Genomic DNA, 144,179 nt, shown 5'->3' on the forward strand with positions numbered 1-144,179 from the left:
GATACATACGTTTGGTAATGAGTACTGTGGTTCTGTTTTGTCACACTTGTCTGCTCATACTGAGAGCCTTATTATTAAACTTTCAAATGTATTTATCCCTTTTATATTAAAATATACAAGAAAATGATGCTACGTTGTGTACTGTTTGGAGCATTCATTTAGCCTTTTACATTCCATCTGATTTTATCTATTGAAACCGGGTGAGAAATCCCTTGCCAAAGTAGCCATTCTTCATGCATAAATTCTGCACAAAAGGCTGCTGCATAAGATAAAGGTGCATGGCGTTAGCATGGATAGAGGATTGGTTAACTAGCAGAAAGCAAAGAGTAGGGACAAATGGGTGTTTTTCTGTTTGGCGAACAGTGACTGGTGATATGCCTTGGGGTTCAGTGTTGGGACCACAATTGTTTACAATTTATAGAGATCATTTGGAATTGGGGACCAAGTGTAGTGTGTCAAATCTTGCAGCTGCTACTAAGATGAATGGTACGGCAAAGTGTGCAAAGGACATTGAACACTGCAAACGGATATAGATAATTTAAATTAAGTGGGCAAGGGTCTGGTAGATGAGTAAAATGTTGGTAAATGTGAGGTCATCCATTTGGTAGAAATAACAGCAAAAGGGAAAAAATTGCAGCATGCTGCTGTACAGAGGGACCTGGATGTCCTTGTGCATGAATCACAAAAAGTTGGTTTGCAGGTGCAGCAGGTAATTAAGAAAGCAAATGGAATTTTGTCCTTCATTGCTAGAGGGATGCAGTTTAAGAACAGGGAGGTTATGTTGCAGCTATATAAAGGTGCTGGTGAGGCCACACCTGGAGTACTGCACAGTTTTTGCCTCCTTACTTAAGAAGGGATATACTGTCACTAGAGAGGGTAAAGAGGAGATTCACTAGATTGATTCCAGAGCTATGAAGGGAATAGATAAGATAGAAGCAGGGAGTTTGTTTCCACTGGGGGGTGAAACCAGAACTAGGGGGCATAGTCTCAAAATAAGGGGGACCAAATTTAGGACTGAGTTGAGCAGGAATCTCTTCACCCAAAGGGCTGTGGAATTCCTTGCCCAGTGAAGCAGTTAAGGCTATCTTGTTGAACTTTTTTAAGGCAAAGATAGATAGGCTTTTGAACAGTAAAGGAATTAAGGGTTATGGTGAGAAGTCTCGAGGGGCCAAATGGTCTACTCCTGCACCTCGTTCTTATGTTCTTAAATTCTCCGGCTGTTCACACCCCACTGCTGCTGCCAGAGATGGAGAAAATTTGGCACTCAGCCAAATCTCCATTCACTGCGGCAGGACCGGAGAATCCTGCTGGCATGAACAGCAGGAGAATCCTGCCCAATGACTGCAAGGGGTAAAGTTATAATTAAGCCCAAACTCCACCTTTACTTAACATCCATAGATATGTGGCCTTTCCAATAAGAGTCACTAGATGGTGATCAACAGTGGAGCTGAGAGGCACAAAGCTTGAATCAACAGCCGTAGGAGCGCAATTGGGGAAGGTTACTGTCGAAGACCTTTCAGCCAAACTGAACCAAAGGGAGGGGAATTGTATAGATCCTCTCGAGCTGTTTGACTCACATTGGATATATACAGTGAATATTACATGCAACACAATAGTATGGAAGCAACTTGATCTAGATAGGCAACTTAAATACGTGCACCATCTGTAGTGACCATTTTGAAATGTCTGTAATGTTTCTTTGACTATATTGAAACACTTCAAGAGTGTAACATTAAGTATGTAAAGAACCTGAATATTATTATTGCACCTTGTGTGACGGCCACTTTGAAATATTTGCAATGTTCTTTCAGAGATTTTATGAATAAAGTATATTATTGCAAAAAAAAAGGTGATCAGCAATAGAAATGCAAGTTAATACTTTGCCTATTTCTTTATCCTGGGGACTTATCACTGTCACAGCTAAATTGTATAACAGACTCATCAGGTATTGAGTGTTAGATTTCTTTGGTCTGATGTCACAGCATTAAACCAATTAATGTATTAACCCTCAAGTTACGTCAGTTGCCCGAATTTTACCACCTTGAATGCCACGGAATCAGAGTGGGAGAGGGGCAGACAATGGAAATGTCCGTTGACCTCCAGTGGGATTTTCCAGTCTTGCTCGAGCAAGGCCATAAAATCCCACCCATTGTGTTAAATATTTAAGAAAAGGAAGACCATTGGAGCAGATCCCTTCTGTTGGCTATTTCTTGAAGAAGAGCTTCAATTTATCTGAAGATAAATCTCCCTGTGGGTTTCCTCTGGGTGCTCCAGTTTCCTCCCACAGTCCAAAAATGTGCAGTTGAGGTGGAATGGCTATGCTAAACTGCCCCTTAGTGACCCGAGATGCGTAAATTAGAGGGATTAGCAGGGTAAATATGTAGGACTATGGGGAAAGGGCCTGGGTGGGATTGAGGGGTCGAATGGCCTCCTCCTACACTGTGGAGTTTCTATGAATTCTATGATTACTGACATGGTTACATTGTACAAGAATGTTTAAAATTATCGTATGGATGACAGATTGAGATCAATACCTGTTCAGAGAAATGAATGCTAATTCACTCAAATGATACTGCCAACTCTGTTCACTCTCTGAATCAAGTATGCACACACTTCTCAGAATCCAGAAACCGCTTACATTTTATTGCCAGCAATGAGCCAATGGTACAATTAACTCTCAACTGGCACTGAAACAGTTAAATATGGAGTTCAACTTCTCAAGGCCGTGTTATGCTCTCTTCACAGAAGTGGAAGTGTACACTCCAAATCTCACAGCCAGAGTAATATGAAACCATCTCACTATAGAGATCAGGACAGAGAACAGTCGGGCTTAAAAGTAATGCTCTACAATGATCAAATAATTTATTGACACTCAGTTGGCTTACATTTGTAGATCAGGTGATGTATCAGACAGTCACTGATGCTCAGGGAACCATGGAAAAACACAGCGGAAACCCAAATGATCAGTTTATAATCTCATCTTGGCTGTCCGTTAATATTATTTATCATCTGTCAGCTGATAAGTTCACAACATTATACAGTCTTCTGTTGCTATGGTAAAATTGTATTTAAGTTAGCCTGTCCCTTTAAGACCTCAAAGCCAAATTGTTGTAAATATGTACCAGCATCAATCTGACGTTAATTCTTGTTGACAAGGGAAATTTGCCAGATTGGCAGAAAGCTCATCAATCCCTGGTTCCATATTAGAAAAAGCCAACACAAATGACCAATTTTTCTCCTTTGCTAAAGATTTTGACACTTTGAAATATGAGGAACGCATACTGGGTGTAAACCTTATACGTTTAGGGTCGATTGACACTCCTGTGCTGTTCTGTCCTATGACTGTGGAATTGGCAAACCTGTAATTGTTAACCATGCAAACAAAGGACAGAGACCAGAATTTTCCCAAGTGTCATAACAGTGAGAAAGCTGCAGTGATCTGTGCCAGAGCAGACTGCAATTGTCCCTCACTCGGTCATTTTTTGGGAGAGTGGTGAGTTGCACACCAGTTCTGTGAGGGCGCGAACCCTAAACGCACTGGAAAGCCCAACTGCAAAGTGATGGGGTGCCATTTTGAAAGGGCATTTGGAGACCCCTCACTCCCCCCACAGACATCAGGACATGCCCCCCCACCCTCCACCGATCAAAGGCATATTTCCCCCTCCCCCAAATGGATCGCCAGCATTGGGGCCCTCCCAATGGGTCGCCCTACATGCCCCACCTCTGAGTGCCCCCGCTTCATGACACCCCCCTGCATAGCCTCCCTTTACAAAACTCCTTGCATAGCTCCCCGATGCACCCCCCCCCCCCCCCCCCAGGCTCCACCCCATTAGCACTGCCCCTGACACGCTGACAGTGCTCAACTGGCACTGCCAGGGTGCCAGCTGGGCACTGCCCAATCATAGGGTTCTATGATTATATGATTCTATGTCACTGAACACCCAGGGGCTTCAATGACCTTTGAGCCCCAGCATGGGCAGCGTGGCTAGTCTCCACTCTTGGAGATCAGTAGGGATTCTTGCCACGTTCATTCCATGCCCAAAGGTTGGGTGATCCCAGGGGCTGGTAGAATCTGGCATCCAATGGGCTAATCGGCCTCGGGCACAATCGGTTTTGCACCAGTAGAAAGGGACTGGGGTGACTACAAACCGTTTGGTGCCAGGCGTGGAACCAGTTTTACAGCCCACACACTATTTTCCAGGATTGGCACAATCCATTCCAGGCACAGCAAGACCGGAAATTCACCCCCCGAGTCTACTTGAAGATCTGGCTTCGGCTGAAATCAACATAGCTTATAAAATGCTAAATATGAAGGATTAACAAATTAACTCCTCAGGTACAATACGCTTCCTTAAATATGCCATCATCAGCGCCCTCTTTAAAAAATCAATCTTGAATCTGCTCTGTCCTTGTAAATTGCCGTTCCATCTCTGTCCTCACTTTATTTTATTAAGTCCTCGAACCTGCTGTTCTCTAAATCTATGCCTTTCCTGGAAGTCTATGTTTGAATCCTTCCTCCCTATGCTATGTACCAAAATGGTTCTGATTTTTCCTTCTCCTTCTTAGACAGTCCCTCAGAGTTGCTTGATCCCAGTCTGAACGGGAATTGGGTCGATGTTGGATCCATTAGTAAGGATCACGACTTGCCTGTCATCATGGAGCAAGCAGTGGATGGTGCCAAACTTTTGAGGGCAACCAAAAAGGAGAAGGACGCTCCATAAGTCTTCACAGCTGACAGGTCTTTGAGGTCAAAGCAGGCCACGTACAAGGCTTGATGCTGTTCCCTACATTTCTCTTATAGTTGCTGCGTGGTGAAGATCATGTCCATTATGCTCCTATTAGGTGGAATACACATTGCGACTCTGGGAAGAGCTTTTCAGTCACAGAGAGAACGTGATTAAGGAAGACTCTTCTGATGACTTCCCTGTGGCCAGCATGGAAACTCCATTATAGTTACTGCCATCGCATCACCTTTGTTGAAGATAGTCACAATTACAGCATCTCTTAAGATCTCCTGGCATTTTCACCTACTCCCAGATCAGGAAAATAAAGTCATGTATTTGCACCAATATACTTTGGTGGGGATTCTATCTGCTCCTGATGTCTTCTTGTTCTTTAGCTATTGGGTGGCCTTTCCTACCTCATGCCAGTTGTGATTGTGCTGAGATGGTGGCGGGTAACATGTTGTAGGATGGAGTTGAGGACATTCACATTGAGTCTCTGTTAAGGAGGTCTTCAAAGTGCTCCTTCAAGCAGTGCTGTCTGCCTCTCAGTTCTTAATGAGCAATTTTGCGTTTTTGGGTAGCAGTAGGGTAGGGCCTTGGGTGCTTAACTGCACTAAAAAAACTTTGCAATTCATGGTTGTTGGCTAACTGTTGGATATCCTGTGTTTTCTCCATCCATCATCTGTTCTTTAGGTCGTGTTTTGCCAGACCCTAGCCTTCAGCCATCTGCTTTCTAGCTTGAGTTGGACTGCTACTTTAGGTTTAGAAAAGTCTTGCATTTGCAGTTTAGCAGCTCCTGAATGTCCTGGTCATTCCCATCAAACCAGTGTTGGTATTTCCTGGCTCAGTGACCAAGCATCTCTTCGCAGGTGCTGATTATGGAGACCCTGAGGGCATTATATACGCACTGTGGTTGACAGTGAGGTGCTGGCTGAATAGGACTCTTATCAGAATCTTTGAGTATCTCAGCATTGATTTTCTTGTGGCATTGTTCTCTGTTGTTGACGTTGCCTTGGGTCTCCATTCATGTTGATCACAGAACGGATTAGACGGTGGTTTGTCCAGCCATCACTGGCTCTAGCATGCCGGGGGCGATATACACATATCCTTGTGGTCCTTTGCTCAGACAATGATGTAGTTGAGCAGGTGCCAGCGCTTGGAGCAAGGATGTTGACATCAGGCCTTGTATTATCTCTCTTACGGAAGAAGGGTTGGTCATGTCAAGGCTACGTACTAGGCATTTAGGCAGGGGCAGGGCACCATTGCTGTTGGATTTTGTTACCCCAGCTCCACCAATTGCACCTCCTTAGAGTTCTGTGTCTTTCCCAACTTTGGTGTTGAAGTCGCCAAGGAGGATCAGTTTGTCGCCTGTTGGGACTCAGGCCAAGGATTGTTAGAGGCTGGACTAAAATTTCTCTTTAGGTTCAACTGTAGCTTCCAGTATTAGGGCATACATTTTGAGCACCATGGCCTTAGATTCTGGGCTAGGGTAGGGCGAAGTGCCATGAGCTGTTCATTTATCCTGCATGGGGAGTCTCTGAGATGGACTAGTTGATTTTTAATGGCGAAACCAACCCCATGGAGGTGACCATGTTCTTCTAGTTTACATTTCTAGGAAAGGTGTAGCCATCATCTCGATACTTGAGCCAGCCTTTCCCTGCCCGCTGGGTCTCGCTTAGGGCAATGATATCAATGTCAAAATGCTCTTAACAGTATGCTGCTCTTGTCTGTCACCCTTGAGGTTGTCCATGTGGGTCCTGACGAAGCCTGGTCTTGAACTTCATTTTAAGGGGTGGAAACTGCTCCTTTAAAAAAAACTCTTTGATCATGTTCTTGCTCCTCTACCTACTATCTCCCTATGTGGTTTGTTGTCAAATATTGTTTGGATAATGTTCCACTGAAATGCCATGAGACATCTATGTTAAGGTACTGTATAGGTACAAGTTATGTTCTCTCTCATGGGGGTAAAGAATTTATTGAATTGATCAAATGATAAGATTCATTTACCACATAATAAGTATCACTTTTTAATTGACTCCTCGGGTGTTGACAAATGGTTAGCATTATTTGTCCAACCTGGGTGGCTGCTTTTGTTAAGTACACATGGTATAAATGATGGGGACTATATACAGTGGATTATAAATGGTCTTTTGTTGACTAGATGGAACTGTATCAGGAATGTACACATATACAGTCAAAACTCCATCTTTGTCAAGAACAAAGAATGCTAGAAAAACCCAGCAGGTCTACCACCATCTATTTGGAGAGAAACAGAATTAATGTTGAGTTCTTTGACTCTTCGTCAGAAGAGTTTTTATGTTAGGTGAGAATAGACATGAGAAATATTGCATTATGCTCCCATTAAAAAGACATTGCTTTAAGTTATTGAAGAATCCAACTGAGTTTTGGAAAACAAAAGGCACCTGCATGGTTATAAAAATCCACATCAACAGCAGTTTTACTCCCCTTTGGGCAATACTCAAATGGCGTAGGATGGTATATTTGAGGGCAGTATCATAACGCTTTGCTATATCATAGGATAATCAGAATGCAACCTAAGGCTCACCTGAAATTGCTCTTCACAAGGCTGGCAGCACTCTTGGCACATTCACTTTAGACAAAGATCACTGTGTGTGTCTTACAAGCAAAAAAAAAACAGAATATCAGCACGCTTGATGTCTGTGATGTGACTGATCTTCCTTTTTCCCTGCCTGTGGTGAGACAATGAAATTCATTAGCTCCACTTACAACACACTGTAATTAGATTGCAATAGAAAGGCTCCACAGCTGCCTGCGAACCACTGAGAAGATCAATTAAAGACCGGGACACAGTAAATGTCACTAACACTGCCTTAAATAACACACACATACTATAATCTACAGTACAAAGGCCATTTGGCCAGCTGGTCGCTGCCAGTATCAGTGTTCCATACAACCATCCTCCCATCTGTACGATTACTGCAGTCCAAAGACAACTTTATTTTGAGGACCAGGCAGGCCGAAGGCAATTTACTTGGACTATAATTTGGTGCAACACCGAGACTTCAGATAACTCCATTGACTGGGCAGATCCACACTCAGTGGCCCCACCAACATGAAAGTTTACCATACCAGGTGAAACAGTAGAAAACGCCACACGGGCAGCCATTTTGTAATGCTTGTGTTGTGGTGTGTAAAAACCAGCAGGGGACGAAGAATACCTCCAGTGGAGACTATTCTATCATGTGAGTTACCATACAGAGTCTAATCCTGAGGTTCACATCCTGATGTAGTTGGTGGTCACCGGATGGTGATCAGGAAATAAAACCCATGTTATGTTTCCTTCCTTTAGCCCATGTATCTTGAGGCCAGTTACTGATCCTTACGGCCTGAAATCACCTAGCAGCATAGGTAGGGATTGAACTGGGTTCTTTACATAATTTCACCAGCTGAGGCATTAGGGTAACTATTGGAATACAAGGGATTTTAAAAACAACTTCAGCTTTGCACTGTGGATCAGGAAAAAACCTTTTATTTATATACCACCTGAACATATACTCAACATGTTACATCCAATGAATTATTTTTGAAGTACAGTTTTGAACACAAATATGGCAGCCAAGTTGTGCACAGCAAGACCTCAGTTTAGCCTCAGTCTTGCATTGAAGATTAAATACTCAAGTCTTGGATGGACCTCAAATGCACAAACCTTTAATGCAATAACAAAGTGTGTATTACCAACTATGCCAAGCTTACATTTTACACTTCATTAATGTTGGTCTGTTAGTATGCCAAGTTGTGGTAGGGCATCATTCACACTGAGGTTCAATTGATTTAAAGGAGAAGCTATTGTTATTAAAACCTCATGTCAGGGAGATGAAAGATGGTAGATATTTTGCACAGCTGTCAGTGCATGTTGGCTGTAAGCTACACTTCTAGCAGCTCTGGCTGACTTTGTTTATTAGTAACCAAGTTGCTGGTGCTGTCAGATGGAAGTGATGATTTATTTATCATGTCACTGGACCACCAGGTCAAACTCCAGTCTGTCCTCAACTGAGGTATGAGTGAAGCAAAGAGGTTGCTGAAAGTTATCCGTTAATTAAAGTAAAATAGACGAAGCAAGAAAAGCAAAATGCAGCCCAGAAAGCAGAAAAAAACATATCAGATTTGAACTACAGCATGGATTTAAGTGGTACTTCTGTTTAAAAGTGTCTTGTCCAAGTTGTGCAACAAAAGCTTAGAATGAGCCATTATTTGTAGCTGTGTGTGAAATTTGGGTTAGCTTGACTACTGGAAAATCATAAAAAAATGATTTAGAACGCCGAACAACAGGATCCAGGACAACCAGGATCCAATTACACTATTTTTATAGAATCCCTACAATGCAGAATGAGACCATTCAGTCCATCGAGCCTGCAACAGCAACAATCCCACTCAGGGCCTATCCTGTAACCCCACACATTTGCCCTGCCAATCCCTCTGACACTAAGGGGCAACTTAACATGGCCAAGCTACCTAACCCACACACCTTTAGAACATGGGAGGAAACTGGAGCACCTAGAGGAAACCCACACAGACACAGGAAGAACATGCAAACTCCACACAAACAGTGAACCGAGGCCGGAATTGAACCTGGGTCCCTGGTGCTGTGAGGCAGTAATGTGCCACCTCAGTTTGATTGTTATAATCTAATCAAATAAATGAGGAAACAGGTTAAACAAACTGAATGTAACTTCCTCAACAAAATTTCAGTAGAGGATAAGCGGAAAACCTTGAAAGGCAAAAGGCTGAATACACACAATTTATGCCTAAAATCTGCTCATATATATTAAACAGTTGTGGGCCTAAAGACCAAAGAAAACCACTAAAATCCTGCAGGGGAAAGTGGAGCAGCTAACCGGATATGTATAGGTATATTCAAAAAAGGGTTGAAAGACAAAGTGAGATCTGGAAAGGACAGCTACAAATTCTACAGATAAAAAGTTGCAAAATTGGATTGAAGCAGAAGATGAGGAAAAAATAGTTAATAAACACAGAAAAGACTGGAAACGTTCAGCAGGTTATGGCAGCCATCTGTGGAGGGCAACAGGGTTAACCTTTTGGGTCAGTGACCTTTCAGAGATAGGTTTTGAGCAAGGACAAAAGGAAGGGTATTGTCAGGGTGTAAATCAAGTGAGATTTAATAGTAAGAGCTAGTGTGGTAGAGTCTAAGGGAATGGTGATGGGGCAAAAAAAAACAAAGAAACAAAAGATTTGCCTAGAAGAGGTGTGCTGTTAAGAGAAAGAAAGCAAGAAAAGGAAATAAAATGGACAAACTATTGAGTGCAGTAGGTTGTTAGGTGCCTAAATGGAACAGGTACAGTTCCTCACTAATGTTGAACTTCATTAGAACATTGCAGTAGCCAAGGACAGAAATGTCAGCATGAGAGTAAGATGGAGAATGGAAGTGATAGGCTGGAAGCTTGGGGTCATGGATGTGGACTGAACAAAGACACTCTAAAGTGGTCACATAACCAAAGTGGTATCCCCAAAGTAGCGGAGACCCATTTTGTGCGGCAAATGTGTGGACTACATTGAAAGAAGACAATGTAAATACTTGTTTCACCTGGAAGGAATGTTTGGAGAGAGAGGAGGTAAAAGGATAGGTATTACATCTCCTGTGTTTGCAAGGAAAGATGCTGTGGCAAGGGGACAGAGTTGTTAAAGAGTGGATCAGGGAATCATACAGGGAATGATCTCTTCAGAATGCAGGAAGGGGATGGGATGGAAGATGCGTTTGGCGGTAGATCACACTGGAGATGACAGGAATAGCAGAAAATGATCCATAGATGCAGAGGCTTGTGGGGTGGAACATAAGCACATGGCAAACCATGCTCATAATTCTGAGGAGGAGGATATGAGGTGTGAACATAATTTTGGGAAATGTGGTAGACATGGTTGAGGCCCTACTAACTGTAGTCAGGAGGATTCATAGAATCATACAGTGCAGAAAGAGGCCCTTCGGCCCATCGAGTCTGCACTGACCACAATCCCACCCAGGCCCTACCCCCATATCCCTGCATATTTTACCCACGAATCCCTCTAACCTATGCATCTCAGGACACCAAGGGGCAATTTTAGCATGGCCAATCAACCTAACCCGCACATCTTTGCACTGTGGGAGGAAACCGGAGCACCCAGAGGAAACCCACACAGACACGAGGAGAATGTGCAAACTCCACACAGACAGTGACCCATGCCAGGAATCGAACCCAGGTCCCTGGAGCTGTGGAGCACCAGTGCTAACCACTGTGCTACCGTGCCGCCTCAACTGATTCTTCAGTTGAGGATGCAGAAACATACCATCAGAACAGATGTGATGGACATGGAGGAACTGGGTGAATGGAATGGAATCCTTACAGGGTATAGGGTGTGAGCGAGTATAGTTGAGGTGGCTGAGGGAGTCAGTGGGCTTATAATAATTGATAGTCTATTACCAGAAATAGTCAGAGAAGTAGGAAGGGAAAAGTTGGAGATTGATCACGTGGTGAGAGAAGGGTAGAAGTTGGAATCAAAGTTGATGAAGTTTTCCAAGTTGGGGCAAGAGCTGGACATAGCCACCAATGCATCGGAAAATGAACTGAGCAAGGGATTGTGGTAGAGTTGTAGTATATTCAACATATCCCACAAAAAGGGATCATTTAAAAAATATGCATTAACAAATATTTACTACTTTGCAAATAGCTAATATTCTGAATGATTGCTTCCTCTTATGACACAAACAGCATCCCCTGGAATTAAGCTGTTTGCTATTGAGGAAATGGAAATCCTTAAAACAAACAGCTCAGGTCCTGGGGACCAAGAGAAACAGAAAATTTGTGAAGCAGTAATAATTGTCATTATGAATGAGCTGGTAAGCATTGTGGGGTGTGCTGGGATGCAAGAATCAGTGAATAGGATACTGGCTAATACTTGCCTCTCCAGAGGGATTAGCCTTTGGTGGGATTCCAAAATCTGTCTCACCTGACTTTCCTCACTCAGGCTGGATGAGAGAGGAGCAGTGAAGTGCACTCCCAGCTGCATCAGAGTGCAGTGAGGAAGACCACACCTTTTTATTGCACTAGCTGCCATGAAACAGGTGTTAAAAGGCACTACTGAAAGGAAGAAGGCAAGTGGGGGATGGGTATTCAGACAAAGGATTGGTGGGAGAGTTGAGTTAGACTAGGAGTGGGGTTGGGAAGTCGGACAGAGGAAGGGGAGGTTCACCGAGGGAGATCTGAGTGGTGTGGGGCTTTGAAAATCGAATGAAAAGTGATGTTATAAACAGTAGGTTAAAAAGTAAACTTAGCATATTATTTCAAACTAAACTGCAAAATAGAAGAACTTCTAATTATAGAGTGCCTTTCAGATCCTCAAGATTTCCCAGTGTTTCAGTCAATGAAATGCTTTTAAAAATAAATTTAATGCTTATCTGTAAATAGATATGGCAGAATACTTGCACATTTCAAGATCACACAAACAACAATGAGATAATGACCAGGTAGTTTTAGAAGCATTGGTTGAGGAATCCTAGGTCTTGTAGCAATGTGGGCAGTGTCCCTGCCTCTAAGCCAGAAGCTCTGGATTTAAATCCCACTCAGTACTTGATAGTCAAAGAGGGTGCATTGATAATGTGGCCAAACAGATTAAGTATCAACATGTAAATATGAACAAGGTATAGCTATACGAGGTACCATTAGGAACAGTACAGTCCCCTCCAGCCTGCTGTCATTTAATAAAATCATGGCTGATCTGTCTGTGTTCTGAATTTCACATTTCAACTTGCCTCTGGTAACCTTTGATTCCCTTGCCCAACAAGATTAAATGACCCACCTCCACTGCCTTCTGAGGAGAAGTTTCAAAGTTACACAACCCTCAAGAGAAAAGAAATTCTCATCTCTGCTCTGTAAGAATACTCCTAATTTAAAAAGTGTCCCTTAGTTCTGGACTCACCCACAGAAAAAACATCCTTTCCGTATCCACCTTGTCAAGGCTGTTCACAATTTATCTGCTTCAATCAAGTCATCCCTCACTCTACTGAACTCCAGTGGAAACAAGCCCCGGCTGTTCAACCTATCCTCATAAGACTACACATTCATTTCACTCAATACAATCTCTCCTGAACTACTTCCAATGCATTCACATCCTTCCTTAAATAAGGAGACCAAAACTACACACATTGAAATGTGATCTCACTAATGCCCTGAATAGCTGAGGCATACTACCTTTACTTGTATATTCAATCCCTCCCGTAATAAAGGTTAGCATTCCATTAGCCTTCTTAATCACTTGCTGCACCTGCAAAATAACATTTTGTGACTCATGTATTATAGAATACCTCTGAATTCTGCAGTTATTGTTTCAGCAATTCTTTTTTATTCTTGCCAGTGAACAATTTCACATTTTCCCACATTGTACTCCATCTACCACATTTCTGCCTTCTCACTCATCTATATCCATCTGCAACCTACTTATGTCTTCTTCACAACATACTTTCCCATCTATCCTTGTGTCAGTTCCAAATTTAACTTCCAAAGCTTCGCTCCCTTCATCAAAGTCATTGATATAAATCGCAAAAAGCTGAGGTCCCAAATGTCAGGTGGGAGAGATTCCTGGTTAACCATCTGCCAAAAGCAATGGCAAACCATTGCACTGCCTTGTCAAACATGAACCAACATGCTGGTCAGCTAGTGACGTTTATGTCCCACAAATGAATAAAAAAGAAAAAACAAAGCACATGGTTGCCAATGACCTTTCATCACATGGAACCACCACAGAGGTTGAGGGATAATTATTATTCAGGACAGTATTTCTCCCATGTCTTGGGAAAATAGTGCTTTTTCCTATTTTAACCTTTACTTGAACCTTCATTTAGTAGCTCATTTGATAATGCTATACTCATCCTTCTTGCTTTGAAAATTATTTTTCTCTTGGATTTGTCCTAATTCCCATTTTTAGTGTATCACTGAGCCAGGATTCAATGTTTCAAGTTGTGGTTTAATAGATATAATTTACAAATTACAATTCAAGTTTGGACATAACAGCTTTTTGCAATTTATGGTCTCGTACGCTCCGCCACTGCAGCCAGTGAGAACAGAGAATTTGGCCCTCAACCAAATCTCTGATAACTGCAGCAGAACTGGAGAATCCCAGCTGCAGATGAGGTTGGAGATTTCCAGTCACAGAATTGGAGGAGGTTACAGAGGTTCGGCAGGGAGAGGCTGTGCAGGTATTTTGAAGTAAGGCAGTTGAGGTTTAAAGTAATAGCATTTAAATTTAGGCTGACAGCAAAGCAAATCTATTGCTCTATAAGGTGAGTTGTTTACATTCCTAACAGCAGGCAGCATGTCCAAATGTTCCCACTGCCAGCTTTATGTAGAAATGTAACCAACCCAACTAGCCTTGTTCAGGGGCAGTGGAAATCCATTTTTTCATGTGCTCTGAAAGCTGCTATAATTAATGCATCTTTGCCTAACACCTAATGAACAGCCAGTTTGAAAAGTAGATGAGTGATGGTAGGACCCACATCCCAAAACCTGCTGTTAGACTCAATGGAGATGCTGTAGGAAATGTCAATTTATGAAAAACGTAGATCCTTAAGACCATTTCCTCTGCTCACTGTTAACTCTTCTCCAGATTCCATCTTTTACCTGCACTCTCAAGATAGGGAAACAATCATGGATAAATCTTTCAGGGTAAAGTATTTTGAAATTTTATTTGTTGCAAAGATCAGCAAAAATTCCATACAGCCAATTGAGCAATCAATTGCTAGCCGGCGACCCCTGCTGGAAAGCATATGTAGGTGACCATCAGCATGATTGAACATCTCGCCAATGCTAAGTGTCTGGGCACACACGAAGAACGGCCAATGTGGCAAGAGGTCCTTCAGCACTGCTGTTACCTGGGAGAGTTCTGAAAATTGGAGAGAGGAGGAATGGAAGCTAAAAGGAAGTTAATGCAAAATAACTTGGGGCTTCTGATGATGAAAAATAATTTTTTAAATATCCAACACAACATTAATTAGCAGTAATCTTGACACCTCAATTTTCTCAAACTATTTTAATTTCCAGTAGCTTGATTGTCAGCAATTAAATTAATGTGTGCTCCATTACATTTACTCTTAATGCTTTTGGTGAACTTCAGAATCCAACTACAAATTATAATTTAATACAAAATAAATACCACATTATGAATGTATAATTTAAGAAAATGACCTTGCATTTATATATTAGCAATATCCGCATCACATCCCGGTGTAAAAATGAAGGTTGTCATGGGATGGTCTCTGAACTGGAATTCCATGAAGTGCCCCACATATTGCAGAGGGCTAAAATATCCAGTGATTATACAGGAAGGAAACAATTTTAAATAAGGGGTCCTTGTGGATACAGCGCATTAACGTGTAGCTATGGATACATCCCAACCACTGACTTGTTCAGGCTTTTATCCTTAAAGACTGAATATTCTCAGAGTCTTGTGATTTCAATACCAATGAAATCCTTGTAAAGTGAAGGTCAGGCATTTCAACACAGGAGGAAAAAATAAAATTACAAAACCCAATAATTTATAATAAGGGTCTTTCTCTGTGTATTTATAGCATTCTTTTCCTTATTTTTGTTGCGAAGGAGAAGGGCATTTGATCCGTTTGTTAAATATCTGACAATTAATTGGCGGTGAATAGAAGGCTCATAATGCAACAGGACTACTGAGGGACAGATGCAGCCTTTAGCCTTTTTACAAGTACCAAGGAAATACAGGAGTGTTGGCTTCAAAACAAACCCACTGTCTTTGTAAACAAAGAGTAAAAATATTTTGAAGTGGAACTGTACTCATTTTTTGTCATTCTGTTGCAAGAAATATTTTCTTGGGTTGCCAGCACCATAGCAGCAGCAGGAACAATTCAGTTACAGTGGCAAAGTTGCGACAGTTTGTAGGAAAATCTGGATATTTACCAAAGCAAATGAGTGATGCTATTCTGATGGAAGGTCACAAACTGAATTATTTTCTCTACCCACAGATGCTGTTGTACCTGTTGACTATTTCCAGCATTTTCTGCTTTTATTACAAAAGGAGTCATTTTAAATATTTATTCTTTTCCTCAGTCCATATTTCCAGTCTATCTCCTACTGTCAGTCCTGGGCCACTCAGCAAGCTTGCCAGACATTGTTGTTCTGCTTTTGCCCTCTGAACCTCACTGTATGCAAGGGACATTTTCCACAGTACTTGTTTAAGCACCAGTGACATTCCGTGCTAATGAACAACACACCCTGACGCCTCTCGTTTGATCCTAGCTTTCAGTTTCTTTAATTCAGCGTTGCTTTCATCAATTATGAGTCCATATTCTGCTAAGTTCCATGCTTCTTCATAAAGTTGCTGTTCAAAGTAACGGAGGCCAATTCGCTGAAAGTGTTGAGACAAACTGAGCCGCCCTGGTCTACTGGAGATGTTGTTTAGTGCTACAGACTGGTCTAATTGTAGGGCTTTTACATAATTGTTACAAGCCTCTTCATCTTTCAGGATAAGGAATAGGATATGCCCTGCAGAGCAGTAATCTTCTACTAACTCTGGGGAGTTGCTGGAGGTGTTCCTTTTGATGATTTCATGCAGGTCCTTCAGTGCCCTCTCATACTGCTTTAATCTGGTCAAACAGATCACACGTGAGCGGACATACTTAGCTTTATTTTTACTTGCAAGGACAGCCAATGTGTAGTATCTCAGAGCTTTCTCCAGCTGATTTCCTTTAGTCAAAATACTAGCTTCCTGTGAGGCTACCTATAAAAGAAAATGGCAGAAGAGGTACCATTAAAATCCCTTGAATTATAAATAAGATAAATTATTGACAAGTGAGAGGACCTTCATTACATAGATCTATAGTGAATCAGCTCCAACAAATGGATAAAAACTTCAAGTTAGAAGTTTTGTCCACCATGACATGGTTTAGGCACTCAAAACGGGAACTGTGAGTTCCTTAGCTGCTCACAGGCCTCAAGGATGCCAGTGTGATAAATGAAAATATCACTGCTGTCGGAATGCTCTTTAAATATTAAAGATATTTGATATTAAAGCAGCTTATGAATAAAATGACAGACTAGCATTCATAAAGTGTTTTCTATAGAAGGCTTAATGCACAATCCTTTTCTATTTCCCAAGGAAACATTTACCACTGAATTGGCAACTAGCTGCCTTTCCATTGGAACTCTACTGTTGCAATCCTATTACCTTTTACGCCAGAGTGGGAGATTATGACATGGATGTTTCCAAAGACAGTTTTCCTTCATCATGGTGCAGTCTGACTATAAAAGCCTCATCCATTGTTAATTTCAGTTAGAAATTAAGTTGGAGACTAGGATTCTAACTCTCTTCCATTAGAATCCCATCTCTATCGGAGTGAAAACCTGGCGTTCTCTGGTAAGCTTTTAAACAATCTCTACTCCTAAAACTACAAGGACATCAGAATAACTAGTTGCTGCTCTACCCCTAAAGCCAATAGGTTATCTGAATGGAAGTCAATAAACAGTAAGTGAGTACAAAACCTTCAGCGCTGCCACTATTCTCCTGTAACAGCCTAAGACTCCTTCTAAGGCTTATCCTTCAAGCTACATTTGGACTGGGGAGACAGGTAACATGGAAGGGGTGTGTAGGTGAGGGCATAGCAGACAAAACCAGACCTGACTCACCTGTCAACTTTGACAATGGGTCATCTGGACTTAAAACGTCAGCTCTTTTCTCTCTTTACAGATGCTGCCAGACCTCTGAGATTTTCCAGCATTTTCTCTTTTGGTTTCAGATTCCAGCATCTGCAGTAATTTGCTTTTATTGCCTGTCAACTGTCTGCCTAGGCTAACAATAGAAAAATCATTGCCCATGCAACATGTCAAAGTGTGGTAATCACCAAATTCTGATGATATGCTAGTTATATATGGTCAACAATCTTGTAAACTTTTAAAAATCACAGCACTTAGCTGGTGTTCAATTCCAATATTTACAAACTTTACAATTGTCTACAGTTCATTACCACATTAGGAATTGCACACAACAGCAGTAAGTACTGTTTAGGGAGCAATTAATCCAATACACTTGCATCTTCCTGCCAAAGATCCCATCTTGTTTAAGAATGAAAGAGGATAAACATTAAATTTCTCCAAACAAGGAGAAACTTTCATAACCCTTCCATTACAGTTTGTTTCCTTTGTTGCTCTGGGTAACAATCTGTCTTTTGTGTCTGTCAACAAAATGTAAATAATTGGCGCCTCTGTATTCTTTTAAACAAGAATAGCAGGAGTAAAAATGCTAGACCAAACAATAGTAAGTGTAATGCGAAGTTAGAATGATAACAAAATAATGCATTGAAAATACCAAAGTAACATCCCCAACTCAAAAGCTACCCAAATAGTCTCACTCCCGTGCACATTCCCAATACCCTGAGCTGCTGCTGGAGGATCATCAACTTGGTGAAAGACATTTAATCTTCCAGTGCAAAGAGTTATTTTTGACCAAATGCTGCAGACTGGCACATTTAAAAGTCCAGAACTACATGCTGAGGGATGCACTGAAGCTTGGGCAGCCACCACTGAGGCAAGATGGGGAAAGGTCACTGGCAGCCATTGCTCACCGTGGGGCTGCAAATTGTATAGACCCCCTCAGGCTGTATGACTCACATTGAATGTATGCAGTCAATACTACATGTCTCACATTGACACAATTCAGAGAGCAGCATAATCCATGTAATGATAATTTTGAATTATTTTGTAATGTTTCTTTAATTGTATTGCAGCATCTCACAGTGCAATATGATCTATGTAGAAAACCTGAATATTATTGCACAGTGATGGCCATTTTGTAATGTTTGTAATGTTCTATTGTAATATTTTATGAATAAAGTATATTTTGTTGCAAGAAAAAAGTATACAACAAAAAAAATCTCTGGCATGTCTTTCAACGGTAAGTATGAAATTAAGGAAAAGTCAATGAAATGGAGTCTGTGAATAGACTTACACACTACACCAAATAAATTGAACAAATTTGTTCTTACAAATGTTCTGAAGCGTATTTACTGCCCGATGTAATTCCGACAGCAGATTAAAACTGCCACGGCCTGATCTTCAAATACTGTTGAAGGGCAATTTAATTAAATGCTTCTGCAGTCACCCAAATCATTCATATAATTGCTGTTAAAAACATAATGTGATGTCTCAAATAGGGGTAAAGTATGGAAAAGAACAAATCTGCTAAATGTGTAATATCAAGTTCGCTCCTTCAGCTTCCCCAAATGGGACTAGATTAATCCTGTTCTTATTTTGAGGCAAGTGGATAATCAAAATAAACTACATGTGACTCTTTTAAAATGGACATTGATTCTGGGGAGTGGGGGGGGGGCACAACAAACTGGGGGGAAAAAGAATCACCATTGCTTGTATTCAACCTATTCATTGCTCTGATAATGGCAAATTACTATGGATGCTGCAATTTAAAACAAAAACAGAAAATGCTGGAAAATCTCAGTATCTGTGGGGATAGAATAGAGCTAACCTTTCAAAACATCAGACAGAAGCTGGAGAGAATTCAGGGCTTTGTTTAATATTACAGTTAGTTAAAATTTTCCCCAAGACAAATATCTGGTCCATTTTTATGGCTTGGCCCTCAGGAAACAAAGCTTCAACTGAAATCTTGGCTAATATAGCAAGATGAATTGTTGGTTGAAAGAAGCAGCCTAGATGGCAACTCCAATGCACAGCCATCCAGAGTTCAAACACAAGATATTTCTAAGCAACAACAATACGCTTTTAAATAAATATGGGCCTTTTCTTAGCTCCCCTCATTCTTCACAATTAATCATTTAAGACCTCCACTAATCAGATATGAAACCTATTGGCTTGAACATGACTGATGCAATTCTTGAGTGTGGATATACCTTACTTCTGAAAAATTTACCCTTGAAACTATTGCTTCTTTGACAAAGCACAATGTCATTGATAGCATCATTGAGACAACTCCTTGCAAGCTACCATTCCAACTCAGCTCAGTTAACTCCAGCCAACCGTGAAAAAGATGGAGTGGCTGAATTGTTGTGATTTGATAATGGAATACAGCTCCTCTAGAGTTACCACAATTATGGAAATCAAATCTGTGTCTTTTCTGTTTTTCTATTAATGTGCTCAGCCACTGTGCCAAATAATACACTTTTCATTATTTCTGTTTATTACAAGCTGTTGACAGAAAGCACTGGTATGAAAGTGAATATAAAAGCATATTAGTCAAAGGCTATCATCTCATTTTGAGACTTTATGAGTAAGCAGAGAGGCACTTAGTTGATTATGTGTTCTTGTTCAATGTCATGATAGGACAGTGTACATAACAACATGAGTATTCTGATGACAGAGCCAGGCAAGAGTTTTTTGCAGATAACTTAAGGATTCAACTTTATATAAAGCTATTCTTTAGCCAACTCAACACAAGGTCTGATCTTGGTGATAAGGAAGAACATATTTACGGAAAGTAAAATTGCAAGAAAACATTTATGATTGGCAAAGTGGCATCATTTCTATCATGATTTCTCATTTTTGGAATTCATTACAGCATTCACATTTAATAAATGGGAAATCAAAATTGAAGACAATGGTATATGTTTTGCAATGGTAATTAAATGTAATGGGGAAGCTAATATGATTACCCAATCATTGAATGCAATAAGATTTTTTGGCCATATTTATTAGTCTCAATTTTCCTTTTGCCTGCAATATGTACAGAAAGTAGCAGGAAAGCCCCCTACTTGTTAAGAAATTAACAACATAGACCTGGTTAAAAAGATCCAAGTTAAGGAACAGGCCAATCACTAGTTCAGTAATTTCACTGCATTAGTACATATGTGAAAGGACCATCACAAACATGCTCACCAATATTAGCTCTCCCATACAAGTAGCACACTGGTCAGCTATAACTTCAATGAACTGGATATATCTGGTATCCTATCGATCAGGTGATGGGGTTAAAGATCACTGAGCTGAAGATTAGCAAAACAATCTTCAACATTTTAGCCCAATCTGTCGATATATTTTATCTGTGCATTCTATGAACTATTGTTACCTAGTTAGGAAGCAGGAACTACTTGGGATTAGATTGGGTACAACAACTTTTGGGTCCAAAGTCCTGCAGATTGATAACTGCTGCTAATGATGCTGCCATATCAATTTGTGATGTGCAACAGGTTAAAACAGGAAGAAGCACCAAGAGTCAAAACACAGTCTAGCTATAGAAACTAAAGTTTTTTTTCCTAATTGGAAACTGTAACACCAGCCTTAATACTGTCAAGGAACACCGATGTTTGGGTGTGATATGTTAATAATGTGGATAAACAAACTTTGTGTGTGAACATGGTACTATTGGTAGTGTTTTTGCTGCTCAAGTCAGAAGGCTCAGGATTCAAGTTCCACTCCAGGGCCCCAGCACTCGGGGCAGGATATTAAATAGAAATGTATAGGTAGTAAAAATAGCGCTGTCCACTGGCATGCCAGTCCCCCAACTCCATCCCATTATTTTCTTGTAGGTAGATTGGTGGTACGGACAGGGTGGCGGGAGGACTACCCGGACAAACTGAAGGAGACCAAATGGGAATTTCCAGTTGGCCTCTAGCTCCCCGGACAATTTAACTGCCCAGAGGTCACCTTCAACAACGTGGCAGATTGTGAGAGGAGGGGATGATGGTTTGAAGCGGAGAGAGCAGTGTTTTAGGCAATCTTTGATGTCCTTCCTGCTTGAAAGAGTTTCGCAGCAGTCTCCCAACACCCATCCCCCACCAAGGAGGCTCAGTTGTAAAGGGCATTTGTTCATTTCAAATCTGAAAAGGTTGTCTACTTGGAGTCAGAGGTTTACAGCATGGAAACAGGCCCTTCGGCCCAATTTGTCCATGCCGCCCCTTTTTTTAAAAAAACACCTAAGCTAATCCCAATTGCCCGCATTTGGCTCATATCTCTCAATATCCATAGTACCCATATAATTATCTAAATGCGTCTTAGAAGTCAAAACTGTACCCGCTTCTACTACTACCTCTGTGTGTGAAAAAATTGTCCCTTTGGACACTTATGTATCTCTCCCCTCTCATCTTAAACCTATGCCCTCTAGTTTTAGGCTCCCCTACCTTTGAGAAAACATATTGACTATCTAGCTGATCTGTACCCCTCATTATTTTATAGACATCTATAAGATCACCCCTTAGCCTCCTACGCTCCAGAGAAAAAGGTCCCAGCCTATCCTTATAACTCAATCCATCAAGTCCTGGTAGCATCCTAGCAAATCTTTTCTGCACTCTTTCTAATTTAATAATATCCTTTCTATAATAGGGTGACCAGAATTGCACATAGTATTCCAAGTGTGGCCTTAACAATGTCTTGTAGAACTTCAATAAGACATTCCAACTCTTGTATTCAAAGTTTTGACCAACGAAACCAAGCATGCCGAATGCCTTCTTCACCACTCTGTCCAGCTGTGACTCGACTTTCAAGGAGCTATGACCATGTACCCCTACATCTATTTGTTCTGTAACTCTTCCCAACGCCCTACCATTAACTGAGTAAGTTCTGCCCTGGTTCAGCCTACCAAAATGCATCACCTCGCATTTGCCTATATTAAACTCCATCTGCCATTCGTCAGCCCCTGGCCCAATTGATCAAGATCCCATTGCAATTGGAAATAACTTTCTTCACTGTACACTATGCCACCAATCTCAGTGTCATTTGCAAATTTACTAACCAAGCCTCCTATATTCTCATCCAAATCATTAATATAAATGATAAATAACAATGGACCCAGCACTGATCCCCGAGGCACATTGCTGGTCACAGGCCCCCAGTTTGAAAAACAATTCCCTACAACCATCCTCTGGCTTCTGTCAAAAAGCCAATTTTGTATCCATTTAGATAACTCACTCTGAATCCCGTGAGATTTAATCTTACGCAACAACCTACCATGCAGTAGCTTGTCACGGGCCTTGCTAAAGTCCTTGTAGACAACATCAACTGCACTGCCCTCATCTACCTTCTTGGTTACCCCTTCAAAAAACTCAATCAAATTTGTGAGACATGATTTTCCACTCAAAGCCATGCTGACTGTCCCTAATCAATCCTTGTGTCTCTAAATGCCTGTAGATCCTGTCTCTCAAAATACCTTCCAACAATTTACCCACCACAGATGTGAGGCTCACTGGCCTGTAGTTCCCAGGCTTTTCCCTGCAGCCCTTTTTAAACAAAAGCACAACATTTGCCACTCTCCAATCTTCAGGCACCTCACCCATGACTATTGATGATTCAAATATTTCAGCTAGGGGACCTGCAATTTCTTCCCTAGCCTCCCACAATACATTTTGGAGTGCTCTCTCTCACATTTCCTGCCATGGCATCCTACTGCTCCTTTCAAGTTAGAGGGAGCCCTGTCACCCTTAACTGAATGGCAAACACATCTTCTAGCCCAAAATTGGCCAATTTGGGGGAAAACACAATCATGGTGAGTGATTTTCCCACAATGATGGGTTCAGGAGCTCATAGAAAAATCCTACCCATAATCTTCATACATATATCAATACAGGACTGAGGAAGATCTACATTATTGGAGGTATCATTTTAATAATAAGGCTTTAAAGTAGAAACAGAAAATCCCATAACTTCTTTCAATAGTAATGGTAAGGGAATTGTGGCCAAACCGTGGCTTACAAGGGAAATTAAAGATAGTATCAGACTCAAGGAAGAAGCATACAAATTGGCAAGAAAAAGCAACAGGCCTGAGGATTGGGAGCAGTTTAAAATTCAGCAAAGGAGGGCCAAGCAATTAAGAAGGGAAAAATAGAGTATGAAAGTAAGCTAGCAAGGAACATAAAAACTGACTGTAAAAGTTTCTATAGATATGTAAAGAGAAAAAGATTGACAAAAATGAATTTAGGCTCCTTACAGTCAGTAACTGGGAATAAGGAAATGGCTGAGGAATTAAAAATTTGTACTTTGCTTCTGTCTTCACAAAAGAAGACGTGAATAATGCGCCAGAAGAAGTGCTGAGAGAAACATGTTTTAATGAGAAGCTGAAGGAAATCAGCACTCATAGAGAAATGGTTTTGGGGAAATTGATGGGATTGAAGATGGATAAATCGCCAGGTCCTGATAATCTTCATTCCAGAGTACTGAAGGAAATGGCCCTGGAAATAGTAGATCAACTTGACTCTGGAATAGATTGGAGGGTTGCGAATATAAGCCTGCCATTCAAAAAGGGAGGTAGAGAGAAAACAGGGAACTATAAACCAGTGAGCCTAACATGGGTACTGGGGAATTTGCGCAAATCTATTATCAAAGATTTCATAACTCAGCATTTGGAAGTGGTGGTATAACCACACAAAGTCAGCATGAATTTACAAAAGAGAAATCATGCTTGATGAACCTATTGGAATTTTTTGAGGATGTAACTAGTAGAGTTGACTGAAAAGAACCAGTGAATGTGATTTATTTAGACTTTCAGAGGCTTTTGACAAGGTCTTACATAACAGACTACTATGTGAAGTTAAAACACATGGGATTGCAGGTAATGTCTTGAGATTTTCAGATAGAAAGCAAAGAGTTGCCATAAATTCTGATTGGCAGTTCCACAAGGGTGTGTGTTAGGACTCCAATTGTTCAGATTATATATTAATGGTTTGGAAGAGGAAACTGAATGTATTATCTCCAAATTTAGAGGTCTTGCAAAATTGGGTGGGAGGACGAGCTCTGAGGAGCATGCAGAGATGCTTCAGTGTGATTTGGACAGGCTGAATGTGAGGGCATCTGCATGGCAGATGCAGTATAAAATGGATAAATGTAAGGCTATCCACTTTAGTAGCAATAATAGGAAGACAGATTATTACCCGAATGGGTTTGAATTGAGAGAGATGGATACTCAATGAGATCTTGGAGTCCTCGTGAATCAGTCGCTGAAACTAAGCACAGAACTATAGCAGGCCATAAAGAAGGCAAATGGTACGTTGGCCTTCATAGTGAGAGGATATGCGTACAGGGATGTTTTGCTGCAATTGAAAAGGGTGTTGGTGAGGTCACATCTGGAGTATTGTGTGCAGTTTTGGTGTCCTTATCTGAGGAAGAATGTCCTTGCTATAGAGGGAGTACAGCAAAGGTTTACCAGGATGATTCCTGGGATAGCAGGTCTGTCATATGAGGAGAGAATAAGTCAGTTAAGATTATATTAACTGGCGTTTAGAAGAGTGAGACGGGATCTCATAGAAACTTATAAAACTCTGACAGAGTTAGACAATCTAGATTCAGAAAGAATGTTCCCCAATGGTGGGGGAGTTCAGAACTAGGGGTCATAGTTTGAGGATTAGGGGTGAACCTTTTAGAATTCAGGTGAGGGGAAATTTCTTCACTCAGAGGGTGTTGAATGTGTGGAATTCACTACTACAAATGTAGTTGAGGCCAAAATGTTGTCTGATTTTAACAATAAATTAGATTTGGCTCTTGAGGCCAGGAAGGCTGAGGGGGTAGGAATCAGGATATTGAATTCAGTGATCAGCCATGATCAAGATGAATGGTGGAGCAGGCTGAAAAGGGCCAACTGGCCTACTCCTGCTTCTAGTTTCTGTACAAAGAATAGTACGTATTCTGGTGTTTCAGTCAACATCCATCAACTTCTACTAAAACAGACTTAATTTTTCATTCATCTCAATACTATGTGAAAATTGGTGCGCCTCTATAACCAGGGGAGTTACAAATCTATTTTGTTGGCTCTAAGAATATAAAAAAATAGAATTAGGTCCCTCAAGCCTGCGCTGCCATTCGTGCCTGGCCTTATATATTAACCCCACTTTCCCAAGTACCTAAAAAGTCTATTGACTTAAATCTTGAATACACGCAACGACTGAATATCCACAACTCCAGCAATTCCCAAAAAAAATCACAAAGATCAGTCAAGTAAGTACTTTTCATCTCAGTCCATAATCAACTCACCCCTTTTTCTGAAACCCTAATTCTAGACATTTTAGCTGGAGCAAAATAGCCTCTCTGCATTAATCCTCTCAGAAGTTTATATATTTCACTGAAATTACTTCTCACTTTTCTTCATTCCAACCCTTTCTATTCAAACTCCTGACAAGACTCTCTTCTCACATTCATAACTCCTCTAGAGCAAATATATTGTTCCTTAAAACAGTGCATAGGTCTCATCAAAGCCACACAAAATAGCAAGAGGTCCTTGCTTTTATGTTGTAATTCCTTTCTTTGAAAAGATATATTTGGTCATTGGGATCTGAGGCAAGACCAGCATTTAAGGTTACCCCCAAAAGCCCTGAGAAGACCGTGGTGAGTTGCTTCTTGGACCATTAAATATTACCTGAGCCACATGGTGACGTGATTTGTTATCCAGGAACTGTAATACAAACTCCAAGTCTTTGTTGTCCTTTTCAGCAAGAATGCTCAGATTCTGCACAGCAAGTTGGGTGTTCTTCCTCTTCATTTGAATGAGTCCATACCTGGCTGCAGCAGCAACATTGTTAGGAACTTTTCCAAAAATGTCCTGCAGATGTTTCAAGGCATCATCATACATTTCTGCAGAAAGGACACATTTCATGAGATATTGTTTCCAAAATCTGGGATAATGGCTTACAAGTTAGAGCATTTAAAAAATGCACCATTCCAGTCAAGTTTAGTTGCTGCAAAACAGCTTGTTTGAAAACCCAATTTTAGAAATATCATTGTAACTCAGGAACATCTACAGGACATTAAAGTGCAAATAATTAACAAACAAAACAAGAGCAGAAGGAGGTCATTCGGCCCCTCGAGCCTGCTCTGCCTTTTGCGAATATCATGGCTGATTTGTTTGCTTTGCCAAATCCACATTCCCATTACTCTAATAACCTTAGATACTTTTTAGGCAAAGGAATCAATCTATGCTCAGAGACCTCCCATCCTCTGCCTTCTGAAGTAGTGTTCCAAACTTAGACAACCCACAAAAAACATTTTCCCTCATCTCTGACCTAAAAGGACAACCCCCAATTTTAAAATGGTGCTTCCTCATCTTGGGTTCACCACAAAAGGAAACATCCTTTCCACGTCCAGACAATTCATGATCTTATCTACTTCAATCGTGCCATGTCTCACTCTTCTAAATTCCAGTGGAAACAAACCCAGCCTGTCCGACCTTTCCTCAGAAGACAACTCACTCCTTTCAGGTATCAATCTACTAAACCTTCTCTGAAGTGCCTCCTTTGCATTTGTATTCTTTGTTAAATAAGGAACCCAGAACTACATACAATATTTGAGATGCAGTCTCACCAATGCCCTGCATAACTGAAGCTTTTATGTCCAATTCCTCTCATAAGAAAGGATAGCATTCCATTAGCCTTCTTAAATTACTTGTGCCTGCATTCTAACATTTTGATTCTTGCACTAGAACACCTAGATCTCTCTGCACCACAGAATTCTGAAATCGTTCTCCATTTAAGCGACACCCTATTTTTAATTCTTTCTGCCTATATGAACAACTTCACGCTTTCCCACATTACACTTCATCTGCCAGATTTTTGGCCAGTCACTCAACCTATCTATATCTATCTGTAACTTCTATGTTCACATCATACTTTCCTATCTACCCTTGCGTTAGCTGCAAACTTAGCTAACATGCCTTTGCTCCCCTCATCTAAGTCATTAATGTAAATTATAAAACCTTGAGGCCCTAACACAGACCCCTATGGGACTCTACTCATTATATACTGCCAATCAGAAAAAGACCCATTTATGTGTACTCTTTATTTTTTGCCAGCCAATCTTTTTTCCACACTAATATGTACCTCCCACACCATGAGCTTTTATTTTCTGCAATAACCTTTGATGCGCACCTTACCAAATATTTACTGGTAATCCAAGTATAGCACATTAGTCATTCCCAACTGGTGTACTACGGCACAGAAATAAGATTTAAAATGTTAAAAAATTACTGCAAATAAACTAAATTTAACATAATCAGGCCTCCCCTGAATGTGTCGCCTGAGAAAGGGGCATACATGCACGGTTTCGTTTTTTTTACATTCATAATTTGAACCGTGGAGCTGGGAACAGACCACACACACTTGCAGTTAGGATTTTTTTATATTGATTTGGCGCATGATGAATGTAAAAAATCTGAATTGCATGAGTGCGGCCTTTTCATGCCTGATGCAAGCATTTCCTCAAGACATGGCAATGCCGATCATAAATCTGAAGGTGAAGGCACCTGCACATAAGATGAAAAAGGGCACAAAATCCCTATGAGAAGCAAGGGAGAGGTTGAAAAAAAAACGAAAGAGAGGGAGAAGTAAAAAAACGTTTCCAGGAAGGGATGACAGTGGTAAGAAACAGATGGGCTTGGGAGAAGCCCTAGTAATTAAAGATACTCCAAAAGGAGCCCCGAAAAGCTGAGAAGGCAACTGATGGTTGGTATCAGCATGCTGCATCAGTCTGGCAAAGCAGTTTTCGGCTTGGCACTGACCAAGAGCTGGGATTGTGCTCCAGGGTTTATATTGTGTAGTGTCACGTGTTCAACCACAGTTTGCCATGGAGAAATTAAGAATCCAACTCTGATTCTGTCACAATTCTGATGTGACAGAAAGAACAGAACCTCAGGAGAAAAAAGTAACATTCATACAGGCAGTACAGAGACAGCTACTTGGCCTTTGGATTTTTGTTGACTGGTTATGCCTCTTGTCCTGTCCCAGGATGCCCAAGTTGCAGGGCAAAGTTCTCAAATCCTGAAATGTTACCAAGCAAGTTGAAGTGATATTTCAATACAAAATATCATTCACTGTCCAATAAGGAGTATTTCAAGCATTTAAGAACACAAAATGTAAGCAAAATCAACATTTGATAGCTGTGGGGGTTTCAGATAATGCACAGAACGTGAGTAAGCTAGTGGCCGAGCTCATAGCTAAATCAAGAAACCATATACTACTGCTGAAATTTTAATTCTGCTGCCTGCAGAAGTATTGTGAATAATGTTGGGAGCTGATACTGCCAAAGAAATCGACAAAGTTCTTCTTTCTGATAGTATAATCAGTGGTGTATCAACAAATGTCAGCTGGCATTGAACAAGTGCTTCAATAGAAATTAGAAATGACATGCAACTGGTGATAAGGCTGTCACTGTAAACACCTGCTGCATGATAGATGTCAAGGTCACTGGCGTATAGTTTCCTATTTTCTGCCTCCCTTCCTTCTTGAATAGAGGAGTTACATTTGCTACTTTCCATTCTGAAGGAACCTTTCTAAAATCCAGCAAACTTTGGAAAATTAACAGCAACGCATCTACTTCATTAGCCACCTCTGTTAAGACCCAGCATGAAGTCCATCAGGGCTTGAATACTTGTCAGGCTACAGCTCCATCTATTTGTTCAGTAAGGCTTCCCTAATGATTGTAAATTCACCAAGTTCCTTTGTCTATTTCACTTCCTGATTTACAGCTATTATTGGAATATTTTTGTAGTGAAGACAGAGCAAAATATTTGTTTGCTCCTTATCATCTATTGTTAATTTCCCACTGCCATTCTCTAGAGAACTAACAATTACTTTACTTACTCTTTTCCTTTGTAAGTACCTGTAGTAATTTGTGCTATTCATGTTTACTTTTCTGGTTAACTTCCTCGCATACTTTATTTCTTCTGATTAATCTTTTAGTCATTCTCTGCACTCTTTACAATCTGACCAATCATCTGATCTGTCACTCATCTTTGTACAGTCATATGCTTTTTCTGCATGTTTGATGCTTTTCTAAATATCTTTAGCTAGCCATGGATGCTGAGTCCTCTCCTTAGAAATTTTCCTGATAGCAGGAATATATTTATTTGAAATATTCTGAAATAGCCCCTTAAATATCTGCCACTGCTTCTCTTTTGATTTAAATCGCTAGCTTAGTATCCCAGTTCACTTCGGCTAGCTCAGCTATATGCCCACAAGGTTGCCCTTATTTACGTTTAAAATATTAGTCTTAACCCCACTATTCTCCTTTTCAAACTGGATGTAAAATCATATTGCTGATATCTAGGGATGCCTTCACTCCAAGGTCATTAATTATCCTATCCCAAGTCTAATATAACCTGTCCTCTGGTTGGATCGAGAGCATGCTGCCCTAAGAAACTACCTTGAAAATATTCTATGAACTCTACATCCAGGCTTCTGCTGCCAGTCTGATTTTTCTAGTTTACATGTAGATTAAATCATCTTTGTTGTCCCTTCATCACAAGCACCCAATATTTTTTCTTGTATTAGTATTCCAATACAAGAAATAGTATCTATAAGTATATTGTATTAGTTTGGCTTAATTGCAGGATCTCCTCAATGTAGGAAGCACTGTACTCAAGATAAAAACATTTTGTTCAAGAATATTGAGGAAAAGCATTCGTCTTCTAACTATTCGGTTCCCTGTCTTGTCATTCTCTTTATATAAATCAAACCCTCTTATCTGTTCTTTATACAGTCACACTGAATAATCAATAATTCTTTGAGGCATAAAACTATAGAACATAGAACATTACAGCAAAGGACAAGCCCTTCGGTCCTCAGTGTTGTGCCAGCTATGTCCAATCTAAGATCAAGCTATCTCACTCCCCTGTCATGATGGTGCGTTCCATGTGCCTATCCAATAACCACTTGGAAGTTCCTAAAGTGTCCAACTCCTCTATCACAGCAGGCAGTCCATTCCACACTCCAACCACTCTCTGTGTAAAGAATTTACTTCAGATATCCCTTCCATATCTCCCACCATGAATCTTATAGTTATGCCTCCTAGTAACAGCTACATCCGCCCGAGGAAATAGTCTTTGAACATCCACTCTATTTATGCCCCTCATCATCTTATAAACTTCTATTAAGTCACCTCTCATCCTCTTCTGCTCTAAAGAGAAAAGCCCCAGGTCCCTCAGCCTTTCCTCATAAGACCTCCAAACCAGGCAATATCCTGTTAAATCTCCTCTGCACTCTCTCCAATGTTGGCACATTCTTCTTATAGTGAGGTGACCAGAACTCTACAATATACACAATATTCTAAATGTGGTCTCACCATTGTAAGCTTTTGAATTTTACCTTTTGCAATCAATATATCAGCATACAAGATGGTACAGGTTGAATCTCTCTCATTTATCAGGAGTAGAGAATGACCAATTGCAGGAAGGTTAGCAAGTTCTTCACTAAAGACCTTTTCCTTTGCTTCGACCATTGTAGTAAGAGTGCTAATACAGTGATCTTGCAGCCAACGGCTGATTAGACTTTGAGCTTCATGTTTCAGAGATGTGATTTCTTGGATTGCCAACTTTTGGTCCATCTGTAGGGCTAATGCAATGTCTTGAATGGCTTCCTGTTAGGAAAGAAATGGAAACAGAATGATAGATCCATCAGATCCAAAAGCTTTGGAAATAAGTCCACTGAGCTGCTCTAACCTGCTTCGCCATTTAACTAGATCATGGCTGATCTTCTACATCAATGCCAACTTCCTGCACTATCCCCTTATCATGATGCCATTGAAATCTAGACATCTGTGGACCTTTGCTTTGAGCATACACAATGACTGAGCCTTCACAGCCCTCTGGGGTACAGAATTCCAAAGAAGCACCACATTCTGAATGAAGAAATTCCTGCTGATCTCGGTCTTATTCTGATACTGTCTCTCCTGGTTTGAGATCCCTACAATCAGAGGAAATACCCTTCCTGCATCCAGCCTATTGAGCCCTGTAAGAATTGTGTATACTTCAATGAGATCACCACTCATTCTCCTACACTCTAGAGAATACACAGAAACTACAAACAGGAGTAGGCCATTTGGCCCTTCAAGTCTGCTCTACCATTCAATATGATTATGGTTGATCGTTGATCTCAATTCCATATTCCCACTTTCTCTCTCCCCCTTGATGCTATAAAAAAAATCACTCTTTTACAAATACATTCAATGACTTGGTCTGCACAGCCTTCTGTGATACAGAATTCCAAGGTTCACTCAGTTTCGACTGAAGAAACGCCAAACCCTCCTATCCCCTGACACTGTTGTTCCACAACAATGACAGCAAGGCATGTTAATTGAATTTCTTCTTGGAATATACAGTGAAGGTTTAAGAATTGGTTTTGTTAAGCCAGAAACTGAGAGAAAAATCAATTTTATCTGGAAACACTAAAAGAAACAGTAGGAATTGCTCTCTCTGAAGCAAAAAATAACTTCAGCAAGGTGCATTTACTGAACTTCAATTTAATTCCAAGATTTTAATGGAAATTAGTTAACTTCAAACAGCTGCAATATTTAACAATCTACACCTCAAGAATAGGAAAAGGACTTAAGCATATATTCTTTGTAAGAAGTCTCTCAATACAAGGTTAAGTCCAACAGGAGGCTCACCTGAGGAAGGAGCAGCACTCTGAAAGCTCATGATTCCAAATAAACCTGCTGGACTTTAACCTGGTGTCGTGAGGCTTCGTACTGTGCCCACCCCAGTCCAATGCCAGCATGTCCAAATCATATATTCTTTGAACATTGGTTTGGGCTTTTCTTCTTTCTAAGGGATGTGTACATGTGTACGCGCATGTCAATGAGATCACGTCTTTTATTACTTTTCCTTAGGCTTAGTAACTAACTAATAAACTTCTGTTTTCTTTGACTCAAGAAAACCTGGTTTGATACATTTGGATTGGAAAGGCATTTGAGGGCAAAATACATTTTAAAAAATTTTCGTTGCAACCAACCAAGGGACTGAATAAAGGAGAGCCAGCTCATTCTTCCTTACCAGATCATCACAGTAGTTATGTAGCACCTTTAATGCTGTCAAATATCCCAAGAGATTTCACAAGAACTTTTAAAGCAAAGTTTTACACTGATCCAACTGAGAAGATATTAGGGCAGATGACCAAAAGGTACACTAAAGAGGCAGGTTTTCAGAAACACCTTAAGAAGAGATAGAGATGTTTAGGGAGGGAATATCAGAACTTCGGGCACAGGCAGATAAAAGCACAGATGCCAACAGTGGAATGACTGATGTTGGGAATCTTCAAGATGTGTGTGTTGCAGGATTGCAGAGATCTTGGAAAATTATAAAGCTGAAAATTTTAAACTTCAGGTGGTGCCAGATTGGCAGCCAATGCAAGCTGATGAGTGGGTAAATGGGTGTTGGTATGGGTCACAGAATTTTTATGTACTCAAGCTTACGGGAGATGGAAGATAGGCCATGAGAGCGTTGGAATGGTCAAGTCTAGATTTAATAGCAGACGGTTGCAGTAATAACTGAGTTGGATAACAATGGGGAGGTAGAAGTAAGGAGCGTGGGCAGAGGCTCAACTACTATCTGGTTTTAAAAGTCTGAGAAATATATTGGAATAAAGGGGTTTCACCAATGCCTTTCAGTCACATAGCTGACCTTAGTAGATCATCTTGATCCCATGGCATTATCGTTAATGTACAAATATTAGCATACAAGTATCTAATATGTTCTTCAAAATTTATTTGCCATATTATGAATAATTATTATAAACAGGTTAATGATTTTGTGAAAACATCACAAAGGGACTTCATATGAACTGTCCCAAGAACTGACACACCAATATGGACGCCATGCAACCAAAACTAAGAAGTGTTTTCAGTACCAGAACCTCACTCAACAAGCATTTTATTCATTAACCTAACATTTCAATACTGCATGAAGAAACTGTGGGTGGCTTTCCACATTGTCTATATTTGGTAGTTAATGATGTCTAAGATTTTGTTTGCTGAACTGGCTTACAACAACAATTCAAATTATAGCATTTACACAATCAACTTCCATCAGGATTTACCTCGAAATAAACAGATCACAAAGACAAAAGCAGATGTTGGAAGACAAATAAGAACAGGAAATGCCAGCAATACTCATGAGGTCAGGAAGCATTTGCAAGGGGATAAACAGAGTTAATGGGGGAATTTAAAAAAATACACAGGTAGGTTTGGATTAGTGGAAGGTTTGAAAAAATCTGTTCACTGACCAAACACTGCCCCCAGCCGCTCATATCCAGCTTTAACCAGCAAGTATCTCCTGCCTGCATCTCTTTTTGATACCAACCAAATAAACTAACTCAAATTAACTTAGGGACAAATTAAAAGGGGCAGCTCCCCAAAAGGAGGGGGACAGCCCAAACAGAACACAAAGCCGAAAGGAAACTTAAAACATTAAATCAAAAAGTGATTAATCGGGGTCGATAATACACCACAGCCCCTGCAGTGCCCAGCGGGTGCGGAAGAAATCAACTGCGCCCACGGACCATTGCACGCTCCCTCTTCAGGGACATCCGGCCACAAAAGTAGCCGCGGTAGAGGGGCAGACAGTCAGGATGGACGACCACATTGATCGCCCGCTGCCTGGACCTATTGATGGCACGTCTCGCCAGACCCAGAAGCAGGTTCACGAGGAGATTGCCATCCCGACCCACCCCTCTCCACACCAGGTGCCCATAGATTAGGAGTGTGGGACTGAAGTGCAAACAAAACATCAGCAAAAAGTGTTTGAGAAAATCAAAAAGGGTGTGCAATCTATAACACAGAATATAGACATGGTCCAAGGACTCCGCAAGGCCACAGAAGGGGCAGTCTTGGGAGCCCATGAACCGGAAAAACCTACAGTTCTACAGCACTGTTGCATGCAGCACTTCCCAAAATTGAACCCTACGAGCAAGGCAGTAAATTGGTGGGGGAAGGGATTGTAACAAAGTCAAAATAAAGCAGTTATTTTTAACCAACAGGAAACAAATTGTGCAGAAAAGAAGACAGGTCTTCATGTCCTTCTCAATTATTCTTTACCAAATGAAAAGTAATAAGAATGTGGCTCAAAAGGTGGATTAAAGGAACCATCAAGGTGTTAGTGCTATTATTTTGTCTGAATAGTTAATCAATGCTTTTAGCAGCAGGGTCACTTTTGTCTCAGTTGTTGTCTGAGTTTTGAAACATTTGTCATGGCAACTATAGCTATTTGTATCTCAGAAAGGTTTGAAGCATTGAAGAATAATTAGTGGCTGAGGCAGAGATTAGTTGAGAATTGTCGTGTCCAAACGTAAATTTGAAGTTTGAGGAGAACCCTAATATGTTGTACAATGCAGCTATGTAAAGATGTGCAGACTTACAAAAATAAATTATACCTATTCTACCTATCCTGCAGTAGGACTGTAGGTCTGGAATGCGTTTGCTTCAATGCAAGTAGTATAACAGGTACAACAGATGAACTGAGAGCCTGAATTACTGAATGGAATTATGATGTAATTGCAATTATGGAGTCATGGTTAATGGAGGGATAGGACTGGCGGCTTAACATTCTGGGATATGTTTTAGATGGGACAGAAGGAGAAACAAAAGAGGTAGGGGAGCTGCATTGCCGTTTAGAGGGCAGATCACAACTGTGTTGAGCGATGTCACACTGGAGGAATCTTGTAGTGAGGCATGATGGGTGGAGCTCAGGAATAAGAAGGGTGAAATCACAATGTTGGGGGGAACTACAGGCTTCCCAGCAGCCCATGAGAGACAGGGGGGCAGTTGTGTAGTCAGATACTAAAAAGGTGTGAAAAAGCAGGGTAGTTGTGATAAGTGACTTTAACTTCCCCCATATTGAGTAGGAATCCCTTACAGCCATGGGCATGGATGGATAGCAATTTGTTAGATTTGCCCAGGAGGGCTTTCTGATATAGTATGTTGATAATTCAACCAGAGAAGGGACCATACTAGACTTGGTATTGGGAAATGGGCCAGGTCAGGTGATCAGTGTTTCAGTGGGGGAGCATTTTGAGTTTAGAGCCCATAATTCCATAAGATTTCGAGTAGCCATGGATAAGGATAACAATGGCCCTCGGGTGAGGATGTTTAATTGGGTGAGGGTCAATTACACCCAAATTAGATAGGAACTGGGGAATGTGGATTGAGAGCGGCTATTTGTGGGCAAATCCACATCTAGCACATGGAGGCTTTTAAAGGCCAATTGATTGAAGTGCAGGATAGGCAAATCCCCACAAAAATGAAAAGGTAGAAATGGCAGGATTCGGGAACAATGGATGACAAGGGAAATTGTAAGTTTAGTTAAAAGAAAAAAGGAAGCATACGACAGGTCCAGGTATTTAAAAACTGACGAAGCCGTTGAGGAGTATAGTGAAAGTAGGAAGGAACTTAAACGTGGAATTAGGAGGGCTAAAAGGGGCCATGAAAATGTCTTCAGTAAACATGGTCAAGGAGAATCCCAAGGCTTTTTATGCGTATACTCGGAGCAAGAGAAAGAGCAAGCCCACCCAAGGACAATGGAAGGAAGTCATGCTGGAACTACAGGAAGTGGGTGAAATCCTTAAGGAGTACTTTGTATCAGTATTCGCCACGGAGAAGGACATGGCAATGTTGAGGTCGATGATAGACATGTGAATACTCTTGAGAATGTCAATACATCGAAGGAGGAAATGTTGCATATCCTAAATGGCATTAAGATAGACAAATCCTTGGGACTGGATGGAGTCTATCCTTGGGGGTGTTGGCTATGAGGAAAGGTTGACTAAACTCAAATTGTTTTCACTGGAAAGATGGAGGAAGAGAGGAATCCTGATAGAGGTCTACAAAATTATGAGAGGCACAGATACGGTGGATAGTCAGAGGTTTTTCCAAGGGTGGAAGTGTCAATTACAAGGGGACACATGTTCGAGATAAGAGGAGGAAAATTTAAGGGGTGTGTGGTTTCACACAGAGGGTGCTGAATGCACTGCCAGACGATGTGGTGGACAGAGGCACATCAGCAATATTTAGGAGGCATCTGGAAAGAAACATGAATAGGGAGGAAAGAGAGGGATACGGACCGAAGAAGGGCAGTAGGTTTTGTTTTAGTTAGGGCATCATGATTGGCACAGGCTTGGAGGGCCGAAGGGCCTGTTCCTCTGTTGTACTTTGTTGTCTTTGTTCTTTGTACCTAATACCATGAGTGAAAAATCAACATTATGGATATCTGATTTTTGTTATACAGAATAATAACGTTTTAAGAACCTTGGAATGCTAGTTGAATGTGGGAGCCGGTTCAGGCATAGTGTCTTGCAAGTGTCATGCAAACTGTTGTGTTTTGTCAGCAGTCACATTATAAAGTATCATTCTCTTATGTGCATATACCATGTACGTAACAACTTATGCAGTTCTTGTTCTATAGACCATATGTACAATGGGTATCTTGCATATTTATACAAAGAATATAATGCTGTCATTGCCAAATAAACTCGTTTATATAAAAATGGGTGCACAATCTATGGTGTATTCTATTTGCACATAAATTTACACCATTATTGTTCTGCATCTCATTTGCAAATGCAAGTATGAAGAGTTTTGGTGTGCATCAGTTTCACATAGGTATAAGTATTTGCATTAAAATTGGATGCATAAAGTGTTTATGTACAAATACAGTCATTCACGTACATATCACAGGTATATGCAGTTCTATTTATAAACTGTTCGAGTACAAACGTAAGATGAGCTTAATTCTGAAATTCACCCTTGGCCAAAAGGGGTGTAAACTCAGCAGCAAGGGTTTAGGGAAAATAATAAAAAATGTTTGGAGACTTCAATTATGAAGAAAGGTTTAAGCAATAAAACCTATGCTCACTGAAGAAAATACAGAGGAAAAAATGTACAAGTTTCTAAAATAACAAAAAATAGAAATTAATGCAAGCAAGTAGGCTACTGAACACAAGCAATTTGAAACTGCATTGGAATAAAGTGCATAAGTTTAACATCGACAAGGCTGGGGCTGAACTAAATCTGCCATCTCTAAAATAATGCAGGCAGAAATATGGCACAAGTGATTGCTTGGAGCAGACGTGCCGGGTGGACTTATCCAGTCTCTCAAGATTTCAGTTTTAAATTGGCTGTAACCAAATATGGCAATTGACTTAAGAAACATGAATTGTTTAAATTGATTGGAATTGTTCTCACCCTTAGATTAATAGAGACAGTGCAGTCATCAATGTCAAGAGAGAAAGAAATTACCTTTGGTTTATTAAGAATCACGTACATGAAGGACCGCCCACATCGTGCTCGTACATGGGATGGGTTTGCTTTTAAAATGGTGCCAAAATCAAAGATGGCAGTTTTCTTCTGATTAAGATGTGCATAACATCGTGCTCTAGTGAGGAGCGAGGCTTCATCAGTGCCTCCTGGAATAATAATAAAACACAGATATTAAACCACTTCAAAGAGCCCGGCAGCTTGAATTATATATTGTAACTTCTAGATTTTTATTAATTCTCAGGATACAGGCATCACTAGCAAGGCCAGCATTTATTGTGGTGGAATTCAGTGCAGACAGAGACAGAATGACTACAACAATGATTTTAACTGCAATAGTGGCAATATTAGCTTTAAAAGCAATGGTGTAACTGAGAGTCAAGCATGCTGGGATTTTTGGTCAAGATATAATTTAAAACAGATGCAGGCTGCAGAGTTACAGTGAACCATGACCTGGTCTGGGAGCTGTGATCTGAAGCTTCCTGCGATGACCAAATATGGGAAGGTGTTTACTTTTGAATTAGACTCGATGGCACCAAGGTTTATGGGCTCTAATGAGCTACATGCTGTCTGAACCAAGTATAATTCTACTGGCTCTTTGAGTAATGTGATCAGTTTCCAGTTTCACCATTGCCTGGGTGTCAGTGGAACAATTTGTAGATTAAAGAGATGTGCAATCCTTTGTATCTAGTGAGAATGCTGGAACTCAACCATTGCAAATAGAAGTGCCTGAAGAATATCATCAGAGACCAAGAGGACAGATTCTACATCGGGAACGTACTGGCCACTTTGTTCTAAACCAGTGGTGTCTGCTTTCAGTTAATTGAACATCAATTCTAATTCTTTAAGAGTTAAAGTTCAGTAAGAGCGTTAAAGTTTTTCAACTTGTAAGTTTGAGTATGATACCTAAAGTGTTAAATAAAAGAAGATTGTTAAGAGAATCAAGAGTCGTATCACGTTAACTTGAAATGCTTGGAAAGAGTTTGAATTAGTAGCCAGGTAATAACAGGTTTCAAAAAAGCTGTTTAAAAGCCTTTGCAAATTCTAACCTGTGGCTATTATAACTGCGGCAATGGCATGTCAGTAGTAATGTAAAAGGCGTGAATATTTTTTAAAATGGAATTTGCTGGAAAAGGAATTTTAATGGGAACACTGGGTCAACACTTTGCTCTTCTTTGAACAGTGCCATGCAATCATTAAACATACATGTTAATGGCATTGGACTTTACATAATTATTCTTGATGTGAGTGTATTGGGCAAGATCAATTCAACTTGCCATTTGTCCTTATTGAGTCTGTGGCGAGCTTGTTTAAATGGCTTGATTAGATCATGGCTTCTCTCAAATCTTCCTTTCTGAAGTGGAAACAAAGTGAAGCTTTTGATCAATCCATCTAGTGTGCTGTGTTTGAATCTTAGGTTCTTCTTTTTCTTTGTTCTCAACCCTCTCTAATACACTGTTGATCAATGTATTAAACCATATTCTGTGGGATCAAATCAATGACCCTACACTTGCAATCGGAAAGACATATTGCAAGAATGCAAGGTTTATGTAATTTACAGGTTTTATCTCCTCTACCCTACGTGGTGAACAAATTATTGGCACCAGTTTGAACTAGTGACATATTGTATGGTTTTAGTTTAATTTCATGTAGCATTCTGAATTAATCTTCAGTCCTTGTGTTAAATGGATACAGTTTGCAATTAACTACAATCTGTTTAAGCCCCACAAATTTTGCATAAACAAGCTAACACGATAGGTATGGAACAAAGACTGTAGTTAATTTAAGAATGCCAACTTCTGAATCCTTATATAATGGATCTTGTGTCATTAAAATAAAGATCTGAATTGCCAAAGATAATGGACCAAACATGTGAGTTAATCATGTATTTACATCAAACATTCTGCTTAGCAAGCCTTGAGCGATATAGAAAATGCTATTTTGATATTTTCATAATTCATTACATCTAATTTATTTCATTCATTAGCGTTTTGATTTGTTCGAGACAGCTAAGATGTATTTTGGAAAACCAAGACATCTCTTCCGTTAACCAGCTTTTAAATTACTCAAACTGAAACAAGGTTATAATCACTGGTATTGGCAGATAAGAGAATGTTCTATTTCCATAATGTTGTTTTGACTAAATGCTTTCAATTCAAATGCTATGTTCAGCCACTGGAGATCGGGTGATTTACTGTTCCACCACGGTGGTGAATAGAACATTAAGTGGCATTGACTTGACTACTCCAATGCTTTCCTGGTTCACCTCCTATAAACTTGAGATTCACACATCGTAACTCACACCAAGATTCATTTACCTATTGTCTTTATGCTCGCTGACCAACACTGGTTCCTCATACATGCTTCAATTTTTAAATGCTTATCCTTGTGTTCAAATCCTTCCATGGACTCCCACCACATGCTCCCTGACTTTAACCTTCTTCACACACCCTTTCAAGAACTCCATTTTCTCTAACAAGGGGTGGCACGGTGGCACTGTAGTTAGCACTGTTGCCTCACGGCACCAGGGACCCGGGTTCAATTCTGGCTTTGGGTCACTGTCTGTGTGGAGTTTGCATGTTCTCCCCATGTTTGTGTGGGTTTCCTCTGGGTGCTCTGGTTTCCTCCCATACTCCAAAGATATTCGGGTTAGTTTGACTGACTATGTGAAATTAGTGTCGGGGAACTAGCAGGGTAAATACGTGGGGTTATGGGGATAGTGCCTGGGTGGGACTGTTGTCGGTGCAGGTTCAAAGGGCCAAATGGCCTCCTTTTGCACTGTAGTGATTCTATGATTCCAATGAATTCTTTTGCATTCCCAGTTCTTTCACCCAATGATGTGCTTTTTATTCTTTTATGGGATGTGACAAGGCCAGCCTTTATTCTCCATCTCTAAATACCCTAAAGAAAATCATGGTAAACCACCTTATTGAACTGCTATCGTCCATGCAGTGTAGATAAGCCCACAGTTCTGTTAGAGAGTTTTTTGACCCAGTGACAGCAAATATATAGTTGCAAGTCAGGATGCTGCATGATTTTGAGGTGGCACTTTTTCCATTCATCTGCACTTGCCCTTCCACTTTGTGGGTTTGGAACACACCATTGATGGAAGCTTAGCAGTTATTGCAGTGCACTTAGTTGATGGTACATGCTGCTGCCACTGCATGCCAATGGTGGATAGGATGCCAATCACATGGACATCTTAGTCTTGGATGGTGTTGAGTTTGTTCAGTATTATTGGAGCTGCAGTCACACAGACAAGTAGAAGGCATTCCATCATATACCTGTCTTGTGATTGTAGATGGTGGACAAGCTTTGGGGTGTCTAGCAGTGTGTTATTTATTGCAGAATTCCCAACTCATGACCTCTGGCTATTCACACTCCCCCAAAAGAGTGCCCTGCAGTTGCTTTGTGACATCCTTGACTAGCATGGCAACATGCCATCCTGGAATCATATCTACAGCCCTGAAATGCATCCTTGAACCTCTTAACTAATGAATCTCTTATTGTTATTGCTCTTCCTCTCTTTTTCCTCCCATTCTGTAAAGCTTGAGCCACCCCTGGTGCCATGAACCTAGCTCTGATTGTACCATTCGAAGGAACCAACACCCTCAACAGTACCCAAAATGAAAAACCAATTAGTGAGTGGTACCTCAAGGGACTCCTGCATTACCTGTCTGGTTCTCTTAGATTGCCAGGCAGTCACCCAATCATTTTCTGCCTCATGCTCCTACCTTGCAGTGTGACCACTTCTGAATTTGCTGGCCACTTAGCCCCCTCATGAATCTGCTAGAATTACTTCAGTTGTTGCAGGAGCTCTAAAAACTGGAACTCAAACTTCTGCAGCTGGTGCTACTTCCTGCACATGGTTGTCTCAGTCACTTGCAGCCTCCACACAACTTCCCACATACTACAGGTCACACATTCCACGCAGTCAAGCAGCACTGCCGTGTCTTAATTTTTCTTGGCCTTAACTTAAACCTTACAAGTATTGATAATGCTTACTAGTACTGATGAATCTAATACTTAACACACTCTTTTCCACACTCCTTTTCCCAGTGTACTGAATTCCCATGAGCCTAATGTGCTACATACTCAGTCTCCCACTCACTTAGGTATAGCCTGACTATACGCCCTTACTGGCCAAAGGGTTTGAAAAGCCTAACTCTTACATAGACTCTCCGACAAGCTAGTTTAGCTTTCTGCTACAGTAAGTGACATTAATTAAACTGACTACCTTCAACTGATTGGCAGATAACTGCCAGCACCAGGCAGTTCCCTGTTTAACAAGGCAATCTAACTTACTTAAGGTCATTAATTTATGTCAGAGAGTCTGCAGAAGGATCTAGATAGGCTGGGTGAATGGGCCAGGAACTGGCAAATGGAATTTAATGTTGGCAAGTGTGAAGTTGTCCACTTTGGTAGGAATAATGGTAGGGAGGACATTACTTACATGGCGAAAAACTGCAGCATGCGACGGTGCAGAGGGACCTCGGGGTCCTTGTGCATGAGTCGCAAAAACCCAGCCTGCAGGTGCAGCAGGTGGTCAGGAAGGCTAATGGGATGCTGGCCTTCATAGCGAGGGGGATTGAATATAAAAGTAGGGAGGTCTTGCTGCAACTGTACAGGGCACTGGTGAGGCCGCAGCTGGAGTACTGTGTGCAGTTTTGGTCGCCGCACTTACGCAAGGATATTTTGGCCTTGGAGGGAGTGCAGAGGAGGTTTACTAGGCTGATACTGGAGTTGAGGGAGTTGAACTATGAGGAGAGGCTGAATAAACTAGGCTTGTACTCGCTAGAGTTTAGAAGAATGAGGGGAGATCTCATTGAGACATATAAGATGATGAATGGGATGGATAGGATAGAGGTGGAGAGGCTCTTCCCGCTCAGAAAGGACAGTAGGACTAGGGGGCACAGCCTCAAGATAAAGGGAGTGCGGTTTAGAACAGAGTTGAGGAGGAACTTCTTCACTCAAAGGGTGGTGAATCTTTGGAATTCTCTGCCCATTGAAGTGGTGGAGGCTGCCTCGCTAAATATATTTAAGACGCGGGTTGATAGGTTTTTGATAGGCAAGGGGATTAAGGGTTATGGGGAGAGGGATGGAATGTGGAACTGAGACACGACAGATCAGCCATGATCTTATTGAATGGCGGGGCAGGCTCGAGGGGCTAGATGGCCTACTCCTGCTCCTATTTCTTATGTTCTTATGTTCTTATTTATTAGTGTCACAAGTAGGATTACATTGACACTGCAATGAAGTTACTATGAAAATACCCTTGTCGCCTGTTCAGGTACACTGAGGGAGAATTTAGCATGGCCAATGCACTTAACCTGCACGTCTTTAAGGGAATGAAGGAAGGGTGTTGGAAATTGTTTTTAAGCAGAGACTGCTGGTGCATGAGATGCTTTGCTAAAATCAGAACAATGGATTAGTTCCAGATTACTCTTAAAAACTTCTGGTATGTAGATAATGGGTCAAAAGATCATTTTTTGTATTGTAAACTTCTATTATTGTCAAATATGCATCTATTTATGGGTTACTCCCAATTTCCATCCTTTCTTGATTCCTTAAAGCTTTATTCCAAAAATAACTATCCATTTCTCTTTTAAACATTTCAATTTATTCTGCATTGGTACTTCGAAGCAATGCATTCAAACTTCTCACAAACCTACAACTTATACTATAATGCAGAGATAATCAACATCTCTGCAATCTCTGGACCAGCTTTGTATAGAATATAAATAAGGATATACAAAGGGCCTCTTTCCATTTTGTGCCTGTCTTTTCTTTTAAGCAAATCCTGACAGTTTTCATTTTGCTGCCTACCTCTAGTATTGAGGGTGCTAATGTTAATCTTCACTGATCTACTTGGAATTCAGTTGTTGCCTTTATGTTTATAAAAGCACATAATCGAAGATGATTAAATTAGTCTGGCAATCTGCCGGATCAAACAGGTCAGCCATGTCTGATAAAGGTTATATTATAATTGATTAAATAGTATAACAGTACTAGATTTTAATGAGTTAGGAGCACGCACACAAATACAGCAACCACCTCTCCCAATAGATCGGTAGTAATTATCAATAGGATACTTGGTAGATTCACCACAGTACATATACATAGAACCAGGAATAGGCCATTCAGTCCTTCGAACTTGCTCCACCATTCATTCTGATCATCGAATTCAATATCCTGATCCCCTCTTATCCCCATATCACCTTAGCTCAAAAAGCTATACTTAATTTCTTCTTGAAATCAGACAACGTTTTGGCCTCAACTACTTTGTGGTAGCGAATTCCACACATTCACCACCCTCTGGGTGAAGAGATTTCTCACCTCACTTCTAAAAGGAGGTCCTAAATCTTCTGTCTCAATGACATTTCCAAGCAGGGCCAGAACTGCAATGCTGATAGCCCCCCGACAGCACAGTGTTAAAAAATAATTTGCGGCCCTGATTCTGATCATTACCAGTGATACCCACTGGAAACAATAGGGAAATTCACTGATCCTGCTCTCCAAGTTGGAACTATATGTACTGGTAGCAACGAACAGTGGAAGGGTTAACATACAGCAGTAAACTAAACTTAATTTGATTTGCTTTATTGTCACATCTTGCCATATAGTGAAAAGTATTGTTTTTGCACAATATATAGACAAAACATACCATTTACAGTCAGAGCTACGCTGCAGAGAAAGATCAACTTAATATAAGGTAGGTCCATTCAAAAGTCTTACGGCAGTAGGGAAGAAACTGTTCTTGAGTTGGTTGGTGTGTGATCTCAGACTTTTGCATCTTTTTCATGATGGAAGAAGGTGAAAGAAAGCATGTCCTGAGTGTGTGGGGTCGTTGATTATGCTGGCTGCTTTTCCCAGGCAATGGGAAGTGTAGACGGAGTCAATGGATGGGATGCTGGTTTGTGTGATGGACTGGGCTTCATTCACAATCCTTTGCAATTCCTTGTTGTCTTGGTCAGAACAGGAGCTATACCAAGCTGTGATGCATCAGGAAAGAATAAGAACATAAGAATATAAGAAATAGGAGCAGGAGTAGGCCAACTAGCCCTTCGAGCCTGCCCCGCCATTCAATAAGATCATGGCTGATCTGTCGTGGCTCAGTTCCACATTCCCGCCCTCTCCCCGTAACCCTTAATCCCCTCTCTTATCAAAAACCCATCAACCCGCGTCTTAAAAATATTTAGCGAGGTAGCCTCCACCACTTCAACGGGCAGAGAATTCCAGACATTCACCACCCTTTGAGTGAAGAAGTTCCTCCTCAACTCTGTTCTAAACCGCCCCCCCTTTATCTTGAGGCTGTGCCCCCTAGTCCTGCTGTCCTTTCTGAGCGGGAAGAGTCTCTCCACCTCTATCCTATCCATCCCATTCATCATCTTATACGTCTCAATGAGATCTCCCCTCATTCTTCTAAACTCTAGCGAGTACAAGCCTAATTTATTCAGCCTCTCCTCATAGCTCAACCCCCTCAACTCCGGCATCAGCCTAGTAAACCTCCTCTGCACTCCCTCCAAGGCCAAAGTATCCTTGCGTAAGTACGGCGACCAAAACTGCACACAGTACTCCAGCTGCGGCCTCACCAATGCCCTGTACAGTTGCAGCAAGACCTCCCTACTTTTATATTCAATCCCCCTCGCGATGAAGGCCAGCATCCCATTCGCCTTCCTGACCACCTGCTGCACCTGCAAGCTGGGTTTTTGCGACTCATGCACAAGGACCCCGAGGTCCCTCTGCACCGTCGCCTGATGCAGTTTTTCTCCACGTAAGTAATAATCCTTCCTACCATTATTCCTACCAAAGTGGACCACCTCGCACTTGCCAACATTAAATTCCATTTGCCATTTCCTGGCCCATTCGCCCAGCCTATCTAGATCCTTCTGCAGACTCTCCCCACCCTCCGCACAATTTGCCTTTCCACCAATTTTGGTGTCATCAGCAAATTTCGACACCCTACACTCGGTTCCCTCCTCCAGATCATCTATATAGATGGTAAATAGCTGAGGCCCCAGCACCGACCCCTGGGGCACTCCACTAGTCACCATCCGCCAATCCGAATAGCACCCATTGAACCCCACTCTCTGCCTCCTATTTGACAACCAGTCCTCTATCCACGCTAACACCCTACCCCCAACTCCATGCCCCCTGACCTTCTGCAATAACCTCTTGAGGTACCTTGTCAAATGCCTTCTGAAAATCAAGAAAGACCACATCCACCGGCTCTCCTCTATCCACCGCCCTAGACACATCCTCATAGAACTCCAGTAAATTTGTCAGACACGACTTCCCTTTAATGAAACCGTGCTGCGTCTGCTCGATTGCTTTCTAGGGTGCATCTGTAAATATTGGTGAGGGGTTGTAGTGGACATGCCAAATTTCCTTAGCCTCCTGAGAAAGCAAAGGGATTGGTGAGCTTTCTTAATTATAGCATCAGTGTGGAGGGACCAGGACAGATCGTTGGTGATCTGGACACCTAGAAACTTAACCATTTTCACTTCACCACTATTGATGTGGACAGGAGCATGTCCTCCACTATGCTTCCTGAAATTGATGACTATCTCCTTCATTTCACTGACATTGAGGGAGAGATTATTGTTGTCACACCATTTCAACAGATTCTCTTTGTCTTTCCTGTACTCCATTTTGTCATTGTTTGAGATCTGACCCACTATGGTGGCGTCATTAGCAAATGTGAAAATGGAGCTGAAAGGGAATTTGGCCACACAGTCATCGGTGTATAAGGAGTATAGTAAAGCACTGAGGAAATATCCTTATTATACTATTAAGGGAAACCTAATAGTATAGTATTACACTCTATACTTAATATAGTATAGTGCTATAATAGCATGATACTATTATAGTGTATATACTATATGCTATATAGTATATATACTATATATATGATGGCACTGGTGTTGAGGATAATTATGGTGGAGGTGTTGTTGCCTATACTTACTGATTGCGGTCCGTTAGTCATGAAGTCCAGAATCTAGTCAGAGGAATGAGCCGTGCCTCAGGCCATGGAGTTTGAAAATGAGATTAGTTGGGATAATTGTGTAGACGGTTGAGCTGCAATCAATAAATGTCAATAAAGGACATAAATGTCCTTGTTATCCAGGTGTGCCAGAGTTGAATGAAGGGCCAGGGAGATGGTGTCTGCTGTGGCCCTGATGCGGCAAAAGGCAAACTGTGGTGGATCCAGACTACCTGGGTGACCTGAGCTGATATGTGGCATGATGGCATGACTAACCTTTTGAAGCACTTCGTAATGATGGATGTCAGAGCCAGTGGGCGATAGTCATTAAGACACTTAGCCTGGCTTTTCTTTGGTACAGAATGGTGGTCATCTTCTTGAAGCTGATAGGGACCTCAGATTAGTGTAAAGAGAGGTTAAAAACGTCTGTGAGTACCTCCGCCAACTGGTCCGAGCATGATCTGAAAGCTTGTCCGGATGTCCCATCCAGACGAACCGCTTTCCATGGGTTAACTATCAAGAAGGCCGATCTGATGTCTGTGATGGTGACTCCAGATACTGGTTCAGCCGAGGCTTCCAGGGCAGATGATTCCTCTTGCTGCCCTTTTGCTCAAAACAAGCACAGAATGCACTGAGCTCATTGGGGAGGGGTACGTTGTTGCCAAAGAATCTACATGCCTTCATCTTGTAGCCAGTTACATCGTGCAGACCTTGCCATATGCGGTGGGTGTTAGTCTGGCTAGCCTGGGACTCGAGCTTGATCCGGTACTGCCTCTTGCTTTCTATACTTAATGGTTCTTTGTAGATTGTATCTGGATTTCTTGTATACGTCAGGGTCAGCTGACTTGAACGCCTCAGATCTGGGCTCAGTAAGCAGCAGATATCCAGTGGATAAGCAGTGAGCAGAAGGCAGTTTTTTTTGTTTGTTCTTTTTCAGTGGCTAGCACTGCTGCCTCATAGAGCCAGGGAAGTAGGTTTGATTCCTGGCTTGGGTCAGATTGTGCATGTTCTCTCCATATCTGTGTGGGTTTCCTTCAGATGCTCCAGTTTCCTCCCAGTCCAAAAGATGTGCTGGTTAAATGCACTGGCCATGCTAAATTCTCCCTTAGTGTATCTGAACAGGCGGAATATGGTGACTAGGGGATTTTCACAGTAACTTCATTGCAGTGTTAATGTAAGCCTACTTGTGACTAATAAATAAATAAATAAATATCCTCATTCATCCATGGTTTCCAGTTGGGTTAATTATTCCCAAGTGAGAACTCATAGAGAAAGGGCAAAATTTAACTGGTTGTTTTGATTTTCATTGTTGAATAGCACGTGGACTGATACATCAATTTACTGAAGTTTCAATGTGACTGTATAGCAGCATCCCATTGAAGAGTGGAATAATACCTTAGAGATATAGGCAAACATACATTTTGTATTGATGTTGTATACTTTAAAAATCAGTTTTAGAGGCGGTGAGCCTAACTTCAGACTTGTTCATCAACTAGTTATGAAGCATTCGGTCAGCTTGACAAATACCAATGTGAACGCCTGTAAAATAAGAACACTCAGTGCCATTTTTGGCTCGACTCAGACGGGGAATTTATTATACATGCAATGCTTACAATTTAACCATGTACGATATTGTGAAGGTTTGTGGCAAGTCAGCACAAATTTTAAAAACCAGCAAAGATGACAAAAAAAAATGAAAGAAATGAGCGTATGAGAGAAAGTTAGCTAGAAATGTCGGAATACTATCTGCTTTTAAGTGTATAAAAAGGAAAACAAGAGCAGCTGAAGTAAGCATTGATCACTTTGAGGGCCAACTGGGAAATTAATAATGGGATCAAGGAAATGAAGATATTGAATAGGTATTTTGCATCAGTAGTCCCCAAAGAAAACACAAAAAGCCTCCCAAGAATAGTTGAAGATCAAGAGGAATGGAAGAACTTGAAACAATTATGATCACTGGAAAAACAATTAAGGCTACAGGTTGGTAAGTACCCTGGACCTGAATGCCTGCATTGTAAGATCTTAAAGAAAGTGGCTATAGAATAGTGGATGCAATATTAGAAATCTTCCAAAATTATCTGAATTCTGGAAAGGTTTCAGTGGACTGGAAACCACAAATGTAAATTTGCCCAGGTACCATCACAGACCTCCTGCATAATACTCCCATGTTAACTACATGTTTACAGAGTTATAGCTCTTCCTGTTTATAAATGTGCTTTTGGAACTTATATGGCATTATGTATGCAATCTATCGCTCCTTGAACCCTGGGAGATCATCAAATCCTCTGGCTCACTCACACTGACTGCAGTGGTCTATAGAAAATGCAATATACTGATCTGTTCTCAAAATGTGTCATTGGTGATGACCTTAATACTATGATAGGCAGCATGCTGCATTATTCCACTGAGGAATTCAACTGCATTATTTCCACAGGCATGCCTAAAGGATCCAGTTGCAAAAATATTCAACACCAGTGACCTTCATTGTAACAGGGTTTGGCTGACTATCTACACTCGTAAGTGACATTCCCAGCCAGCATCTCAAAGGTTACTGTGGCTTCTGACAGCCTGTTTCCCCTTCATCAGCATGTCTCAGACATTAGAGGGTAAACTCATTCTCAACCTGTATATTCAACTGGGAAAATACGGTCTTGTTCCACATCTCCACAGTTGCAGCGTCCTGCTCTCAGCAGCCCCTTGCTCTATCCAGGTCAGCCACCTCATGCACCTCCAGTGCAACCCATGCCACCTGGCCTTCTTCTCAATCTCCTCATCACTTGTGGATGGCTCTCCCACGAAGTCTACTATCCTCACGTTGTTCAAACCACACAGGCCGAGGTACACACGAGGCAACTAAATGCACAAATCTGCAGGCAACCTTCAGAATTAAAACATGTAGGTAACACTGAATATACACATCTTCCAAGAATAACTGTTCACACAATTCACAGTAGGCTGGACTGCTAAAGTCAAACGCTGAATCCACCTGCAATCTTTAAACCAGCCTCAACATAGAAACATGGAAAAAAAAACAAGTTCCCCATCTGGCTTATTTCCCACATCTTAACAAATTATTATATGCAGTCGATTGGACTGCTAATGAGCTTAAGTATCATTAATTGACTATTAGAATATGGTGTGCAGGCTCCCAATTCCTTGGGCCACCTGCTGACTGCATTATTGCTTTCTGCCGACATTTGGAATGCGACCCAACACCATCACACCAGATATAAAATTGCCGTGGGTGTGAATCAGTCCTGTTTTTGGATCGTATTACTCAGCTCAAAACATCTACAAAGTGATATAGCCAGGTTAAGTGAGTGGGTTAAAATTTGGCAGGTGGCTTATGCGGGGAAATCTAAGTCACTTCACTTTGGCAGGAACAATAGAAAAACAGAATATTATTTATATAGAGGAGGATTGCAGAAATACTGTTGCAGCGGGATCTGGGGGTCCTCGTACAGGAATCAAAAACAAATTAGTTAGCAGGTACAGCAAATTATTAGAAAGGCACCAACAACACTGTGGATGTTCCTGCATCTCAGGTACTGCAGCAGTTCAGGGCAGCACTCCACCATTTTCTCAAGAGCAATTAGGGATGATGAATAAATGCAGGACTATCTAACAACACCCACATCCCAAGAACAGATACAAAAATTGGATTGGAATATTGGCCTTTATTTCAAGAGAGTACAAAAGAAGTAAAGTGTTGCCACGGGTGTACAGGGCATTGGGTGAGACTGCACGTGGAGTGCTGTGTACAGTTTTAGTCTCACTTAAGGAAGGATATACTTGCATTGGAAGCAGATTTCAGAGAAGAGCCACAGCTGATTCTTGGGTTGAAAGGGATGGCTTATGAAGAAAGGTGAGCAGGCTGGGCCTTTACCCATTGGAGCCAAGAAGAATGAAAGTTGATCTTATTGAAACATATACTATGCTGAAGACATCTGACAGGGTAAATTCCCTTTGTGGGGAAGTATAGAACTACGCTTTTAAAAAAAGGGTTTCTCATTTAAGACAAAGATAAGGAGGATTTTTTTTCCTTCAGAAGTCATTCGACTTTGGAATTTTCTTCACCAATGGAGGCTGGATCATTGAATATATTCGAGTCTGAGTTAGGTAGATTTCTGATTGACAAGGGATTGAAGGATGATAGGCAGATAAGCAGGGCGCAGGCAGGAAATGGAGGGAGTTACAGCCAAAATCTGATCAGCCATGATCTTACTGAATGGGAGGGCAGACTCAAGAGGCTAAATAGACTACTCTATTTTGTATGATCTTATGAACACTGTGTGTTGTGAATGGGTTATTGGCCAGTTACACACCTATTCAAGTAATTTTGTCAATGGTTCATTAAGTGATCTTCTGATTTTTAACAAGTTGCTCCCATCTCCAAAATGGACCCTGCAAGTATTTTCACAAAATAATAGCGATGAACGAACAGTTGAAAGCAAGTGAAAAATAAACAACGACATATGTTGGAAGCAAAATATGTGTGCTACTTTGATACCACTAATTGATCTTCAGTTCCCTCTCAACGTCAGATACACCATTCCAGTACATTTTGTGTACCTTCACTATAATGAAGATAACTATACCATCTCCTGCCTCAAAACTAGGGGACCCCTTGCTATCTTCAGCATTCAATTCCTCCTACGGCTTTTATAAAGTTCAACAAAACTTCACCTTATTACCATCATGTTTTCCTCTATCTTTGGAACTTTGGTGTTATCCTGAATCATGGACTTGAGACTAATCATTCCTGTTTCCCAGTTAATTTAAAAAATGGTAAATTACATTTGTTTGCTTTCATTACAAAAGCCTGAGAGTATGTTGCTAAGCACAATGGACCAACGTCTCACCTTCAATTGAATGGGATTGATTTCCTATTTGTTGCTGCTGAGTTACTCCATGGGCATTAAAATGCAGCATATTCACTTTCCTTGAAGCTTGCAAAATGGGAATATTGCTCACAAGCTGTTGTCAAAGCTCTGGATGAGATAAACTGGTTCACTATGCTCTAAATGTGTGGCAAAAGCCAATCTTCACCACTGAAAGTGATAAATTACACCTGGTGCATAACCACACAATCCAAGAGTCAGATTGGGATTCTAACCAGGTTTTCATCTCTCGGAGTTTTCCAGCAATTAAAATGAATGGGATGGGAGATCATGATCTCTCAGTACGTATTTCCATCAAGCTTACCCTTACATGTAATCCATAAATATAGTACAGTGAAGAGAAGCAGATTTACCCACAAATTTCCAGGATAATTTAACCAGCATTAACTCCCAGAGGACGTTATTAATCTGTAGGAATTGCTAGGCACTATTTTAAGCCTCCCTCCCCATGTCTTATTTTGATAATCAGTCTGGAACTTGGTCTTCTCTTTCTTTCCCCCTCCCCCTTACCTTTATTTTGGGATAAAGCGCAGCTTACTGTCATTTAAAAGCCATTTTGATTCGTCCCTAATTCTACTCGTTCAAATGCAGTGGAATCTGGCACTAACAGACCTGTAATGACCTCAGTGAAGTCACTGAAGTTGGCCTCTTGGAGTCTGAGCCCCCTGATTGAGGTAATGATTGCTTGCGCCAAAAAGATTGGTAATGATTGCCTGCCTCAATCAGGGAGTTTCACCTGTATGAATATTGAGGAATGTCAGGGTTGCTAACTCTCCAGATTTAGACTTTGTACCTGAAGCATATTTAGCAATGGAATTGAGCTTGTACATAGAGACAGTCTGATGAAGCGACATTGGCCTCTGAGAAGTTATTTCAAGACCATAATCCTTAACCTAGGTTTCTTCAAAAATTAAGAAAACTCATAGCTTAAAATTGCAAAAGATTGATTTCAAAAGTAAATTAGTAAAATGTAGCCTTTTCAATAAGGCATTGGATGGCCTCTTAAAAAAAGCTTCAGAGAAAGACTTTCACATACAACAGAGTAGAACACTGCAAAAAGGAAAAAAATGTTAAAATTCACCAGCAGACATGCTTTATGACACTGGAATTCCAAACGCTTGGTCACAAATCAAAGATCATTTTACTTTGGAGTCCTGGCAAGCAGACCTTCATTGTGTCCAACAAAAACAGGATAGACACTTTCCTTTTCCATTTATCAAAGCCCTGTGTCAAGCAGACATTTTTATGTGACCACATTGTGCTTTGGAATATATTATGCATACTTTTTCTGCTCTCATTTAAGGAAATGCGACAACAAATACTCATTGCGGCAAAGAAAACCTCTTCCAGACTAAACAGTGAAAGGAGATGAGTGGAGATACTGAACAGGCTAAAAAAAGTCAATAAAGGGGAGGTATTGGAAAAGGAGACTGTACTAATTAATAAATAATTCATCACATCTGAAACAATTTATGGAAATTACAGGTACTGGAATCTTCCATAATTTTAAATATGGGAGAAAGGCCATAGGGTTGGAGAATTATAAATGTTCTGCACCTTTTTGAACAAGGGTGTAAGGATAATCTCTGCATTTACAGGCCAATCATTTTAATGTTGATGGTAGGGAAACTTCTAAAAATGAAAATCCTGGAAACTTTAGTCCCTTGAACAAGTGTAGATTGATTAAGGAAGGCCAGCACAGTTTGTTATGGGCAAATTGTATTTAAATAATTTGAGTTTTTTGATGAGGTAACAGAGAGAATTAATTAAGACAATGTGATTGATGTGGTATATCTGGATTTCCAGAGGTTGTGTATTGGGTTTGTCAGCAAGGTTGTTCAATATAACAGCAGGTCTAGATAGAATGGATGGAAACAAACTGTTCTACTTGTGGCCAGGTTTAGAACCAGAGAACATGGATGTGGTGACTGGCACCAGAAATAAGAAAAACATTTGCATGCAACAAATAATTAAGATTTGGAATCTGCCTGAAAAGGGCGGTGGAGGCAGATTCAACTGAATTTCAAAAGGGAATTAGATAAGCACTTGAAAAACTGCTATATGGAAAAGGCTGGGGAGTGGGACCAGCTGAATTGCTCTTGCAGGTAGCTGGCATGGATGCGTCAGGCTGAAATGGCCTTATTCTGCGCTGTAACCATTCCATGATTCTAAAAGGATCCATTATTTACATACTTGTGCAAAATTTCTCTGCTCAAGATGCAGTTTCAAAAAGGATTTGAAGATAAAGGTAAGTCAGTGAGGAAGAAATAGTTTAAAGTTTATTTATTAGGCTTACACTGACACTGCAAGAAGTTACTGTGAAAATCACCGAGTCGCCACACTCCAGTGCCTGTTGGGGTACACTGAGGGAGAATTCAGCATGATCAATGAACCTAACTAGCACATCTTTCAGACTGTGGGAGGAAACTGAAGCACCTGGACGAAACTCACACAGACATGGGAGAACGTGCAGACTCTGCCCAGAGTGACCCAAGCCGGGAATCAATCCAGATCCCTGATACTGTGAGGCAGCAGTGCTAACTACTGTGCCACCCTATAATGGAGTGAGAATGGTAATAGGTGAACAAGACAAGGTATAGATGGTGTCAGTCCTTTAGAATTAAGAGTTTCTGTTAGATGAAACACAGAACTGGCAAGGAACACATTGGGACAGGCTGGAGGTCACAAGAGCACGAATGAGAATGTCTCAGCAGCAGGGCGCCAAGGGTAGCAATGCTTTATTTGGTAAAAGAAGACAGTCACAATGTATATTTGACATCAAAAGCTGCCTTTACCGTCTATAAATCTACGTAAAAAAATGATGACCGACAATCTGGAATCATAGCCAAAACCTACATCTCAATGGGTTGTTCAAAATTAAATCAACAATTTCAGAAATGCGGGAGGGTTTTTCCCTGAACAGTAATCTAGAGTTTTCTTCCTTCCCCTCCCCATCTCAAAGAACGTGAATACATGAGAAAAATTGGAGCTTTCAAGTTGAAATCAACTTTATTAACTAATGGAATATGGAGTGGAGGTATAAATCAAACACAATTTAATTAAATAGTAATTCAGATAACCTATGATTATACAATCTCTCCTCAAAAAGTCCAAGATTGCCTACTCACAATGAACGCTTAGTATGTAAGTTGCTTAAAAAATATTCATTGGCGATCCTGAAATTTCCTTAAGAATTTTTAGGTTCACTTAAGAGTTTAAATTCCCTCATCACCACTCCTCACATCTTGATTCATGATTATGCCAATACTCCAAATCTCATCGCACTGATCTACGTAAAACAAATCTCGTCCACTAACCTGAAGAAATGATTGCCAGAGAGAGATACGCCACTGCTTCCTTTATATATGTGTCACCTTCCTTATTTTGCAGGATAGACATGGCAGTGGAATGACAATGTCTCTGCATTAAGTCTCGATCTTCTGACTTAAAAATGTCCATTATAGGCAGGAGGCAGGAGGTATCACCAATTTCAATAATTTTCTTTATTAACTGAAATAAAAGAGAAACCTTTTGTGAGCTGCAGGAACTGGATGGAGGCCCTCTAATTTACTGACTCTTTCTCACAGATAACTCCAGGAATGTAATCACGTACTCTATCTGGTCAGTCCCAGAATGTAGTAACTGTATTGCATGATCCTTCGCATACACCTCTGTCAACCTTTCCTCCTAACCAACTTTCATTTATTTACTGACCAAATGTGAACAGTACTGGGAATTTTACTGCATATTCTTTACATACTATATCCACCCTCTGAAAAATCACAATATCCGGTTGTTTAAATAATGGAGAGTGGCCATTTACAGCTTAATTTACCATCTTAAAGATGATTAGTTTAAATCTTACCCCAGTAGACTGCAGAATGCGTTTTCACAACTCTGAATTCTAATCATTTTATTTAGTGTTTCAGAGATGAAAGGAATCTGTCACTCTTCTCTAACCAACATGGAATTCGCGTTCCACATTAGTGTGTGAACTCTTTATGCCCTCTAAAATGGCCCAGTATGGACTCTGATGGTTCTGGATTGAAATCATGTTGTAATCACTCTTCTGACCAATTTTCTATAGCAGCCAATTGAACAATAGGTTAATACAATCCTTAAAACAGCAGGCAAAACAAATCCACAGCAATGTGCTTATGACAAATTCATCCATTTGTAATTTATGTAAATTCCTGACAAGCCATAAAATCTCTCCCCTCCCCAAAAAAGCTGGATTTTTTTCTAGATTTCCAAAAGACATAAGACTATCAATTTAATACTGTACCATTCTAACCAGCTGCGCACGAAAGGTGACATTCCCATGATCTTAGCAGGACTTGAGCCAGCCAGTCTCTACGTTTGTTCTAATTCCATATCAAAACTATAATTTAGGTTTTACTTCCGAGAGAATGATGCATTTTGTTTCAGATAAGACACTAAAATCAAGGATCCATTTGACCAAGTGTGGCATCAAGGAGCCCTAGCAAAACATGTGTCAATGGGAATCAGGGGGAAAATCGTCCATTGGATTGGGATTGTTGGAGGGTAATCATCCCAGCCGAACTTTATAGGAAGTCCTTGGTGTAGCATCATGGCCCAACCATCTTCAGCTGCTTCAATGACCTTCACTCCATCACAAGGTCATTTGCAATTTCTCAGATACTGAAGCATCCTGTTCCCAAGCGCAGCAAGATCTGGACAACATCCAGACTTGGGCTACGTCACAAATAACATTTCTTCCACACAAATGCCAGGCAATAGCCATCTCCAACTAGAGAGAATTTAACTATACGCTTCATATTTAATAGCATTATCATCACCAAATCCCCCATGATCAACATCTGTTCACTACTGACCAGAAACTGAACTGGACTAGCCATATAAAATATTGTGGCTACAAAATCAGGTCAGAGTCTAGGAAATCTGCAGCAAATAACTCACCTTTTGACTTCCCAAAACTTATCCACCACCAGCGGAGCCCAAATTAGGAGGGTGGTGGAATACTCGCCACTTGCCTGGATGGATACAGTTCCATCAACACTCAAGAACTTCAACATTCTCCAGAACTAGTATTCAATATAATTGGCAACCTATCCACCACCTTCAACACGAAGGGGTAGCACTGCATATCATCTACAAGATGCACTGTAACAACTCACCAAGGCTCCTTCAACAGCACCTTCCAAATCCAGGACCTCCACACCTAGAAGGGTGAGGACAGCAGATGCATGGGAACATCACAACCTGCAAGTCCCCTCTAAGGCACACACTACCCTGACTTGGAAAGATATTGATGTTCCTTCACTGTCACTGGGTTAAAATTCTGGAATTCCCTCCCAGACAGCATTGTGGGTTGTGGAGTGTAACAACTCAAGAATGTAGCTCACTGTTATCTTCTCTAGAGCAATCAGGGATGGGCCATTAAAACCCTGATCCAGCCCACATCCCATGAAAGAACATAAACTTGTATGCTGGTACAAGTGGCTATAAAGAATCCATTTTGGCAGAAGAGCAGAATTAGTATCCATCCTCAAATAATATTCCAGAACAGGTTAACTGGTCAATTCTTTAATGGGGAGCTTGCTTTGCACAAATGTAGTAACTATTAAAATGTAAATTAATTAAAGTAAAGCACATTACAATATTCCAATAGTTTGACATTTTCTTTATAGCATTCAATGACAACGAGAAACCAAATCAGTCTGTCCTTTCTTTTATGGATGTTTGATGAGCTCAAACAAAATCCAAGTTACTTGATGCTCTTTTAAACAACTACTGGCTCATTTGATCTCCAGCATCCATTTCTTCTCTACTGCTTTAAATCTGAACTGGAAGACAGGATTTCAATCTAATGTTCTAACCCAAAGACATCAACTCTGACAATGTAACACTCCCTTAGCACTGCACCAAAGGCTCAGCCCACATCCTGGTGTAGATCATCATCATGCCAATATCTTAGATCTACCCACAAAAGGGAGGCGATGGCCTAGTGTTATTATCACCGGACTATTAATCCAGAAACCTAGCTAATGTTCTGGGTACCTGGGTTTGAATCCCACCACAGCAGATGGTGGAATTTGAATTCAATAAAAAATATCTGGAATTAAGCAACTACCGATGACCATGAAACAATTGTCAGAAAAACCTTTAGCAAAGGAAATCTGCTGTCCTTAACCAGTCTGGCCTACATGTGAATCCAGAATCAAAGCAATGTGATTGAATCAACTACACTTGGGCAACTAAGGATGGGCAATAAATGCTGGCTAGCCAGTGATGCCCATGTTCCATAAATGAATTAAAAAAGAACCACCACTGTTCTGGTCACAGGGCTTGTGACAAACAGTGATTTTGGGCCCATGGTTCTTAAAGCTCTCCACCACTAGGGATTTCCTGATGTCATGTCTGGGTCTGTTGTATACTAACTAATAAAAATTGATTGCTATGACTCAATCGTTTCAATATCATCGTATTATGTGACTTCCAGGACAGCACACTAAATGGGCCTATCTTTTTCCATCCAACATTTTCTTTGCTAAAAACATGGAAAAAATTCCTCATCCTCATCTCCAAATTAGAAGTCTTCCTGCAGGACCAGGGCCCATAAATTAGGCCAGTAATTCTCAAAGCAGGGTTCATGGACATAAGAACATAAGAAATAGGAGCAGGAGTAGGCCATCTAGCCCTTTGAGCCTGCCCCGCCATTCAATAAGATCATGGCTGATCTGAAGTGGCTCAGTTCCACTTTCCCGCTCTCTCCCCATAACCCTTAATTCCCTTGTCTGTCAAAAACCTATCTACCCGTGACTTAAATATATTTAGCGAGGCAGCCTCCACCACTTCAACAGGTAGAGAATTCCAGAGATTCACCACCCTTTGAGTGAAGAAGTTCCTCCTCAACTCTGTTCTAAACTGCGCACCCCCCCCCCCACCCCATCTTGAGGCTGTGCCCTCTAGTCCTGCTATCCTTTCTAAGCGGGAAGAATCTCTCTACCTCCACCCTATCCATCCCTTTCATTATCTTATTTGTCTCTATAAGATCCCCCCTCATCCTTCTAAACTCCAACGAATACAGACCCAGTCTATTTAGTCTCTCTTCATAGTCCAACCCCCTCAACTCCGGTATCAGCCTAGTGAACCTCCTCTGCACTCCCTCCAAGGCCAAAATATCCTTCCGCAAGTGCGGTGACCAAAACTGAACACAGTACTCGAGTTGTGGCCTCACCAGTGCCCTGTACAGTTGCAGCAAGACCTCCCTGCTTTTATATTCTATCCCCCTCGCTATAAAGGCCAGCATTCCATTCGCCTTCTTGATCACCTGCTGCACCTGCAGACAGGGTTTTTGCAACTCGTGCACAAGGACCCCCAGGTCCCTCTGCACCGTAGCATGCTGCAGCTTTTCGCCCTTTAAATAGTAATCCCTCCTATCAACATGAATAACCTCACACTTGCTATCATTGTACTCCATCTGTCAGGTCCTCGCCCACTCGCTCAGCCTATCCAGATCCCTCTGCAGACTTTCCACACCCTCCGCGCAATTTGCTTTTCCATTCATCTTCGTGTCATCAGCAAATTTCATCACCCTACACTCAGCCCCCTCCTCCAGATCATCTATATAAATGGAGCCTTGGGGATTTCTGCAGATGCTCAGGTGGGGCTGCAAGTAAGTGAAAGCCAGAAGCAGGCCTGGAGTGCAGTGGATACATGTTGAATGGGTTGTCTCACCTCGGATAAGAATGAGCTGAGATGGCAGGGAGATTGACAGGTAGACCTGCAGTTACCAAGGTGAGTGCCAGGTGAGTTCAGCCTTGATAAAGAGAAGGAGGGGTTTTAAGTATTTTAAAAAGGTACACTCATCTGACTGATATCTGTAAGTAGGTCCTTCCAAAAGGCATCATTAAAACACTCTGTGTGCAGTACTTCAGTATTATAATTTAGATAGGAGTTGTGATTACTACATTAAGTCCTCACTTAATGCCATTTCAACATAATTAACAATGTCAGTATAGGCTTAACGTTGTCAGTTTAAAATCATTAAACTGCCTTTTCTGTGGGTTATCCATGTACAAAACCTTCTTTTCCAATGTCTTTGCTCTTGCCCTCAGTCCTGACCTGATCCCCTGACATGACTCTCAGGACTGCCTCCCACCCTCGGTTCCCACCAGGGTCTGATTTCAGCTACTTTGCTCCTGGCTTCGATTCTAAAGTTCATGGGCTCCACCTAGTGGCACAAGTTAGTTGGTGCAGGTAGTGCCAGGATTCCAGCAGCTTCCTGCACTAACCAACTTCTGCCACTAGATGGAGCCCAATCAATCTAAAATTAGACCATAGGTGGCATGCTGACACAGGGGTTAGCATTGCTCTCTCAGCACCAGGGGTCAGTTTCAATTCTGATCTCAGGCGATTGTGGAGTTCGCACGTTCTCTCCAAGTCTGCATGGGTTTCCTCCCACACTCCATAGCTGTGCAGGCTGGGATGATTGGCCATGATAAATTGTCCCCTAGTGTCGGAGGATTAGTAAATACTTGGTTATGGGGATAGGGCCTGGGCGGGATTGTCCTTGGTGCAGGCTCAATAGGCCAAATGGCCTCCTTCTGCAATGTAGGGATTCTTTGAACATGTACATTGCTTTTTCTGGACACAAATGTCTGAAGGAACCCAACACTGACTTTAGCATTGATTCCTATTGGAACCCAGGATTCACTTAAAGCTATTCCGCCGAAAGTTGTGATTTGCAGGAATGTAACTACAATTTCATTACAGCACTCCCTGTAGTTTGAAAATAGGTCTTTCAATCAAAGATTCCATGGCATCAGTTAAAGAAAGGCATGCAGTTTCTATAGAGGCCTGGATATCAGGGCAGTATTAAGCAGCTGGAGGAAACCCACGCAGACGCTGGGAGAATGGACATACCCCACATAGACAGTGACCCAAGCCAGAAATCAAACCTGGTCCTGGTGTTGTGAGGCAGCAGTGCTAACCACTGTGCTACCCAAAACCTCTTACCCATATTCTCATCCATTCCAAATGATTTAAAATTTTGTTGATGAAATAGATGCAGACAGCAGAATTTCATCTTTCAGGTTGATATTAATTTTAGCTTCCAAAGGCATCATTAAAACACTCTTTGCATGCAATACTTAATATTATAATTTAGATGGAAGGTTGTGATTACCACAGTAAGTCCTCACTTAACGCCATTTCATGTTAACATAATTAACAGTGTCAGTATGTGTTTAATGTTGTCAGTTTCAGTTTAAAATCATTAGACCAGACAGAAGACTTCAAATCCATCAATCAGGGCTAGATTTGAATTGTGATACTGTGGTGAAAGATCAGTACTACCAGGTGCTCTGGTTTCCTCCCACAGTCCAAAGATGTCCAGGTTAGGTAGATTTCCATGCTAAATTGCTCCTTAGTATTGGGGGACCAGCTTGGGTAAATGCATGGGGTTATGGGGATAGGGCCTGGGTGGAACTGTGGTCAGCACAGACCTGATGGACCGACTGGCCTCCTTCTGCACTGTAGGATTTTATGATTCTTTGCGTAATTCTTTATAACTTATTTCGTAGCCAAAGGCTCCATGAACATTGCACTGAAGCAAGTTGCTTAAAGAGATAACCTTGCAGTAAAAAGATTTAGGTTCTTCTCCTCAAAAGCTATTGGTTTAATCTTCATCACATGCAATCTGAAATTTTAAACCAAGTTTGAGATATAATTCCAGTTTTCCGCTCAAAATCTTCAAACCAACAACCTTGCTATAGGTAAAATCATGAGAAACTTTAATAAGGAAAGACTATTAGGTTCAAATTAGTTTGTTTGATATTCATAACCTTCATCACTTATCCCTATCCTTCTCACCATTACCACTCAACCCTTTCAAACATGTCAGATTGCCTCCGAACACATTGATACCACCTGCTTGAATCTATTTTTTAATCATTTTGTGTTCCTATGATTTAAAGATCCTATCTGAATGTGAAAGATTGAGAAAAAGGATTAAGAAAACCCTTCATATTTTTATTTGTTGAAACATGGACCATTGGGAGCAGTAAAGGCAGTAAGCACAGTTAAGGAACAAGTAGGTATTAGCAGCGAATGATACAGCAGGGCCTTTGGGAGACTGAGGGTGTGCAATTACTTTCAGTTTGCTCTCACAATGAATCAACATAGATATCATGGACCAAATGACCTCTTTCTATGCTGTATCTAAACAACAACAATTTATTTTTAAATTCTTAACATTTTGATTAAGTCATCTCAGAAGCATTCCCTCTTTCCAAATCACTGCTTCCAGGAAAATATTAAGTTGGACAATGCCTCATACTAACCACCCTAATTCACCTTCCTTCAATACCCCAGATATTGTACCTGGTTGGCGTCATATAGAAAGCCTTTCTTCAGCTGAAGTAGGGCAAGTCTAGCCAGAACTGAGGAATGCTGAGGGTTCTTGCCAAGAGAAACCAGCAAAGTCTTGTGAGCTTCTTCCATCCGACCAAGCTGATAGAGGGCATCTGCAGACAGAATTTGCGAAATCTCATCTGATGGCTCCAGCTCCAGTAGCAATAAAGCTAAGTGATGAACACCCAATGCATCTCTAGGAGTAAGCAAACATAGAATCATAGAATCTACAATGCAGAAGGAGGTCATTTGGCCCATCAAGCCTGCAATGACAACAATCCCACCCAGTTCCTGTCCTATCCCTGTAATCCCACATATTTACCCTGCTAATCCCGACATTAAAGGGACAATTTTGCATGGCCAATCAACCTAACTTGCACATCTTTGCACTGTGGAGGAAACCAGAACACCCAGAGACAATGAGAATGTGCAAAGTCCAGAGTCACCTGAAGCCAGAATTGAACTGGGGTCCTTGTCGCTGTGAGGCAACAGTGCTAACCATTGTGCGACCCCATGTTTGGCGAGAACATTTTTTTCCATATTGATCTTTTGGCCTTTAGTCAAGTATACAAATATTCGATTTTTAACGTAGTGTCAAACAGTCTGTGTTATTCTCCAATGTGCACCATCACACAAGACACCATCCTAGGTGAACACTTTGCAGAGGCAACAGTGGTGCATGTGCCTATAACCTAAAAGGTGGCAAAGTGGCACAGTGGTCAGCACTGCTGCCTCATAGTGCCAAGGGACCAGGTTCGATTCTTGGCTTAGGTTACTGCTTATGCGGAGTCTGCACGCATTTCCTCCTACAGTATGAAAGATGTGCCGGTCAGATGGCACTGGAATGTGGTGAGTATGGGTTTTTCACAGTAGCTTCATTGCAGTGTTAATGTAGGTCTACTTGTGACACTAATAAATAAACTTCAACCCAAGGTAAGGAACACTATTCTAACAACCAATGGGCAAATGGTTACTATCCAACCCAGATACACAGGTTTAAATCCTCTATTCTTCTTTGAAGATACTTCATGCACACCATAGACATTGATGGACTCTTGGTTTAAGGCATCTACTAAAAGACTGCCCCCGTGATGATGTGGCACACCCTCAGTGCTGCACAGGGCTGCCAGCTTAAATTTGTGTTAAGTCCTGAAATGGGATTTGAAAGCCACAGGCAGATGATTTTGGATTCAAGTCTATACCTAGCAAACATCAGGTCTCAGATTACTCGTTCATAGAAGAAATCAAATTTAAGTGATACAGGTTTAAAATACATTGTAATGATATCTTTGATTAAAGTTTATTTATTAGTCACAAGTAGGCTTACATTCACACTGCAATGAAGTTACTATGAAAATCCCCTAGTAGCCACAAAGGTCGCAGGTTTAAAATATAATGTACTGATATGTTTGATTGACAAAGAACAAAATCAGCCCGGGAAACAGGCCCTTCGGCCCAATGAGCCCGCGCCGCCATCTCAACACCACCAGTCCACCTCTCTACCCATGACCCCTATCTAATGTTTTATGGCCATCCAGATTGAGGGAAACTGATTTAGGGACAATTTATTCCTGCCAATCAGCCTAACAGCACATCTTTGGGGTGTGGGAGGAAACCGGAGCACCCGGAGAAAACCCACGCAAGCACGGGGAGAATGCGCAAACTCCCACAGACACCGGCCCAAATCCATGCGTCTGCACAGCAGTCAGCGATAGTCACTGAGCTGTCGTCTTGCCCAGTATCTTGTCCAGTTTAGGCACACACTAACGACATGAAGCACGAGGCCAATCTCAAACAACCAAGAGCAGCCCCAGTACGACCCATCGCCTGTATGCCCCTCGTTGGACACGAGGTGGACCGACTCAAAACCTGTGAATGAAAGAGAAAAAAAAACAAAAAAAAACATTAAGAGGCTGTAATATACCCTTCTTTGAAAGGAAAACCATGTTCTGTACTTTTCTTCCTGAATACAGCACTGGCTGAGGGACTGGCGTGTTTTCTCTGAAGCATTTTCTGCCCTTCTTCCTGCAGGATCTTGTACAGGAGGCCTCGCTGGTTCCAGGGGACGTAGGACTTCACAAACAAGACTACTTCTTCGAGCCACAGGCGGCTGGCGGTGATGTAGTCCAAGGCGGTCAGGTAAGGGCTGCCAGTCAGCATTCGCACCAGACCTCGGCCGCACATGGCCTTGACGCAGCTCCCGGGATGCGGCATATCGTGTTCCAGGATGGACTGGAAATCCTCCAGGGCCCGGCGCAGGTGGCCAGTGTGCAGGTGGGAGAAGCCGCGGAGGACCAGGATGGTGCTGTGGTAGGTGGCGGGATCAGCATCGAGCAGGCGCTGGCACAGCCGGAGGGAGCCCTCGGCGTCCCCGCACAGGAGCTTGCAGTCAGCCAGTCGGATCTCCAGGTCCCGCTTGGCCTCGGGCTCGAGGTGGGCCGCCAGCTGGAGGGCCTCGAGGACTGGCCGCAGCAGCTCGGCGCCGCCGTCCGATCGCACGTCGGCTCGGCTGCGCACCGTCTCCTTGTAATCGGCGAAGCCAGCCTCGATCAGCCGCTTGACCTGCTCCAGCACGCGGTGCGGCGCCATGAGCTGTTCCAGGTGTTTCCTGGCCAGCTGGGGGTTGCTGTGGAAGGCTGCGGCCAGGTCGTGTATCGCCTTGGGGTCACGGCTGCCCGTGGCCAAGCGGTCGGCAGCCCGACCCACCAGCCTCAGCAGGGAAGGCTGCTCCTGAGGCCGGGGCTCCAACGCCGCGCTCTCTCCCAACGGCCGTTCTTCAAAGGGGCGCGCGGGACCGGCACGCGGCGTGCTGACGTCACAGGGCGCCACGAGCGCCAGGAAACGGCGGCAATCACACAGCAGCCCAGCCGCGCCGCCACCTTGTCCCCTCCGCCCCTGCAGCAAAACGTAGTCGTTGAAGGCCTGCACGATCCGTGGCAGGTCCCTCTGCTGCCAGGCGCTGACAAACGCCACGGTCTCCTCCGGCCGCTTGACGAAGGCCTGCAGGTAGTCCACCACACCGTTGGCCGAGTGACGTTCGGAAAGCACCCAGGCCAGGGCCCTGGTCAGCAGCAGCTCCAGCGAACGGCCGGGGTGTGCGTTGAGCAAGGCGTTGCAGCGGCTCACCGCCTCCTGGTGTCGCCCGCTCCTCAGCAGCGCGTCCACCTTCAGCACCGACGCCGCCAGGTTGCTGGGGCTCAGCGTGGAGAGGAAGACGGCGGCCACCCCAACGCTGACTGGCGCCCGGCCCGCCGACGCTGCCTCGCCGCCTGCCTGCCTCGGGACCCAACTCCGGTCAGCGCACCAGCCCTCCAACACCGCCAGCACGTCGCCCAGGCCCAGCTCCCCCAATGATGTGACATGCCGGACGGTCGCCTCGGCGTCCTGACAGAAAGCTGTGGTGTAACAGGCGGTGGCTTGGGCCAGAGCACCGCTAGCCAGGTATTGGTCCCCCTCGGTGCAGAGCTGGGTGGGCAGCTCCTCTTCAGACATCACCAGGACTGAGCCGGCACCCCAGAGATTTACATGTGTGCAAATTCATCCATACCTGCAAAATAAAAATGCAAAAGTTGCAGATTAGATCAGTAGAAGTCATTGTCATGCGACAATTTTAACCCAACCTGGCCCTCGGGTAATTAACAGGATCATATTTTACACCTACTCACATTTATTCTCCATTGAAGTATTGGGCGAGTATGAAACTGGGTTTTTACCTGCATACATTGGCCTTCCTCGCCCCCTCCCCCTCAGTTTTCTAATTTAGCCGCAGTTTCAATATTTGCAAAACCCATCACTAAAAAATACCAGAGATCTCAGTTTTAAGTTCATTTATTAGTATCTCAAGTAGGCTTCCATTAACACTGCAATGAAGTTACTGTGAAAATCACCTCATCGTCACACTCCGGCGCCTGTTAGCTGCACCGAGGGAGAATTTAACATGGTCAATGCACTTTAACCAGCGCGTCTTTCGGACTGTGGGAGGAAACCCACGCAGATACTGGGAGGATGTGCAAACGTCGCACAGTCACCCAAGGCTGGAATTGAACCTGGGTCCCTGGTGCTATGAGGCAGCAGACTTAAGGGGAAAACATATTAGGAAACTGCTCTGAAGAAGAGCCATATGGATTCAAACACTAACTCTGTCTCCCTCTCTACAGATGCTGCCAGACCTGTTGAGGTTTCCTGCATTTTTTTTATTAGGAAACATAGGATATAGAGTATTAGGTTGGAATTCTGAGAAAGAAAGAACTTAAAATATGAAACTTGACGACACTGGATTCCAATATAGTGATGAATAAGTAGTGTGAAATAATTAATTTTGAAGATTAGAAGAAAGAAGTCACAGTTTAGAGCATTAATGATAAAAAAAATAAGAAAGACTTAAAGCAGAGTTAAGGTTAGAGGTGAAAAGGGAAAATCAGCTCCCAAATAAACTTAAGTGTGGAAGTTCCATTTTAAAGTGGAAGCCTTGAATTTAGAAATTGAATTAACTGTTCAGATGGCGAGTTGAGCAAACACTGCTGGGTTAAATACACACCAGCACAGGAATTCTCTGATCTCAATCTGAAGTCACTACCACAGCTTCCATGAAATGAGGTCAGGAGGCCGAATTCTGACAGGGTGCCTAATACTGAACAGATCTGACATGGAAACCGAGGCCTTCCTTCTCTATATAGCTCAATTTCATAGGGCTGTGGTCTTCAGAACAAAAAAGCTGTTTAATTCTGGACAGTAGTAACTTTATGACAGGACTACAAACCTGAAGCATTCTTAAGATCAGTTTCTTGACAACAGTCGGGTAATGAAAGACACATCTTTAAGATGTGTGCAGCAATTGTGCAGACACTAATGATGGAGAATAGAATGTTCTTCAAACAGACAGTAACATTATCACCAGACACCACTGTGGCTTTGCAGATTACACATTTACAGGCATGATTTCAGAATCTTCCTACATTGCACAACAGAATCACTCAACAATGTTTCTTCATCTATCTTTACAAACTTGTCGTGAGATCTTAGTTGAGTTTAAATTAAAAACTAATGAAGTGAACTGTCTTATTCACAAGAATGTCTTGGTTTAATTATATTTGAATGAGGAAATTGTGTCGTTACCGCTCTCTGGAAAACTGAAGCAACACAGCCTACCCCTATTAGTGTATTTAAAATAGGCAACTGATGATTCTCCTCCTCTGCAAACACTATATTTACAGAAGGTGAATGAAAGGATGGAAAGTTAAACCTCGAAAGGACAAATATAAACCATTGCCACTGTATCAGCAGGGTAAGTTGAATGGAGGGCAAAGAACATGTATATTCCTAGCACAATGTGAGATCCCAGTCAGTACATTTTATACTTGGCATTTCATTGTGTGTGTGTAGGTGAAGCTAGCAAAGCCATGTTTATTAGCTGACCCTTGATGCACCAGGAGCAGAAATGAACATCTTGAGAAAAGTGATTGTACAATTGAGTGACAGCTTGTTAGGCCACTTCAAAGAATCATAGAAACTTTACATTGGAGGAGGTGGCCATTTAGCCCATCGAGTCTGCACAGGCTCTCTGAAAGAGCATTCTACCTAGCCTGACTCCTTGGTATCTGCCTGTTTAAGACTACAGCAGAAGTGAGTCACCGGACTTAAGGAATGAATGGAAACAGAGAGAGTGATCACACCAGAAGGTGGAGTCCTCAAGCAGAATCATCTAGAAGCTGTGATGTAAACATGCAAGGATTGGAGCTGTGCTCCAGGAGAGCCTAGAGCTGCAACCTTTGTTCCTAACAAAGTCTGAAATCTTGACAATGCTAGAGTACCACATGACATTGGCGACAAAGTGGATCAATTAGATGGCACAGCCTCCCTGTTTAACTAAAGTTGAAAAGGCAGGATACCTCTTAGGTGAATAGATTCAGTGAACAGACTCAGTTGCTCAGCTAGTGCCAGACCCTGAGGGGCAATCGAAGTACCAACCCAGTGGCCAGCGTGTAGTGAGATTTGGAAAGATACAAGAAAGGTCAAAATGAAGAGATTAGCCATCAGAAGCAAGGAAAGTGAAACTGGAGTAAAATATTTTAAAATATTTTTGAAATAAAAGATATATTTGGCTAGAAAAAGCTGTGTTCCAGACTTAATACATTTGATCTGGAAAGTTTTTTTAAAAATTAGTTGTTGGCGGCAGTTTAAACAGGTTAAGATTATATTGGCTGCAACTAAACAAGTCCAGAAGTTTAAAAAGAAAAGTCTTGGGGAACTTCAAAGACTGGCAAAAGTGCAGGAAAGTGAAAAGCTGAGATTTACAGATCTGATCTGATCAGAGCCTGCAGGAAACCATTCCTGCACGAAGGGACTACAGGCAATGAAGTATGAAAGTTTTCAGAGAAGTCCTTTTGCTATGAAAAAATAAGCTCAAAGAAGATAATGGTCCTGAAATGGACAGCTTTGACCGAGTGAATTTAAAAAGAACAGCATCAAGAGGAGAGAAATACAGACTCTTTAGCCAACCAAAAAAAAATGTTGCAGAAGTTTTCCACCAGTTCAAAAGAAAAAAAATATACAATTTACAAAGAGTCCAAGAAGGTAGAGCTGTAGTTTCTTACCAAAATTGCCAAAGTGTAGGAAAAACAGAGGGAAAGAAAAACAGCAGCTGTGGCAGTTTAAAAAAAAAACAAGTCTTAAAGTGGTAGTACATTTAAAGTTGTACAACATTTAAATGAAATAACCACAAGAAGGAACAAAGGATAAGAGACAGGAATAACCAGAGAAGATCCAAGGTGGTCCATAAGCAACGCAAAACCTCAAAAGCAGAAATTAAAACCTGAAGAAAAAGACAGTCCTGGCACTTGGAGGAGATAATAAACCCTCAAGTAGACAGCAATGCCAGATTAGATAGTTAAAAACCCCTGAGGAGGGCAACAAAGGACCCCAAATGACAAATCCTGAAAGCAAAATTGAGTTGTGTCCCATCCTTTCATGTTATAATGAGAAGTTCTTTGGAGTTGTAGCAAACAAAATTAATCAGTGTAGAGGTAAGACAAACCAAAGAAAAAATAGTAAGAGTGAAGAAAAAAAGTTGGACGAACTTTGTAGAACTGCAGCAAATAGAAAATGTGGTAAAGGTTTGTATAAATAAGTGGCCCAACTACATCAAAACAAGCACTGTGAAAAAGGCATAAGTCATTAACAAAACTATTAGTGTTAGAAACTACAACATTCACCAACAAGCTATGAGGGAACTGATGCAAGATTGTGAAGATGTGAATAAAAGTAAAATGGGGAGAGAAGAAAAAGCATAAGCGGAACACAGCAACAGAAGTCACTGCATGGAACTCAAGAAAAGCTAAGGAAATCCCATGTAATGGATGTCATTAGTTTCATGATTGGTGAGAGAACTGCTCATCTCAGGGTCAAGCACCTCATCATCTACTGCAAGAGTCATCACACTTGAAGCAGAGTTATCATTCATCAGAGCCATATAGGGAATCCTTTTGAGATCCAACTGATTGATTAAACTACCAGTTTCATGGAAAAACAAATGAGCTTGAGTGTGACAACACTGCCTTCAAGAAATGAATTTTAATCACATTTTTCTGCAGTTTTTTAAGTGGGCTTGTTTTTTGTATTTGTTGCTGAAGCAATATAATGGACATTTTGTTTATTTTTATATGGGTGTGTGTCCTGGAGTTTTATTACTCTTTTGGGAATTGTTGATTTGCAACTGTTTGGCAGGTCAGGTGCCTTTGGACGGTTTACAGGAGAAATCCAAATGTTTTACTTTCATTTTGGCAGAAGCAGTTGGGATTGCAGACTGAAAGTAGTGTTCTCTGGGTCTCTCTAGAATGAAAATTCTACCGTCTGAGGTACAGCTAGAAGCTGTAGGCAAGCAGTATCATTATGTCGCAAGGTGTGTAGGAATGAGGTTCCAGGACTGAGGAGGCCTATCCCTCCCATTGCTTCGCATGTTCTGATAACTGACATTCCATTTTGCTATAGGTGCAACAAACTCTACTTTTACATTCATCATTTCTTTCTTCCTTGTCTTTTTGTATTAGAACAAGTTAGCAATTCAGAATTGTCTAATATTTTTGTTCTCTATTTGGGATTGTCCATTGCTATATCCTCCACAGCACACTGGCCAGTTTCTGCCGCTCTGCAAAATACCAGTTAATGTTACAAATACAGGATCTGAAGGAGTATTCCATAGCAGGGGTTGGAAAGCTGCAAGATCAAGCAGCGCACGCGCATACTTGCTTTCTGTTTTAAGCTTAGAACAGGGTTTTGGAGGTTGTCCAGCCTGGGACAATATATTTACTTATATATTAAGATTCATACACAATGTTATAGTTGTGTTTTGTAATTGATCAGTTATTTCTGATCTTTCTTATTATAGTTTAGCTGTGTTTTTAAATAAACTTTGTTGATAAAAGCTCCCCAGTGAGTCTCTTGAATTATACTTGGAGTGAAACATCTTGTGCTTACCCGTGCCAAATTCAAAGTGCAATGGAAGCGATAGGTCTAGGCTGACTTCATAAAACACCTTTGAGTTTCTGATCTGGATTATAACATTAACTGGTATTCTGCAGAGAGACAGAAACTGTTCAGTGTGCTGTGGAGGGTACAACAATGGACAACCCCCAAAGAGAACAAAACTGTTAGGACAAATTAACAATCTATTACAAAAAGACAAGGAAGAAAGAATTGATGAATGTAGAAATAGAGTTTGTTGCATCTATAGCAAAATGAAATATCAGTTATCAGACCATGCGAATCAATGAAAGGGATAGATCATTATCAAATGTCAGAAAAGAATGATGAATTCAACTTGGAAGAAGTGGATACATTGAATGGATTGCAAAAGTGGATGCATGGAATAAAGAACCACTCATGTCCAAGCAGAAGACAAAAGGAAGAGATTGCAAAATAAACCCTTCAGCTGAAGGAGATGTGCCAGAAAGAACTAGACAAAGCAACAATTCAGGCCGAGAAGAAAACATTGCATGCCAGAATAAGATTGCTGAAATAGTCACACTAACACAAAAGCACAAGAACCAATATGCTAACATTGTTGATGGCAAATATGACAAATAGAAATACTAGGTAGAGAAGAAATTTTACCAGTCAACTTAAGTACCTGAAATAGAGTACTACAGCCATTTCCTTCATGAGGGACAAACCAAGATTGTGCAAGAAATGCCAAGACACAAGCCTCTGTTGTTTTGCAATATCGATACCTACATGCATTGTAGCATTGGTTGCTTGACAGAAAAAAGGATCAACAGTGGATTGGAGAGTGACACCATCCACAATGTAGCACACAGTCTAGGACAGAACCTGGAAAGCAGCAAGCCTATATGGAAGAATCCATATAGTGTAAGACTTCATAATTGTACATAGTTGAAGCTTTCTAAAAGAAGTGATATGTTAAATGCAAGTCTTAAGATCCATCCATTGGTTAATTGCTACATTAATTTACAAATGTCTAACATGTATAATATTTATTTGGAACATGGGTTGAATAAAATTTCAAACATTATCTAAATTTTATCTGTCTCTTTAAGACATCACAGCAGAGGTGAGTCACCTGACTTGAGGGACAAATGGAAACAATGAGTAATCACATCAGAGGGTAGAATCCTCAGGCAGAATCATCTGGAAGCCATGTTGTAAGTGTGATGATACTGTGCCTTTAAGAAACATTTATATCATGTTTTGTGTAATGAGTATGTTTAGAATTCAGATCTGTTTTGCAGTGTACCGATTTGTCTCAGGCAATTGTCAAGAAGAAGAAAGAGGCACATGACATGCATAGGCAGCTGGGATCAAGTGAATCCCTTGAAGAGTGCAGGAGTAGAGATGGACGAGATCCTAAATGAATATTTCTCATCAGTAATGTGTTGAGAAAAGTGGGAAGGGAGAACATGATGGCAGATGCTTTATTGCGATTTTGATGTGAAAGAAGGAGGAACGTTCAATGTTGAAAGAGAAAGGGTGAACTGGACTATACTGTAATATTTGCATGCTTAGATGTAGAGTACTAATAGTGTGAAAACTGGGGATTTTGAAAAATGAAGTCATCTTTTCATTTTTTTTTAAGGGGCAGTTGTGATGATATAAATATATTTCTTCCAGGCACAGTATCATGTTTCTTGTATGTTTAGAATTCAGATTTGTTTTGCAGGGTGCTGATTTATTCAGAAAAGCTTTTAATTTAGTAGCTGGGAGAACCAGATAAATACTCATTTTAGACAGAGTGTTTGTTGAAGCAGAGTTAAGGTATTTGTGTTTACTTAGGTTCCCCTGAGGTTTCAGAATAGAGTTTTGATTAGGTTGATTGACAGGGACTGAGTCATGTGTTTAATTGGAAAAACTAAGCTTGCAGGAAAGAAAGTTTCAGTTTCATATTAAAATACAAGCAGTTGCTGCCTGGATTGGCAGAAAAAACAAAAGTATCTCTCTCTCTCTCTCTCAAGGTGTTTGCTAATTAATTTTAAAGAGGGGCTGAACTATATAAGAGGAATATTGCTTGAATTGGAACTCACTGATAGGTTAGCAGTTAAGAATTGTATCTTGTCATGTTTATATATTGTTCAGTTGTTAAAAGGTAAGTAAATTCATTTGTTATAATTAAACTGTGTTGTTAAATAAACTGTGTTGTTAAATAAAGTTTGTTTTCATAAAAGATTCCCAGTATATCAGTAAAATTGCATCTGGAGTGAAACACCTTATCCTCACACTAATATCAAAATAGGAAATTGTTGGGGTCTAGTCTGGCTTCAAAATATAGCTTGGAGTTTCCGATCTGGTGGCCTAACATAATAAGCATGTAAAGACCGGATCTCTGCTGTAGGGCAGCCTAGAGCCACAACCCTTCTGTACTTGTTTCTCTTATCAATAAATACCTTTTGTTCTGAATTAGTCTGAAATCTCCTGATGGTACTAGAGTGTCACAACATAATACTGTTGCAGAAAATTATCTTGAACAAATTCTAGGAACCCCTGTCATCTTGTGCCTTTGCACTATTTGTAGCACATTTCTTCTAGAAGATGACCACCATACTGGTACCAAAGAAAAGCCAGGCCACGTGCCTTAATGACTATCGTCCAGTGGCTCTGACATCCATCATTATTAAGTGCTTCAAAAAGTTAATCATGGCACAAATCAATTCCTGCCTGCCAGACTGCCTGGATCCACTACAGTTCACCTATTGCCACAGCAAGTCCATAGCAGACGCCATCTCCTTGTCCCTATATTCAATCCTGGAACATCTAGATAGCAAAGACACCTATGTCAGACTCCTATTCAGCGACTACAGCTCAGCCTTTAACACTATTATTCCTACAAGACTCATCTCCAAACTTCATGGCCTGGGGCACAGCTCCTCCCTCAGCAACTGGATCCTAGATTTCCTAACTCACAGATTGCAGTGAGCATCAGACTTTTGAATGGACCTACCTTGCATTAAGTTTATCTTTCTCTACACCCTAGCTATAACTGTAACAGTACATTCTTCATTCGTTTCCTTCTCTATGAATGGTATGCTTTGTACAGTGTGCAAGAAACAATACTTTTCACTGTATACTAATACATTTGACAATAATAAATCAAATCAAATGTATGTATTGGCAACAAACCTCCATGATCATCCTCAACACCGGTGCTACGCAAAGTTGTGTCCTCAGCCCCTTACTATACTCGTTATACAACTTTGACTGTGTGGCCAAATTCCACTCCAACTCGATTTTCAAGTTCGCTGATGACACCACCATTGTGCGTCAGATCTCAAACAATGACAAGACACAATACAGGAAAGAGAGAATCTAATGCGACGACAATAATCTCTTCCTCAATGTCAACAAAATCAAGAAGATAGTCATTGACTTCAGGAAGCATAGTGGAAGGCATGCCCTGTCTACATCAATGGGGATAAAATACAAATTGTTGAGAGTGTAAAGTTTCTAGGTGTCAAGATCACCAACAACTTGTCCTGGTTCCTCCATGCTGACATTATAGTTAAGAAAGCTAACCAACACCTCTACTTTCTCAGGAGACTAAGGAAATTTGACATATCTGCTACAATTCAACTTCTACAGATACATCATAGAAAACATTCTTTCTGGTTGTATCACAGTTGGTATGTCTCCTACTCTGTCCAAGATGATAAGAAACTACAACAGGTCATGAATGAAGTCCAGTCCATCACTCAAACCAGCCTCCCATCCATTGGCTGCTGAAAAGCAGCCAGCATTATCAAGCACCTCACGCATCCCAGGCATACTCTACCACCTTCTTCTGTCAGGAAAATGATAGAAGAATTAGATCACATACCAACTGACTCAAAAACAACTTCTTCCCTGCTGCCATCAGACTTCTGAATGCGCTTACTTCACATTAAGTTGATCTTTCTCTACACCATAGCTATGACTGTAACACTACATTCTCCACTCTCCTTTCCTTCCCTATATATGGTATGCTTTGTCTGTATAGTGCACAAGAAATGATACTTTTCATTGTATACTAATAGATGTGACAATAAATCAAATATATTTGGATAATTGAAATCTCTTGTCATAATTACACTACAATTCTTGCATGCAACTTCTTTTGCAAATATGTTTCTCTACATCCCTCCCACTAATTGTTGGTCTGTATACAACAATCGATGTTATTGCATCTTTATCACTCCTTATCTTTGGCAGTGAGATTCTTCCTTGACCCCTCTGGAACATCCTCTCTTTCCAGTACTGTAACTCCACCTGTAATCAATACTGCCACTCCTCTCCCCTGGCTTTCCTGTCTCTCCTACACACTTTGTACCCAGGAATACAGGCTGTCCTCAAATGTATGATACAGTTGGTTCCCAAAAACCATAAATTCATAACTTGTAAGTTAGAATCAATTTTCGCTTTGGTACAATATTAAAATGAGTGATTGTTTTGTGAACACATGTTAACATCCAGTCCTTCAGGGTTTTTTTTGGTGATCTCAGGTGATGGTAAGCCACTTGTTTGAAGCTATATGTCAGCCAAGTCACTTGAGATTTAAACCACACAGATACTGTCATTTTAATGGAGGGAAAACAGCAAACTACATCTAGAAATATCAAACTTGAATTCAGTCACTGGCTGAATTGCTGGTGGGTGATGCTGGGTGGAGAGAGAGACAATGGAACTACATCCTAATTCCAGGTAAGGATACCTCTAAAGCATACAAAAACTAATTGCCATCTCTGGTGGATACAATGGGAGATGAGTAAGCTCTCAAAAAGAAATATCTGCATAATGTCCCAGATGGATTTGAGGATTTTGTCCTCCCAAGAATATACAAAGACTGAAATAAAAGCCAGTCAAGTGGGTATGGGTATTAACTAGTGCTGGAGTGTCAGCAAGTGTGTGACACAGAAGAGGAGAAAAACCAACCAGCAGCAGCCCTTTTTGCAGGTATCTCTCTGTGGAGGTAAGCCAACAGCAAAGACCACAGCTAAAACAGAAACAGATACTTCTCTGCTAAACCACAGAAGAGTGGAATCTCAAACCCGACTATTTGCCTGCTGATGTCAGTACTACTGGAATCAAGGATCACAATGACCAATTATCTACTCTTGAGTCAAGGACTGCTTTGTATACATTATTTAATTAGCTTGGACTCAATTCTCATTTCTAATCTGTATGAAAATATTCATATGTTTTATCATTTTCTTTGTTTAGTAGCTAATAAACCTACTCTTTCTTTTCATTCAAAACATGATTAAATCAGCTCCTTTTAAAACAAATATTGGGGCTGGGAAAATTGTTGCAACCAACAGAGGAAGTTGAATTAATAAAAAGGGAGCCAGTTCAACCATTTTCACTGGGCATAATAATTCAAGGATTCATGTCTGAGTTAACAAATTTGGGAAACCTCAGATGGAGACCAGTTGTAGCCTCACCCTAAGTATAATAACTTGGGCATATCACAGTTGGATGGGAATAAATTGAGGCACTTGTTCAGAGTTTTAACAAGTTGCCTCAAGCCAAAGTAGATCCCACAGAGGGGACGAAGGATTAACAAATTTGAGGAACCTCACCTGGTGACTGGTCGAAACAATACACTATGAGATGAGCCTAGCACAGTGATGGTATAGTTACTTTCATTCTCTTGGTGTGTCTGTCTAAATTAGGCACATAAAGCCAAGACAGATAGCGCAATCTTTCCCATTCCACTTCTCCCTGTCCCTCTTTCATCCTGTCTGTCTGTCTGCATGCCATTGGACTGTAAAACAGTCTTTAGCAGAAAATCAGAGGGAATCTCCTCTACTTCCATGACTTTGTATGGAGTCAGCTACTCAAAAATATGAAAGATGGGTAGCGCAGAACATCCTAACATTGAAACTGGTATTGTAAAGCCAAAACAGAGTACAAGTTTATAAATGATTTTATTATTTATATATCATTTATTTGAGTTACAACAAATGTCATTTGTTGTAACTCAAATATTGTAAAGTCGTGCACTGCCTGTATTTAACACCCAGGCCTGCCCTTCTGAAAGAGCTGTATCTGTTACAGCAATGATATTATAATTCCATTTATCAACTTTTGGCTGTAGTTCACCAATTTTATTGATCACATTTCATGCATTCACATTAACCCTGATTTAACTTTTATTAAACTTACCCCCTCACTCTGGCCCTACCTATGGCTTACTATTGCCTACGTTAATTATATTAAACTGTCCAGTATTCTATTTATTTTGATAATACTTTACTTCCCATTGTCAGTTTGTCTCCTCTCCACACTTAATTTCCCTTTATGTTCCCATCCTTCTGCCAATCTAGTTTAAATTCTCCCCCAGCAGCATGGGCAAACCTTCCTACCAGGAAGGATCAAGAGTAAGTGAGGTGTCAGGGTTCTCCTTGAAGGATATGAATGAACTGATTTAAGATCGAATAACACCTCGAAATTATGGACTAACAGGAGGAACCATAATTTTTTTTAATACTTTATTCCAATTCATTCAAATTAAATCCAATTCAGAGTCTCAACAAGTTGAGACATTCCCGATCCAAGCTGACAAAACAGGACTCTCACCTCCTGTCTTGGGCTTGATCTACATGATCCAAGCTGGTTGGAGTAGGTGTAGCTCCTCCTCCAAGGCTTGATCTCATTTGCATCTTAGCCAAAAGGCCGAGATGCTGCTTCAAAAAATTGCTTCAAATGAAGCTAAAATGTAACCTAATTACTTCAACCAAGCACAGCATGTTGATACTACACTTGATCTTAGCCAAATGGCCGAGAAGCAATAATAATTTACCAAAGGATGCAATCTCTCAATTTGTGAGATTTGAGTTGGCTGGGTTGATAGCCAAGTAATTAGATTGCCATCTTTATTGTAAGGGATGGACAAACCCTGTAAGCCAGGATAACTGCAGAAACTAAAAAGGGTTTCCCAGATTCAGAAATCTCCAGACAGGGGATCAGCCTGTTGGTGCTAGCTCCATATTGCAGACATTTATTCAAATCTCCCATGTGTGCACTGGTGGCAATGTATGCCATATCCTGATTATGTTTTGCATATAAATATCCTAGTAGTTTTTATACTAACTTTGATCACAAATTAACCAAATATACTCTCTGAAATCTTTTAATATTTAAATTGAACTAATGAAATCCAAAGGAGGTATTTGTCAGCTGTGACTCAGTGGAAGCTGCCTTGGCTCACAATTGCAGCTGATTTCTGAGAGTGGTGCATAATAGGGTGGCACAGTGATTAGCACTGCTGCCTCACAGCCCTTGAGACCCGGGTTCGGTTCCCACTTTGCATCATGGTCTGTGTGGAGTCTGCATGTTCTCCCCATGTCTGGGTGGGTTCCCTCTGGGTGTTCCGGTTTCCTCCCACAATCCGAAAGTCGTGCTGGTTAGGTGTATTGGCCATGCTAAATTCTCCCTCAGTGTATCCGAACAGGCGCCATAGTGTGGCAACAAGGGGATTTTCACAGTAACTGACTTGCAGTGTTAATACAAGCCTATTTGTGACACTAATAAATAAACTTAAACCTAATAGCTAGACTGACTCAATGTGAGAGTGCTGCACTGTGTTGTCTGTTGGATGTGACATTTAAACTTAGGCCCTGTCTGCACTCTCAGGTGATTGTAACGTGGAAATTTATAGATGAAGAACTTGGGAGTTCTCCCTGGTACATCGGCCAATATCCATTCCTGAATCAATACTGATTATCTGGTCATTATGCAAATATATGAATTAAGAGCAGGAGTAGGCTTCTTGAGCCTACTCCATCATTTGATAAAATCATGGCTAATTGGACTGTGACCTCCTTCGCAGTCTACCTTTGTACTCTTTGACTCTTGTCAATCAACAATCTGTCTAATTCAACCTTAATATTCAATGACCCTGTCTTCACTGCTCTCTGGGGAAGAGAATTCCACAGAAAATTTACATTCAAGAAAAAAATTCTCATCTTCATCTTAAGTTACTTGTAAGCTGAGTCCATTAGTTTTAGTCACTCCCAAAAGGGGTCAGCATGAATCCTGTCAATTCTCTCAGGATCTTATATGTTTCAATAAGATGACTCATTCTTCTGAACTAACGCATACAAGTTCAAACTTTCCTCACAAGATAAACCTTTCAGTTGAGTGAACATTCTGAACTATTTCTATTGCTACCATATTTCTTAAGACAAATAACTTACATAGTACTGCACATGTGATCTCGCTAATGCCTTATACAATTGTAACAAAAGTCTCAATAATAAGAGGTAGATCATTTAGGACTGAGATGAGGAATTTCTTCACTTGAGGGTGGTGAATCTGGAATTATCTGCCCTAACATTGATGTGAAGGCTTAATCATTGAATATGTTTAAGACAGAGATGGATAGATTTCTAGATATTAAAGATATTAGGTGGAAGGGAGAATATATGGGAAAAATGGTATTGAGATAGGAGATCAACCACGATCTACTGAATAGTAGAGCAGACCCAAGGGCACATGCCTATTTCTGTTCCTATTTTCTATGTGCCTTTTATCTTTCATTCCCCTTGCAATAAAAATCAACATTCTATTTGCCTTCCTAATCACTTCATGGTAACCTTTGGTGATTCATGCACCAGGACCTCCAGATCCCTCTGTACCATAGTTTTGTATCTTCTTCCATTTAAAAAAAATACTGCTTTTCTGTTCTTCCTGCAAAATTGGATGAGTTCACAGTTTATCACCTTATCCACCATCTGCCAGATTTTGTCCATTCACCTAACCTAAACCCCTTTGTATGTAGACTCTACAGGGGTGATTCTCCCAAAAAAGTTCTACGCGCTGAATTTGCAGGAAAACTGGTGTAAATCACGATTGTTCTTTCAGTGGGAGTTCAGTCTCTAATCTCCCACATGCTATGCAATACAGAGGCCACAATCAATATCATTAAAAGCTCAGGGGGCAGGACCTATTCAGGCCAGAGTCTGACAGTTCTGGGCCCCTGCACATGTGAACTGTCAGCCTGCAGTTTGCTGACCAGCTTGATGGCTGCCCAGTCCAGAATCCCCGCAGTGCTGCCCCTCCACCCCTTCCCCCCGCAGCCCGTTCGTGGCCCCCATGAGCATTCCTGGACTAGCCCTGAACACACACACACACACACACACACACATTGCCCCACTGTCCTGGAACACACTCCTCCAGCCCCTTCCCCCAGCAGAATGATAATCCGCTCCAACCCGGCATACTGCCCGTGCCCAACAGAAGGCAGACCACCCACCTCGATCACTGGCCTTCCTCCAGCCCCCAAATGCTCCCAATGGCAGAATGGCAGCAGGACCTTCCACCCTCACTGATTGCCCCAAGCTAGGCCCCTGGGCATGTGGCCTTTTGGACAGTGTCAGGGGCACAAGCTGGCACTGCCAGGGTTCCCATGCCCCGGGGGGGGGGGCATCACTATCCCACTGCCCAACCCTCTTGGGGGCCCCCAGTTGTCCCCCCTTCACTCCAGTGGGGTCTCCTGCTGGTTGCCCGAAAGTGGGGAGTGAGTCTGAACTCTGCTGAAGTGAAATTTTACTGATAGGGTGGGACATGCTATCGGGCCTGGAGACTTTAGTCCTGAGCCCAATAATGACATTCAAATAATATTAAAATAAGATTAAAATGGCTTACCTGCTGGTCCCACCAGTTTGCAGCCAGATATCTGGCACTCGGAGATGTGCACGCATCGCGAAAGCATGCGCAAATCCCAAGAACCGGCCCACACGCGCTTCTCCCAGCCCGACGCACTAAAAAAATTAGCAGTCGGGATGGGAGAATTGCCCCCTATGTCCTCACAAATTACTTTCTTACGTATCTTTGTACCTTCAGCAAATTTAGAAACTATACATTCAGTCCCCTCACCCAAGTCATTTACATAGATTATAATGAGTTGAGACCCAACAGCAATCCCTGTGGCAATTCACAGGTTAACCAGTTTGCTAACTTGCAAATGACCCATTTATCCCAACTCTGCTTCCTGTTTTCATTATTGTTTGTGGGAGACCTTGCTGTGGGCAAGTTTCACATTTATGACAACAGTGTCTACATTTCAAAAACACTTCTTTGACTGTGAAGTGCTTTGGATTTGGAGGTCATGAAAGACGTTATATGAGTACAGATTATTTTACTGACTTTTTTCTGGTGTAAATAGCACACTGATTGTGTGTGAAATTCCCCGAATTTAAAAACAGCTTGAATTTATATAGAGAATTTGCTGCAGAATATCACTAGACATTTTATAGCAGCATTACTAAATTTAATACTGAGTCCAAGGAGATAGAACCAGAAGTTTGGTCAGAGATAGGTTTTCATGAGCATTTAAAGGAAGGAGAGTTAGACAGAGAAATTGACAGATGGAATTCCAGTGTTAGTGGTGTGGCAAAGGAAATTGAGAACACACAAGAGGCCAGAATTTGAAGAAAAATGCATTGACCTTGGACACTTGCAAGATTGCAACAATAAAGGGAAGAAAATACCATGAGAAATTTGAACATATTGATGAGAAATTTAATTTTGAGCTGATCTAAGGATTCTGACAGATTCAGCTGTTTAAGAAAATATGCGAATGGGGTGAGGTAGTATCCCTGTCCAGGTAGGTGAAGATTTCAATGCTGTGCCTCACAGGGTTCAGTTTGTCTCCAATTCCACACTGGGATAATTTGAGCCATCCAATTACAATTAGCCAGACAATAGTAATTATGGTAGTTTGGTGGGATGGTGGTTCTGAAAGAACACGAAAGAAAGTAATGGAGCCAGTTATAACAAATATTTGAATCTAACACCTTATCACGCCAACAAAATCACTTGGCCATGAATGTCTTGAAACATTTGCTGAATGCTATGAGCAACTTGTTGAATGCCCCCCTTGTTTATTTGACTCAACTACCCTAAGAACGCCTTATTCTTCAAAATGGGTCACGAGATTAACATCCATTTCAACCAGCAGACAGGGTACCAGTTTAAACTGAGAAACAGCATCTCTGACAATATTGCATTGCTTTTGAAATGTCAGTCTAAGTTGCAAGCTCAATTCAGGAGTGTTTAGGATCCACAGCCTTCCAACTTAATGGTTATAGTGCTAAACGGGAGCAAAGCTGACACTTGGGAGAATGAAGGTAAAGTGGAAACTGCAATGACTAAGGCAAGTGTTTGTCCTGCAGCATCCAAGTTGTTGCCTTTTCATCAGTAATATAATTCTGCCTGTTCAGCAGCATGAAATAGCACTTTCTACAACTGGACGCAGATGCCTGCAACACAATCAGCTTTTTAAAATATATTTCTTTCTCAAGAGTTAGTAAGCCACTGCGTGGACTGTACAGGCAAGCCCCAAAATCATGTCCTTGGATGCTGGAAAAACAAATTCAATTCATGGTCCCAAGAAGACAACATACCAGATCCAAGCTGACAAGAACAGGTGTTGCATCTGATCTCAACCTTGATCTTAGCCAAAAGATAAGAACCTGATTCTTGAAAATTATTTTTATTCCTTTCTTAAAGTTATAAAGGCAATGCAAAGTGCTCAGGACAATTTAATCCATCCCAGCTCTAATGAAGGGTCATCCTGCCTTGAAACATTGGCATCTCTTTAAACTGTGATCAGTGCTCCTTCCACTCACATTATCAGCCACTTCAGGTCTTGAACAGCAGGTTAGGTGTAAGGATTCGCATTTTAATCAGTAATCTCTAAACTGTCTGTGCTTTATATGCTCTGTCTGAGGCCAGAACTCTCCATTCACCTGACGAAGGGGGTAACCCCGAAAGCTAGTGAGTATATTATCAAATAAATAGGTTGGACTAAAACCTGGTGTTGTCAGACTTTTTACTCTATTCTCACTGCACAGATGCTGTCAGATCTGTTGAGTTTCTCCAGCATCTTCAGTTTTTGGTTCAGCTTCCAACATCTGCAGTATTTTGCCTTTACTTAAGTTAATCCATCTTTCTTGCTCCAAAAAAAAATTCAAATTGAATCTAATTCATGGTCCCCACAAGAGAGACAAACAAGATCCAAGCTGACAAGAAAAGGCTACCTGATCTTAGGTTTCTTTTGACATTTGATCTTAGCCAAAAGGCCAAGAACCTGATCATGTTTGATCATCCCATTATTCACTTTTTAAGAGCAGTGACCACCACACCAGCCCATCCACAGTCACGCTACCTTCCTCTTTTCAGTACATAAACCTGTGTTGTATGTGAAGGTAGAAAGTCCTTTAGTATCACAAGCTCATTTGAGACATCATTATACAATCTCTACAAAAAAAAACACTTGGCTATTGGACAGACAGCCCTTAATTTATCTTTCTCTGTGAATGAAAGGATTGTGGAGATGTTTTGCATAAACTGCATTTACTGTTCAAGGGAGGGTTCCATCTTTTGCATTGGGCAGAGTGTCAGTTAACAGCAGTTAGCTTACCCATTGAAATCTTGCTGTCGCTCTCAAGGAACCACATTGAGTAAACGTGAATCTCTTTGAACTCAAGAAACTTGAACCAGCTAATTTTAAAGCAGGTGGATGGTTTATAATGGATTCTCTCCCATGCTTCATTTTAGAAAAGCAGGTTACCCAAAATTATCCCCAATTATTACAATGGGTTAGCAGTTGCACCCTTGAATATATAACACACCTTATATGAGGTTGAGAGATCATTTTAAAAGGGCCTTGAAGGGAGGAAAAGAAGTAGAATAATTTCAGAAAAGAATTCAAAAAAACGTGAGGGTGGAGTGACAAGGATTGGCTGTTGCTGAAAATGTGAGAAGACTGCGACATGGAGGCAGGAAACAAAGCCTGGCAGAGATTGGGTTGAAAGGCAGCAATCTTGTGAGGGGAATTGGGAAGAGATAATTAGATGGAACAAATTTGAGGGCAGGTGAGAGGGTTGTTCGTGTCATTAGTAAACCACTACCATCACCAAATCTCATTTTCAAAGGTCTCTCATGCCTACACATCCTGATTTCATTTTCTTAGCTAATGGTAGAAGTGCTTAATTATAAATGGCGACTGTATTTAACAGAACTTTGTTCATATAATTCAACAGTTTATACTCAAGCTTTTTAATATAGTACACTCTTCACCAGCTAGGCAGGTCCTTGTGTGGTCTAAGCGGGCTAATTAAATAGGGCCAATTCATATAAATAGGAGAGATTCCAAATTGGCTCCAAGTCAGCAGCCACTTTGCAATTCATCCATTTTAATGAGTATTTACAAAAAAAAGTACACAGCAGTTTTACATAAAATCCCTTTCTAAGCACAGAATAGTTATCATGATTGGCAAATCTTTCAAACTATTGCTCAATTAAATAAGCAGTATTTATGTTTTTAACAGTATTGTTACAGGAGAGCTGCATTCTCTGGGGGACATGGGATCATAGAATTACTGTTTTAACCTCCCATGATGGTGCTCATGAAAAAAGTTGATAAAACGTTTACTAAAATTAGACATGCTGTAAAATATTTGTGTTTAGCTGACTTGTCACATGAAAGGCATGCATATATATGTCCTGTTAGTTTTCCTGATCTTGAGAAGATGCTGTGTGTTTAAGTACCAAGCAATTTAAATTGTACAATTGCCCTCAAGGTATGTCTGTTCAAAGCAGGAGAACCTTATCAGTTTAAAGAGACAAACCAGATTTTTCAATGTTCCAGCAGAACGGTGGAAATAACGAGCACACTCCATAAAGCAGGATATTCATTGAATCACAATAAGCACTAGTGTCTGCCTGCTATTCCATTGCTCCCACGTCTACACCGTAATCCTATTCCACTACATTTTATAAATTAATTTACAGGATGTGAGTGTTGTTGGCTAGACCAGCATTGCCAATTCCTAATTGTCCTTGGGAAGGTGCTGGTGAACTGCCTTCTTGGACTGCTGCAGTCCATGTGGTGTAAGTACACCCCCAGTACTATTTAGAAAGGAATTCCATGGTCTTGGCCCAGGAACTATGACATACTTCCAAATCAGGATAGTGTGTAATAGAGGGAGAACTTCTAGTGGTGATATTCCCATGCGTCTGTTGTCCCTTCCCTTCTAGATAGTACCGGTCCTGGGTTTGGAATGTGCTCCTAAGGAGCCTTCGTGAGTTCCTGCAGTGCATCTTGTAGATGTGATGGCTGTCACTGTGCGTCAGTAGTGGGGATGGGGGGTGGGTGGGGGAGTGAATGTTGGTGGAAGGAATGGGCTGTTTTGTCCATATGGTGCCAAGCTTCTTGACTGTTATGGGGGCTGCACTTATCCAGGAAAGGGGAGAGTATTCCATTACATTGCTGACTTGTGCCTTGTAGATGGTGGGCAGGCTTTGGGGAGTCAGGAGGGGTGTTACTCACTGAAGAATTTCTCACCTCTGACCTGCTCTTGCAGCCATAGTATTTATATGGCTAGTCCAGTTCAGTTTCTGGTCAATGGTAACTCCCAGAACATTGATAGTGGAGGAATTCAGCAATGATAATGCCATTGAATGTCAAGGGGTGATGGTTAGATTCTCTCTTGTTGGAAATTGTCATTGCCTGGCACTTGTGTGGCATGAATGTTACCTGCCACAGGCCCATAGTTATTGTAGCAGCCAGTGCCCTCAGCCATTTCTTGATATCATGTAGACAAGTGAATTGAAGACTGGCACCTGTGATGCTGGGGACTGCTGGAGAGGCCAAGATGAATCATTCACTCAGCACTTCTAGCTGAAGATTGTTGTGAATGCTTAAGCCTTATGTTTTGTACTGATGTGCTGGGCTCCTCCATCATTGAGGATGGTGATATTTGTAGAGCCTGTCCTCCAGTGAGTTGTTTAATTGTCTGCCACCATTCACAACTGGATCTGGCAGGACTGAAGAGCTTAGATCTGCTCCATTTGTTGTGGGATTGCTTAGCACCGTCCACAACTTGCTGCTTATACTAGTTGGCACACAAATAGTCCTGTGTTAGGGCTTCATCAGGTTGACACCTCATTTTTAGATATGCCAGGTTTTGCTCCTGGCATCCCCACCGCCCCCTACCCCCAACCCCCACATTGAACTAGGGTCAATTCCCTGGCTTGGTGGTATGGGAGATATGCCAAGACATGAGGTTACAGATTATAATGGAGTACAATTCTGCTGCTGCTGCTGCCACAGCATCTCATGGATGCCAAGTTTTAAGCCAGTACATCTGTTCAAAGTCTATTCCATTTAGCACAGTGGTAAAGGTACACAACACTATGGACGGTATCCTAAATGTGAAGATAGGAGTGCAGCGGTCACTCCTACCAATAGTGTCATGGACAAATGCATCTGTGACAGGCAGGTTGGTGAGGATGATGTTTTTCCTGCTTGTTGGTTCTCTCACAGTCTGGCAGACCAGTTTGTGATGGTGCTACTGAGCCACTCTTGATGAGGGAAATTAAAGTCCCCACCCAAAGTGCATTCTGCACCCTAGCCATCAAGTTGTGTTCAAAAATAGGAATACTGACAGTTTAAAGTTTCTTAGTCACAAGTAAGGCTTACACTGCAATGAAGTTACTGTTAAATTCCCCTAGTCACCATGTTTTAAATTTATGCCATGTGACTTCATGGGGTCCAGGGTTGATGGTGTGGACATGGAATATATAGACATTGTATTGCCACCTCCTGTGGTGGGATAGGAAATACCCAGATGATGTCCGGGCACAATCATACCTCATAGACAACGTCAAGCTGTTGCGTGTTGCTGGTTTGTGAGACAGCTCTCCCAGTTTTGGCACAAGATGTTAGTAAGGAGGACATTGCAGGGTCAACAGAACTGGGTCTGCTAAAGTCATTTCTTGTGCCAAGTTACTGACTTTGCAGCAATTTGAAACAACTGGATGGCTGAGGGTCCGGAGTCACACGTACGCCAGGCCAAACTATTATTTTTACTCAATAATAGTTTCATGGTCGTCATTAATATTAATTATTGAATTCAAATTCCACCCTCCGCTGAGGTGGAACTGGAACCCAAGTCCGAGAAAAACTTGGGTTTCTGGATGAATAGTCCAATGACAATAGCACTACCCCGCCATGTCCCCGCACCTTCTGGTGTTCACTGTAATTTGGCGAATATCCTGCTCTGCGGAGGGTGGTCATTAGACTCTAGTACTCATTGTTCTCTCGTTCAGTTGGTGCTTTGAGAAATCTGGGCTGTCCCTTTACGTCCGACTAACACGTTTCTCATTAGAACTTTTTGAATCAATGAGTAGTGTGTCAATGGGATTGTTTGATCTGACGTTCCCTCCCTTTGAACAGTGTTTTTGCAGTCCAATTTACTACTGATAATGTTTTTTTCAAGAAACACTCACCTCGCTGCCACAGATCAACCAAGGATGTTTAAATTCCATAGACGCGGAGCTTTGGTGGAACAGGCTCCGCCTTTAGCTTTTAAACCTTGTGGAAATGCTGCGTGCAACAACCTGTTTTTGTTTTTAAATTGCGGTCTTCTGACTCGATTCTGGATCTAATCCGATGTCAGGTGCCTTGCTGTTGTGGTTTCCCCTGTCCGGCTGTAACCCCTTTCACTCCGATACTTAATTGCAACAAACCAGCTGATCGATTTCAGCACCATGTGCCTCCCGTTGCTATGGTTGCGAACAAACACAAAGCGCTGGCTTTCCAGGCTGTGCCAAGTTTAGAGTCGACCATCAGATCCAAAGCGAACAAGATCATGGTCCCTATAATTAAATAATGACATCCCATCCTCCTCTACAATTACGTTGGCACTTGATAGGAAAGAAAGGCGCTGAATAAATATTACAGATAGTGCCTTTCACAACCTGAGGACATCCCACAGCACTTTGCAGTCAATGAAATACTTTGACATATAGGAGCGAATTTTACCATCCCGCCCATTGTCACTGCAGCCAGTTTCATAGATCTCTCAAACAGCAAACATTGCTGTAACATCCAATCCAAAAGTCAATGTGGTACTGTTAAGATACCAAAACAGAATTCCCAAAGTATGTCATGAAAACCTACCAGACCTCAACAGTTTTTCTATTTTGGCATCAGTGTGAAGATAAGGTGTTTCATTCCAGTTGTGATTCTGTTGACACACTACGAAGCTTTTATCAAACTTTATTTTAACAAAATACAATTTAAGTATAAGAAATGAATTAGCTTAACTTTTATCAACTGAAACATGTAAATATGACAAGATGCAATCCTTAACTGCTAATCTATTTCTATTAGCCAGCCTCAAGCCTCCAGAAAACCTGTGGGGAAAGAGACAGAGAAAGGGGCCTATTTCTCTTAATAGGTCCCAAACAATAGCCACAAGAGGAAGAGAGAGGGAGAAACACAGCCCTAGCTTATTTTGGAACCTGACAGTAACTGCTTGCTTTCCCCTCTAAGCTTAGCTCTTCCCCTTAAGCACATGACTCTGTCGATCAACCTAATCAAAAGCCTACTTTGAAACCTCAGGGGAAAAAATAAACAAAAATGCATTAAATTAGTTTCAAACAAACACAGCACCAGCTAAAATCAACCATTAGCTTGCATTCTAAGCATGTAACCGTCGGGTGCAGATAAATCAGTACTGCATAAAACGGAGCTGAATTTTAAACATACCCCTCAGAAGAAACATGAGATAAATACATTTCTTAAAGGCACAGTATCATCACAAACACTCCCCCAGCACTGCACAGAAGTATCAAGTGGTTTGATTTGACTCATTATTGTCACATGTATTAATAGACAGTGAAAAGTATTGTTTCTTGTGCGCCATACAGACAAAGCATACTGTACACAGAGAAAGAAAAGAGAGGGTGCAGAATGTGATGTTACAGTCAAAGCCAGGGTGTAGAGAAAGACCAACTTAATACAAGGGAGGTCCATTCAAAAGTCTGATGGCAGCAATAAAGAAGCTGTTCTTGACCTCAGACTTTTGTATCCTTTTCCCTACGGAAGAAGAAGGAACAGTGTATGTCCACGGCGTGTGGGATCCTTGATTGTGCTGGCTGCTTTTCCAAGGCAGTGAGAAGTGTGGAGAAAGTCAATGGATGGGAAGCTGGTTTGCATGCTGGACTGGGCTTCATTAACAATGCTTTGTGGTTTTTTTAAGGTCTTGGACAGAGCAGGAACCATACCATGCTGTGATATAACCAGAAAGGATGCTTTGTATGGCGCATCTGTAAAAGTTGGTGAGAATCATAGTGGACATGCCAAATTACCCTAGCCTCCTGAGAAAGTAGAGGCTTTGATGGGCTTTCTTAACTATAGCGTTGACTTGAAGAAATCCTGGACACCAAGAAACTTGAAGCTGTCGACCATTTCCACTTCTTCCCCTTTGATGTAGACAGGAGCATGTCCTCCATTATGCTTCCTGAAGTCAATGACTATCTCCTTTGTTTTGCTGACATTGAGGGGGAGATTATTGTCATTGCATCATTGTTTGAGATCATACCCCTTAGAGTGATGTCATTAGCAAACTTGAAAATTGAGTTAGAGGGGAATTTGGCCAGACAATCATAAGTGTATAAGGATTATAGTAAGAGGCTGAGGACACAGCCTTGTGGGGCATCAGTGCTGAGGATGATTGTAGAGGAAGTATTGTTGCCTATCCTTACTTAATTTGGTCTGTGAGTTAGGAAGCCTAGGATCCAGTTGCAGAAGAAGGAAATGAGCCCCAAGCCACGGAGTTTGGAGATGAGATTTGTAGGACCAGTGGTGTTGAGATCTGAAAGGAGTCAATAAATAGGAGTCTGACATTGAAGTCCTTGTAATCCTGATGTTCTAGGGTTGAGTGTAGGGCCCAGAAGAGGTGGCTGCTGTTGCGGCGATAGGCAAACTGTAGTGGATCCAGGCAATCTGGGAGGCCAGAATTGATTAGTGCCATGACTAACCTTTCAAAGCACTTCATAATGATAGATGTCAGATAAAGTCCTGAGTGAGAGATTATCGTACAAGATTTACGATAATCTCTTACATATAACACATAGACTAGCTCCCCCTTGTCAACTTCACTAGTTACATCTTTAAAGAATTCCAACAGATTTGTCAAGCATGATTTCCCCTTCATAAATCCATGCTGACTCTGTCTGATCCTGCAGCTGCTTTTTAAATGTCAGTATTGGATGAGCAGAAATTGCCTTGAATTAAGTTCTAGGGAGTCCAAATCTATTTCGTCTCCATCTCACAGTCCATTGCCTTGCCACAGTCCCTCCCTCTCCCTGAAAACTATCTGAAGCTTGCTAAGAATCCCACTGATGTTAACTGCGAGGGTATCCCAAAACCCAGAAAGATAAATTGGAACTTCAGCTCTTAGCAGTGTATATTTTCAATTTGTCCTAATGTGAGAAAGGTATGCAAACCAGGGAGGAGCAGTCCAGTCTTGTGTTCAATTAATAAATAATACTTAACTTAAAAAAAACACACAAGGAAAAGGATTATAATTACACTACAACAGTACCATTAACTATATTAATACCTATATACCCGCAGTATTTCTTGAAGGTTACCCCTTGTTTTCAATGACCTATGTTTCCTGAACTCTGAGAAATGCCCCTTTTCCCCAAATAACATCCAATATTATAACTTTAAGGACTAAATCAAGTATATAGTTACCACCCCCACAGGTTATTTTCCAGGTTTGGGAAAAGCATTGTCAGTATTCAACATAGAAATTCATCTTTGTTCAAGTCCTAATTTTAAATAGCGGCCTTTTAGCCGCAGCATTGTTTCAGGAGAGCCTGCTTTTTGCTGTTGGGTGTGGCTATGATGTGGAGATGCCAGTGTTGGACTGGGGTAAACACAGTAAGAAGTCTGACAACACCAGGTTTAAGTCCAACCAAGTTTACTATCAAATAAATCGGTTGGACTTAAACCTGGTGTTGTCAGACTTCTTACTGGCTGTAGCTATGACAGTAACTGTTTCTCTACCCTCTTCTCCAGTTAACTTGGTAAGGATAGTTTTTCCCTTTGATGATACCCACCATGTGGACCAGGCTTTTAGCAGATAAGTGCTAATTTCCTTATCTCTCCACTTTGAAGTCACCTCCTCACTAAAAATCAAACCTACTATTAATGCATACATTGTTGTTTTCTCCTAGTCACTTAGATGAACACTAATTTGCATCTCCAAAACATCCCATCAAACAGCTGTGCTTACTGATTCCCCTTTTATCTCATTCATTTATTTTATTTTTATCCCAATTTCATTTTTTAATTTTGATTTCCCTAAGTTCTAAACAGGCAGAATCAGACTGTTTTCAATCTGAATATCATATTCAACCCTGAGTTGAGCTTCCAATCTCATATTTTTGCCACCACAAAAATTGCCTATTTCCACCTCCATAATATCATCCTCTCAGTCCCTGTCTCAACTCATCTCTTGCTGAAACCTTCATCCTTGTATTTGTTGCTTCTAGACTTGACAGTTCTAAAGCATTCCACATTCTATCCTCTGTAAGCTTCAGGTCATTCAAAAACTTGCTGCCTGTGTCTTAACTCACACTAAAATGTTTTTCACCCAACACCTACATACTTGCTGAGCTACGTTGGCTCCTGGTTAAACCATGCCTCAGTTCCAAAATTCTTCTTCTTGTTTTCATATTTGCCCATGATCTTGCCTTTCCCTACCTCTATAATCTCCAAGCCACAAACCTCCCAGATATCTGGGTTCCTCAAATTCTGACCTCTTCAACATCCCTGATTTTATTTGCTCCGTTAGAAGTTTCACAACACCAGGCTAAAGTCCAACAGCTGCTTTTTAATTTTTTTTTATTTGCTCCACCATTGGTGGCCTTGCCTTCAGCCTTCTGGGACCTAAGCACTGGAATTGTCTCTCTAAACTTCTCCCCATTAAATTTCTCCTTAAAGCCTATCTCTTTGACCAAACTTTTGATAACATGCCCTAATATCTCCTAATGTAGCTCAGTGTCATAATCTATTTTACAATGCCCCTATGAAATATCTTGGGATATTTTATAAGGCTCTAAATAAGTTGTCATACAAACAAGAGTGGGAGTATGCCATTTGGCCCCTTGAGCCTGCTCCACAATTTATTAAGACCATAGCTGATCTGATGGTAACCTCAAACCTGCATCCCACCTATACCCAATAACCTATCAACCCTGATTACCAAAAACCAATCCACCTTTGTCTTAAAAATATTCAACTCTGCTTCCACTGTATTTTGAGGCCAGAGTGACATTAATCTCCAAAGAAAAGCCCATTGAAAATTTGAGATGTTACATACAAAACCTATTTACTTTCTCTTTGTTACAGTCTTGCATAACAAATGCAATCCCTGTCCACAAGCTTTACATCCTGCTATCATAATTTTTGGTCATGCTTGTTTGTTAACATTTACTACTACGAATTGTTATATCAATATTTTCCTTGCTATGCCAATCACTAGTGCAGATTGTGAGCAGCTAAGCAACTCTGCGAATTAAGTTTCTGAAGTCTTTCTCCCAACTCTGGTACCAAGTTGTATTCATCAAATAATCATTGGCAACGGCAAGGTCAATTTATTGATAACATAAATATATATTTGGTCAATTCATAATATTGTAGCAAATATATAATACCATCTTTTGTGGCTGGAAAATGGAACCCTTGCCTCGACACTGATCTTAATCTGGCATGAGTTGGTTGTGATATATGTTGGCCAGGACAGTTGGTGAACTCACCTGCTTGTCTTTGAATAAAGAATGGATCTTTTATGTCAATCTGAACAGAGGTGGCCACAGTGCATGCACTGACTTCTGCGCTGACATATCGGCACATGCACAATGGCCCACTCAGCGATAAACTGCCAGCCTCTCGAGTGGGAATAGGCCCCAGCCTCTGATTTTCAGAGTGAATCCTGGTGAGGTACTTTGTGATGCACAGATTGTTGGAGATTCATTCTGGAAATTATGCTAAGAAACCATCGGGATTTATTCCCATTTTTCCACACGTTGGGAACTTCAAATTCTTTTGGGCCTCCCCCAGCCTATTTCTCTCTCCATAGATGCTGCCTGACTTGTTGGAATTCTACCACCTCTCTCACCACGGAATCGTAGTAGGCCAGGGGCAGACAATGGAAATGTCCATTGATCGCGGGCAGGAACTTCCAGTGAGGCCGTAAAATCCTGCCCATTCTGTTTTTGTTTCAGATTTCCAGTAATCACAGTATTATGTTTATGATGGTGTAGGGATAGTATTCTTTGTGCACTAAGAGGGTGGAGCCTGAGCTACTTTATATTATTTGTGTCACAAGGTGATCGAGACCCAATTGATGCACCAATACCTTTGTGCCACAGTGAAATGCTGAGAGGTTACTACATTATCACATTATTACCTTTTCAATGAAGACAATTGTGACAGATGGGAACAGAATTGGTCTGGGTTCTGATGCCCACCAGATTTTAATAACCCATCTGCACTCATTATTAGTTGAAGTGTGGCAGAATGGCCCAATTCCTATATAAGCATAACCTAATAGAAACCAAAAAACTGGGAAGAAGGAAAACTGCAACTATTTAGTGAAAAAAAATCTTTTTATGATTATGTCATTGCATTACTGGTCACAAACCTTGAAAGAATAGCGCAAAAGCCATTTTATAAACATGACAATGTCACTTTAAGGTTAATATTCTGCCCAGTGGCACAGTGAGGTAAAGTTGAGATAATAATAGAAAACCACTGTAGAAGTTGAGAAGCTTCTCACTGTGATCATGCGAATTCAACACTGCGCGAGCCTCAGTGGCGTCTGGGTTTGACAGCAGCATTTTCCTATAGTCACAGTTTGGTGGGATTCTTTCAGTGCTACAGCAGGTCTCCTATGAGGCTCTCACAAACTCTGTCATGCTTTTGTCACCTGAACCAAGCTAACCGTCATTTACTTGAAATGATTTGCAATGCAGAAGATTCAGTTAGAGAGCCAGAGACAAAGACAAGCATACGAGCAGAGGCTAGGAGAATGGTCAGGGACAGAAAGATCAGTCTTGTCCCAGACTGTGTCACTGCAAACGTTTGTCTCTCAGTTGCTATTCTGCATAAAAATATCCTGAAGATCAAACAAATTACACCTTTGCCTGACTTGAGATAAAGCCATGATATGGCGATGCCAGCTTTGGACTGGGATGAACACAGTAAGAAGTCTCACAACACCAGGTTAAAGTCCAACAGGTTTATTTGGTAACAAACATCACGAGCTTTCGGACCGCTGCTCCTTCGTCAGGTGAGTGGGAAGTTCTGATCACAAACAGGGCATATAAAGGAACACACTCAGTTTTTCAGAATACTGATTAGAATGCAAGTCTTTACTGCTAATCAAGTCTTAAAGGTGCAGACAATGTGAGTGGAGATAATTTTCAGCATAGGTTAAAGAGATGTGTATTGTTTCCAGACAGGACAGCTTCACGACACACGACAGCGCAGAGTTGCTGAGCAGAGACTGATAGCCAAGTTCCGCACACATAGGGGGGCCTCAACCGTGATCTTGGATTCATGTCACACTATTTATAGGCCCCATGACTTGCCTGGGCTTGCAACATCTCACTTGCTGTCCTGTCTGGCTGGTTTGCATGATGGATTGGGCTACATTCACAATCTTTTGTAGATTCTTGCGGTCTTGGGCAGAACAGGAGACATATCAAGCTGTGATACAACCAGAAAGGATGCTAAATAAGGAATTGGTGCGATAAAACTGTTATGCCTGGTGCACAGTCTGTTTTAATTGCGCGGAGGGTGTGGAGAGTCTGCAGAAGGATCTAGATAGGCTGGGCGAATGGGCCAGGAACTGGCAAATGGAATTTAATGTTGGCAAGTGCAAGGTGGTCCACTTTGGTAGGAATAATGGTAGGAAGGACTATCACTTACGTGGCGAAAAACTGCAGCAGGCGACGGTGCAGAGGGACCTCGGGGTCCTTGTGCATGAGTCGTAAAAACCCAGCCTGCAGGTGCAGCAGGTGGTCAGGAAGGCTAATGGGATGCTGGCCTTCATAGTGAGGGGGATTGAATATAAAAGTAGGGAGGTCTTGCTGCAGCTGTATAGGGCATTGGTGAGGCCGCAGCTGGAGTACTGTGTGCAGTTTTGGTCGCCGCACTTACGCAAGGATATTTTGGCCTTGGAGGGAGTGCAGAGGAGGTTTACTAGGCTGATACTGGAGTTGAGGGAGTTGAACTATGAGGAGAGGCTGAATAAACTAGGCTTGTACTCGTTAGAGTTTAGAAGAATGAGGGGAGATCTCATTGAGACATATAAGATGATGAATGGGATGGATAGGATAGAGGTGGAGAGACTCTTCCCGCTCAGAAAGGACAGTAGGACTAGGGGGCACAGCCTCAAGATAAAGGGGGGGCGGTTTAGAACAGAGTTGAGGAGGAACTTCTTCACTCAAAGGGTGGTGAATCTCTGGAATTCTCTGCCCGTTGAAGTGGTAGAGGCTGCCTCGCTAAATATTTTTAAGACGCGGGTTGATGGGTTTTTGATAAGCGAGGGGATTAAGGGTTACGGGGAGAGGACGGGAATGTGGAACTGAGCCACGACAGATCAGCCATGATCTTATTGAATGGCGGGGCAGGCTCGAAGGGCTACATGGCCTACTCCTGCTCCTATTTCTTATGTTCTTAATCCTAATACGGTGGACAAATAACTACGAGTAGACGTCTTGTTAATAGAACCAATATTTATTTAAGACATACTAATCAATAATCACCCACCCAAGCAACAATAAATTATCTTTACAGAAAATACTGGAGTTCAAGTCCAATACAAGACTGTGACGTAACTTTGAATGATTGGCTAGTAGCCAAGAAGATATTGGCTTTTATCTGTGCATTGGTCTTGGTTGTCCTCTGTGTAGTCTGGTCCTTTAGTCTGGTCTGGCATTCTGGCTCTGGTCTTCCTTTCTTCTCAGGCGTAGTGGCTCTCTTCATGCTGGTCATCGTTGCCAATGGTCACCATTGTTGTAGCTCGTTCATGGCATCACAGAGAGATTTTTGGTTGTGCAGCACCCTTTATACCCTGTTGGGTTTCGGGCCCCTTTTGGCCATTGCCAATCAATTGATCAGGACTTGATCATCCTGATCGATAAAAGTCCAATCGGGTACTGCCACACCAATCTCTGGGTGTGTCCCCAACGGCCATGTCTACAGGTGCTGGGGGCACGTAGAATACACACCTCCCTCCCAAATAAGGGATTACGGAGCCCCTATGTCTGGTAAATAGCCCAGTTTGACAAGAAAGTCTCTTTTGTCCTGGAGATGATCCATATCCTGTATTCACTTGTCTGGGTTGCAGCCTGTTTATCTCTGTCTTTTAGGCTGCAGCCTGTCGTTTTAGTTCTTGCCCAATTGTCCCAGAGTGCTTTACAAATTGCCATTTTAGATGGCTCATTGGCCACAAAACTAAAATGGGAATGTCAGGAGGAATAAGTCCTACATTACACCAGTGATTAGACTTGACAAGTACTCAATTGGCTGTAAGGTATTTTGGGTGTCGAGACCGTGAATAGCTTTTTATAAAAGCAAATCTTTCTTGAATAAAATGTTTAAAAAGTAAATTGCTATTATACTTCCATCTCCCCCCATAAACTTGGCGAGTTGTAGAGCTGGAGGAAATTACAGAGTTAAGGAGGAGTGAAGCCATGAAGGGACTTAAAATCAAGGATGAAGACTTTAAACTGAACATATTGCTCGACCAAGAGTACAATGTAAATCAGGAAACAAAGAGGTGATAGAGGAACAAAGTTGAGTTATGACATAGGCAACAATGGTTTGGGTGACTTCAATTTTATGGAGGTTAACCTGTGGGAGACCAGCTAGCAGTTCATTGGATTGGTTGAGCCTAAGGGTAACAAAGAGATGAATGAGGGTTTCTGCAGCTGATGAGCTGGGAAATGGGCAAAGTTGGAGAAGTGGTGGTGTAGTGGCATTGTCATGGACTAGTAACCCAGAGACCCAGGGACCTCTGAGGTTGAATCATGATAGATGGTAAAATTTGAATTCACAGATATCTGGAATTAAAAGTTTAATGATGACCATGAACCAATTGTCAATTGTTGTTAAAAACCATCTGCTTTACTGTCTTTTAGGGAGCAAATTCTGCCATCCTTACCTGGTCATCCATAGCAATGTGGTTGACTCTTAAATGCCCTCTAAAATGGCCTAATAAGCCATTCATTTCAAGGATAATTAGAGATAGGCAATAAATGTTGGCCCAGCCAGTGATGCCCACATTCCATCAAAAAAAGCTCTCTGCACCTCATCCAACTTTCTTCATGTGGCTTGGTGCCAGACTTTGTTTTATAATGCTCCCATGAAGAGCCTTTAGGTATTGCCTTGTGCTAAAGATGCTAGGCAGGATTTTCCGGCCACATTCGCCCTGAAACCAGAAAATCCCGCCTGAGCTCAATGGAGCTTTCCATGGTCTGTCCGTTGCCCGCTACAATTCCTGTGGTGGATGAAACAGGAAAATTCATCCTGCTCAATATGAATTGGTATTGAGAAATATGGGTTATTGAGGGGGAAAGGTGGAAACTATACTGAAGTCAAATATGTCTGTAACTGGAGTGGGATGAAAAGTGAAACCATCAAAGATAAGACATGGCTTTAACGATCAGACTTGTGAGAGATGCAAAGAAAGAGCTAGATTTTCAACTCGCAAACAGGAAGTGAAACAGATGAGTTGGATTGGCCACCTATTATGGAAATCATCCAATTGTCATTTCCAATCAATGTAAATGGATGGTTGCTATAAAAGGCAGTTGATCTACATGCCAATTATAAAATATGCCCCACTGACTGGAGAATTGAAACAAGATTTTCATTGTCCACAGAAGGGCATTAGAAGAATTAAAATGTGATGGCCCAATGAGTACATTGCAAATGAATCAGTGGTTGGGTCTACTGAAGGGGTGTAATGTGAATGGAAGAATCAATGAATCATGTCAGCTTATGTCCTTATTATACATGGGGCAGCATATTTAATCATTTATTAACAAATCATACAATACTTTTCCAAACACATATTCCACAAGCCAGTAAATAGAGATGCAGTTTATTCACTATTCATCTATTTACTCATAAAAGTTACCGATGTGCTCGGTTTGTCTGGCAGCCAAGGGTTTGAAATGACACAAGTGAACTGAGTTCCCTCAGCCACTGAAATATAGAGGCCACTTCTGAAATCGAAATATCCATCTGACAACTTTGTGACTGTTTTTGAGCGAGAGGTGATGTCTTTGCCATTATCTGCCAGCCAGCTGATGTTTCCTAGAGGGAACCCTCCTTCCGTCTGGCAGATGAGAAACACATTACGGAAGTTAGTTGTTTGTTGTCCATATGTGATTACTGGATTACTATAGGGTGCTGCTACTCGAAGTTCCAAAAGATCTTCACCAATTAACTTCCCTCTTTTTTTAACCCTACAGATATACTCCCCCATGTCCTCAATTGAGACATTTCTTATCTTCAAGTCTGGAGACCCATTCAAAAAGTCCTCCCAGTACAAGAAAGCTCGGTTCGTATATCTTGGATCTTGATCAATTAGATTTTCCTCTTCATTTATGAAAGAATAGATCAAGTGCTCTTTGCTATTTTGATCTTTGTTGACCCAGTAGAAACCCAACTCAGCAATGGTGACTGGATCAGTCTCCGGAATAGAAACATCACAAATGAGCTCAACACTGTTTCCTACTATTCCTACAATGTTTTTATGTGGTGTAAAGACTGTGACACTTGGCAGAGGTAACACCCAATCCACCAACAAGTTTTCAATGTACTTATTCCAAATGCTGCAGATGTACTTTACTCCCTTCTTGACACTTATCACAAGAGAACTTTTCACCTCAAATGTTTTGTCTGGTAGTCTTTCCATAACAGTGATTGCTTCTTTTGTAATATCATCACCTGCAGCAATCCACTGAACCAAAGGTTCAGGGTACCCTTCCTTAGCTGCACAGTTTATTGACACTTTAGTTCCTTCCATTACTTCTTTAGGTTCATAGTCTACAAAAATATCTTTGAATGGTATACAAACAAAGAGAGTAATGGTAAGACTCTTGAGACCATTGACATAGCAAAAATATTTTCCACTGTCCTCCAGTAATGTTGGGCTAAGGTTCAAGATGGAAAAACTTGCATTGAGATAGCTGCCACGCACTCTTGTTTTGACTTTCTCAGACAGATATTGAACTGCTTCCTCATTAGGACTTAATGAGTGATGGAGTATCCTCTCCAAGGTATGGCCTTCTGTGGCTCGTTCCCACTCAATGTCAAAGGTGCCTGATTCTGATACAATGTTACTGAGTCTGCATGATGCTGTAAACTGATGACCTTCTTGGACTCCTACAACTGACTCATGTCGAATCATAATCAGATCCCTTAACCTTTCCACACTTGTGCTTTGGAAACGCAGTAACAGGTGCAAAACATGGAGGTAGGTAATTGGAAGCAGTCTCATGATCCTGTTGATAGTTATAGCGTCAATGATTCTGTCCACCACCTGGATTTTACCTTCCCATGTTTTCCACCATTCACCTGAAAATAAACACAGTTGTCAGGGAAAACATGTCCTTTTGTCACATATAATGGGCTAAAGGTATGATAAGAACACTACCCATTGCCCCTTATAGAATAATTAAGGATTCAACAAGAAAGGCTTTGGACTCATCTAGCTCATTCTGCACACATGTCATCTCCAGAGGAGATTCTTCTTTAAAATAATACTTAATCCTCTCAGTAATTGATTAAAATCCAGAATTTTCTTCTTCCTTATATCCACAAAACTTAATTCTGGTCTGGTTTCACCCAATTAAAAATCCCCTACTCTTTACAATCTCACAGAGCAAAAACCATTGGGTTCCACTATATTTAATGACCCCCATGCTCTGAACCGTAACAACAGTGGGAAGAGCAGTGCTGGGAAAATCAGCTGGCCCCTTGTCCTCTATCTCTCCATCCACTGACCTCAAGGATGACTAGGAGTAAACGTGGGGCATTACCTGAAATGATGGTTACTGGTCCACTGATAGGAGAAGTGGGGTCTAGGAGTGACCATCTCTCCTTTTACAATGGCTTATTACCCTCATTGCTTGCTTGGACCCTTCTAGTTTGAGATCTTGGATTATTATTTTTCTGAAATCTGACTCCTTTTAAATGATTCCCCCTTTCCACCAGCTCCTCTGTGACATGTTTCCTGTAGAAATGTTACCTTAGATAGATAACAAAGATCATGTGACTGTGGTGATGATACTGTGTCTTTAAGAAATGTATTTATATCATGTTTCTTGTGAGGGATATGTTCAAAATTCAGCTCTGTTTTACACATTGCCGATTTGTCTGCAAAACAGACAGCTCACATTCAGAGAATGCAGGCTTATGATTCATTTTAGCTAGGGATATGTTTGTTTTAATCTGAGTTAATGAATTTTTGTTTATTTGGGTTTTCCTGGCGTTTTAGAATAGGATTTTGATTAGTTTGATTGACAGGAGCAATCTCGTGCTTAAGGAGAGGAGCTAAGCTTACAGGGAAAAGCAGACAGTTATTGCTAGGCCCTGGAAGAAGCTAGAGATATATTTTTCTCTCTCTATCGCTCTCTCCGGAAGTTGCTGTTTGGGACATGTGAGAGCAAATAGGCCTCTCTCTTTTTCTCACTCTCTCTCTCTTTGTCTCTCTCTCTCTCTCCAAGTGTTCTGGAAGCTCAAAGACTAGCAGCTTAAGCCCAAGCCTAAGCCTATGTGTTGCTAACTTATTTGAAGAAGACTTTAAGTCTATGAGAAGAATGTTGCTTAAATTGGAACTGATGGAGATAGGTTAGCAATTAAGAATTGTATCTTGCCATGTTTAAGTATTTCAGTTGTTAAAAGTTAAACTAATTTTTTTATAGTTAAACTTTGTTGTTAAATAAAGTTTGTTTTGATGAAAGCTCCTTAGTGTGTCAATAGTATAACTCCTGAAGTGAAAAACCTTATCCTGACCAGGATACCAGAATAGAAAAAAATGATTGGGATCTAGTCAGGCTTCAGAACATACTTTGGGGTTTCTGATCTGCTTATATTTAACGACCACCCAGGTTTTAGATGAATATTTACTGACCCATCTGCCCTGCCATTAAAGGCCAATCACAAGCTAATAATAAAAGCAAAACTTTATGTAATATATTTCATAACCACAGGACACACCAACACACTTTCCAGCCAACAAAGTACTTTGAAGTCTAGTCATTCTTGTATTATAGGAAATGGTAGCCAATGTCTGAGCATTAAACTCTCACAATGTCTGGATAATTGTTTTAATGATGTCACTTGAGACATAAGTATTTCCCAGGACACCAAGGATAATCACCTGCTCTTTTTTATAGAATTTTATGTCTACCTGAGAGAGAGCAGAGAGGGCCCCAATTAAAGGTCTCATCCAAAGGGTGGCATTTCAACAGTGCAGCACTCCTTCAGTACAGCACTAAACAGTCAATCTTGACTTTGGTGCTCAAGGCCTTGAGTGAGAGTTGGGACTCGGTTTTTGTAAATTGGGCAGATTTTGGTGGTCTTTAAAAATTGTGAGCTGGAACCAATTCTGAGGCCAAATAAATAACAACTTTTCATAACGTCATAAAGCTGTCAATCAAACAAAGTAAACATTCCAGTTCAGCTGATGAAAAAGGACCCCTCCTAAGTTAATCCAATCAGGAATCTTGAAGTTCAATCAGGAATTCATAATGAGGCCATCTGAGAACTGTATCAACAGAAACAGATGGCCAGATATCTGTTTCTCCAGGTGATTTAATTTTGAATGGTTGGCTAAATCCCAAGTGGCACTCAGCCCATCATTCCATGCCATTGGAATCTAATTAACAAGTCATAAATGCTGGGGTTAACTTTCCAACTTTGCATTGTCAGCAGGTAATATACATAAGCAAAGCATGTCAGAAATTCAGGTGGACACTGTGTCATGATTTTGAAAGTATTGACTTTATGCTTGGGAACAAACTCCTAATATGATCTGTCCCAACTCCTAATATGATCTAAAATGGTGAAGGTTGTCTATCTCTTGATCCTTGAATCATACCCATCCCCAAACAACAGAATCAAAAATTACCACCAGTAATTGAGTGGTGGATGGATGAAAGATGGATATGTGGTGCGATCAATGGATAAGTGGAGAGATGGATGAATATTACTGGAATATCTATTTTCATGATGTTGGTTCACAGATAAATGTTGTCCATGACACAGGGAACTCCCTATTGCTCCATCAAATAGTGCCACAAAATCTTACATAAACCTGAGAAGATAAATGGCATTGCTTTAGAATTTCATCCAAAAGATGGATGACACCACTCAGAGCACTCTGAACAGCAATGGAGGAATATTACATGAAGGTACTTGTCCCTCAAAAGCATTCAATGAGTGGATCATTAGGTCTGAAAATGGTACACTTGCTACCCTGTTATAAAGAAGGGGGTCTGCAATATGCTGCAGCTTGTGGGTTCTGCATGGGTGAACACTGCTGAGCCCTGCATGTCATCACTACACAAAGACCTGGACCTGGACAATTCTTGGAATATTACCTGAACTGCTTTGGAGACAGAAGTTTGTGGAAGTGAACATCGCGATGAATTTCACACAGAGTCCTCCTCAGTGACTTCTTGCCAGGGCACCAGTACATATCCCACCACTAAATTCTTCTGTTTAACACAGTCTACCTTTTACACCAGCAGATTACTACCTCACCATCAACTAAAGGAACAATCCTTCAATCTACTATTCATTCCGGGACAATGAGCACAAGACAGCCCCTTATGATCGTACATAAGCATGACAATAATGATTGATGGTTGAATAATGTAGCTTCAATTATTGTATCCTTTCCTGAATAACTCCAACCATCTTGTACAACATTAGTGCATGTTCAATATTAATACAGACATGTTGAAAACTTAACAGATGCCAAGATATTTTTTCTTAACATTGTTCTTCCCTTGTGTGTAAACAGGTACCTTTCTTGTGTCCGATTCTGGTGCTTCTCTGAGGTTGTCTATTTTGTACAAGAGACCTGTGGGGCTCCTCTTGTAGCAGCTTGTTCCCGGCAGGAAGCTGTTTGCTTGCTATATATGTATGGAACTTGTTCATCACCAGCTTGGTATTACCCCTCATGTTCTACTGGTGATGTGCTCTAAGAGGGTAAGCTAGCAGCCTGACACATGCTGCTGTCTTGAGAGATAACAGTTATCAGGAACACAAACTGTAGCCATTGCAATTCCACTAGGTCCTGGATTTGTGACTTCATTGGAACAGCTGCTCTATCAGGTAACCATCAGACCCTGAACGGTTTGAGAAATAGTAACATGCATTGTGGTCAGCATGTTTATCATGGTGATTGACCTGTTTTCTATTCCATCTGTATTGTAATCTGTGCTTCGGCAGAGTTGCAGGCACTTACAGGACTTCAACTATTTGCCACATTGGATCAGCAGCTGTAGATTCCACTGAAGATACCACTGACGTCCACATTGTTTTCAAAAAAGCTGCCCAGGCATTGTCCCAAATGAGAACTGTGCACTGAACCTGTTGCTATGCTTCTTCAGAAAAAAATGACCTCAAAATATGCCCGTGGCTACCATGTTCATCATACGGCAATGGCAGAGACTTCTATGTAAAGCTGTTAAATTGAAAAATGTCCTGAGGTGTTTCACAGGACTAAACAAAATTTGCCATTGAGCCACATAGGGGATATTAGGACAGGTGACCAGAAGCTTGGTCAAAATGTTAGGCTTTAAGGAGTGTATTAAAAGAGGAGAGAGATGTCAGGAGGTTTAAGAATAGAATTTGAATTGGCAGGCTTCCCCGTTGAAGACTCCCCACCATTGTTGAATCACTCATTTTGGCACATTATCCAAGTCTCATTAAATATTGTGTAAGTGCAAATTCCTCACCTCAGCGCCTAATATTCCAATTCCATGAGTTCAACAGCTGAATATATGGGAAGCCTATTCCTCCAGTCTCTGCTGGTATGAAGACACATTTTTTAAAAAAATCCAATTCAATTCAATCAAATCAAACCCAATTCAGAGCCTCAACAAGTGAGACATTCCCGATCCAAGCTGACAAGACAGAACTCTCACCTCCTGTCTTGGCTTGATCTACATGATCCAAGCTAATTGGGGTAGGCATTGCATCTCCTCCAAGGCTTGATCTCATTTGCATTTTAGCCAAAAAGCAGAGATGCCACTTTTAAAAATGAAGCTAAAATGTAACCTAATAACTTCAACCAAGTAAGCATGTCGATACTACACTTGAACTTAGCCAAAAAGCCGAGAAGTGATCTATTTCCTACATCCCCCTCATGCTTTGTGAATTCACGCCCAGTCCCCACACTGTCTCACATTGCCAGGTCCACATTAAACATGATATAACTCACCTCACACCAACCCACCCCGGTGAAAGCATTTCAGTCTATGCACACAGAACAATGTAATGCACAGCATAAAATTGAGTAGGGCTGAGGCAGAGAAACAGAAAGAATGCAGGAAGTTTGCAGGAACTCGTGGGTTAGTTTTAATCCAAATTGTTCTCCTTTCTTTGTTTCCGTTGTCAAAAATGAAATTTTGTGATTTTTGCAGGCAGTTAAACGGCATGCCATTTGAATAAAAATAGTTTGACAAACCTTCTCTAATCCCACGACACATGGCCTGAAGACATGTTAAAACATTACACAATTCTGCATGATGCCACTATGACCAAAAGGACAAATTGCTCTTTCTCGACACTGCCATGTATGTGATGCTTATCTCTTTAATTTTTGAACAATAAAGGAATTAAGGGTTATGGTGAGTGGGCGGATAAGTGGAGCTGAATCTACGAAAAGGTCAGCCGAGATCTTATTGAATGGTGAAGCAGGCTTGAGGGGCCAGATGGTCTACTCCTGTTCCTAGTACTTATGTTCTTAAGCCAGTACAACAGAAGTGGGTCAGCTGAGCTGAGGGATGAATGAAAACTGACAGCAAGTGGTCACCATGAAGATGGAATCCTCTCTCAGGCAGAATCATCAAGAAGTCTTGTTGTAAGCATGTAAGGACTGTAGCTCTGCCTCAGGGCAATCTAGATCTGCAAATCTTCTGCACCTAATTTCTGTTATCAATAAATACCTTTTGTTCCTAACAAAGTGTGAAATCTCTTGACGACACTAGAGTTCCACAGTGGCACACTGGTTAACACTGCTGTCTCACAGCGCCAGGGACATGGGTTCATTTCTGGCCTCAGGTAACGTTATTATCCTTTGTCTGCGTGGGTTTCCTCCAGGTGCTCCCATTTTCTCCTACAGTCCAAAGAAGATGTGTGGGTAAGGTGGATTGATCATGCTGAAATTGTCCTTTGAGTTTAGGGGGATTAGCAGGCTAAATATGGGCTTGTGTGGGATTTTTGTTGGTGCAGATTTGATGGGCTGAATGGCCTCTTCCTGCACTGTAGGGATTCTATGATTCTACAACATAAGAGACACCAAACACAAAAAAAAATCGCCAACCCGTTATTTCAAGACTCTTTGTAAATAATAACTGTTCTTAAAGTATCTGAAATTGCCTGTAGCTTTAGCAGTTTTTTGGGTTTTATATAAATCAGAATTGCATTTTGAATAGAACCTCATTGTTGACCACTCCAATGTTTCTTAATCTATCACAGATTTTCTCTTTCGATTAAAAAAATAGTTTCCCAGCTTTGTCATTACGATTCAATCAAGTTAATACTGTATAATCTTTAAAAGCATCACTACCCATGTTAGGTATTCATCTCACCTGATGAAACGGATCTACATGAAGTCATGGGATGTTTACAGCATAGGAAGCCATTCGGCCCATCATGTTCATGATGGCTTTCTGCAACAGCAACTCATTTAGTCCCTCTCCCCTGCCTTCCCCAAGATTTAATGACAATCACATTGAACTGGTACAATAAAAGGAGATTGCTACGACTCACAGCATAAAATCTCAGTTGATATATGTTCATGATGTCGCTGTGTAAGATTGTTTCATCATTGGAACCAAATCCTCTTACTTGATGACATCATAGGCTTCTTTATGTGGCATCACAGAATGAGAGAAATCTAGTCAGTCAGAGACGGGAATCCCTGCCCTTCATCATTATTCACACAATGTTTGCAACTCTTGTGCTGTGGGTTTTCATCAAAGATAAAGGATTTATCACCTGATTAAAGAGATCCTCACAACCTCTTCCAATTGCTCAGATGTGTTAAAGGCAGTGAACAACTAATGGCCTGGAACTCAAGTCCTGACCTGTGCTGAAGTAATTGATCTCAGCCAAGGTGGCTGTAAGGGAATAATAACTTGGCTCGATTTTCCCATTTAGGAAGAGAAAAAAAGATTCACTCAAGCTTCAAGTCATCGTCCTGCAGCACTTATGCCTGTGTGGACCTTAGGTGAAGATAGGATTGGGCTTAGCACTGTTGTGTCCCACCATCATATAGTAGCCATCTGATATTCATTGTCTGGACTCACACATAGACATTGGCTATTTCAAAAATCAGACTACAAATGATACTGTCCTGCAGTGAAAGTCAGTGTCCCTGAGAGATGATAAAATTGGAACAAACATTAGAATCTGCAACTGATTCCCAATATGGTTAGAACCAGTGGAGGAACAATTAAATCCTGTGATGTGAAGTCATGCAGTTATTATACAGGTTGAAGAAAAAGACAACAAAAAGGGTTCAATGATTGACAATCAGTTTGAGGAGGAGCCAAATTCACTATGACAAATGCACGCAAAACCTGGCCTGAAAGTTACTGGCATTTTCAAGAAGATATCTCCCTTACTACAATTGTTATAGTCAAATTTAAATGCAAAGTCTTTCAGAAAAAAAAGATAAACAATGAAGAAAAAGAGGCCAGAGACTAAACTTCTATGCTGGTTGCCTGCTATAAATTAGGAATTTAGCCAATTCATCATTTTGCATCGTTTGCATTCTGTTGTGTTTTTGGATGACACCAAAAATGAGAAGATATACCAAACAAGAAAGGCTGAACAGGCTGGGGCTTTACTCTGGAAAAGGCAAGTCTAGGGGGTGGCCTAATGGGGATCTTTAAAATGGTGCAGGGGTTTGATAAGAGTGGAGAATAGGGGGAGATCAAAGGAGTCTAAAATATAAGATGACCACCAATAAATCCAATGGAAAATTCAGGAGAAAGTTACTTCCGTTAAGATTGGTAAGAATATTTAACTCACTATCGCATGGAGTATCACATAGATATGTTAAGGGGAAGTTAGCTAAGCACACAAGGGAGAAAGGATTAGAAGGATATGCTGAAAGAGTCTTTCCATGGATTATGAGTTAGTTACCTTTGGTTTTCTTCCATTTAATTCAAATTCAAAAATCCACTTTGATACAAATTCTAATTTAGATTAGGAGGCAGTCACACACTTAAGGTTGATTAAAGTCAGTTTTTGTTGCTAATTTTTGGAGTGTGTTCAGATTTTATTCTTAGATCTTGAGCCCACGTTCGCTGTCTGTGTGAATGCCGACGAAAGTTCAAGATCCAGAAGTTACAGATTTCTGATTTTCCTCCATGCTTTGCCAGTGACATCATCAGGTTCATGGCCATAATTTCAATAAATTTAAATAGAATTAGCCACACCTCTCGTCAGATACTAAAACCTCTTTGGATATTCAAACTGTGCCAACATGGCGTAATCTTGATGTGAACCTGTTGTGAGGGTCTCCTGGGGGGGAGGGGGGGTGGCTTAAAGGTAAGTGTAACTCTCCAGGGGAAAGGGACATGGACAGGCAGTGCCCTGGCAATGCCCCTGGCACTGTCCCAAAGTGGCACAGTGCTACCCTGACAGTGCCACCTTGTGTCGGGGCAGACTCCAGTGGGAGCCTCATGGGAGTTGGTGAGGAGTCATTCACATGTGGACATGGGAGATGGGTATGTCGGCAATGACCGGGGGTGTGGTGTGTGGGGCAGTGTTGAAGGGACCGATGATCAGGGTAGGGGAGGGATTGTGTCGAGTGCAGGCGACAATTGTGGGGAGGAGGCTTAAATGCAGGCTCTGATTGGAATGGGGGGAGTGGGGTTAGGCAATTCTGATCAGGGCACTCTTCCAAGATGGCGCCGTGATCTCACTGCAGCATCACTGGCAGGGCTCGAATTTATTGCTAAATACTAAATTGTTCTGGAGTGTAACTAAAGGAGGAAAGAACTAGGATCAAATCAGAGATAATTAGTAAAGGAAAATCTTTTTAAAGACTCAAGACAAAGACTGAAGAGAAAGAGCAAGAAACTAAAAAAGGCCCGATTATTTACACAGTTCACCAATATCACTTCTATGGAATGCATCATCAAACTCTCAACCTTTAGATAGTTTCCTCCTGCCAGTGTATGCTGGATGCTGGAATGTCTAAATGCCCTTCATTCCAAATGTAACAGCGTTGTCTTTTATCTTAATCAATATGTGCCCCTCGGATGTTATCTGAAACTCAATTATTAGACCATTGAGTTTATCATCTTTGAATAAAGTAAATTGGACATCAAAACGTTTGAAGTCACTTCATCATCTTAGCCACTAGCTATAAAAATTAAGCTAAACGAAGTTTTTCCCCAAAATGTCATTTGGATAATTATCTGATTGCCCATTAAAACAAATGCCACCATTCATAATTGTGATGTTTTGGTATTCAGGCAATAATTAAATCAGTTTGCAGACGTTTGAGAGCTGAGGACCCCTGTGACTTTGTTCCCCTGAGGTAATTTGCATGTTAATTATCGTGGTGGCTGATGGCTTAGATCGGGAGAAACAAGTTATAAACAGCTTTAATTAGCAGCTTAATCATTTTTACAAGAAATTGCAAAGCACCGTGATACATTAGTATGCATAAAATTAAGCCAGATCAGCATGGATGCTCATGTTAAATCTTCTACACAGAGCTGAGATGACAAGATGGCTGTCTAAGCTTCCAACTCACAAAGCCTTTGCTGAAAGACCATTTAAATAATAATTCCAGAATTCTCTATTTTCGCGGATAATTAGAATTTTTATGCATTAGCTGCAGGCATGGTGCCCATAGATCATCCTGGCACAGTGGTACAATAGAGGGAAAAGCTTAGAGACCACTAAGTCCAAGGATTAAATGAACCAAATTCATTACAAAAAGAGCTAAATGCAGAAATCTGGACACAGTTTATTCCTCTTTATTCAAGGTCCCTTAAATCAAAAGGTTACACTTTCTATCACTAAATTCTTAACTTGCAACATTTCAAACATTATTTGATTTGACAAACGTTCAGCGTAGAAAGTCCCCTTGAGCACAAGTGGACACTGAAGTGAATTATGAACTGAACAATTTGGACCTTGTCTGAGTTGATCTAAACATTTTCAGCCACAAAACATGAGACCTTATCTTGAGCAAAGCGCTGTTTACCAAATGGCTATCTGCATGTTCGTGCGATTAGAAAAGATCTGATGTTCCCCTGGTGTCCTGAATAATATTCTAACCTTAACTAACAGTACCAAAATAAAGCAAATTTACCCAACAATCATCTTCCTTGATGTCTGTGAGCCTTGCTCTGGGTTGTGTGTTTGCCAGCCTAACAACAGTGACTAAATTTCAGAAGCAATTAGTTAATTGATTACAAAGTAATTGATATGTAAAGAACCATAACAAATCTCTAAAATTGTTACAGATTGTGCAGATTGATCTGGGTTGACTTCCTGCTGTCTTATTTGTCACTTTCTCTTCATGGGACTTCTAACTACAAATGTCCTACAAAAATACAAGTTCTTCCTAATGCTGCTATCTAAATTGTAAAGGGTAGAAATATATCTCATGCTGTGGCACAAAGCAGGTGGTAAGGACCTTGTTAAAAACAGTGCCTAATATTCAGCTCAATTGCTGAAAAAAATGAATTAAATAACAGTAATCATTTTTAAATATTGGATTAATTTTTTATCCCAAGTCCATTTTTCTCATGTTTTCTGATGTGAAGATGTTACTTTTTTAATGGCATGCGTGGGATTTTACGGCCTCGCTCATCCTGAAACCATAAAATCCTGCCCGAGGTCAATGGACATTTCCATTGTCTGTCTCTCATCCGCTCTGATTCTGTGGTGGATGGGGCGGTAGACTTCTGGCAATTCTGCTAATTTATACCATCAAAACAAAGATCAGATAAAAGTCATAGTCACCCTCTCTTTCTACCTCTATCTTTCCGCCATTCCAAATTTGACAGAAGGTGGCAACCTGCCTGAGACTTTAAACATGGTTTTACAGAAATATTTTAGCATTGCGTCTTCTGGATTGTATTACAATGCTGGCTGTATAATCTTCAAATCATTATAAACTGTATGGCAGAATACAACAGGTAATAGTTTCTAATGAAGTCTTTAATTTACAGACAAGCTGATTCTAGTCACAGAATCCTACAGTGTAGGAGGCCATTTGGCCCATCAAGTCTGCACTGACCACAATCACACCCAGGCCCTATTTCCGTAACCCCACATATTTACCCTGCTAATCCCCCGATACTGGAGTCAATTTAGCATGGCCAATCAACCTAACCCACACATCTTTCAGACTGTGGAAGAAAACAAGAGCACCTGGAGGAAACCCATGCAGACACAGGGAGAATGTGCAAACTCTGCACAGACAGTGATCCAAGGCTGGAATTGAACTTGGGTCCCTGGTGCTATGAGGCTGCAGTACTAACCACCGTACCACCGTGCCTCCCTCTCTGGGAGGCTCCTGTCCAGTGAATAACCTGGTGGCTTGTCTGTTATATTGAGGTCCCTAAGTAATAAACAAGCTAAATTTAGTACAACCCTCCAGTGAATTTACTTGTGATTTAAAACATGGCACCGATATTACAGATAATTTTTTCCTTCATGAGGTTTTCAGTAATCTCTGACCTCAGAATACTTTTCTTAATTTTTCTGAGAATTTGACACATACCTTGCACTTGTTGATGTTGTCTAGAAGCACATTGGCATTGCTTCCACATTCAGTTAACATTTCAGGGTTTGTTGAAGATGAGAATTATAGAAGTGTCAGAAGAACATTTCAGTGGCTTGTAAAGCAAAACTAAAGACGTAAATATAACGACAATAATAACTTGCATTTATATAATGACATTAACATAATCAGATGTCCTAAGGCAGTGTACAGGAACTTAAAGCAACATAGAATCATAAAATCCCTACAGTGCAGAAAAGGAGATTCAGCCCATCGTGTCTGCACCACCTCTCTGAATGAGTATCCCACCCTATCCCTGTCATCCCAAACATTTCCCATGGCTGTTCCATCTAGCCTACACATCTTTGGAGTGTGGGAGGAAACTGGAGCATCCAGAAAAAATCCACGCAGATACGGGCAGAACGTGCAAACTCCACAGTCACCTGAGGCTGGAACTGAATCTGGGTCCCCAGTGCTATGAGACAGCAGTGCGAACCACTGTTCCATCCCAAAGAGAGAGACATTCAACCAAGTGATTAAATGCTTGTCGAAAGAGGAAGATTTCAAGAAGTGATGTAAAGGAGGAGAGCGGTGGAGAGATGCAAAGGCTTTGGGAATGAGTTTAAAAACACAGGCCCTAAGGGCTGAAGGCATCGCTTTCAATAATAGTGCAAAGGAAGGGGAGACGCACAAAAAGTACTCTCAGAAGATTGTAAGTTGAGAGCATTTTAGATACAGGGAGATGTGAAGCCACGTGAGCATTTGAACATGAGGATGAGAGTTCTAAAATTGAGATAATGGTGGATCAGGAGCTACCATGGGTCGCAGGGAGTGATTGGTGGATGGGATTGGTGCAGGTTAGGATGCTCCACCTTCTTCTCAAGCAAGATGCGATATCAATCCCTTTAGCTGATAATGCTGCCACAATCTATCTTGGTTTCCTCTCTTGGAAGAACTGATGCCTTTTTTTGTGTTTTCAACCTAAATCTATGTACTTAACCTAGATTTCTTAGTTGAAATAAAATTTTCTTGCAATCTCCTACCATATGTGAGACAAGTGTCACCCTTTCTAATTAAAACCATTAAGAGTTGCTGGAGTTGAGATTGGTTTACATTATTCCTGTTTCTCAAGGTGTAAGAATTTAGCAGTGGGATTGAGCAGGGCCCAATTTGTACAGGTGTTGGTAATACTACTAGATATTTGGGGTCAATTTTAGACAGCCCAGGTAGCTGCTTAAAACAAGCATCAAATCTTTTGAACATGTCAATTCATGGCATATTCAGGCCAATTTTTGGGCCTGTTGGAGAAATTTGCTGTTGATGAACAGGATACATGAGCAGGATTGATGATCACGATAGATGTTAAGCTAAGGTTTGTCAGTGACCCCCGTGACTTTTTAAAAATTCATTCACAGGACATGGGCACTGCTGACTGGCCAGCATTTATTGCCCATCCCTAGTTGCCTGAGGGCAGTTGAGAGTCAACCACATTGCTGTGGCTCTGGCATCACATGTAGGCCAGACCAGGTAAGGACGGCAGATTTCCTTCCGTGAAGGACATTAATGAACCAGATGAGTTTTTCTGACAATCAACAATGGTTTCATGGTCATCAGTAGATTCTTAATTCCAGATATTTTTTATTGTTCCACCATCTGCTGCAGCAAGATTCGAACCCAGATCCCCAGAACATTCACTGAATTTCTGGATTAATAGTCTAGCAATAATACCATAAGGCCATCGCCACCTAAAGATGAGTTTAATTACGGCCAACACTTTCGACCCATTCTTGGCGAGTTCAAAGCCCATCCAAAACTGATTCATGGGACTTACCTGTGGTTTGTAGCTGGCCCAGAAGTGCAAAGTGAGCATCTGAGCAAGTCCTGGGACTCAATTTCAGGCAAGCTGCTTGTTACTGATGATGTGGAGATGCTGGCGTTGGACTGGGGTAAACAAGGGAGAGATCTCACAACACCAGGTTAAAGTCTAACAGGTTTATTTGGTAGCAAAAGCCACTACCTTTCATAGCGCTGCTCCTTGCTCTGAAAGCTTGTGGCTTTTGCTACCAAATAAACCTGTTGGACTCCAACCTGATGTTGTGAGACTTCTTACTGTGCTTATTACTGATGCAGTGATTGTTCCATGTCCCAAGTATAGATTGGCAGGTCAGTAAGTGCTATTCCATTTCCACCCCCTAAACTCTGCACTGGCTACCCTGGCTGGATTTCTACATTACCAGTATTATCCTGCAGGAGACAGTAAATAGTTTGAAGACATCCAGACTAGTCTCCCTTTTACTGTGTTGCGATCGTTTTTGATAACATTACACCAAAGTAGAATTTTGCAGTAATTTATTTATTTCAAATGCTGCTACAACTAAAATTAGCCCTTCGTCTATGTACCAAACAGGCAGTCTGTGTATCAGTAAGTATTTAATCATAATGAGTAACAGAAGGGACAGGATGCCTCCAGTTCTGAGTAAAATGGACAGGCTGTCTTTCAGGTTTGAGCGAGGCAATCTTGGCAGCAATCAAAGGGATATTATTCAGCCTAATTAAGGGAGCCAGCCTCTTTTATACAGTAAAAGGTAGATGTAAATACAATGGTTTTATTTGTTCAGAATTCACTGCTCTATAACATGTCAGGCCACAAGCAGATCATGCAAAGTGAGTTCAGTTCCCTGCCAGCTCGATGCAATTGGCCATAATGAAGGTTTTAAATAATTGGTTGCTCAAAGCTTCAATATCACTAAGCTTTAAAAGGAGTAAATTCTGGAGCAAATTCCCAAATTGCCCAAGAGCAAATTCCAAGCTAAATCATAATCATACAATAGATCTGATAGCAAGGATGAGAGGTTAGGGGCCAGACACTTGGCAAAGACGGTTGTTGCCCCCCCCATCCCCCCACCCCCCACATTATCACAAAATGTCATCAGAAAAGTTGCAATTACAGCACACTGGGATTGAATTTAAAATAAGATAATGAACGCTCGTGTGCTTTGATTTCTAGGTTGCCGTAAAAAGCAAGTTGTTGTGGTAGAAGGAAATTGTAATTAATGACAGTTGTTTCACATTTATGTCCCTATAAACACATTCAAAAATAAACCAGCTTATTTTAATATTTCATGGAAATAAAGATTAAATGTAAACACAAGTAATAAGGCATGGAACAAAATGGCAGTTCTGAAGGAAAGTCATATTCTTCTCATAATGTGAACTCTGTTTCTCTCCTTACGCATGTTGCTAGACCTGCTGAGTATTTCCAACATTTTGTGTTTTTATTTCAGGTCTCCGGCATCTGCAATATTTTATTTTTATTTTAGAACTGAATGGGATTGGATTACGAGTGTATTTAACTAAAAAAATCTGAAAATAGTTTAGTGTATCAGAGCAGAAAAAGTTTAGTGTGGGAAAAGAGATGGATTCAAGTGAAGATGGCTCAGGATGCTGATGGTCCAGAGAATAGACAATCCCTAGAAAAAGGATTAGCATCTTATTCTTCCATCTCTGGCAGTCCAGATTGGTGGTATTGAGAGCTTCAACTCTACTCACTGTAAAGATGTTTAGAAAATAATTTGGAGCCGTCTGAGCCAGTTACTTAGTAAGATGAACAGCGCAACATAATTTCCAGTTCTTTTCTTGAACCTAGTGGTGCACTAAGGCAGAGTTTCATCTGTTTCCATTGCTAGTAATTCCCAGAACAGATCACTAGTCTGTCACCAAGGCCTTATAGCAGGACAATTGCAACTCTACATCAAGCATGTTTGACCAGAAGTCTCTCCCACTCTTATCACCAGCTATTGGTGTTTTGGAAGGATTTACAAGTTGGCACACTTAACCTGTTTGACTGTGTTATGAACGCACCTTCCTTGTCCTCCTCTAGACCTGAGAAGGGCCATATCACATATGGAGGCTGTGAGCCAGGAATCCTTGGAATGCAAACATCCTTCATTTAACAACATGGACCTCCTCCATGTTGAATACAAAGAGAAACAAATGAAATAGGCAAAGATGCTATTTGCATACGCATGGTACAGTGGCATATTGAACAAGTTTAGTTCTGATTGGAGAGTGAGAAAATTTGATTTTGATTTGATTTATTATTGATACATGTATTAGTATAGAGTGAAAAGTATTGTTTCTTGCGGGCGTATACAGACAAAGCATACTATTCACAGAGAAAGAAAGAAGACAGTGCAAAATATAGTGTTACAGTCATAGCTAGGGTGTAGAGAAAGATCAACTTAGTGTGAGCTAGGTCCATTCAAAAGTCTGACGGCAGCAGGGAAGAAGCTGTTCTCAAGTTGGTTCGTATGTGAGCTCAGACTTTTGTATCTTTTTCCCAACAGGAAAAGTTGGAAGAGAATATGTCCAGGGTGCATGGGGTCCTTAATTATACTGGCTACTTTGCCAAGGCAGCGGGAAGTGTAGACAGAGTGATGGATTGGGATACATTCATGTCCTTTTGTAGTCTCTTGTGGTCTTGGGCAGAGCAGGAACCATACCAAGCTGTGATACTATCAAAAATACTACTTTCTATGGTGCACCTGTAAAAGTTGATGAGAGTCGTAGCTGACATGCCAAATTTCCTTAATCTTCTGAGAAAGTAGAGGTGTTAGTGGGTTTTCTTAACTATAGTGTTGGCATGGGAGGTCGGGGGACCAGGACAGGTTGTTGGTGATTTGAACACCTAAAAACTTGAAGCTCTCGACCATTTCTGCTTCATCCCTATCATCCTCATTAATGTAGATATATGAAAGCATGATGTTAGTGGAAGCCTGGCAGTGCACTGTGTTGTGTGAGTCAAGGTGAGTTGCTGCATTAGAAATGTTCTCAGGGTTTCTGCTCTCCCAATGGATGCTGGACAGAAGCCTCGCCAGTAATTTTTACTTAGAATGGCAACTGGAAACTGGCAACATCAGATCGGCTGTGCTCACATTGTGCCTGATGTATTCTTCTATTGGCCAATGGGCATCCGATCAGTTCCCTGTCGAAACTGAAAATCACACTTGGATTTCAGCTGAATGCACAGAACAGGAAAAGTTCAGAGGAAAGTCATTGCTGTCAACTCTTGAGATTCAATCTGCAGAATACTTCAGTTTGATAGAAAATGCTGAATAAATTAAATCCTTCAAGGAAAGTCCATCAGCCCTTTTACCATATCTCGATCCCATTGACTGGTGACAGGCTCCCCACGGAAAGCCAATTTACAAAACAAGACCCTTTACTGCAGCAGTATTGAACTGGAGTTGTGGACTCACATTTTAAGTAATCGCTAATCCTAGCATTTTCCTACAGAGGGCACTAGTGCATTGAGAGTAGCTACGACAAACGAGGAATTGTTTCTGTAGAGCTGCTGGGTTAAATCACTTGTGATGTAACTTCTAACTGGCAAAAAGAAGTGATTCATTCATGAACAAGTAGTTATTGAAACTTTTATTAAATTTACAAGGGTTTTCTTACATTCATGGAGAAAAATAATAGCAAATTTTGGCAAAGATGAAATAGTCTGGATGTTGAAAATCGGAAACATAAACAGAAAATGTTGGAAATACTCAACAGTTCAGACAGCATTTGTAAAACAGAGTTAAAGGGCTGAATGTTCCCAGCCTGTTGGTGGTGAGCTTGGAGATAGCAGAGTTAGTGATGGGGTTTGGGGGGTGGGTGGGGGGGGGGGGATGTTAGGAGAAGAGCCTACTTCTTCCTGTCCCCATGGCACCGTGCCAGTGGTGGAAGGCTCAGAAGCACAGCTATCCATTGGGAGGGCAGTTGAGCGACTTGAGAGCCAAATCAGGAACCACTTACAAATCCACATTGGGTGAGCCTGCTGCCTGTCCCCTTTTGAGAAGGCTGCCAGGTAAACCTTTGCACCCTGCCCCCCAACCCCAATGCAGCTTCCTGGGTGGAATGGAAGGTGCAAACCTGCTTGATGGTTGACGGGGCGGCATGGTGGCACAGTGGTTAGCATTGCTGCCTCAGAGCGCCAGGGGCCTGGGTTTGATTCCTGGCTTGGGTCACTGTCTGTGTGGAGCTTGCATGTTCTCCCCGTGTCTGTATGGGTTTCCTCCGGGTGCTCCAGTTTCCTCCCGCAGCCTGAAAGACGCGCTGGTTAGGGTGCATTGGCCATGCTAAATTCTCCTTCAGTGTAGCCAAACAAGCATCAGAGTGTGGCAACTAGGAGAATTTCACAGTAACTTCATTGCAGTGTTAATGTAAGCCTAATTGTGTCTAATAAATAAACTTCATTTTTATTCATAGTCAACAGAAGGCTCCTGGCAATAGCAACACTAGTGCTTAAGGCACTGTTTTCTCTGTTCATCAGAGATGTGTGGCCCTGGCTTCCCCATTTTTAAGGCTCCCTCTCTTTCGCTGGCTAGCATCAATTCTCTGATCTGGTAATAGCCCTGGTATGATGGTGAGGTGGGTTTGAGGTTATGGAAGGAAATGCTGCCTTCTTCAGTTGGATGCTGCCTCTGGCCTGGTAACTGGCCATTGCCAGCCTAATGACACTCCAGGGTCCTGCTTCTTGTCGAAGTGGGATCAACTCTCTCTCCTGTCCCCTCACCCCACCCCACTCACCACCCCGCCTCCATCCACACCCAGCAACAGGCGGGTCTTAAATTTTTGCAAAAATATTTTGTCCAACGTTTCTGATCTGTGAGCTTTTATCAGAATTGGAAAATATTACAGATGAAATGATAGGATGCAAAAAGGAAGAATGTAAATAAAATGGGAAAAGTGTGGTGTAAGTTTACCAGGAGTCTATCCGAAATCAGGAAGGCTCCTGTTATGAAGAGTCTCTTGCGAAGTCAGAGCTTTTTGGGTGAAGGATGATCTGATATGGTTCTTCAAGATTATAAAGGATTCTAACAGGCTAAATAGTGAGACTGTTTCCCCTGGTCAATGAGACAATAACAAGAGGGCACACATTTCAAACAACCACAAAAAGAATTAAAGGACAAGTTAGAAAGAAATCCTTTACACAGAGTTTGATTGTGGAATTCCCAATTCTAAACCATTATAGAAGCAGAGTCCATGAATTCTTTTAAAAGGGGAATTAGATAATTGTTTGAAAAGAAATAATGGGGGTGATTCTCCCAAAAGTGCTGAATTGGTGGGAAAACTGTCCTAGATAATGATTGTTTTCAGTGCTGTTTCAGACCTGAATCCTATTCACGTTAAGTCTGACAGTTCTGGAACGCTGCACATGTGCAGTGGCCCCGATTTGGCAGTCTCCCTGTTTGATGGACAGCTTGGTCGCTGGCCAGCCTGGACCCCTGCAGTTCTATCCCTCCAACTCCCCACCAGGGCCCGATCACGGCCCCCACGACAATTCCCGGGCCAGCTCTGACTTCCTCGCCCTGTAGCGCCCAATGTCCAGCCCCCACACGCAGCAGTGGCGATCCCCCCACCTGCCTCACCTCAGCAGACCCACCCTGCGGACTCCCCACACCAGCCCCCCCCAGGGTCAGACCTCACCCCCCCCATCCCCTGGGAGGCAGGGCTCCTCTGGTAGACCACTCTCCCCCCTTCCAGCCCACCCCAATTGCTGGGCTCCTTCTAGCCTAGACTGATCCCCATGCAGAGTGGCAGTGGGACTTCTCACCTCCAGCATTCGCACCTAGACCCTGCCCACAATATAGGCCCCACCCCTTGGCACTGCCCAATGCCTGATGGGCAGTGCCAAGGTGCCCCCTGGGCATGAGAACTTTGCCCCTTGGGCAGTGCCGGTGGGGCACAGGCTAAGATGCCCATGCCCAGGGGACACCCCTCCCCGTCACCCAACTTCCTGGGGGGCCCCGATTGATGCCCTTCATTCCTGCAGGTTCTCCTGTTAGTGACCCGAATGTGGGAAGCAACCTTAAACCCTGGTGGAATGAAGTACTCCTGGTGGAGTGGGTCTGGCAAGTTCCTGATAATGGAATGATAAACATATTTAAACTATATTAAAAAAGATTCAAATGACTTATCTCTCATCCCACTGGTTTCCAGCGTGGTCTGGACTCTGAATGCTCTCTGGCTCTGGGAGATTTGTATGCATTCCTGGCATATGCGCAAATCCCGGCAAAAGGCTGACAACGAGCATCTCCCAGCCTACCCACCTGAAAAGTTGCGGGTCGCAATTGGAGAATCACCCCTAATATTGCAGGATCAAACAGAAAAATGAGATCAGTTTAGGTGGCTCATGGACAGATGAATATCCATAGCAGATTGGCTTGCTTTTCTCTGTGTTGTGATATTCAATAAACAACTGATATAATGATATTATGGTTAAGTTACTGGACTAATAATCCAGATTTACCCCAAACACCTGAAGAACTGCTTCAACATGCAGTGATGTGCTCTATATTTACACTGGTGGGTGTCAGCATGTCAGTGTCTTTGCTTTTAGTTGGTGCTCTTGAGTGTCGCAAACGCATCATCATCATTCAGTAGCTACCCTGTCTCTTGCCTTTGTGGTCCAATTTTGCTGGCATGATGGACTGCATTAACATGAGAGCATTGTGGGAGATACCTGGTTTACATAGTCTCATGATGATTGTTGCAATCAGAAAGCAGAATTATTTGCAATTTATTCAGGTCATGTACAAATTTGTAATGGAACCCAGGTGGTACTATCTATAAACACTTGGCCACAGGAAAACATAAAATTCTCTCTTGCTGCTGCAGTTGTTCAGAGGAGAAGAGTTTAATTCATTTGCTTGAGCATAATACAGACATCCATCACTTATTTTATACATTTATGCCTTCCAGATTGACCAATATGGCTGAAGTTATTTTTGATGCTTTGCAATGATCCAGATGCATCGGAGTTAAGGGTTATGCCTGCGGATGATTGCAGGTCACTTTGCAGTCTACAATATAACTCAGTCAGGGGAGGTCAGAGTAACCATGCAACTCACCACCAGACAAGTCAATCTGAAAACAAAGCACACATGTATACATTTAATATCAGATAGAAAGATAATTGTTTTACAAAAAGTATCTCAGAAAAAGAATCATGATATCAGAAAATATATTTTAATTTTAAACGTTAACATAATAAGCATAGATACAAGCCCTAGAGGCCTGCATTAGTTGTCAAGCAATGTGTCATAGTTGTGAGGCTCCCTATATATTTTGTTACACGGGTACTATTAGTATATAATAGCTTTTAATACTTCAGAAGGAATTATCTTATACATATGTTCCTCATAAGTGCATAAAATCCATGGAAAGGGGATTACACACTTGAAAAGGGGCTAACTTTACAGGCATAACAACCACATCGACTGGGATGTGCTCTTAACTGTTCCAGTGTTGCAGAAACTTGACATTGCTTTAACCTCATCTCCTGTCTATATGGGAGGAGTCAGGTCCCTTCATGTTTAGTCCAACCAGTGGCTTTCTAAAAATTATTCCTATCAAGGTGGAGGATATCAGAGCTAGGAATTAAGAAACTATTTTCCACTCAATTTCAGAATTTGGGTATCCACAGTTGAGTAACAGTAAGGTCAGTTGGAGAGTAAAGTATCCCCAATACATGCCTTCATCCAAACCCACAGACCGCAGTAATTAATGATAGGCAGCAATACCTCCTCCTCCATCATCCTCAACACTGGTGCTCTGCAAGGCTGGGTCCTCGGCCTCTGGCTTTACTCCTTACACAGCAATGACTGTGTGGCCAAATTCCCCTTGAGCCAATTTTCAAGTTTGCTCATTACTCCATCGTTGTGAGTTGGATCTCAAACAATGACGAGACACAATACAGGAATGAGATAGAGAATCTGGTGAACTGGTGTCATAGAGTCATAGAGGTTTATAGCATGGAAATAGGCCCTTTGGTCAACTTGTCCATGCAATCCCTTTTTTAACAACTAAGCTAGTCCCAACTGCCCACGTTTGGTCCAGATCCCTCAATACCCATCTTACCCTCGTGACTGTCTAAATGCTTTTTAAAAGTCAAAATAGTACCTGCCTCTACTACTACCTCTGGCAGTTTGTTCTAGACACTCACCAACATCTGTGTAAAAAAAGTGCCCCTCTGGGCCCTTTGGTATCTCTCCCCTCTCACCTTAAACCTATACCCTCTAGTTTTAGATTCTAGTTTTAGTTTGGGAAAAGATATTGACTATCTAGCTGATCTATGTCTTTCATTATCTTATAGACCTCTATAAGATCGCCCCTAAGCCTCCTATGTTCCAGAGAAAAAAGTCTCAGTCTATCCAGCTTCTCATTATAACTTAAACCACCAAGTCCCTGTGGCATCCTAGTAAACCTTTTCTGCACTCTTTCTAGTTTAATAATATCCTTTCTATAACAGGGTGACCAAGTGTGGCCTTGTACAACTTCAACAAAGCATGCTGAATGCTTCTTCACTACCCTGTCCATCTCTGACTCCACTTTCAAGGAGCTATGTACCTGTATCCCTAAATCTCTTTGTTCTGTAACTCTTCCCAATGCCCTATCATTAACTGAGTAAGTCCTGCCCTGGCTCAATCTACCAAATTGCATCATCTTGCATTTATCTAAATTACTGTGTGACGACAATAATTTTCAGGTATGGCTCCTGCTCTGTCCAAGGCTGCAAGAAACTACAAAGGGTCCGAAATGAGGCCCAGTACATTACTCAAACCAGCCTCTCATCCACTGACTTGGTCTACACTTCCCGCTGCCTTGGAAAAACAGCCAGCATAATTAAGGGCCCAACACACACCGGGCATACTCTCTTCTGCCTTCTTCCATCAAAAAAAAGTAGAAAAGTCTGAGATCACATACCAACCGGCTCAAGAGCAGCTCCTAGTATTTAAATGGTAAAAAATTGCATCATGCTGCTGTGCAAAGGGACTTGGTTATCCTTGTGCAAGAATCACAAGGACTTGAATAGCAGGTGCAACAGGTAATGAAGAAGGCAAATGGAATTTTGTCCTTCACTGCCAGAGGGATGGAGTTTAAAACAGTGAGGTTATGTTGTAGCTGTATAGGGTGCTGGTGAGGCCACACCTGGAGCACTGTGGACAGTTTTTGTCACCTTACTTGAGAAAGGATATGCTGGCACAGAAGGGGGTGCAGAGGAGATTCACCAGACTGATTCGGGAGTAGAGAGGTTTGGCTTATGAGGAGAGACTGAGCAGACTGAGGCTATACTCATTGGAATTCAGAAGAATGAGGGGAGATCTTATAGAAACATATAAGATCATGAAGGGAATAGTTAAGATAGAAGCAAGGAAGTTGTTTCCACTGGCGGGTGAAACTAGAACTGGGGGGCATAGCCTCAAAATAAAGGGAGCAGATTTAGGACTGAATTGAGGACGAACTTCTTCACACAAAGGGTTGTGAATCTGTGGAATTTCCTGCCCACTGAAGCAGTTGAGGCTACCTCATTGAATGTTTTTAAGACAAGCATAGATAAATTCCTGCACAGTAAAGACATCAAGAGTTATGGTGGGTGGGTGGGTAACTGGACCTGAGTCCACAAAAAGATCAGCCATGATCTTGTTGAATGGCCTACTCTTGCTCCTAGTTCTTATGTTCTTCTGTTCTTCCTTGCTGCCATCAGGCCTTTGAATGGACCTACCCCGCATTAAGTTGATCTTTCCCTACACCCTAGCTATGACTGTAACACTACATTCTGCATTCACTCCTTTCCTTCTCTCTGAATGGTATGCTTTGTATAATGTGCAAAAAACAATACTTTTCACTGTACACTAATACATGTGATGATAATAAATTAAATCTCAATAAATTATCAACTCACACTCTTGTCTAAAGGAGTAGAATTACCAATACATGATTTTAAGGCTTTTTATTTTGCCCTGGGCTCACAATGAATAAAAATTGATTGAGACTGCTCTTACAACTATCTCCCGAGAGGATTTTATAATCATAGAAAGGAGACATCAGTGAAAGACCAAAACTAAGAAGGGATGAATTTCTTCATAGCTTCTCCCACTCTGCTGCCATCACCTTGGTAGAACTTTGTCCAAAGCTCTATTTACACATGTAGAAGAAGTTCCCCTCAAGATTACAATGGAAAACAGGAGAAGCCCCACTGAAATTCAACCTCTTAAGGTAGGAGTCTAATGTTATAATTCACTGCGCCACCCAGTGCCTGACAGTGGGTTTACAAATAAATTCAGTATCAGTGCTCAGTGAAACCATATCGAGCCAACTCTTTCCAACCCATTGTACAGTGGAAAAGGCGATGGGAACTATAAGAAATGTATGTACAGCTTAACCTCCTACAATAAATTAACCATGTGTTCTAGGTTAACCAAATCTGTCTTAGGTATTGTTGATGCCCCATACTTGCTCAGACCCGCTTTTCTCCCCCGACTCTTTGAGTGCATTTCTGCCATGCCCCTCACTGTAGGATTCAGTGGTGGATAGAATTCAGTTTGATGCCAGCATGAATTTCCCATCATATCGTTCACTGGTGCATCAGGAAACCCGCAGGTGTCTAGTGTGAGGCTGATTTTCATCCTGCTAATTGGATGCACAACCTGACCAGAATCTTCCACCCATGCCTGATTCTCCATGATGCCAGCAAGAAGACACACTGGTCTGGAAAACATCTGGAACAATGTACAATCAAAAGTCAGGCCCTACCTGAAGAAGGCCTCTGGCTTCTGGACCTTGGAGGGAGCATCCACAGGTGGATTCAGCGTCACTGAGTAGGTCCACCCTCCAGCCTCGAAGTGTTCCTGGAGACCCACCTTTTTTTTCAGGAAGTCCCTCTTCTTTCTTCAACAGTGCGTCAGTGATATTGGAAGTCTTTCAAATATGGCACCCAGAGATGCCGGCAGGATGCGCATAATCAAGCCCACCACGGAATACAGCACTAAATTCCCAGATGCATAATTACTGAGGTCAGGACTGAAAGATATAGGCCCGAAATTTCTCATCCCACCCACTGCATGAATTGTAGTGGGCGCGACAGAAAATTCGACAGACCATTCCAAGGTCTGTTGACGGGAATTTCCAGTCTTTGGGCATGTATGACCGGAAAATCCCGTCTGTAGTGTGGTATCCTGTCAGTCTACTTGTCCCCCTCCCTGCCTTGACACAGGACTTAGACCAAGATGAGAGAATTCAGCTCAGTGTGTCTATTGAACAGCTGCTGGCAGTTTTTCTCTCACTATCTCACTCCTTGCTGTTCACAGGTTTGCAGGATATTCAGCTTAGGCTGAATTTCATCCATTGCTGACCTGATGGCCCCACACATGTATTTGTCTGAAAAGCCCAGCTGGCTTTTCTGTTCTCTAGCCTGGAGGAGATGCCACCCTCAACTAGGCCAGTTAATTTGTCAAAGATCAATGATCTCATCTGGGGATTCCCTCATGGTCAGCACTGCTCAGTTGCAAACGGGATTGTGAATTAACTCACAATATTTTCAACGCCCCTGAATTTTTGGGGCAGAGTAGTATTTTACTTCAATTATCCGATTCTGTCAAAAACAATTTATTTAAGGAGAAAAATGATACCTGGAAATTTTTACAACTGGACAATGGAAACATATCTAAACCAGGATAGGAGCCAAAACCCCAGCAATAGCCTACTTATATTTTTAACTGGTGCCTGTGGTTTCATAATCCAACTCTCAAGTCATAGGTTGACCTCCTTCCCTTCTGCCAAGTCTGGATAAAGTGCAACACTGAAACGAAAGGAGTTTGTTGCAATGTAAGAGTCCGGCAGTGATCAGAACCAGAGCACGTGTAATATTACAATCACATTCAACAGTACATGTACTCTTAGACTTGTTTCAGCAAACTGACTTCCATGCAGAATGAACCAAGGTAGTTTGAATGAACTGCTGTTTACATGATAGAAGCAACTCCAGATGAAAAAGAACTTCCACTCCCACTTAAGAGGAGATGCCTTTAGTTCAGACTTCACTGCTGCTCCAGACTGTGTTGCAATAAGACGCATGAAGTCCCTCAGTGACAGTGCTCTGCGATTGAGCCACTCAGCCTCAGCCCTCTGAGACTGAGCCAATTTCTCGACACCCACAGCCATGGCCTGTTGTGTCTCCACAATGTCTGCATGGCCCGCAGCCGTGGCCCACTGTGCGTCCGGAATGTCTGCATGTCCCACAGCCGTGCCCGCTGTGTGGCCGGAATGGCAGTGGATGCTGCAGCTGTCTTGTAGATTTGACCGTTGAGATGAGAATGCACCTAGGCATGGTTCTCTATCCACATGATGAATAATTATTATGGTGCCCATTTACTTAGTCCCCTAAGCAGATCAGTGACTCCAGTCACTATGAAGACCCTCCTCTCACATCCATCCTGCTCTCACCATGGGACTTCATTGTGACATTGCCGGTAAATCAATGGTGCACATCTAAAGGTCCAGCACCTCCTACCCTCCCCTGTTGACCATCAATTTCTCCCTATCTCCCTTCACCAACACCACATTATCCTTCAGTTCCCTCCTGCACACCTTGCACCTCCTCTGTTAGCCTGGGCTTTATAACACTTCTTGTCTTTATCGCTTCTCTTCCTCTGGAGCCCTTATCCCTCCAAGTGGATTCCTCCCATCCTTGAGGCCACTGTTAATCTAACTTTTTACAACCCTACAGAGTCCGACCATGATCCAGTCGGATCCAACTTTGTCATCATCACCATACCATCAGCCCTACTGCACACAAATCATTACCTTCAAGACATTAATCACAACATGCCAGGCCTCCAACTTTTAGATGCTCCCCTCTGCTTATATCACAAACCAGACCAAAAGCATGACCACAATCTGCATGAGTGGATCAGTCTCCCTGGACACAGATACATTGCCCTCCCCCTTCCCGGGACACATCACCCACTCTCTCTCTGGGATACACCACTCACTCCTCTCTGGGACACATCGTCCTCCCCCTCCCCGGGACACATGGCCCTCCCGTCCCCGAAGATGCATAGCCCTCTCCCTCCCTACAGACGCATGGACCTCCCACTCCCCGGAGATACACCGCCCTCCCTCTCCCTGGGTCACCCTGCCCTTTGCCTCCACGGACACTCTGCCATAGCCCTCCTCTCAGACTGCAAGGCCATTGGAGGAGTTGGGAACCTGAAAGGAAGAGGACCAGCAGGAGAATAGCCTGGGCCCCTTGGCATCTCCAGACCATCTGATACTCCTCTTCCTGTGAGCGACGGACCTCCAGCCTCCGAGGAGGGCAGCAGTCAAACATCCATGCTGCCCAAAAACAGTCATGATGTGGGTATGCCGGCGTTGGACTGGCGTAAACACAGTAAAAAGTCTGACAACACCAGGTTTTAGTCCAACCTATTTATTTGATAATATACTCACAAGCTTTCGGGGTTAGCCCCTTCGTCAGGTGCTCTCCATTCACCTGACGAAGGGGCTAACCCCGAAAGCTTGTGAGTATATTATCAAATAAATAGGTTGGACTAAAACCTGGTGTTGTCAGACTTTTTACTGTGCCCAAAAACAGGCCTGAGTCCGAAGGTCCAGGACCCCCAGAAGACACCCACCAAAAGTCATATCGGGCAACAGGACGTGGAAATCAGCAGGCCGCCTCAACCTCAGTTGTGGATCTTTGGGATACACCTAGGCAGGATGGCACAGTGGCACAGTGGTTAGCATTGCTGCCTCCCAGCGCCAGAGGCCTGGGTTCAATTCCTGACATGGGTCACTGTCTGTATGGAGGTTGCACATTGTCCCTGTGTCTGCGTGGGTTTCCTCTGGGTGCTCTGGTTTCCTCTCACAGTCCAAAGATGTGCAGGTTAAGTGCATTGGCCCTGCTAAACTCTCCCTCAGCGTACCCAAGCAGGCGCCGGAGTGTGGTGACTAGGGGATTTTTACAATAACTTCATTGCAATGTTAATGTAAACCCTACTTGTGACTAATAAATAAACTTCACTTCATGTAACATGAGGATGAGAATGATTAAGAAACTCTAAGCTCTTAGTGGGCATGAATGAATATATGCATCAGTGTAGATGGGTATTGAGGATTTGGCAATAAATTTCACTTCATTCATCCCCACGCATAGAGCCCCCACCCTGTCTGTTCATGCCACAAAGCTTGTGGGAACCCCTGTGCTCACAAGGTGCCTCATCCCTGTGGAGTGTAAGAATGGCAGTGCTCTGTCCCTCCCACACCGGTGATGCAGTAAGGAGGCACTGCTGCTGGCAGACAATCCTCCCCACCTCACCCATCCTGTCCAAGCCCATCCCCATTCCCCATCTGTGGAAGGGCGAATCCCCCCCCATCCATCCCGATGCACCCACGCCCGCAGCATCCCCCCCACCACCCCCCCCCACCACCTCCACACCGCCCCCCCCCACTCTTCCCTTCAATCCATGCAGACCCCTCTCATGTTTAAATGCTCACTAGAGAGCCAAGGCCTGTTGAAGTGCTGCCAGGCTGCTCACCTTGGCTCTCGGCTGTAAGGTGGATGTGAAAACCAGGACTCCTGATGTGGGTGGGGCCTGTAACATGACACTGTGCATCGTGTGTTTCTGAGCCTGATGATATGTCCATTCGACGGCAGGAAGCGTTAAGCTCTCTGTCATGCAGGAGTCAGACACATCACTGAGGATGGGAGGAGCATTGCTGCAAGTCACCATCATCGTCCCCAGAGTCCCGCCAATGGCTTCAGTACCCTGATCATGGCACCTGGCAACAGCATGGAAGCCTACTGCTGGCACCACATCACTGGTTAGATGTTTATCCCAATGGCGGGACAACTAATCAATCCTAGTCCTGCTCTTCCTGGAGTGAGACACCATGAGGCCATCCCTAGCATGTCGGCCCAGTCAAGCCCTGACCACTGCCTGGGCTCCTTCCACTTCCTCCTCTGCATCGTCATCCTCCTCAAGCAAGGAGATACAGTGCTCCTCCATCTCCTCGAGTTCCAGGTGGGGAACAGACTACAACAATGAGGCAGACCCACTGGGGGCTATATTATATGCCACCCCAGTTCAGGCTCGGAAATCACATCTTCAGCAGGTCAATCATCTGCTCGGTCAGCACGCACATTACAGCCTGAGCCTCACTATAAAGAGGCTCAGAAGGTGTTTGTGGCCATCACACTGGCATCAACAGCCACATTCTGAGTGGGTACCCCCTGTCCCCAAGGAGCCACCTCTCCAGCTGACACTCTCTCTCAAAGATGGCTAGGGTCTGAGAGCGCCTCAAGATACAGATGTTGTGTGCTCCTTGGGAAGACGGCACACACCTGCATCGTGTGGTCACAGGTGAGGTGCATACTGAGGGAGTGGAATCCTTTGCAGTTTATGAATGGCACCATGTGGTGCACTGGAGCGCACATGGCCATGTGGGTACAGTCAATCAGAACTTGCACCTGGGGCAAACATGCTAAGGTGGCAAAGCCCAGGGCCCTGATATCTTGGCTCGCCTAGTCCCAGTCCAAGTTGATATTCACATGGTTCCAGCTCTTGCAGGGTCTGACGGAGGTGGTCCACCCTTCCCCAGGACTGACGGAGCCTTTTACAGCACTGAACCTCTGACATTTGCAGGTACGAAGACTGATATTGGAATACCCTTGGCCAGTAACAGTGCAGAGTTGAGCAGCCTTGAGAATCCACTGAGATCTGCCATTACATGCAAGCACCCCTCGGACTGCTGGGCAGCTTCTCTCCTTTGTCCTCATACCGCTGCCTGAGTGTGGGTTCTAATCACAGTGCAGTCATTCCCTGAGTACGAGGTTCTTTGGGCCACATAAAGGGAGATGCAACTCATTCCTGAAACCCTCACTCTGTTGGTTAGAGCCTGACCTTTCTTGGGACCCCACCCAGGTAATTCACATTTGCCCCCAGTGCTGAGCCTTTTATTTTCAAGCCATCCCATCTTTTAGCCAGTCCCCACTAAGGAAGGGCACTCCCTCAGCTGTGATATGAAGAGAAACCCGAGAAAGAGGACACAGAAAGCACTGCTTGCTTAACAGCCTTCACAACCCCTTTGTAGCGAAGAGCCGCCAACAGGAAGGGCAACTAAGGCCTGAAAGTGACTCCGTTTGACTTCTTTCTCCACAATGGTGATTCTGGGACCCTCCATCTCAGCCCCCAGTTGAATTTATCTATGTCTCCTGAGTGCTCCTCGGTGTCCCCTGAGCAATGCACACCTTGGAGAGTGCTGGCTGCTTGAGCACTCAATTCCAAAATTCCCCTCAGAGGTGAAGGTGCCACTTTCACGCTTATGTTTCACTCTTGTAAAAGGCGCCGGCGTGATGTCACACCAGCGCCTGCTGAATATCCGATGAATGGGGGAAATCCTGGAGAAAGTGCTGTCTAATAACATGCTAATGTATTAAAATGAGCTTTCTGCAGTCCTGCTACTCCTTCACACTACTCCACTGGTAAGCAGGGCCGGGAGATTGGAACTCATAAACTTGCCAGCGCGAATTGAGTTTTCGGAGTATCTCCAGATTTTAAAGATCGTCACCATTCCCACAGATTGTGGACTCAAAATCCCCAAAGAAACTGATCTTTGCCCTCACACCAAATTAAGTTCCCCGCCTGCCAAGTTTCCCATTGCCGGTGGGCCCAGAAGGGTTCTGCTCACTATGTATGGTTTGGTTCAGGAAAGTGGTACATAGAGGTTATATTCTTGGACTCATAGTCAAATCCCACCACAGCAGCTGGGGACTTTAAATTTAATTGACTCAATAAATCGGGATGAAAGGAACTGGTCTTAGTAGTAGTTGATATGCCAGGACTTTTAGGATAATGGGGTTTCCCTTCCGTAACCAATATTGTCTGCCCTGTGGTCATTAATGCTCCAACACATGATAATTGGCAAGGGGCAGGTCTTTGCCCCTCACTTGTGAGGAAATCTTACCTTCATCAGAAAGTTGAGGCTGGGCAGGAAATGAATAAGCTTTAAGTTGTCAATTTAAAATCTTCAATTGGGGCAATGGTGAGAGGGCCAGCCTAGGCCTCACCCATCTCACTGCAAACTTGTGGAGAGGTTGAGGCAGGTGGGAGTCTGGTGGGAAACCAATTAAAAACTTTATGGCCACCCTTTGCCTACCTGCCATCAGGGGAACGTAAAATTCTGCCCCAGAGAGTTGTAATAATCCACCTGATTCTCCAATGTCCTTTCAGAGAAGGGAATCTGCAAACCTTACCCAGTCTGGACTAAAAATGACTCCGGGAACCACAGCAACGTGGTTGACTCTTCATTCTTTTCTGACATGAAGACGGTTTTGAAGGTAGTTGTAAAGTGCTTGCAGAGAGTATTAATTTCAACCTTGACAAAATGCAATCCCTATAAAGAACATATGTTGCAATCCTTCAAATTCAAGATCTATATTTTCCATCAGAACGGGGTTTCACAAGGTTTACTCTGTCTTCTTGAAGATCCTGTATAATAGGCATCTTTCCTTAGAGCCTGATTCTCCAGGCTTTACTGCTTCAATTCACCAATACTGAGGAAAGGTACAGAGATTAGCCCTCAGTGCAGCCAGATATTTGACTCATACTCTCAACAAAACAGATTCTGTGCTTGGTTACAAAGAGGATGCCATGAAACCAATACAAGTTACTCAATAGCAAATACACACAGCATTTTCCCCGTTACTTTATAAAAGATTTGCTGCACTGACACATACTTTAATGTTAACGATTCATTTTATAAGTCTGCCTGCCAACTCACTGGATCGATATTTTTAAAAATGCACATATTATCCAGCAGGAGTAATCAACTGTATACTTAATTAATTACCAGTCCCATTCCTTTATCAGACAAATAAGACTTTTTTTTGGGGGGGATGAGGATTAAATAAATCCACTCCATTTAATGAACACACGCTCTGTGTCTGTCACAAAGGCAATGAAGTGGAGAGAATAATTTAATTTTTTCATTAAATAGAATTACAGCTGGTTACTTGAGGCTACTGCGCACTTAATTGAAAGGAAACCATTTTGTCTTAATTTACTTCCGCAGTTATGAATTACAGTCAGCTTGGCAGAAAACATTTGGGAAAGGATTAAAGTGATTCTGAAACTTTTTTTTGATAAAAATAGCTGATTAGTAAATGAGAAAGCAGACACAATGGAGAGGGGTAGATTTTGAGGCCTTTTTGCTGATATAAACGTTGGAGAAGTACATACTGACCCCCTGGACTTCTTCCCGTTTTACTGGGAGGTAATGCTCTCCACAGTATCAGCTGACAGTCCAGCCAGGGAGAATTTTGTACCCGTTCACCTTGCTGCAGATGGGCTGCCCTGGAATGTGCAATTTCTGTTAGGTGTGACATCATGCCAATGAAGCCCTGATCACCAAGTAGACAAGGACTTCTATTAACACCGCTGGTCGACAATCACTTGGTAGTTAAAATCCACCCTAGACTCTGTCTGAAACAACTGATGTAAGCGTGGTCCACAAGATTGCTAAAAGGGAAGGTATATTGGGTGTCCATTAACTCTTGCATCCCACAACTGTATGGGATTGCTGCGTGCAACACCCTCCACCCCAGGTCCTCGATGTGAAAGGGAAGAACGCCTCCATTGAGGAAGATGCATCGGGCTCCTCCAGCCTCTTTCCAATCAGATCCCGCTTCTTTTTAAATAAGCACTCAGCTTCAATTCATTTTTGCTGTGTTCGGGGAACTAAGGCAGTAAGTGGACCGATAAAAATGGAGATGCATGAACCTCCTGTGAGAAATAACTTTATTAATACAATGTGTCATAGAAACATAGGATCCCTACAGTGCAGAAGGAGGCCATTCGGCCCATTGAGTCTGCACCGACCACAATCTAGAGTCAACTTAGCATGGCCAATCAACCTAAAGTGTATATCTTTGGACTGTGGGAGGAAACCGGAGCAGCCAGAGGAAACCCACGCAGACACGGGGAGAATGTGCAAACTCTGCACAGACAGTGACCTGAGGCCAAAATTGAACCCGGGTCCATGGCGCTGTGAGGCAACAGTGTCACCGTGTTGCCCTGTTGCTTCTAGATCATTAACTGCCAGTGGTAATGATAACTGCTGAGGGTCACTCAAATGTTACAAAGGCTATTTTTTTCAGATCTGGTGATTCCTCTATTTGCTCTTGTAGGGAAAATAGGGAGATTCTGCACTTGCTAAAAGTGGACTTACTTTGTGGCTTTCTTTGCCAGAAATGCAATAAAATGACAACATTGTAATAAAAACAATGTTGCAAAATTCTCTGTTCAGTGTTACAGGACAAATTGGAGTGAACTTTATGCGGGGACGAAGGGATAGTGCAAAACGGCTGAGTAGAAATTGTCAAGACAGTTTCACTTTTCCATTGACTTTAATAAAAAATGAGGCAGCACTGAGTGAGGATTGGAGGAAGGAAAACACGACATAGAAATAAATTAAAGAAATTATATAAAGAACCAAGGAAGAAAAGTGATCTTCATCAGCCATATAATTACTGTGGCCACAAGAGCAGGTCAGAGGCTGGGAATCCTGCAACGAGTAACTCATTTCCTGGCTCCCCTAGGCCTGTTCATCATTTACAAAGCACAAGTCAGGAGTGTGATGGAATACTGTCCACTTACCTGAACGAGTGCAGCTATAAAAAACTCAAGAAGATTGATATTTACCATTTATATAGGTGATCTGGAGGAGGGAACCTAGTGTAGGGTGTCGAACTTTGCTGATGACACCAAAATTGGTGGAAAGGCAAATTGTGCGGAGGGTGGGGAGAGTCTACAGAAGGATCTAGATAGGCTGGGCGAATGGGCCAGGAAATGGCAAATGGAATTTAATGTTGGCAAGTGCGAGGTGGTCCACTTTGGTAGGAATAATGGTAGGAAGGATTATTACTTACGTGGAGAAAAACTGCATCAGGCGACGGTGCAGAGGGACCTCGGGGTCCTTGTGCATGAGTCGCAAAAACCCAGCTTGCAGGTGCAGCAGGTGGTCAGGAAGGCGAATGGGATGCTGGCCTTCATAGCGAGGGGGATTGAATATAAAAGTAGGGAGGTCTTGCTGCGGCTCTATAGGGCATTGGTGAGGCCGCAGCTGGAGTACTGTGTGCAGTTTTGGGCGCCGTACTTACGCAAGGATATTTTGGCCTTGGAGGGAGTGCAGAGGAGGTTTACTAGGCTGATGCCGGAGTTGAGGGGGTTGAGCTATGAGGAGAGGCTGAATAAATTAGGCTTGTACTCGTTAGAGTTTAGAAGAATGAGGGGAGATCTCATTGAGACGTATAAGATGATGAATGGGATGGATAGGATAGAGGTGGAGAGACTCTTCCCGCTCAGAAAGGATAGGAGGACTAGGGGGCACAGCCTCAAGATAAAGGGGGGGCGGTTTAGAACAGAGTTGAGGAGGAACTTCTTCACTCAAAGGGTGGTGAATCTCTGGAATTCTCTGCCCATTGAAGTGGTGAAGGCTACCTCGCTAAATATTTTTAAGACGCGGGTTGATGGGTTTTTGATAAGCGAGGGGACTAAGGGTTATGGGGAGAGGGCGGGAATGTGGAACTGAGCCACGACAGATCAGCCATGATCTTATTGAATGGCGGGGCAGGCTCGAAGGGCTAGTTGGCCTACTCCTGCTCCTATTTCTTATGTTCTTATGTTCATCCAAGACAAGACAACCAGTTTGATTGGTATCCCATCTGCAAACAGTGACCCCCCTCTACCACTGATACACAGTGGCATTTATGTGTACCATCTACAAGATGCACTGAAGGAACTCACCAAGGCTCACTAGACAGCACCTTCCAAACCATGACTGCTGCGGTCTGGACAGCACACACAAGGGAACGCCACCACCTGGAAGTGTTTTTTATTTATTAGTGTCATAGGTAAGGATTATTACTTACGTGGAGAAAAACTGCAGCAGTCGACGGTGCAGAGGGACCTCGGGGTCCTTGTGCATGAGTCACAAAAACCCAGCTTGCAGGTGCAGCAGGTGGTCAGGAAGGCTGATGGGATGCCGTCCTTCATAGCGAGGGAGATTGAATATAAAAGTAGGGAGGTCTTGCTGCGGCTGTATAAGGCATTGGTGAGGCCGCAGCTGGAGTACTGTGTGCAGTTTTGGGCGCCGTACTTATGCAAGGATATTTTGGCCTTGGAGGGAGTGCAGAGGAGGTTTACTAGGCTGATGCCGGAGTTGAGGGGGTTGAGCTATGAGGAGAGGCTGAATAAACTAGGCTTGTACTCGTTAGAGTTTAGAAGAATGAGGGGAGATCTCATTGAGACGTATAAGATGATGAATGGGATGGATAGGATAGAGGTGGAGAGACTCTTCCCGCTCAGAAAGGACAGTAGGACTAGGGGGCACAGCCTCGAGATAAAGGGGGCGCAGTTTAGAACGGAGTTGAAGAAGAACTTCTTCACTCAAAGGGTGGTGAATCTCTGGAATTCTCTGCCCGTTGAAGTGGTGGAGGCTACCTCGCTAAATATTTTTAAGACGCGGGTTGATGGGTTTTTGATAAGAGAGGGGATTAAGGGTTATGGGGAGAGGGCGGGAATGTGGAACTGAGCCACGACAGATCAGCCATGATCTTATTGAATGGCGGGGCAGGCTCGAAGGGCTAGATGGCCTACTTCTGCTCCTATTTCTTATGTTCTTATGTAAGTAGGCTTATATTAATATTGCAATTAAGTTACTGTGAAAATCCTCTCGTTGCCACACCCTGGCATCAGTTCAGGTATACAGAAGGACAATTCAGCATGGCCAATGCACCTAACCAGCATGTCTCTTAGACTGTGGGAGGAAACCGGAGCAGCCAGAGAAAACTTTGCAGACATGGGGAGATCGTGCAGACTTTGCACAGACAGTGACCCAAGCCAGGAATTGAATCTGGGTCCCTGGTATTGTGAGGCAGCAGTGCTAACCTTTGTGTCGCCCTGCCACCAATCCTCCAAGTCACTCACCATCCTGAGTTGGAAATATATTCTGTTCCTTCACTAACTCTGGTTCAAAATCCTGGAACTCCCTCCCTAACAGCACCGTGGATCTATCTATATCACATGAAATGCAGTGATTCAAGATGGCAGCTCACCACCACCTTCTCAAGGAGAATTAGGGATGGGCAATAAATACTGGCCTAGCCAACAATGCCCACATCCCATGAATGAATAGAAAACAGTAACCTAGTGATTGTGTGATACTGAACAAATAATAATTTCTGAAATTGGACTGGCACCAGAAAAATGGGCTGTATTTCAAAATGGCCACGTATACCTTTTATGTGGTATCCATGTAATTCCAGTACCACGCTGTGTGGTTGAATGAGTCAACCTACAGGCAATTAGAAAAAACAATAGCGAGTACAGAGTAAGGCTGGTTACCTCAGTTGGTTAGAACACAATGTTTAATAATGATGGCGTGGGTTCAATGACCAGATCTGGTCATGGAGTCATAGAGGTTTACAGCATGGAAACAGGCCCTTCAGCCTAACTTATCCATGCCATCTTTTTTTTAAAGCCCTTAAGCTAATCCCAAATTGCCCACATTTGGCCCATATCCCTCTATACCCATTGTACTCATGTAACTATCTAAATACTTTTTAAAAGGCAATATTGTACCTGCCTCTACTACTACCTCTGGCAGCTTGTTACAGGCACTTACCACCCTTTGTGTGAAAAAATTGCCCCTCCGGACACTTTTGTATCTCTCCTCTCTCACCTTAAACTTATGCCCTCTAGTTTTAGACGCCCTTACCTTTGGGAAAAGATATTGACTATCTAGCTGATCTGTGTCCCTCATTATTTTATAGACCTCTATAAGATCACCCCTCAGCCTCCTACATTCCAGAGAAAAAAGTCCCGGTCCATCCAGCCTCTCTTAATAACTCAATCCATCAAGTCCCATAGCATCCTAGTAAATCTTTTCTGCACTCTTTCTAGTTTAATAATATCCTTTCTATAATAGGGTGGCCAGAATTGCATACAGTATTCCAAGTGTGACCTTACCAACGTTTCATACAACTTCAACAAGACATTCCAACTCCGGTATTCAATATCATGACCGATGAAACCATGCATGCCGAATGCCTTCTTCGCTGCTCTGTCCACCTGTGACTCCACTTTCAAGGAGCTATGAACATGTATCCTTAGATCTCTTTGTTCTGAAACTTTCCCCAATGTCCTACCATTAACTGAGTAAGTCCTGCCCTGGTTCAATCTACCAAAATGCACCACTTTGCATTTGTCTAAATTGAACTTCCACTGGCCCAATTGATCAAGATTCCGTTGCAATTGGAGATAACTTTCTTCACTGTCCACTATGTCACCAATCTTAGTATCATCTGAAAACTTACTAACCTGGTGAAGATAGCGTTTTCCTCTTCGATTTGCCACATTGTTATATCCTGGCATCACTGAGCTATAATTAGCAGCCCTTGGACCATGAGAATACTATAAAAAGAGAGACAATTAATCACAGGGCCTTGTCAGCATTGCCTACATATCAAGATTTGCTTCATCATGACTGAAGTTGGCCAGAGAGCATTTTTTAGAAATTCATTTCTGGGACACGGGTGTTGCTGGCTGGCCTGGTATTTATTGCCCATCCCTAGTTGCCCGAGGGCCATCAAAAGTCAACCACAATTCTGGGGCTCATATAGGCCAGACTGGGTAAGGAAGGCAGATTTCCTTTCCTAATGGACATTAGTGAACCAGTTGGGTTTCTCTGACAATCGACAATGGTTTCACAGTCATCAGTAGATGCTTAATTCCAGATTTTTAAAATTGAATTCAAATTCCACCATCTGTCGTGGCAGGATTCGAACCCAGGTCCCCAGAACATTAGCTGAGTTCCTGGATTAATAATCTAACGATAATACCATGAGGCCATCATCTCCCCTTGTGGTCAACATATCCTGACTCGTGGCAAATTTCATGCTAAAAGGGGCCATTGCCTGAATCCAATGGGTTATTTGGCTGCCCAGTGTTAAGACCCTTTTAAAAATGGCAGTGACCAACGATCAGCATAAACTGGGTTCTAAGTCTACTCCCCTCAACCCCTCACCTTCCCATGTTTGGAGGCTTTTATGCCCATTAATTTAAATTTCATAAAGCTAAAAATTAATTCCCCCAAGAGCTTTCTGTTTTTCTCCTTCTGTCCTCTAGGTGGGCCCCACAGGCAACAGTTACCATTCATGACCTTCACCCGATGGGCCTTGATGTGCTAACTTAGAAAGCAAATGATTTGTCTATGGAGAACATCAATGTTTACCTATAAATTGATAGTAAATGTTGTTTGTCAGTCTTATTCTCCCACCAGTAAAATTAATGACACCACCTACTCTTCTCAGCCTATAGACCATCTATTAAGGCAGAGAGCACCACATACTAACGATTTCAATAAAAGGTAACAAAGAATGCCTGTTGAAAAGCTGGACCTAAGATGTAATGAGAATAAATTACATAGTGAACATTTTATGACTTGCAGGGCATCTGATCATTGTGCTGATGGAGGGTAAATGCTAAACAGAACAGGTGAGTTGCAGAGGCCAAAGAGAAGCACTACAGCTCCAGTGACAGACTAAGAGTGCAATGGTCATGACTTGTGCATACCTCTATCCATGCCATTCTGAATAGGGAGCTGATGCATGGACAATGCCTGCCTTTCTGTTGATAGATACCACACTGAAGAGGGAAACCCACATTTGTTTTCCAGTACAATGCAAGAGACTGAATGATGAGTTTAATTCAAACAATAGCCCACATGAGTAAACGCTCCTTAATGAACCAGTCAGGAGAAAATATCTGCTCTATACAATGTCAAAATGGTTTACATTTTCCAGTCTGATTCATATCGATAATGACAGGCAGGAATGAGAAACAGCTTGCTATGCAAACAGACCTTATTATCAGCAGCTTGTAACTTTCAATAAGTGAGAGAAAAGGATGTTTAAGATACTCTTTGTTCCCTAGCACCTGCATCACTCCTTTGCGGCAAATGTGCAAAGGTTTCATTGAAAGTAGTATAATAAAACAAAAATATTCCATGCATACATTCTTCCCTTTGGCCATCTGATAAATGCAAAGCTTAAAGTGGTACAGATCTGAAAGATGCCATATCCAATCCTTGGACTGAGTTGAGTTTGCTGATATCCACTTGGATCTTCAGGCACAGATGCCAAAATTACACTCAGTACAGTATTTTTTTTCTATTGGTCTGTGTTACCACCCAAGTCAAATTTCAGCCTGAATTTTTTTTCCCTTGTGATTTTTTCACTTGTTTCTACCAGGGAATTCTTCTCTTTAACATCTCATTCAAGTTTACATTCTTACCATGGGCACTCAGGCTGTGAGTGTGAGTTGGTAATCTGGCTATGGAAGATAATGCGGTAGAGCTGAATCCAATCTTTACCTGTCATCCACGCAAACACAGTTTTTCAATTGTAATACTCAGCGGGAAACCAAGTCAATTTTTTTTCTTTTGCAGACAAATTGTAGCAAATGACTGCGCCCCTAAAACCCCTGCTTATTCAGCCATTGTTATATATTTTAAAAAGGTTTGGTGGTTGATTTAAGAGCTCATCATATGATTTGATGGTGATGTCATTAGGGTGTTGTTTCACTTTCAGTTTTGTGTTCTAATGCAGAGCAAAGAGCAGCTCTTCAATAAAACCTCTCATATGTTTCTTTGAATCTACGTGTGCAAACCAAGGGCAGGGTCTTCCTTCCCCTCTGTAGTGTTACACTGCAGCAGGAGGAGGTGCGCTGGCAATGAGATCTGATAATCCTGCTGTCATCAATGGGGTTTCCCATTCAATGCACTCCTCGTTGCTGGGATGGGGGGGGATGCAGAGTGCGCCACTGGTGAGACCATAAGATAGCACCTGTGTAAATGCCCGCGGGGTTTCGGTACAAGCCTTTTCCTTCTGTTAAAACCCACAACTCCTAATATAGTTAGGTCACTACAGCCATCAAGGACTCTGAGATTCTATCAACAACAATAAAGTTACAGAATTTTCATGGGTGACATCTTAAGAATTAAGTTTTCATACTGCAATTAAGATATTGGATTGACTTGTTTCACTGGTCTCTCCTACATCTTTACCAACCCAGATCTCACCTCATCATCTTTCAGTCATCCAGCAGCACTCTGAGAACATCAAAGTGAGTTGTTGCATCTTTACAGTAGCATCGTGGTTATGTTACTGATCTAGTAATCCAGAGGCATGGATAAATGATCTGGAGACATAAATTTAAATCCTACCACAGCAGCTGGGGAATCTAAATTGAGTTAATTAAATAAATCTGTAATATACTGCTTCTATCTGTAATCGTGACCATGGAACTACTGTACTGTTGTAAAAACCCATCTGGTTCACTCATGCCCTTTAGAGAAGTAAATCTTCCAACCTTACCTGGTTCTGCCTATTCCAAGTCCAGAGCAATGTGGTTGACTCTTAACTGACCTCTGAAATTTCCTTACATGCCACTCAGTTCTGTCAAATTGTTATGGAAAACTATAATGTGTGATAGTTCAGAGGTGCGAAATTCTGCAGTGAGTAACTCACCTCCTGATTTTCCAAACACTGTCCAGAAGTCAGGAGTGTGATGGGATACTCTCCACTTGCCTGCATGAGTGCAGCTCCAACAATAGTCAAGAAGATTGATACCATCCAGGACAATTCTGCACCCATTCACCTCCTTAAATATTCATTGCTTCCACTATCAGTGCACAGTGGTCATGGTGTTTACTATTTAGAAGATGTGCTGCAACATTTGCTCAGCCTCTTTTGCAACACTTTCCAAACGCATGATCTCTACCACCTGGATGGATAAGGTTTGCTTATATATGGGAACATGATCAATGCATGTTCCCCTCTAAGACACACACCGCCCTGACTTGGAACTATGAGCAGGATTTTACGGCCTCATTCCGGCAAGACCAGAAATTCCCGCCCAAGGTGAACGGAGATTTTTGTTATGGGTCCCTCGCCTGCTCTGATTCCATGGCAGGTAAAGTGGTAGAATTCTGATGTATATCTTTACTCCTTCACTGTTGCTCCATGAAAAACATGGACACCTCTCCTAACAGCGCTGTGGTGCACCTATGCCAAATGGATGGCTGTTTAATAAGGAGGCTTACCACCACCTTCTCAAGTGTGATCAAAGATGGCAATTATTGTCGGCCTTGCCAGTGACATCCACACCCCATGAACAAATAAGGAAAAAAATCTTCAAACCTAAACATTGGACTGTGACTGGTATTGAAGCACCAGTTTAATCCCATACTTCACACCTGTGAATAATTTTCTAAGCTTTCACACACATACCATAAAAACCAAGTCAGGCCATCTAGTCACAGCACAAATTTTACAATCAGCTGGCTTTTACCCAAAATATAGAATTGGAAATGTAAAACCATACTTTACCTTAAGGTGTTGATCGGATCAACCCATCCCCAGCCTTTACATCTGTGGGACCTATTGCTACTGTTTTCAAACCAACTTCATTCTGTCTATAGGGGCAGGTCTCTCCCCGCTGTGATCAAATTATTTCCATCTTATCAATCTGTCAGATTTACTACTCTGTTTTTTTTGAAGATGGCACTGGAGCGAGGCAACTTCTTGCAAGCTGTATCCAGCATACTTCTATCTTTTACTCTCGTTTTATGCTTCTAACACTTCATTCTAACTCTTCAAGCTCTCTAACAATGCTCTAATTCAATCTTTTACAGATTTGGCGATCCTTAGGAATGGATCTACCTCGCATTAAGTTGATCTTTCTCTACACCCTAGCTATGACTAACACGGCATTCTGCACTCTCTCGTTTCTTTCTCAATGAACAGTATGCTTTGTCTATATAGCACAAGAAGCAATATTTTCACTGTATACTAATACACGTGGCAATAATAAATCAAGCAAAAAAAACAAACCTCCTCATTTTTCTCCAATTAACACCAGTATTACTAATTGCTTTAATGTTCACTTATCCTCTCAAATTTGCTAATGACAAATGAGAAAGGCCAATCAAATCTTTCAATTCAGTTTCAACTTCAACCCATTCCAGTGGCTCTTTCTCATTTAATTTTCATTCTGTACATTTTGTTATATTATTTCCCAAGTATAATGTACTCCATATATGTTCCTAGAGAAGGCTGTGAGTGATTTTGAAACAAGCCACAGAATGTTAAGCTGAAATGAATAAACACTAGTGCTTCCTATTGCCTTACCAATTTGCTTTGTCTACGATCTCTAACTTACCAGAATGAATACCATCAGGTAGACTGGCAACCTGCCATCGTGTAAAAGATGAGGTAGTTTTTTTACTGGGTGGCAAATCCTCCCTGCCGTTTATACCTGGGTGGCATACTGAAAGGCTTACCCACATAGGGTCAGTCAGATTCATCATGGTAGAGAGGGAGACCACCCCATTTGACCGGACTAGTCTTAGTCATCAATAACTTGGTATAGGTCTCAGCAAAGCTGGCAAGCTTCACCAACTAAATTAGTGTCATTGCTACTGGAAGGCTTGGCAAGACCAGCATATTACCAAAGATGTTGGCAGCTGTGCCACTCTTCACTTATCAAATATACATGTTACTTTCGTAAATCTCAACAAAGCATTCAACAGCATCAGCAAAGCAGGTCTCTATAAGGTTGTGGTCCACCACTAATCCTCCATCTCATCCACTCCTTCCATAGCAGGATGCGTATTGTATTCTACTGACAGTGCCATTTCTGACAGTCAGGATGAAGGATGCAGTGAAACAGGACTGTGTCCAAGCCACCATTTTGTTTGGTGTTTTCTTCTACATATCCCTAACCTTTGCCTTTCCTGATGGTTTGGAATGAGTTTTTCATACTAGGTCATTGGCAAGCTTTATAATCTTTCCAAACTGAAAGCGAAGACCGAAATACAGTGTGTCTTGATTAGGGAACTCCTCAACACTGTTGATGGTCTCACATCGAAACTCAGCTGCAAAGATCTATGATTGACTTTCCTATATCTGAATCTTATTCTCCCTGACAATAAGTATCAAGAAAATCATGGTTATCTTATCACATCTCCACCCTTGACCACACTAAATAACACCTGCTTGGAAGAGGGTTGCAACTTCTACTATATTGAGTCCATAATGGCAGACAATCCGTATCCTGGTGTAGAAATTGATACATCCATAGCATTACCAGTTTTGGCTGATTCACCAAATATGCATGGAATAACATAAAGCTGACTCTTAGGACCAAGGTGCTGGTTTACGAGGCCTGTGTTCTCAGCACCTTGTTGTGTGTCAGTGGATCACTTACAGCTCTCAAAGAAGGAAGCTCAATGACTTTCACCTTTGCTGTTTGCAACATATAAATTCTGGGCATCTCATGAAAGGACAACTACCAATGCAGCAGTTCTCTCAAAGGCAAATCTCCCATGTACATTCTCACTCATCAATCAGAGATGTGTCCACTGGCTTGTGAAAGTTTACAGGATGGGAGATGGTTGGATACCAAGGATTTTCCAATGGCAAGATAGCAAAAAGGCCAGTAGGTTGTGAAAGCTGTGCTTCTTGGATGCTTGCAAATGTGACATGAAGACTCTAAACATCAATTTTTGCACTGGGGCAAGACTAGTTGATGGCAGAGGAAGATGGTGTCATTATCTGGCAGCCAGTTTACATCATGATGATAATCAGTGATTACAGCAGCTTAGCAGTGGGTGCAAACAACTCACAACAACGACACCTGGTGATCAGTTCATATGCAGTGTTTGTGGCTGAATCTGCCCCTCCTGGACTGATCTATTCAGCTATTAGCAAGTGTGCACCATATGAAGCTACCCTATCCCCAAGGAATTTCATTTGCTGCATGTCCATCATCTTACATAGATGGAAAAATGTCAACAAGGGTACTCATAAACTTAAGGAGTATCTCTGAGCATTATATTTAGGATCAGTAAATTTGAGTGAACAATATTGATTGTCATTGTAAGGCTTGGTAAGTCTACTTCAATGATCCATTGGTATTCATCTTGGCAGACTTGGCACGTTTCCCTGCTCCATGTATTGCCATTGATATATTCAAGCTTGAGTAGAACCATTGACTAGTATATTGTTACAGACATGGCAAGTCATATTGACCAATCTGTTATTGGCATCATGAGCCTCACTTGCTAAATGTTCTGTAAGTTTCTGAAGGCTTGTTGAATTTCATAGATTTTCAATGTGCTTTGACTAAAATATAGTCTTTTTTCAAATGTCTTCCACTTTGAATATCAAAAAAACCTTGCATTTAACTGAATGTGGCAATTGGTTTTCTCTTTGTTCTTGCAGAATTAGAAAGGCAAATCATGTAGCCTTGATGTTCCTGCAGTGAAGTTTGAAAATATGTGACCCACTTTAATTGGAAGAGGCTGGTGCAAAGGTCACAGTGGTGTATACCTTGCAGCACCTTAATCCAGCACTACATGCATGGAGAATCTGCTTGGCTAAAGTTCGCACATCAAATCAAATACCCTGTGGGGTTGGATATTTCACATCAAAACCATAGGTTCTCTGACTGTGTCAGGTTAGTGCATTACAGACAGGGTAAACACTCAGCCAAAGTTAAAAATTAGACAAAAGTAAATGGATATGACATGGTGTAGAAAAAAACTAGTGTCTTGCTCAGATTCACCTTAGTGTTTGTTTAATTGCTTGTGGATGGTGGCTACACATAAAGTCCATGTGTTCTGTGATTCTCTGGCAATGGGATGCATATGTTTCGAACTATGGTCTGGCTCAGAGCTCTCGAGCGAATCGAAGTCAGATGTGAAATGCTGCATATTGTTTCTGGGAGAACTGGTTCCGCTTCTATGACACATGGACTTGAGACTAAACGTTGCTCATTTAAGATGATGGGTACTGAAAATGGCCCCAGAGAACTCAACTCATTTAAAGATACCTGTATCTGTGATGTCATCCCATGTTCCTGAAGTTTTATATTAATTGTTCATTAAAGCAAGGTGCAGCTGTGTAAGAGCCATCACAAGGTTGCATAAGGAGAAAACAACTGAAGTAATTCTTTATCTATAAGCCCAAAGGAAGACACAATGTGTATTATAAAGGAAACATTCTTAGTTTAGTTATATATTATAATATATAACTGTTTCTCTCCCACCCTTTCCTAAAGATGTTTCGTTCATACTGAGATGTCACTTCATGGGTGTCTGCCAAAACCTCACTAAAAGGCTTGTTCTTCAGTAAGTATTGAACGGCCATTTACCTGTGGTCCTAACCTTCCTTTATAACACATGTTTTACAACAGGGGAATTTTTGGCTGATTTTTTTTCCATTCTTACAGAATCTCATGCACTGATGTATATGTTCCTGTGTATTTGCGGAAGGGAAGGAATGCAGGGTGGGAGTCAGGTTGGGGGCATGTTATAAAACAGTTCAACTTTATATTTACGTGAGTGTGGCAATTGGAATCCTCTTCATTCTTAGAGAATCTCAAAGGTGAATCACGAAGCCTTGATCTGTCCACATTGGAGGTTTAAAAGATGTGGCATATTTTAAGTGGAAGAGGCTAGTGCACAGTGGCTACCATTCAAAGCTGCACACATGTTTCAGTGAAAACAGGGTTAAACCCCCTTCGTTACAGTCAAATTGCTTGCTGATATTACCTATCGATTCTTGAATGAAGAATGCTGAAGACATTTCTCTCCACCACACTTGACTGAATAAGAAGTCTCACAACATCAGGTTAAAGTCCAACAGGTTTATTTGGTAGCACAAGCTTTTAGAGTATTGCTCCTTCTTCAGGTGAGTGAAGAGTTATGTTCACAAACAGGGCATAGATAGACACAGATTCAATTTACAAGATAATGGTTGGAATCTGAGTCTTTACAAGTAATCAAGTCTTTACAGGTACTGACAATGTGAGTGGAGAGAGGATTAAGCACAGATTAAAGAGGTGGGAATTGTC

General features: G+C 41.9%; 3 protein-coding genes, 1 non-coding gene and 1 pseudogene across 4 annotated transcripts; all 5 read right to left on the reverse strand.

Moving 5' to 3' along the window:
* Positions 1–13,079: 13,079 nt before the first annotated feature.
* Positions 13,080–64,762, reverse strand: LOC145360226 (tetratricopeptide repeat protein 34-like). The gene is made up of 7 exons (XM_080215275.1): positions 63,936–64,762; positions 61,982–62,207; positions 54,931–55,123; positions 37,712–37,878; positions 30,793–31,063; positions 26,076–26,290; positions 13,080–16,493 (listed from the first exon to the last, which is right to left on the reverse strand). The coding sequence occupies exons 1-7, from the start codon at positions 64,598–64,600 to the stop codon at positions 15,972–15,974; spliced, it is 2,259 nt and encodes a 752-aa protein (XP_080071401.1). The 5' UTR covers positions 64,601–64,762; the 3' UTR covers positions 13,080–15,971.
* Positions 64,677–86,925, reverse strand: LOC145360022 (uncharacterized). Its single transcript, XM_080214921.1, has 3 exons — positions 86,789–86,925; positions 64,718–65,558; positions 64,677–64,682 (listed from the first exon to the last, which is right to left on the reverse strand). The coding sequence occupies exons 2-3, from the start codon at positions 65,501–65,503 to the stop codon at positions 64,677–64,679; spliced, it is 792 nt and encodes a 263-aa protein (XP_080071047.1). The 5' UTR covers positions 65,504–65,558; positions 86,789–86,925.
* LOC145360339 (U2 spliceosomal RNA) lies at positions 77,090–77,281 on the reverse strand. The gene has a single exon (XR_013889701.1). It is a non-coding gene; the product is annotated as a U2 spliceosomal RNA (small nuclear RNA).
* Positions 86,926–97,488: 10,563 nt separating the features above from the next.
* On the reverse strand, positions 97,489–102,569 carry LOC145360023 (CD276 antigen-like). Its single transcript, XM_080214922.1, has 2 exons — positions 102,413–102,569; positions 97,489–98,954 (listed from the first exon to the last, which is right to left on the reverse strand). The coding sequence occupies exons 1-2, from the start codon at positions 102,567–102,569 to the stop codon at positions 97,489–97,491; spliced, it is 1,623 nt and encodes a 540-aa protein (XP_080071048.1).
* A 988-nt stretch (positions 102,570–103,557) lies between these two features.
* Positions 103,558–103,738, reverse strand: LOC145360349 (U2 spliceosomal RNA; annotated as a pseudogene).
* Positions 103,739–144,179: the final 40,441 nt, after the last annotated feature.

Source organism: Carcharhinus amblyrhynchos, chromosome 30 (assembly GCF_965287045.1).
Source record: "Carcharhinus amblyrhynchos chromosome 30, sCarAmb.v2.hapA, whole genome shotgun sequence".
NCBI classification, from domain to species: Eukaryota; Metazoa; Chordata; class Chondrichthyes; order Carcharhiniformes; family Carcharhinidae; genus Carcharhinus; species Carcharhinus amblyrhynchos.

Coding starts and splice junctions, on each gene's coding strand:
- LOC145360226 (XM_080215275.1), bottom strand. CDS start 64,600: ATGGCGCCGCACCGCGTGCTGGAGCAGGTCAAGCGGCTGATCGAGGCT. Junction 55,124..61,981: donor TTCTATATGACGCCAACCAG/GTACAATATCTG, acceptor CTTTTATTTCAG/TTAATAAAGAAAATTATTGA. Junction 26,291..30,792: donor TGATATATTGATTGCAAAAG/GTAAAATTCAAA, acceptor TCCTTTCTGCAG/AAATGTATGATGATGCCTTG.
- LOC145360023 (XM_080214922.1), bottom strand. CDS start 102,569: ATGAGGGGTAATACCAAGCTGGTGATGAACAAGTTCCATACATATATA. Junction 98,955..102,412: donor CAGAATCGGACACAAGAAAG/GTACCTGTTTAC, acceptor GTTTATTTTCAG/GTGAATGGTGGAAAACATGG.
- LOC145360022 (XM_080214921.1), bottom strand. CDS start 65,503: ATGTCTGAAGAGGAGCTGCCCACCCAGCTCTGCACCGAGGGGGACCAA.